General features: G+C 38.6%; 5 protein-coding genes across 8 annotated transcripts; 2 read left to right on the top strand and 3 right to left on the bottom strand.

Annotated features, from left to right (window-relative positions):
• The first annotated feature begins 12447 nt into the window (after window positions 1-12447).
• Window positions 12448-68651, top strand: stag1a (STAG1 cohesin complex component a). Of its 3 annotated transcripts, none has more exons than XM_059353301.1 (32): window positions 12448-12603; window positions 46899-47109; window positions 47815-47935; window positions 48193-48345; window positions 48909-49005; window positions 49150-49226; window positions 50282-50486; window positions 51832-51983; window positions 52664-52737; window positions 52934-53057; window positions 53246-53344; window positions 53475-53554; window positions 53992-54099; window positions 54298-54412; window positions 55209-55326; window positions 55568-55671; window positions 56391-56483; window positions 56964-57257; window positions 58292-58362; window positions 58767-58935; window positions 60335-60427; window positions 61224-61398; window positions 61562-61701; window positions 62178-62279; window positions 62404-62552; window positions 63716-63844; window positions 63948-64150; window positions 64299-64467; window positions 65389-65505; window positions 65631-65745; window positions 65880-65960; window positions 67038-68651. In XM_059353301.1, exons 2-32 carry the CDS (start codon window positions 47081-47083, stop codon window positions 67059-67061), a joined length of 3780 nt encoding a protein of 1259 aa, XP_059209284.1. In that variant the 5' UTR covers window positions 12448-12603; window positions 46899-47080; the 3' UTR covers window positions 67062-68651. The 3 variants fall into 3 exon arrangements, with proteins under 3 accessions (XP_059209284.1, XP_059209286.1, XP_059209283.1); XM_059353303.1 differs by having other exon boundaries at window positions 46896-47109; window positions 64302-64467; XM_059353300.1 differs by having other exon boundaries at window positions 46896-47109.
• An 886-nt stretch (window positions 68652-69537) lies between these two features.
• pccb (propionyl-CoA carboxylase subunit beta) lies at window positions 69538-78624 on the bottom strand. The gene is made up of 15 exons (XM_059353194.1): window positions 78366-78624; window positions 76776-76895; window positions 76573-76641; window positions 76426-76482; window positions 75794-75907; window positions 75449-75559; window positions 75085-75193; window positions 74847-74967; window positions 73724-73805; window positions 73512-73635; window positions 72954-73061; window positions 72460-72560; window positions 71426-71524; window positions 71239-71338; window positions 69538-70439 (listed from the first exon to the last, which is right to left on the bottom strand). Exons 1-15 carry the CDS (start codon window positions 78609-78611, stop codon window positions 70318-70320), a joined length of 1683 nt encoding a protein of 560 aa, XP_059209177.1. The 5' UTR covers window positions 78612-78624; the 3' UTR covers window positions 69538-70317.
• Window positions 78625-79255: 631 nt separating this feature from the next.
• Window positions 79256-86541, top strand: LOC131988668 (E3 ubiquitin-protein ligase MSL2-like). Of its 2 annotated transcripts, none has more exons than XM_059353850.1 (4): window positions 79256-79406; window positions 80700-80957; window positions 82445-83856; window positions 84582-86541. In XM_059353850.1, the coding sequence occupies exons 2-4, from the start codon at window positions 80816-80818 to the stop codon at window positions 84882-84884; spliced, it is 1857 nt and encodes a 618-aa protein (XP_059209833.1). In that variant the 5' UTR covers window positions 79256-79406; window positions 80700-80815; the 3' UTR covers window positions 84885-86541. The 2 variants fall into 2 exon arrangements, with proteins under 2 accessions (XP_059209833.1, XP_059209834.1); XM_059353851.1 differs by lacking the exon at window positions 79256-79406 and adding an exon at window positions 79854-79885.
• Window positions 86542-87161: 620 nt separating this feature from the next.
• Window positions 87162-93723, bottom strand: LOC131988138 (tumor necrosis factor ligand superfamily member 10-like). Its single transcript, XM_059353183.1, has 6 exons — window positions 93493-93723; window positions 91899-92039; window positions 91453-91498; window positions 91228-91341; window positions 89181-89413; window positions 87162-88211 (listed from the first exon to the last, which is right to left on the bottom strand). The coding sequence occupies exons 1-6, from the start codon at window positions 93604-93606 to the stop codon at window positions 88002-88004; spliced, it is 858 nt and encodes a 285-aa protein (XP_059209166.1). The 5' UTR covers window positions 93607-93723; the 3' UTR covers window positions 87162-88001.
• Window positions 93724-100972: 7249 nt separating this feature from the next.
• On the bottom strand, window positions 100973-109388 carry nceh1a (neutral cholesterol ester hydrolase 1a). The gene is made up of 5 exons (XM_059353182.1): window positions 109139-109388; window positions 105981-106236; window positions 105414-105483; window positions 104664-104835; window positions 100973-103893 (listed from the first exon to the last, which is right to left on the bottom strand). Exons 1-5 carry the CDS (start codon window positions 109277-109279, stop codon window positions 103273-103275), a joined length of 1260 nt encoding a protein of 419 aa, XP_059209165.1. The 5' UTR covers window positions 109280-109388; the 3' UTR covers window positions 100973-103272.
• Between the last annotated feature and the right edge of the window lie 12635 nt (window positions 109389-122023).

Here is a 122023-nt window from a genome sequence, read left to right as displayed (position 1 = left end):
ATGCTGTGGTCCAGCCCCTCCTCAAAAAACATAATCTAGATCCTTCAGTTTTATCTAATTTTAGGCCCATCTCTAAACTCCCATTTCTCTCTAAGGTTTTGGAGAAGGTGGTCAATGAACAGCTGCAGTCTTTTATTGATTTTAATGGCATCTCTGAGAAGTTCCAGTCTGGTTTTAAGTCACGCCATAGCACAGAAACGGCGCTTTTAAGGATTTTAAATGACCTTCTTTTAACAGTGGACTCTGGTAACCCTGCGGTCCTGGTCCTTCTGGATCTGACAGCTGCCTTCGACACAGTTGATCACAACATTCTCCTGTCTCGCCTAAGCACCTGTGTCGGCATTAAAGGCACCGCTCTTAAATGGTTTGAGTCATACCTGTCAGATAGGAGCTTCTCTGTGCAGCTGGGCCAGTTTTCCTCAGACTCTTCCCCCCTGAGCTGTGGGGTGCCTCAGGGTTCCATTCTGGGCCCCCTCCTCTTTTCTATTTACATGTTGCCATTGGGATCCATATTTCAAAAGTATAATGTCTCATTTCATTGTTATGCGGACGATGTACAAATATATTTACCGCTAAAAATGAACAACTCATCCTCTGTGCAGGTCTTATTAGACTGCCTAAAAGACACCCAGTCATGGATGGCAGCAAACTTTCTGTCAATAAATAAAAATAAGACTGAGATCATTTTATTTGGCCAACAAAATATTTTAGATGGCTATGATAGCGCCATTGGTAGCCTTGAATCTCTATGTCAACCCTCTGCAAGGAACTTTGGTGTTATTCTGGACTCTCACTTCAAATTTACCAAACAGATAAGCTCCACTGTCAAAACCAGCTTCTTCCACTTACGGCTACTGTCCAAAGTAAAGGCTTATCTCCCCACGAATCACTTTGAGCGAGTCATCCATACATTCATTACATCACGCCTAGACTACTGTAACTCTTTGTTTGTTGGTCTTGACCAGTCAGCAGTGCGCCGCTTACAGGTTGTCCAAAATGCAGCCGCCCGCCTGCTGACTGGAAAGAAACGGCGTGAGCACATAACCCCCATCCTTGCATCTTTGCACTGGCTGCCTGTGAATTTTAGGATCCAGTTTAAGGTTTTATTAATTGTTTTTAAGTGCTTAAATGGTCTGGCACCGTCTTATTTATCAGAGCTTTTAAAACCCCACAGTACTTCCAGAGCACTTAGGTCGTCTAACCAGCTGCTCCTGGTCGTACCGCGGTCCAGACTTTGTACTCGTGGGGACAGAGCCTTCTCTGTGGCGGCCCCAAAGCTGTGGAACAGTCTACCTCTCCAGGTCAGAGCTGCACAGTCTGTTGAGCACTTTAAAACATTATTAAAAACCTATTTATTCTCCTTGGCGTTCAGTCCCAGCTAGGCAAGAATCCTTGGCTTTCTTTTTTACTTTTTTACCCTTTTATTTGTCTTTTGTATCTCTAACTCTGTTTTGGATTGAGTTTTTATTACTATTTTATTTTATTTTATTTGATTGTTTTTACTGTTTTTAGTATTTTATTCTTTTATTGGTTTTATTTATACCCAGTTGTGTATGATTTATTCTATTTTAATAACTGTACAGCACTTTGGTCAACTGAGGTTGTTTTTAAATGTGCTCTATAAATAAACTTTGACTTGACTTGACTCAAAGCAGCCACAGCCTTATTATTATTATTATTATTAATATTATTATTATGCCTAACTTTAATTTAAACTGGTAAAGTTGTCAGGAAGGAGGAAATTAGCTATAGAGAAAGGCTGTAAAAAAGTTTATTTCCTGCATTTTTACATTGGGGTCTGTGGGGATTGACTCCTTTGTAGCCAGCCTCAAGTGGCCATTCAAGGAACTGCAGTTTTTGGCGCTTCCGTGTTGGCTTCATTTATCAGCCCCAGAGATTGATGCTTGGCAGAGCTCTGACTCCAACTCCATCCAACACTTTTGAGATGATCTTGAAAAACCTCATCTCCCTACACTATTGGCCGACCTCACTGATGCTCTTGTGGCTGAATGGGAGAAAAACTCTGCTTCCTGGCTCCAGAATCTTATTAAAATCCTTCACTGAACAGATGAAGCAGTAAAGGCAGCATTTGATAGGTAATGATAATGAAAATGTTGCTAAGAATGGTGAGTTTAACTAAAGAAGAAGCAGATGTTGAAGGAGCTCGGTGCAGTTTCTTGATGTGCAAACTCTGCACAATCTCACACACTTTCATCTTTTTGCAACCTGACAGTAATTGCTTTGACATTTTGCTGCTTTAGCATTTGTGTGCTCTGTTCCATTTCCAGCTGTATTGACCTTTGACAAATGCAGCCTGATTCACTGTTGTAAGGTTAGACTGTCATACGGTTTAATAAGAAGCAGCGGTCTCAGCAGAGACTGACTTCTCCTGTGAGCATATGCAGACGCCTCTTCATGTTCACTAATTGCCCTAGACATTTGGATTATGGAAATAATTCAGCTACTAAACACTTAATGGCACAACCAGTCTCTGTACTTGATTTTTTTTTCTTTTTCTATGTCTGCGGTGTCCAAATGAGAGAGTGGGCAGGTTTCCTTGCCAACCAATTACACTTGGTGATTTCACTAATTGCACCCTTATGAGGGTATGTCAATGTAGATAGCACTGTCAACAGTACTAATTCAAACTTGCAAACAATTATGGATAATATGTGCTGTGGACATTTAGCTAGCATTGACTATTGCTGTAATTAGATAACTGCAGCAGCAAGCAAACACTTGCCTGATTACACATAAAGCAGACATGGAGCATATTAAAATTAATTTGGATTCATGTCTCTGAACAAATGAATGTCCAATATTAACTCCCATTTTAGCTCTGGTTTGGTCTTTAATAATTGCTTAGGGGAATTTTCTGGGTCTTTAGCTGCTAAATTCTCCACGCAGCTAGTTGCTCATTTTGTCCGTCTGTCGGGAGCGGGAAGTCCACAGTGGGGCTTTTTTGTTAAATTTCTGCCCTAAAAACTATTGAAAACGACTTTGAGTGTTGAGACTGAACCGAAATAGTAAAGCTGCGAGCCACAAACCAAAACAACAAGCTGATGTTACAGATGTTGAAATGTTCAGTAGAGCTGAGGACTGCAGGACAGTTGATAGTTTTCTGTGTGTCTGACCAAATCCACTTCACACATAGTCATTTGAGCTATTATTTATATAAAAATATTGAATATTTGCTGAAGCAATACCATGTGATCATTCATTATATATGGTCATGGCCACCATGATGTCACTTTTCGTTTTGAAGCTTCAAGTTCAATAAGTCTATCTGCAGGTGCACATTATTACAGGACACACCTATTACATGACATGCACCCAAAGCGCCTGCAGTTTAGTTTAGTTTAGTTTAGTAGACACCAAAACTAGTTGGTTATGTTGAAAAAAAGATAATGGTTTGGTTTACAATATGTACGTTAAACCAGGAAGGTAATTCAGGGGGTGTACTGTGTAGTTTTTGCATTTTGGCAATCACCATCTTGGTTTTTTTGGACGCCTTATTATACCAGCAACCTGACTACACCTGGCTCCTGGCTACAGTGTGCAAATTTGCTGTTAAAAAATAGCTTCCATAATTTGAAATAAACCAGAAAATAATTTTGCAGTTATTTAAATGTACACTGGATATGCATTGTTAGGCCTCTACCCTGATTGACAGAGGGCTGTGGACGCAACTTGTCGATCACAAGGTAGCCATGCTCTAAAGTATACTTATTAAGAATATGATCTATTTTCACTTGAAACTAGTGATTGAGTCCGTAAATGCATTAGGAAAATGTTTACTTAGGATTATAAATCAAGTTAGAAGTTCTACACATTTGGACTTCTTTTTTAAACCAATGTAGTTGCCCCCTGCTGGTCACTGGAAAGAATGCAGGTTTGAGGCACTTCACATTGGCTTCACTTTGCATACCCAGAGGCTACTTCCACCTCTTTTATTCAGTCTATGCACGTGACTGGGAAGTGCAAGTCTGTTTGCATTGCAGCTTTAAAACTTGGGACCTGCAACTCTATAAAAATAGAACTAATTTTTATTGTTAATTAAATAAAGCCAACCGTTTAAAGCCCCTTTATGAAAAAGCAATATATTTCCATGCAACAATGCTTTCAAAATGTGACGAGCATGCTGAACACAGCGAGGATTATGGATGTTCATTTTTTTCTTGCATATTTTTAAAATGGAGCTGAAAAACTAACCCAGCTTCATCTCATTCAGAAGACAGAATTTACTCTCAGGAGACCTGCTCTCCTTAAAAACACAAGCAGCGCTGTGTTTATCAGGGATGTCAGGCTCTAAACTTTTACTGTTTATTTATTCAACACAACCAGGGTGATGTTATGTTCACATAATCGTTGTGAAAATGCCACCAAAATTGGCTGTATTTAATATGGCTAAATGGAGCACTGGTAGAAAAAGTTGATTACCTCATGGTATATTTTTTATAGAGGGCATGCTCCTTGGAGAGATGCATGCTGGTCGAAAATTTAACTGACAACATTTCTTTATTCTTTCTATCTCACGCATGCATTTGCTTTAGGCTTTTTCTCTGAGGATGAGGAGGAATATCTTGTGTTTCCATGGTTACCGTGTATAAGAGTACATCGGACCAGGCTATTTAGGGCACAGTTTAAATCCCATCGACTACTCTGCAGGCCAGCTTTTGGGTAATAGGTTCATCAAGTCCAGACCTAAGGTGAAGCCTCCGGGGAGGAGTCGGTGACTTGCTGTGATAAGAATATGCTCAAGGAAGCAGAGATGAGCTGACAGCAGGGAGGAAGTGGAATCGGAGGGAGGCAAATGGGTGGGGGGGAGAGCAGAGGGGCTGGAGAGTAGGGGAGAGGCAGAGAGCGGTTTGATGAATTCAAGCACATGTGAGAACCAGACTCTCCTCTCCTGCTCCGTCTCTGGTCAGGATGATATGAATTATAGAGTGAAGGACATAGCTGCAGCTAAACTTGGGTTTTTTATTTACTCTTTTCCACCAAATGCTGCATTTCCTGTGTGAATCTTTCATCCTCAGTCTGCCTCTCAAGCACACACTATCTATTTATGTTTCTCACACATTAGCACAAGTAGGATGAGAGTGTCTTCACACACATGGGAAGCATCATGATTCACAATCTGTCAGTCAGATATTGTCATTCATGGACATTGAAATTACATTTTAACAGTTCAATGAACCTTTTGGTGATTTCTATAATAAATTAATGGGACATATTGACTGATATTTCTTCTCTGCATCAATTAGTATTCCTCACACTGTCAGGCGGTTATTAAATAGGTCTGTTTTGGGCGTTCAGTGTTTATGAACTATAAACAGGATGTCATTATTCAAAGCCTGGGTCCTTGGATGTCTTAGCGCTTGTTCTCATTACAGCAGAAGCTGATGAGAGCAGAAATAAGTGAACCGCAACTGCAGACAGGACACATTCATCATCGGGCCTCCGCGGTGGAGGGGAAGAACGAGGGAGTCAAACAATAAAAGTGAAAAAACCCACCCTTGTCGAGATGAAGATGGGGATAAAATGAGGATCTGCAGAAATTAGGAGCCTGGTTGTGTATGACACACACACACACACTGCAGCAAAATAAAAACTTGGCTATGTCCACCACCATCTGTGTGTGTGTTCCAGCAAAGGAGGTGGATGTGACGGAAGATGACTGCCTGGTTTACAAGTGAGGTTGTGGTAGACTGTGATAGTTTTTTTTCTTACCAGCCAATATAGCACTCTACCTCTCATACATTTTGCATTACCACAGTGGTGGAAAGGAGGAGAGAGGGGTGGGGGGAGGGAGGGAGGGTCAGAGCAGGGAGAGATAAGGAGATTGGGGGGCCAGAGAGACATGTGGAGAGAGTCAGAAACGGGGTGTCAGAGAGGTTGAAAAAAAGCCTCGGGAGTGAAAACTCTGCAAGCAAGGTCAATGGGAATTAAAAATAGAACAGGCGTAGATCAGATACGTAAAGCCTCTGTGTTAGTCAACGGCCCTAGAGATGAGGCGAAGAATGAAACAGACCTTTATTGCGTAACTCTCAATACGTCAAATGAGCGCCTAAATAAAGAGACAAGGTTCGAAAATGAGTCCTCATAAACTCCCCCCCGGGCTGTGTTTTCCCACAGATGTAGATGTTTGTCAGTGCTCTTGACTATTTGAGTGATAACCTGTGATTACCTTGACAGTCTAAAAGGGTTTGCTCTGCTGATGCCGTGCCAGACAGCCTCTGTTGCCATGGTTACAGCCCCGGGAAAAGTTTTTATAATACAGGGGATGCTGTGATTGAATGCGTTGTGTGTGCAGGTGCGCATGTGCGCATGTGTGTATGTGTATTTGTGTGTGCAACCAAGCAAGGCCGTGTTTGCGTACGTATGTATGCCACAGTTTCTCAAAAACCTGCGTCAAAACTCTGAAAAACTGGGGCAATGGATCCTGACGTTTCTTGATGCAGACACCGGTGGAAGTCTGCTGGTTATGTAACTCAACACTGCACCATGCATACTTAAAAAGTAAGGTGTCGTCTCAATGAAAACGCCTTCATGGGCTTGAACACTGGGTACTTTTCAGACAGATTTACTTAGGCAAGTGTTTGCATAAGGACTCTGAGAGTCTGAGACTGTTGATGTTGAGGATTTGGGTCCAAAGGAAAGGTGAAAAGCCTTAAATCCACAGCAAAACACTGCAATATGATGCAACTCCCTGCACAGACAGCCTCCTTTTTGTCTGAGTTTTGCTGAACATAGTTGAAAAAAACATACAAGACAAGAGGATCAACAGCCAGACAGTCTCTCATGAGTGGTGGTATGGAGCATTTGACTGCTTGTTTCAAGGATTGATTGTGTAATCGCTTAGATATAAGTGATGAGAGAGTGCAGAGTTTCTCTTAGCAATGTGGGATGTTAAATATGCAGAGCTAAGAATCTATGCAACTATGTTATGTGATATGTGTTTGTGAAAGTGTCTTTATTAATACAACATCACTGCCGTGAGTCGATATGTCTAAGCAAGATCGAATGTCCTGATATGGTATATGAATTACAGTGGGGACCATAATGGCAATAGCTGGGCGCAAAAGTGTTATATCGTCGTAGAGTTTTTAGATACAGTACGGTCTTGCCTTTCTGGCAGACACAAAAGCATGTTCAGCAATTTGACCCAGCTAGAATTTCGTAAATAATACAGACAGAAGTGTGTGCAAAATATGTCTGAGAATAAGAGATATTGTAACAACCCATCCGTGATATCTGACAGGCACCAGATCCTCCTCCTGCCTTGCAAAATCGTCCGTTTCTAGCAATGATGCAATTGATTTTCTTGTTTTTCTGGATAAAGACATCTCAGTCGCTGCATGCTGCTGTCCTGACCCAGTTTCTCACATCTTTGTCTGATGCTGGTAATCTAAGAACTAAGTTTAGCTGTTGCACATGATGTAATTTGCTCCAAAGAAGGATCTTTTCTCAACAGGACCAACTGAGTATTAAAGATTCATCTTGTTTGACTTTTTTTCACAGCTTTAATGAATCATGTAACCTGATAAATAAACAAAACAGGCCTCTGATAATCAGATCACCCACCATGCTGGTGAGCATCTGACCTGCTGAATTCCTTCTTATTCCCATGTTGTGTTTCTGCAGATGACCTTTGACCTTGCAATAAAATAAGAGTAAAAAGAAAAGATATACATACATATTTATAGGCATCTTAAGAACCTTAAGGTAACATAAATGTGAATTATTACACTGTTTTGTACCTCCAGGGAAACTGAGGAGATAAAGACGGTGGCCGAGACTTTCACTAATCTTTTAATGCTTCGTTTTCAGGGGAAAAAAGAAAAAAAAACACATTATTTTTAAATTTGGTTAGTTGAAACATATACACACAATTCCAATTTTACAGAATATTTCACCGTACTTAATGTTTTTGTGTTTGCCCTGATATTGTTTAATATACATGGCACCTGTGGAATGCCTCATTACAGCAAACATCGGAGAATAATAATGTCTGAATATTTGTGTGTGTGTGTGTGTGTGTGTGTGTGTATGTGTGTGTGTGTGTGTGTTGAAAAATAACCCTGAGGGGAGGATCTAGCTGCAGTTTTTATTGAGAAGACGTGCTGTTGCTATGGCGAACAACAGTGCGTCCATCAGATGAAACACCACCTGGAACATTTGTGTGTGTGTGTGTGTGTTTGCGTCAGTGCCTTATCTAATACAGAGATTTTTTATGCACACAAAAGAAATTTATTTTTATTTTATGAACTCACTTTCTCTCTCTCTCTCTCTCTCTCTCTCTCTCTCTCTCTCTCTCTCACACACACACACACACACACACGTAATGCAGGTGTTTGATATCCACTTAATGACTCTCAAGCGGGACTGATGTAATTAACTAAAGCCATTGCTTTCCCTCTCTGTCTCTATCTCTCTCTTTAGGCAGAAGTGAGCAGGAGTGAGTAATGTGCGCACACCCAGGCTCTGTAATTGGGTTTATGCACGTCCAATTTCAGCCCAGGGACCTCATGGAGACAAATGGCACAAGAGTTTGGCCCCGTGCACATTATCACTCTTTTCTTTCTCTGCCTTTGTAAAAGGTAAAGAGGCAGAGATGACAAAGAGGGAGAAAAAGGTTGAAAATGCGTCAAAGGTCAAAGGTCATTAATGCATTGATATACATGAGTTATTATTCCAGGAAAAATCTTTAGTAACCCTAGACATGTGCTCCATAGTGAGTTTTTTTTTCTCGAGTTGATGATGATTAATTGATGAGTCAATTGAAAGAAAATAAGTTTGCAACAATTTTAATAATCTATTAATTGTCATTTTAAAGCAAAAATACCAAACATTTATCTGTTTCTGCTCCACCAATGTAAGGTTTTACTGGTTTTCTTTGTCAAATATAATAATAATCAAAATTGATTGGTTAACAAAATAATTAAAGACCTATAAGAATGTGTGTTTTTCACAACTTTTTTACATTTCTTAGGTGAGACTATAGTGATTGATCTGCAGATTAATTGTTAATTAAGAAAAAAATCTATAGACTAATTAGATCAATGTTGAATATGATCCTTTTTTGCAGCCCTATAGTTCATACATGAACTACATCTATATCAAACCTGAATCAGATTTTTATGTGTAGGGTTTTAAATTGCTCTAAGTGTACTTACACACAGTTGCAAGAGCAATGTATGGCTAGAGCCAAGAATATACAAGCTGAACAAAAATGTGTAAAACATAAACAAGGAAATAATATGTGCATACAGGTAGAAAAAATAGGTTTACACACAACAATAACCCGAAACATACAATGTCTTTATAAATGCGTTTCTGTAAATTCTGAATAAATACAAACAGTGCAAAGGAATAAATATAACATTATCCTTTATTAGTATTAATATTTGCAATGTTACAGCAGCAAAGGGACAGTTCAAAATAAACAAATAATAAACAGTAAAAAAAAGTCAAAGAAAAAACAAGAAAACAGCATTAGACAGTTAAAAAATCAGTAAACAGTAAAAAGCAAATAAGTACACTGGGCAAATGGTTGAAATCACAGTATTCACGGTATTACACATAATATTGAAATATTGATATTTTTTTTAGTGCACAATTTACTAGCCATCGATTTTGCACATGTATTGTCAGTTTTTGTGTATGCCGTCTACTTGGCATAGTGTCTATTGCAATGACGGGAAGATCATTAGGCTATACTGTAATATATCACACATATTGATATCTTTTTCAATCTCCTGTGGTGTTACTTATGTATGTTGTGACATATTTTGACTCAGTGCATGCATTATATTTGAATGGTCTGCTGTAGGGCTGGGTGACATGGCCATAATCTTTTATATTGATATACATAATAATGATATATATCACAATATGGCAAGTTTTTGGTAACTCAATAAATAAATAAATCAACTAAATGAAATGACTACATGGTTAAGCTTATTTTTGTATTTTCCTATTTGAATTTAATACTTGACAAAGGAAGAGCATGGTCTGTTTGTCTTGAATTCAAAATGTTTTTTAAAATAAATTTACAAAACCGTTATGTTGCACTAAATTAGATATAAATACATACATCACATTTTCTGATAATTTTGAATTACTAGTTGCTTGTTGTGAGCAATTTAGTCAAGTCAAGTCAAATGTATTTATATAGCACATTTCATACGGCAGGCGTAAAGTCAATGTGCTTAAAGTAAAAATCATACATGATGGAAATATACAATATACATTCACTAAACACTGCATTAACATTATATATAAAACATATAAAATAAACCATAAAATAATGTGACATACATAAAAACATAAAAACATATAAATAGTACTGCTTTTAAAAGAGCCTTTTACCCTTTACCTAACTAACTGAAGTGTTGTTGTTTTATCTCACTTCATGTAATTGTTGTGTGTTTTGCATGAAGTTTTATAGCCGTGTCAAAAGACAAATTTCTGCTCTGTTGAACAGACAATAAAGATATATTCTATTCTATTCTAAAAGATTGAGAAAAAGATGTGTTTTTAGTCTGCTTTTAAAGGAAGACACTGTTGTAACAGACCTGAGTTCATGTGGGAAAGAATTCCAGAAAGTAGGACCATAATGACTGAAGGCACCATGAACTGCTTAAGTGTTTATTCTGGGTATGCTGAGGAGACCTTTATTTGATGATCTCAAGGATCTGTCTGGCGTGTATTCAGAGAGCATGTCGACAACATAAGAGGGAGCTAGGCCATTCATAGCTTTAAAAACACGAAGAAGTATTTTAAAATTGATTATTTGCTTTGCTGGTAGCCAGTGAAGAAAAATTAAAACAGGACTGATATGTTCACACCTTCGGGTTTTGGTTAAAACTCTGACAGCAGCATTCTGAATAAGCTGAAGCTTATTAAGCGTTTGATTTTTAGAGCACATAATTGTACACAATGATATCTCAGTATATATTTTAATCACAATTTGATTCCATTTATTAAATTCTCATACTCAGTTATCGCCCAGCCCCAGCTGTAATGTGTGTATAATAGTCCAAAGGGGAAATATTTAAATAGCATTGTTTGTTTTTTTAGAATTTACAATACAATACAATACAATACAATACTATACAATACTATACAATACAATACAATACAATGCAATACAATAGATCTTTAATGTCCACCATGGTGGAAATTTGCCTTCGGCTCACCATAAAGATACAGATTTCATTAAAAACATATAGCAGTTTAGTGCATATTTAGTGCATCTTATTTTAATGCAGTTAAAATAAGAAAAGAAAAAGACAATTAAGAGCAATTCAAAGTTAGTGCATCACTTATGTTGAGTTGAGGAGGCAAGTAGCGTTGGGGATAAAATATTTTTTAAAGGTTCCCTTAGCTAGGGGGACCCTGTAACTTCTCCCGGACTCCAGGAGCTCGAATTGGTTCGTTAGGGGGTGGGAGCGATCTGCTGCAATTTTCCTGGCCTTCCTCACTGCCTCTCTGTGTAAATTTCAGTTAGTGACTTTTGGGGTCGTCCCACTATTTTGCTTGCCTTCGACACAATTTTGTTTAGTTTGGTTTTACATTTACAACTTAACCCTCTAGAGTCCATCTATTTATTGAAAATACACATATCTTATTTACAGTAATAACTGTATTTATATATGATATGTAGACAAGCTGAGAAAGCTAGTTGAAAGTACAATCATAGGAGCTTTCACAGTGTGCCATTTATGTTTCTAGACATTTTTAAAATGTGAATTTTCTTTCTACAATGAAAACTATTACTATTTTCAATTTACATGCAAATAGACTGTTTTGTAGTTTTATTATTTATTATTTTTTCTGCTGTTTTTGTGTGTATAAATGGTAAGAAGAAAAAAATGAAACATTTCCATAGACACTTGTGTCTTTTGTTTGTATTTTTGATTTCCTGGCAGCTTTATACTTTCTGATAAAAATCTGACTGATAGCCAAGTTTGTGTCAAGAAAAAGGAGCCATGCATGTGCTGTAAGGACAGACTGAAAGATGCTGAACACAGACAGAAATAAATGCATAGAAAGTTGACAAATTTGAACCAAAATCTCCTGGACTTCAGAGGTTTAAGTAATCAAACCAGACAGGAAGATCGAAGGTGAGCACACTCTCTACATGTGTGGTGGACACTAATTCTAATATACCCCCATCATGATGCTTTGGATGTAGTGTTTTTATTAGACAGTTTTGTAATAAATAATAACTGAATGGAGAGAGAGATAGAGAGAGGTGGGGGAGTCTCTCTGCTCCTGTGCGCGTCCCCGTGAGTGTTGTGCTGGCGGGGTCTTGCGGTCCCTCCCTTCCCATGCTCGCACCCCCCTGGAGGCGCGTGTCCGCCGCGGCCCGGTGTGTCCGCCAGGGGGCAGTTGTGTGTCGGTCTGAGGCTGCGCCGCTCCCGCTGCATCACAGAGAGGAAAATACCACCAGATGGCGGTTTAGGATTGCTGCTCTTCTCTCAAGGCGCGGTTCCGCTCGCACGGCCAATTTTCAATATTAAAATACGCACGATATTAAAACGATAATCGATTTATTGTTTCGGAAGGCGATAATCGATTCGGAGATGTTCGTTAAAGGTGAGTGCCTTGTGTTTTTGTCGTGTTTTGTGCGGTGGGAAGGGAGACGGAGCACAGATTAAAGATGGTGGACACAGACAGGGAAGACTGGTTGGTTGGGGGATGGGCGTTAGCGGCTAACGGAGGTGAATGTGCTTTCTCTCTCTTCCTCAGTTACATTATAGCCTAGCAGAGCCATTAGCTTGCGAGCTAGCTCCCAAAATTTCGGCAAGACAACTTGCTAGAGGGGGCAGGTGGTTGTCGCAGCGCCGGCCTGTTTATCAACCAATTTCCATCCGGCTCTTGAGTTTGGCTTGTCAACAAATAAAGAGCCATGCGGTGTGACGTGTTTTCTTGCTCTTTGCAAGGCAGGAATCAGAGCATCACCTTCTCTCATTTGCACAGCCGTATTATGATCGTACGTTACAGTATTGCCCCTAACGCCGTGCTTTCCTTTGGTTGCTCATGAACGCAAATGTGCCACATTGTTGTTGACTTTGTTATTATCAACCCCTGGCAGTTTTTGCACACTCAAGACATGCACAATGTGATATATTCCTAGTAGCTACTTTTTCTTGTGTCAACATCAGCATCCCAGCTCCTTCTTGCCTTCAAGTTTTCAGAGTAGTGGTGACTTTTTCACACGGCTAATGAACGTGTTGCTTTTTAATGAATGACAGCACTTGAATGCTTTTAATAAAATACGTTTGCAAGTGTGGATAGCCGTGCATGTTAAACAACATTATTATGGCGCTTCTTCTATCCCCCATTCCCGCCCCCTTCTGTGCGGGAAGCAGGCAACACTGAGCGGGGAAACATGAGTCACATTAGGGGGGATGGGCTCCACCAGCCAGCCCTTCATGTCTAAACAAGCTCCAGTTCTGGCCGTCCCTCCCCTCCTACACTGACCTATGTGCAGCTCACCCTGTGCAGAGCAGTTAGGGATAGTTGATAGTGGGTCAGGGTGCCTGCTGGCAGTGTGCATGATTCTCAGATTGTTGCATAACTGCTTTGTTTACAGTCAGCCATGTGATTTTCCATGCAGGCTGTCTTGGACTGCTATCTGCAGCCCGCTTGCCTGCCAACTTATCTTCCATTATCACTCAATGTTTCCACTCCATACTGCACAACCCACATTTCATTTATCCTGCAGAAGTTAAACACATTAGACATTGTGAAAGTTGCATTTGCATGTTTTTATAACATTCATTATGGTTATCTAGAAATGGTTTTGACCCTGGTCATGCTATTTACATTTTCTTGAAATAAATGGCTGCAAAATAGATATGTTTCATCTGTAAGTTAGAGTATTGGAAGTGGCAAACATTTTCATAGCCATATTCTGAAATCGGGGTGTCACAATTTTCTGAACACAATTTGATTAGACTTTTGGGTTTAAGTTCACGCATCAATCAACTTTCGATTTAAACTTTTTAATCAGCTAATAAGTCTTGATTCGTGTGATTTGATGGTCCTTTTTTTCTGGAAAGTATCACAAGAAGTCAGCAAATATTGTTTTCAATCATTGAAATTAAAAACTAATTAACTAACTGATTTAGTTGCAATTCATAATTTTAATTGTGGCAGCTCTATTCTAAAAGCACATGTCAAATTTAACCTCCTCAAAATTGTATGGGCTTTACCAAATATATAATCCTCTCTCATGATGCATATAATTCTTTATCACAATATCATATATCGTATGTTCACACATGCATATATCGTGACAAAGAAACCCTTTTATTTAATTTTATTTATACAATAAACTGATATGAATGTACATTTTTTGCATCAAGTGTATTCATGAAAAAAACCCAACAACAATCATATGAAAATTAAATGTTGCCATAAACAGTCATGTTCATTGATTTGCAGTATTGCCCAATATGGTCCAATACACAGGCATAGCAATTTTTTGATGGTGACAAATACACAATGACAAAACATTCAGTGCAGTGTAAGTAGTGTAAATATTGATAAAACAAATGCACATTCGTAGTAATTCCGCATTGTTGACTCTGTAGCCTAGGTTATATCTTTTTGATGCGCTATCATGCAATTTCTTCCCAACCCTCTTATCTACTCTGACCTCATACCAGACCCCTTTTACATTGCCTTAAACTGCATAAGTTGAAGACGGTTTAAAATATGTTTTTTCATTTGAGCAGTTATGTCCTCGGTGTTTGTCAACATGCCCTCCAGCAATAATTATGGGAAAAATCTGAATGAAGCTTTTATTTATTTAGTTATTTATTTCCTCCTCCTACAGTTCAGTACAGCAAGGCAACTACTGTTGGACTTGATTGCTAAAACAGGTCCTGTTTTATTGCCATTTTTGGTCAGTTGCGCAGCGCTGCTAACTGTGTGTTACTGTCAGTCTTTCCAAATGTAACATTTATTTGGCCTACCCAAAGAAATCTCCCCCTCCCTCCAAATAATATTTTTGGATTATTTATGTCTTAAATGTTTGCATAGACACAGAACTGAAAGTGGTGCTGGAATTGCATGAATGGTGAAGTCATGTACATTGGTATGAGCTGGAAGTAGACATCCACAGACAACTTGATCTTTTATTGCACCCTCAGGATCCTTTCATGTGATGTGTATAATGTCATTTGAGATCGCTCTTTCTTTCTCTGTCACACACATGAACTGTGACCTTTGCTCCCCTACCAGGAAAGCGTCACATCAGGCCTAATGTTGTGATGCCAGAGCACAGTTATGTGTATTATAGACAATAATAGACATCTATTATAAAGGAACACAGTTTTCGTTGGCTCCGAAATTGTTGCTTTAGCTATTTCCATGTTAACGGGAACTCATGTAGTTGGTGTGATACCAAACAGAAGTCCCCTGTGGGTTTGCTTGTATTGAAGAATTAACTCTTTGGACAATATACTCACACATGGCTTTATCCCAAGAAGAAAAAACACAAAGTGAGAATAAATATTCAGGTAAACACCAACCTGTCCTTGCCTTTGGGCTTTAGAGTGAAACAGTTTGAAGCTGACATGCAGTGGCACTTCTTCACAGATTTCTAAAGGTGTCTGATGTGAAGAACATGTCATTGCATAAACCTTTAGATAACATTGAGGGTTAACAGAAATGGTGACTACTCCCTCCTCCTTTCTCTATCCCTTCAATTGCTTGGCTCTGTGCCCTGGCTCTTCCCATAATAAGCCTATAAAGGAGTGAAAATCACATAATGGTTCTTATAAGTAGTACACATACTTTAGTTTGTTGTCATTTTAAACCTAATATTAGGTAATAAAATGTATTCATATTGAAAATTAATAATAATAATAATAACTTTATTTATATAGCACCTTTCAAAAACAAGTTACAAGGTGCTGTACAACAGAAATAAAACATATCAAATACAATTTACTGGCAACAACAAAATAAAACAGCAAGAAGAAATTACATAAAAAAACAAAAAAAATTTAAAATCACCAATCACAACAAGGTAATCATACAACAATAATAAAAGGAAATTAAGAGAAGGCCAATCGATAAAAGTGAGATTTATTGAAGCCACTGAGCTCACTGGTTTCAGGCAAGTTATGCTACCAAAAGCTAATGGTTTGTCCATGTGTTACATTGAAAATTTACTGTCTAAGCAAAGCAAGATACTGTATGTCTTTAATAAAAAAGGTATAAAAAGTATTGTTTAAGACAATGAATTAAATTGGACAGAATTGACCTGGATTCTGTACGATGAATCGTGTCATATAGTTGTTACTAAGCTGGAGGCTCTCACCTCCCAAGTTCAGTGTGCTTTTTTGTTTGAGCCATATGCTTATAATGATACAGCTCAGCAGATTATGTAATGGGTTTGACATTTGTCAGAGCCTATTACACGGCGACCTTGATTCAAGATGTCGGCAGTAGAATATTTCCTGCTCGTATTGTTGTCCAGCCTTTGGCGGTTTTCAGCACAGTCAGAGGAATGTCAAATATCACTGACATCTGCCCTTATTGGTCTGTTGAAATCTCAGTTTATTAAATGTATTAAGCTTAAAACTCATTGAAAGATATAATTTTAACCAGATTTAGGCAGACATATGTTGGTGCACTTGGTCCAATGTCTTGAAGACATTTGACCCTATGGTTTATTGGTGTGATAATGCTATAGAATAGCATTTACACTGTAAACTCTAGATATTTTCCCAGTAAAATATGGTGCTAAAGTAGTGTCATTACTTGTTTTTTTTATTTTTAAGGAAAATCTGCTCATTTCAATATGCAAGCCGGCCTGCATAATGCTTTGTAAGATAGTTTTGTCACCCATGGCTGATTTAAGGCGTTCCTTGTGATGTGGTTTCCTGTTGTGTAATTAGCTGCATTGCTGTTTTCAGATCTGTCACTTTTTTATGCAGGGCAATTCAGGTCAAGTCAGGAATAAGACTGCTGTTGAGCCGCGCTGAGTTTGTTTACTTAACTGAAGGCTGTTGGAGTGAGGTCCAGCAATAGTTCAGAGCATTTTCTCCTTTAAAAAAAGAATATAAGCATGTGTACCTCTGTTGTTAAGCAGTAGTGTACAAGCAAATATAAATAGATAAAGATTTCCTACAGGTGGTAGAACTCATTGAAAACACCAAAACATCAAGTGTTTGGATGTTGAATGAAGTGCTTGAAACTGTAAAAACAGGTGATACATTTTGAAACATGAAACATGAGTTGATAGCTAAAACCCAGCTGCCCTATTTACTATTCGTGTTAGGCAGAAATACTTGTTTTGCCTGTAACACAAGATCTGTAAGACCACAGTGCATATGTAATGCATGTATGCGCATGTTTCATGTTCATCATACGTGCTAATTATCACAATTGAAACTACATCTTTCCAATAAAAAAACAAAAGGTTTTGTCCCAGCGGGCAGGTGGGTTTTCAAGAGGTTAATTGCACACTCTTCTGTAGAATGCTACCACCAAACATTAAATTTACTCTAGTAAAGAAGTTAAATTAATCAGTATACCACACTGTTTTTACTGGATACAAATGTATAATATACTACAGTGCTTGAAAAGCCAGAAAATACATTTTGAAAAGTGCTTGAATTTGACTTTGGAAATGTTGTGTGAACCTTGAAAATGATTGAAAATACCAACTTAACTTTGAACACCACGCTTCAGTTCTTTCTTGCATTTCTGAAAGACAAATTTAATTGTTGACATAGCTTTCACAGTGTTACTTGCCGATTAATTGGCAACACGTACACAATATTATTTAATTGCAGCCTCATTAAACAACCATTAATGTGATGTCACCTATTGATTCTGACCTTTTTTTAAAGCCATTACACATACACAGAAAATCAGGCACCATTAAGTAAATTATTGATCGTTTGGAAGCAATGCCAAAGTGTGAAGAGCTGCTGGTCATAGGGTAACTTTCATCAACTATTACTATTGTGCATTTGGGGGTATGATACGCAACAATAATGAAACTGTTTCTTTAAATTCAAGTAATGCTATCTAATACCATGCATCGATGGTACATAAGTTATTAAGTACATGGTGGCAGCATAAAACAAGCTTGGCAATCATCTAGTACAACCCCCAAGCCCTCTGTAATTCAAAAAGGACAACAAGGTTACAGCAGCAGCTGGTGACCACAGCATGCATACTGGCTGGGAAGTAGATGTTTATTCACACTTATTAAAACAGATTACATGGATTTCCTGCTATACCACAAGAGCTTTCATTGTAAGTGCTAATGCGTGCTAGCTGTGCTTTACAGATGGTCCGGGGCTGAAAAACTACCAGTGATGTTGTAATGCAAAATATTACTGAGTATGGTGGAACTTGCCAGGCTGATTGGAAAGGAAAATTGCATGTTGTCAGATGAAATAGTAAGCCAGTGTTGACATATTGATGGGTCAGATAACTTGATGACAGCTGATTCATGAGGGGGACAAGATTTGCAGTTGAGGACGTTTGTTCAAAGCTATTCCGCTGTCAGGTTAAGCAGTAATGAGAAGAGGTGCGTCATGTCAAGAGTGTGTTTCTTAGAGGTTGGTGATCTCTCTCTGGTATTACTGCACGGCCCAATGGTTTCTCGGCTGAGCAAGCTGCTTTTACCTGCAGCTGACGCACAAGAGTTTGCTGATACAGGCAGCTAGGCTACCATCACTGTTAGTAGTTTTATAACGAGTCAAGAATGAGAAACAATACCAAGGCTTTACCTTCCAATGTCAAAGCACTTCTTTTTCAGCCCACTGTGTGCACTTATAATATAATGCTACTTTAATGCAATTGTGAGTCTCAACATTTTGAGCTGATCCTTGGTTGCTTGCACAGGTTTACATAAAATTACAAACTTAAATGCTGTCTGAGGTGGTTTGTAGTCTGTTTTTTCAACAGCCCCGTATTTAGGCTGATCAAACATATCTTACTCCTCTGGCCTTAGCAATATGTGGTTGACTAGCCCTGTGTTTTCCTTGGAGACAAAAAGTGGAGGAGAATTTTATATTCTATATTTCTTCGGTTTAATGGTGGCGCCCACTTAGTTTTGCATTAGTTTAAAGTGATGCTAATCAGTCTACTTACACAGAGACCTTATGTTAAACCACCTTTCAAATCTCATATAAAACAGTAATGTCAGCATTGTATCTCTGGTTTGACAGTAGCACCTGCTCGGGCTGGACAATATGGGCCAAAAGTCATATCCCCATATATTTAGGCTGAATATCTAATATAAGATAATAGCTAATACGGTATATATCCTGATATTATATTCGCAAAGTGAGAGCAAATGTTCAGTCAAAGTCAAAACCAAATATGACATGTCACAAGTAGTTTAATTGAAACCGATTCTTTTAGTGAACATAAATACTGTACTAAATAAATACTATAACAGAGGTACCTTTGTTTTTTTTAAATCATAGCTCCACAAAATGCACATTTAAATACAAAATATCTTTAAAAAATAGCCTATGAAATTAAATAGGCCAATCTTTTTCTGAAATAATTATATTTATTGTTTTGTAATGAACATTACAGAATAACTAAATATGACAAACCCTAGTAAGGGCAGCATTTATATATAAAGAAAAACAATTGAACCATATCGATATATGGGTTATGGTCTAATTCCATATCACATTAAAAAATATATAGATATATTTTTTATAACGATATATCGCCCAGTCCTAGCACCTGCCCACCAACAAATGTGTGTAGAAAGACACAGTCGACTTGTGGGTTGTATTTCATATGGACCTGTGGACCAGGGCGCAATGTTTCCAGTGCAATCCAACCATGTCGAGTCACCAGGGCAGGAATTGGTTTACATAAGAGGCATTGGCGGCAATGACATCAACCCATCCAACTTATCTTGAAACAAGGACCAACGAGTCTTACGCATACGTGAGTCAGATGGTGGAGCAAACCCCTGTGGTGCAATGAAAGTGAGGGCCGGTGCACTACTGGTCCATCTGGTCCACACCTTCAGGGAGGTGAAGCATAAGCATGTGCATACGGACCTGAAAAAATTTAAACTATGCTTGGGCATGATAAAGTCTGTGGATGCTCATATTGGCATGTTTTCATACTAAAGGAGCTTTACACACAACTGGCTTGTGAAAATGCTTGGTTTTTCTTGTATTTACTTTTTCTCACTTTTTCTCCACCTTTACCTGCGCTCATAGAAGCCTATAATAAATCGCACAATGGCTCAGTGGGTTGTAAATCCGTTGTAACACAGCACAAAAATAAACAAGGTAATTACTGTCATTCTGGATTAGGTTTGTGATAATGTGTTAATTTGGTGTCTCTGCCCCTTGTTCAAGCTGACTGCAACCACAAACTTTCCTCTCACTGGCAGCATAATGAATGAAAAATTGCTGTGTTATTTCCATCGCTTGAAAAACATCCAATTAAAGTGCTTTTTTAAATATATATATATATAAATAACGGAATGAAATCACTGCTTTTATTAGCCCACTTGCATCAGAAATTTGATGTTGTTTCTGGAAGTGCTTTTCGGCATGAAAACAGCTCGTATTTTATTTACAAAATAAGTCGTATTAGATTGTAAGATTATAAGTGGCATATTTTCTAACCCTTTATTACAGGATGTTTGGATGGATGTTTTGGTTCGTGTCATTAGCCTTCAGCTGTGAGGAGGACAGTGAGGAAGTGTTGCTCCCGCCTGTGTTGGGATTTCTGGCTCTGTTGAAACTGACAGCAGTTCATTTTTTTTACATCAGTGCTGTAAAATGGAGCTTTGTAGACTGGAACACCTTATTAAAGACTGAGCCTCAGACAGGCGGCTCAAAGGAAAGATTGCAACCAGGGCTTCACGCACATTGAACGCAGGGGAGAGTTTAAGTGGTAGGAACAGTGAGCCATTGTGTGAACGACATACTCTGTACATTCACATATTTGTAAAGAAGATATTTAACTGTCAACACATTTAAGAAATGTATGAGAAAAGACTCTTATGAGCTATTTTAGTTGTTATCATTATATTTCTCAAAACAAATGTACCTGTAGTTGTACCAGGCATTAAAATGAACAAGAAGTTGAAGAAAACAAGGGTGGTCAAATTTTTCTCATGACTATATATATATATATGTATATATATATATATATATATATATATATATATATATATATATATAAAATTGTTTCTACAGCTAATAAAGTAATGTAGAAATGTAAACAGTAAAATATTGCAGAGCGCCTTGGTAGCCAAGTGGTTACAGGTCATGTTGCAGGTTCGATTCCAGTCTTGGGACCTTTGTTGTTGTAGGTCATACCCCTCTCTCTTTACCCCATTTGTAGTCTGCCCAGACACTGTCAAAAATAATAAATGATGGAATTAGAAAATAAAAACTGATAAAAGAACAGTGAAATAGTTTAAACTGAGGATAACAGGAAATGAAAACATGAATACAGAGGGCTGCAAAAGTAGATATACAGTAATGGAAAAAAAAACTTTTTTTATTGATCATACAAACATATCAATAACAACATATTAATCCCTCAAATGTTCAAACTATTTGCCCCTGCCATTCACACATCCTACTGTATACCTACTTTTGCAGCCCCCTGAATTATAATATATAGAATCCAATGGAAGAAATGATAAAAGAGGTAGTTTTTAGGTAGTTTTTAAATTTTACAGCTAAAGATATCATCACTTTGAGCTGTCTTCACATCCCGTGGTTTCCTAATTTCTGGCTGGAAAGAATGTGTCTTGGAGCGTTGGTCAACACTGTGGTAGAGAAGTGAAAGTCTTGGATTTGCATAGACATCGATTGAGATATGTGAATTGTATCTGTGCAGTGCATAGTTGGTTTTTTTTATGAATGGAACAGAGCGGTTATGTTGCATTATTGATTTCTTTTGGGGTCATTAAAGAGTTGCCTCCAATTGCAAAGGTAGAGATTGATACCCTGCTTATAGAGTCTCCAAGGGTTGATGTCTGGGGGATATTACACATTCTCATCTCGGCTTCTGTGGGTTTTGACTAGTTATATGGTGATTTACGTACGCTCAGAGCTGCCAGATCTAAAATTGGCACCAGACCAGACCTGCAAATCCTTTAGGTGTCATTTTATAAAGGCAAGGTTAACAACCAGCTTCAAGCAAGAGCAAATACCTCCTCCTCTGCGTCGGCTGTGGCAGTGAGTGTGTCTCGACGGTCAGTGTTATTGTACACACTCTTACTTAATATTGATTCGCTGGCCTGTGCCAAGTCAATTCTGTGGCTGTACAGAGTGGAAATGAAGTGGTCGCAAAAAGACTGAAACATTTCAGCAAAGTGAGCTACTAGACAGGACTTTTTAACGATTTGGAAACTGCAATGTGCCAAATATTTATGAGTATTGGAAACTTTTTTTCATCCATGTCAACAAAACAAATTGATAGTTTCACAAAAGCATAAAATCGAGACTTGGAAAAGTATTTTAGAGCACAAATAGGACTCATGACTAGAAAGTTGATGCTGTGACAATGCTGTTATCTCTAGTGTACATGTTTCCCGTGGATTTCAGCCGAGTTCTCCTGGAAGTGGAGATGTGGCGGGCTGGAATTGTTCACCACACTGCCCTGAGACATCATTAGTTTGTATCATTCATACCCCATCTGCTCTTTCGGCCTGTGCGAAGGGGATTAAGGGGTTTCCCTGCCTGCACTGGCTGACTCCGACAGATTATTTACTCGTAAACCTCTTTCCTTATTCCCAACTGACTGAGTATTATGCTGCTCACACTATCCACATGTAAACCAAACAGTCGAGCACAGTTTCTGACAAAGCCACTGCCAACAGCCTCCTCAAACTGTTTTCAGTTGTAGTCAAGGTTAGACTTACCTTGTCTGAACACTGTGGCTGATTGATGTTTATAGTGTCCAGACAAAATTACTATTTCACTGATTAATCATCAAACTGCGTGTACGACTATTGCGATTTCATTGATTTGATCCAGTAAGAGTGAAATTCATTCAATACAAAAAAATGGAAAATTTGTTTATGGCAAATTTGCTTGTGAAAGATGGGACGTGTAGCCTGCATGTTGTGTTTATGTAAAAAAAGATGAGTCAAGAATGTGCTAATAGTTCGTGTTAGTTGTTTATACAGTTTTGTGAGACAGAAAAACCATTCTGAAACCAGAACGGCATGTAGCTGCCTGTTGCTAATCACAGGACATTGATTGGTCAGAACTTCAAGTTGTGCGACTCAAACAAATTACTTGGAGCCTGGCAAGATGGAATTCAGATCTTTTAATCCTGCGATTCTTGCATGAAATTGTGATATCGTGAGAATCCAGCTGCTGTGCATGCCTGCACGGTTGTGTACTGGTTAGATCTCTGCCCGTTCGACTCCGGCCTGTGACTTCTGTGTGGAGTTTGCATGTTTTTCCTGTGTCAGCATGGGTTCTCTCTGGGTCGTCCAGCTTCCTCCTACAGTCCAGAGACATGCAGCTTAGGTTTAGGTTTAGTTTTGTAAGTTCGGATAATTGGTTAAGGATAATGAATGAAAGGATATAACCCATCCTTTTTACACACCAGTGGGCAGCACATTTAGGTTAGGTGCCTTGATCAACAGCACTTCAGTGGTTGACCTCTTAGTCCTGGGATTCGAACCAGCGACCCTCTGGTTACAAGCCCAATTCTCTAACTTCTATGAGACTTTGCTGGGAGGAGAGCGGAATTACTGGGTTTATAAGATGGTGAAAATACGTGCATCTAAATCCCAAGGTGAGGTCTTAAAAATGGTTGTTTTGTCCTGCCAACCATCCAACAGCCAATGATCTCAAATTTATCAGGTAAAAGGTAAAATAAATAAAAAGCATGTAAGAAGCTGGGACCGAAGAAATTCTGACATTTTTGTTTACAACATGACCCAAGATACTAATCAGTGATATAACCACTGGTGATTGTTTCAAGGAACATCTAATATTATTAGATGTAATCATTTAATGTCAAATGTAATGATAGAATCTCGCACAATTTCTTAAAATGTCTTATTCTTTGTGAGAAACAGTGAAAAAACATGTATTCTATTAACAATGTTATGAATAGAGAGAAAACACTTTGAAGTTGTAACGCATGCAAGTTTTGTATTCACAGTACATTTTATGAATGCCAGAAGTGATAAATCAAACGTGACTCATGACATTTCTTGAAAACTGACTAATTGCTTCATGGAGTGTGTCCCTGCACCTCTCTGAAGTAATGATCTGTTTGCTGTGTGTGTTTTCTGAAATGCTCAAACAGCCCCCAGTAGACACAACACTGTTGTGCGTTTCTCAGCGGGAGAGTTTCGTCTCGACATGTTACTGAATGTACCTCTCACTGTGAATCCAGCATGCTGCAGTTTTCTTTTTAAAATGTTCCTCCTTCTCTTTGTCTTGCCATTTGTGTCTGACACCTGGCTGGGATTTACATACACTAGCTCCTTGAAGCGCAGTTTTAAAACAACCATCTGCTTCAGTCAGAGCTCAGTAGCCACTTCTTCTGATTTCCTCACCCTCACTCTGTATCTGGGCGGTCACTATTCCCCTCAGCTGTCTGTACATTATTGCTGCATAACAGTTGTTTTTTTTTTGCATTGACATCTGCCTGCTCAGATTAGAAAGCTTCTCCCGCTCTTGTGAAATCTTTGACGTGCCGCTAGATCATTAGGAAGTAATAATGGGTGTTAGGAGTAATGGCCTTCGCAAGGGGTGTGTGTGTGTCAGTCTGCGTGTGTGTTTATGAGTGGTTGTCCTCCCTCTTTCTCCCTCTCTATTAGAAGTGAATGTGAGGCAGACTGAAAATGTGGGCCAAGGTGAGAGAGGGAGCCCAGACAGATGAGAGAAGAACAAATGAGTCTCTTTTTCTTTTTCTGCCCCACTCCCTCTCCTGCTGCTCTCCCCCTCTGTGCTGCTGTCACACTTTCTCCCCCACTTCCCCTCCCTCCTCACCCTCCACTACCAACCCCACCACCACCACCACCACACCACCATACCACCATCACCACTTCTCACGGCTCCATTTTGCGTCAGCTGCAGCCGAGCAGGCAGCCATTGCACAGAAAGGGGGAGAAATAGAGCTTGTTCTCTGCCTCCGTCTCTTTTATGCTTTTCTATAGCCTTGCCCTTTTTCTCTTATGATCTATTTATCCTTTATTCACAGAGGTAGTTCTCAGGAGATTAAGGGGGGGAAAAAAATCCATTTTTCAACAGAGATCTTATCAGTTTGTGCAGTTCACACAGCATCCTTCCCCTCCCCTCCTCTTTGCTAAGATCAAGCTTTGTGCGCTGCAGAGATCGAGCGTACAGTAGTTTGTGGCAATAACAGATGGTTGTGCATGTGTGTTTGTGTGTGTGTGTGTGCGTGTGTGCAGGAACATGACTATGTGTCTGAGTCTGTGACTCTCCGTGTCGGATGGGTAATCTCCCGTGTGACATAATCATAATCTGGTTAAACCAGACGGCCACAGTCGGCCTCAAGGCTGCTCCACATTATAAGGCCAAGGCTCTTTGGTCTCAGTATGTATGGAGGTTGGCAGAAAGATAAAGTACGATTATTGTCTCGGTGGTTCAGCTTGTAGCAGTGGCCCAGTGCGGCCGATTGTGGTTCAAGCTGTGCTCTGGTTGGCCTTCATTGTGGAGAGGTTTGAGAGCTCACAGATTCTTTTGATTCTTTATATGTGGTTATTTTTATTTTTATGACATTTGTGATTTTTGTTTTGATTTCTATAAGGCAGGACATGGAATTCCACTCAATTGGAACAAAAAACATGAAATCATTCAGAGGTGGGAACATTTTGTCACACCTCAATTCATCGCATGAAATCAGATTAACTTTAGGGCTGCAGACGATTATTTTGATTATCGGTTAATTTGCTGTTTACTTCATCCATTAATTGTTGATCTTTTTAACAAAACAGTGCTAAAATCGACTCGGGTATATTGGACTTACATTCCCTAGATAGACACAAACAGAACTCAATGCTAATGTTGCTCCCTATCTGGTGAATATGTTCATAAGCGACTGTTGCAGGTTAACCACATTCATTTCACATAGTGATAGCATATTAAGAAATCGGTTATTGCTGCAGAACTCCAGCAGCACAGCTACAAACTGAAGGTCTGTCTCTGAAGCTGCCTTACACTGTCCTGACAGGGAAGTGTCCTGCTAGCAGGGAGTGAGGTGAAGGGACCACAGAGTGCACTAGCTCGCTTATTCTTGCCACATTTTGGTCTGATAAACAGAGAGAGAGAGAGCGAGAGTGGGGCAGGGAGGGGCTGAGTGACCAATGTGCTGCCTGCAGCGCTACAATTACCGTACATAATATTTTATTATTTTTCAAAAGTTTCAAAAAGTCATTTTTTTGTAGCTGTCATTTTTGTTAGCAAAATGTAGTATTTTATTTGAGTTTTTTTGTAAGGGAGACATTTGAAGCTTCATTCGGAAACCTCAATAGAAGCTTAAAATGTAACACTACTAACTGCTTCAGCTCTGGTGCAATCAAGTGTAAACAAATACTATTTTTATTATACTACTCAGTGTTGGAATGTAACTAAGTACATTTACTCAAGTACTATACTTAAGTACAAATTTGAGGTTCTTCTACTTTACTTGAGTATTTCCATTTTATGTAACTTTATACTTCTAATTCACAAAATTGAGGCAAATATTATTTATATATATATATATATATATATTTTACTCCACTACATGTAGCTGACAGCTTAAGTTACTTTTCAGGTTGAGATTTAACATTTAAAAAAAAAAAAGAAAATAAAGTTTAAAGTGATTAGACATTTATTTTTAATTAAACCACATAACAGTATATTAAGTCGTTAAAATTAGCCCTATCTTTTACATATATATTTTAACACTGCTTACATGTGAACAATGAACCAATAAACACAATGAACCAATACAAATAATCTAATAATATATTTATGACCTGCATAATGAGTACTTTTACTTTTTTTTCCTTTTCAGCACATTTTGATGCTGATACTTTTGTACTTTTACTTAAGTCAGTTTTGAATTCAGGACTTTTACTTGTCGTGGAGTAATTTCACAGTGTTATATTAGTACTTTTACTCAAGTAACATATCTGAATACTTTTACCACCATTGATACTACTTTGTCTCTGCACTTTCAGTTTGTGGTGCTTGTGAAGAGGTCGAGCATGTACATGCTTATTTTTCCCTCCTGGAAGTCACCTCAGGATCAGTGATAACACATTCTGCACCTTTGGCGTCTCACATCCTGCCATAAACAAATTAGTGTTACATACAGTATTTGCCAGGAATGAGCAGAGAGCAGAATGCATTTGTGGCAGCAGGATGATTTCAGTCGCAGAAAATACAGTTTTTATTGTTGAGACTGTCGAGTTTAACGAGGCACCCTTATGCTATACACTGTTGTAAAGTGGTTGATGTGGTGCTTGTGGGGATCAGTAAAGTGCACACAATATAATTTAACAGCAGTATGGATGATCACCCATGGCTTACATAATCACTCATCCCCATGTCTGCATAGTGTCAGTTTTAACTACATGTCTTTGAATTGTGCAGGTGAAGGGCATGTTTTTCACTTTCTAATTTTTGTCTGGGGTTGAAATCACTTCATTGCCATTTTAATTTAGGTTGGATGCTTCATCAGGCCAAATTGTAGCTCTCTCTGCTCTGCAAGGCGTCATGCAGTTTTAAAGCTATTGTTAATACATGATGTAAAGCCTTTGGTCTGCTGAGTCACAAGAACGCCTGAACTTCCTGTTTGTTGTCTGTTATTGCTGCAGCATGTACAGATCGTGCAGGTTACTGCCTGCCGTTGTCATCCTCTGTTTCAGGTTTTGTTTTTTCATAGGCGGATCAGTTGTGTCTGATCCTCCAGCGTAGCTCTACTTGTTTGGTTTGCATCTGTCTTGATATTTCTTCCCTGACTGCCTTTGTCTCAAATGTTTTGCACTGACTGGCAGACACTTTTCTCTGAAGCAATTTCCCATTTGTAGCGCTCACGCTGACATCGGTACAGTGGCAAAGGTCTGAAGCAATTGTCATCAGATTAACTTTAAGGCTGCAGCAGCTCAAGGTGAAACATGGAGAAAGAGAGACTAAATGCAAGCCTTAAACCACCTACTAAGACCACTAATACTTGCATTATCTATTTTCTTGTCTCTTATACATAAAATAAGTTAAATGAAGGAAATGCTCTGCTCCTTTCAGACCAGTCTATAAAAATGTTCCCTTGATGTTCAACCAGAGCCAGAGAAGTTGCAAAACCTCTTACAATAATGATTAGATTAACAGTCTCTTCATGTATAGCTGGTGTTCATGCCAACTGTTGAGATGATGAAAACAATATTCATTAAAATGCTTTAGATATAGCATGCAAACCAATAGGGATTAACTTAACTTTAATGTCCTGTCATTCAATGCTTCTGCACTGTTTTGCTGTTGTATAGCAGGTGGCAGAATTTGCTTTCTGTACCACAAATGCCAGGTAACAATAACAACAGGTAGCCTAAATGAAGCCAGGAAAAAAGGTGTGTTACTCGTAAACACCAGCGGCTAAACTCCTTAGGCCGTATTCACATGAGATCCACCAGTACAGCGGCTAATCCCATTCATTTGTGAGCCTTAAGACTCTACCAGACAGTATGACTTGATTGGTCTTACAGACAGGACCTTACCAGTCATGTCAGTAAATGCACTGTGAAATCTATACTATTTAAGTTGAGGCACTTTGCTGGTTATATTGGTGTAAGCAATACCCTGGTCATTTGACTTAAGTGGTCTTGTTTCATTCTGTGGTTTGAAATCACACACATTCACAAGAAAAGGTCCCTTTGTCTTCTCCTAACACTCCACAAAAAAGGCCCCATGCTAGTAGTACTGTGTATTCATCACCATAAAAAATACTCCCTTTCTCTTACTTTGTAGTGTGAATAAGACATTTCCTGCAGACTGTCACACATTTCAGGCATTTCCCAATTAAAAAGGATTCATGTAATATCAGGCTGGTTGAAAAATTGGGCTGCTGTACCATAACGGCTTTTCTCACAAATGTATCTGCCTTTTCCTTTTTAAAATTAGTGAATCGTCAGTATCTGATCCTCTCTATGATTTCCCCCCTTTCTCCTCCAACGTATTTTGTAGATCTGTTGCAATCAGATGCAAGCATGTAGAATTAGCAGTACCCTTTCTGATGCAGCAGGGCATAGCTGGTGCTCAGCATGACGGGCGGAAAGGTCTCGGATGAAGTATGAAATATTTAAAGTTGGCATGTTTTACTAATCGTACAGTTCCATGGACTCCAACGGCCCTGCAGCCCCAGAATGTTAAAACTGAGCAGCTTATTCAGAGTTGAACTGCTGACTGGATGTTGGCCACTCGCCACTCTTCTAGAGTGTTGTAGAAGAGAAAAGTCCTCAGATTTACCAGTTTACCTCTAGTGGTTTGTGATTACAGGCAATATATGTAAGCACATAAGTACATCACATGTCAGTTAGAACCACTGGTTGCCAATCACTGTGCTGCTAAGCCATTTCTGAGAGTGCTTTTCCCTTAATTATATTTGCGTAGCAGCTTACAGCTCCTTGCAGAGTCTTACAGGCAAAATAAATGTGACCTTGGCCAGTTTATTGAATTAGATCCATAATAGACAAGCTGAGTTTGGCTGATGGAAGAAAATATTTTTTTTTTGAGGTTGTCAGTTTTGATTGCCTTCTCAATTTTGCACAGCTGAACCTGATTTAAATTCACGTCTTTACGTTACATTGGCAGCTTGATGTAATTAATGATCAGTTGACAATCAGCCATTCTATTAGCTCACACAGTTGTTCAATCACCCATAACTAGAGCTGAATATTGGACATTATCAGTCGTTATTTTTGTCTTTGTTGACGAATACATTTTTGATTAGATTAAGTTGATGCTTGTCGTGCAATTGGTGGAAAAGATTCATACACATATTGTATGATTGTTAAGTAGTAGATAAAACCTGCTCACCTTGCAGAAATATCCCCCTGATGACACCGTCAAGCTAGATGATGAAAAACTTAAAAACAATTTTTTAAAAATGCATTGGTTCAAAATATTGATGTTGACGCATTTTTGTCATTGACGTCAGCAATTATGCCGACTAATCACAGCAGCCCTACCAGACACAGTAGATTCAGGTTGACTATAAGGAAAGATTTACTTGTTGTTTGTTTGCTTTGTTGAATTTTGTGTACAACAGATAAAGAAAATGTGGTAATGTTATACTTATACAACCCTGATTCCAAAAAAGTTGGAAAGTTGTTTAAAACGTAAATAAAAGAATGAGATCATTTTAAAATCCTTATGATACCCGCATATTCAATTGAAAACTGTTTATTTTATGTTTGTGATAAACTTTTGTTTTTGTAAATATACACTCTGAATTTGATGCATTCATTTTTTATTTACATTTCACGCAGTGTCACCACGTTTTTACTCGGGGCTGTGAATAGTTTCAGCAAAAATGTGTTAAATACAAGTATGAAATTTAACTAGAAGTTAAAACTTTGTCTGTATTTGACAAATGTGGCTTCACAGAATAGTTAGTTGGCCTGGGGTGTTTTAATGGTCCTATACAGTGCATTAATACTGGAAATATTGCATGAACCCAACATTTAGAGACAAATGTATATTATTTTCAACATTAAACATTACATTAATTGGCAAGAAATGTGAAGAAACAACTGGAGAATAAAGTTTTGTGAAGCATCATTGTGCTGCATGTAAAAATCTCAGTTCACACAGTGTTGTAAAGGAGCTGAGGTAATTATCAGTGTAAGCTGTGAGGAAACTGGCTCTTCCTGAATTGTTCTGCAGCTCAGAACTACACACGCAGCTGTCTGACTTGATTGCAGGCTATCCGTCTTACTTTCAGCCACTGTGATTTACTTTACGACACATGCTGAAGATGTCTGGAGGGCGGGTGGTTTTTAACACTACTTACATTCTTTCTCTCTTGTAGAAAACAGCTAATTCACCTCTGCCAGACATCATCAATCACTTTAAGGATTTTTTTATCAACTTTTTTTTCACACAGTTTATTCACACTCTGCTAGAGCTTTTCCTTCCCACACCTACACAAATACACAGTCAAAGGGCTGAAAGCAGGCTATAAGGCATTTGCTGAGTTCTCTCTGCTTTCAGGTCACTGTGTCACTTTGACCTCCCGTCCAGAGGATTTAACGTTCTCATTTTCCAGTCATGGGATGATCCCTCAGGTCAGCAGGTCCAGCAAGTTTCAAGTTAATTGAATCCATTTAAATCCATCCGGGTTAGACTACTCTGCTACCCTAGAGCGCCCAGCTATGCCCCTGACACCGCTGAAGGCATAAACCACAGATGAATAAAGAGCAGAGACTCTGCCTCTTCTTCCTTGCAACATCCTAACGCTGTCATAAAGTGTGGTGGTAAAAGTACATCGAGCAGAGACCACAGTCTGCCGGGGAGAAACGGCGATAACGCAGCACGGTTTACAGTTACAGATAACAGCTGAGGCGGATGTGGGTCAAATTCTCCACAAGCCAAAAGCGTCAAGATAAATCGCTTTTCGAGAAAATAATGAAAGTGGTAAATGGCTGTTGAGCAGATAATGACTTCATTTTAGGTCTGTACTGGGCATGTTGCTACGGAAACCAACCTTGTAAGGACGAGTGCTTTGCAGGGGTTAATAATTTCTAATGTTTGAGCCTGCCAAATGATCGCACAGGCCACTTCTGAATGAAGCCTCACAGAACGAGAAAAAGAGGTGTAAAAGTTAATCCACTTCAGCCTGAGCTCGATGCAACATCAGCTGTGCAAGTCAGCAGCTACAGGGCGAAGAGACTGAGAGACAAAGTTAAGCAGCTTCAGCTTGTGCCAGTCAGTTAGATCTCTGCAGGGCAGTAAATGTGCTGATCCTATGACTGTAATATAAAGAAATAATTAAATCTCCCCAGTGTCATCTAGTTAAATTTTTCTTCTGTCTACTACACTCTACTAAGCACTGAATTGATTTAATTATGGACTTATCAACAGTTCATTTAGTATCATAGTGGCTTTAACTCTTACTCATCTTTTTTTCCCTTTGAGGACATACATTTGCTTTAATTCTGAATTCCTGTTCACAGTCATCCCCCTAAATAGCTTCTTTATGTCACATTAAGTGTCCCTGTTGCCTGTCTGTTTGAAGAGCTGAAGTGAGGGAACACACTCCCTGTGGCATGTAGTTGCATTGGTACTTGTGTGTGGCTGAGCTCTTCACTAAAAAAGGCTCTTAAGAATAAAAAAATGGGCAGATACATTGAGCATTGGGGGTAATGATGCATGGAATTGTGGTAGACATGAAGGGGAAATATTTCTTAGCTGAATGGTTGATGGCTGAAAGTTACCGTTTTATTTTATCCATTGCCAAAGTGTTAGGGTAGTATCTGATAAACTATTACCTAAATAATTAAATCTGGGGATTTCTGTCCCAGTAGAACAGGAGTTAGAGCACATTTTGCTCCTATAGTATTTCCCAATGAAACTGAATATTTGGGATCTACAGTTGCAATAACAATGTGTATGTGAACCCTTTGTATTTACCTAGTTTTCTGCATTAATTTGTCATAAAATGTGACCTGCTCTGCATCTAAGTCCGAGGAATAGACTTGTAAATAGCAAACTCAAAAAGTTTGAGTGTTTTTTACAGGTCATATTATCTCTACACCTCACTCAAATCTCATTTCATTGTTCAGACTCCAAGTTTGTTAATTCCAATTAGCTCTTAATGGAGTCATTAGCCAAAGGGTTCAGTTACTTTTTCCACCATCGCTATGCATGTTTAATGGATATACTAATTAAAGATATTAAATATCATAATTGTTTGTGTGGTATAAGGTTAAACACATTGTGTTTGTCTATATCTGGGACTAAGATGCAGATCAGATCACATTTTATGACAAATTAATGCACAAAACTAGGTAATTTTATAGGGTTCAAATACTTTGTCTTTCAACTGTAAATCAAAGCCTGCATTTGTAAGCTTTGCCAATTTTCAACCGGCTCTGCGTCACTGCAGCACGGACAGATGAAAGGTGCCTGGCCTCCCTCCACATGGCAACCAGAAAGACAGACTGACTCTAGCTGGCAGGTAAGTGGCACAGAGGTAGGCCAGGTATTGTTCATCTGCATGGACTGCCCACGCTGTAGTGGGGCAGAGCCGGTTGAAAATTGGCAACATTTTCTGAGATCAACTCGACCTCAGCCACATTGTTTTGGAACTAAAAAAAACACATTTTATATCTCTCTACATTAGAGGTTGGAATCACCAGAGGCTCCATGATACGATTTTATCCGGATACTTGAGTCACAATACGATATTATTGCGATTTTAAGCATGTTGCGATATGGTGAGTATTGCGATACAATATATTGCGATTTAACTGTTTAACTGCATTTTGTGTCCACAAAATGATTAAATTTGATCAATAATTGTTTTTTCAAAAATTCTCAGTCTATTCATCTCACTTCAGTCTTTTTATTTGTCCATAATGAGTCAAACCCACAGACTGACCAACAAAGTATATATATAACTATTAATCCCACAATGGGGAAATTCAACTTCTGCATTTAACCCATCCTTTTTAACAAAAAAGGTATTCAGTCAAACTGAACTAACTGATATCAAACATGTATGGACGACAACAACTGCAGCGTTTTATCAAACATTCATCAACTTAAAGCTTCACTGCTGTGATTTAAAAAAAATAAAACACCCAAAGTCTCATTTGAATTGATTAACTTTTGTAAACGCTCCTGTGTACAGGATGAGTCATCAAATATTTTTAAAACTGTCTTGAAGGAAAAAACAGTGATTTTGATGTTAAAACACTGTTACAGATTTTTGACATATTTGGCTTGTCATAAAAATCAATAAAGAATATACAGGGAAAAGGACAAGGACTGGGTGAATGTATTTTTCATTTCATTAGTCTTTAGGATAGTCAGCATTTTGTGTACAGGACCCAGGTTGAGTAAATGTTTTCTCCCAGCTTCCCTCTAAGACTCTTAGAGATGCTGCCAAGGAAAGTGCTAAATTGTTCTGAAATGGGTCATACGGGAACCACAGATGATCATTTCCATATAATTATTATTAACTATCTTCTGGCTCTTGAAGCTTTTGAGTCCATTCCTGGAGAAATTCTGACACTGAGAATGCTTGCATCTTACCCTGCTACCCCACAGCTTGAATACATTTCATTTGCTTTTTGGGAAACTAATTAGGACTTCCTTTCATGCCCTTATTTACAAATGATGCTTCTTCAGTATGGCATACTCTGATGAAATGCCCTGTTTTATCTCTGCTGCACTTGTTTTGTTAGTCATGTGCTTTTTTCCTGCATTCGTAATGATCCTGTTGGGATTCCTGTTGGGATTACTGTGTCTTCTTGCAGAGCAGAGCAGGTGTCACCTTATTTTTATCCTCAAACCATTTATCACCTTATATGTGTCGTAAAATCCTCTTGTTGTTTTAAAGGCTTTAAATAATTAAAAGGGAAATGCACAATATCAAGTGGAACACACTGTCAGATAGGGCTGCTAATAATTTATCGATTAGTTCACAGATTATTTTCTCAATTATTTAGTCTATAAAATCTAAGAAAACAGTAAAAAAATTACTCAAAGTCCAAGGCATGTCTTCTAAAGTCTTGATTTGTCAGTCCAAAACCCAAATATATTCAGTTTAATATGATATAAAAACAGTTGGAACGTTGAAACCAAATTTTCTGCCGTTTCTACATGAAACATTACATGATCAAAATATTCAGTGTCAACGATTATTTTTCTGTTGATCTGTTAATCGATCAGTTTACAGATTGTTTCAGCCATTGTGCCATAGTGTCAGAGATCTTTCTACCAATGTTATTTTTTTAATATACCAATTCCCATATTGATTTCTGACCAGTCTTCTGTGTGATAAATAAAGTAGACCTGTCAGGAAGTCGCGCCTTGGACAGAGCTTGAATCACTTTGTCTTTTGCACCGGCACTACACTGATGTTTTGTTTTGTGCCGACTCCCTACCTGAGGCAAACAAACACTGTAAAAACAGTCTTAATTATGCATTGTAGCTTAATTAACATGACAATAAAAGCATTGACTTGCAAACAGCTGGTGACTGTTTGACAAAACACACTGCAAGCCTTCTTCTGTGTTTGGCCTTTAAACACTAGTACAGTGAATACAATGTATAACTTACTTAGTGGATTTACAGCGTGCGGATACATGCATCTCTGTTGGTTTCTCTCAAGATATTTATATAGCCAATCTACAAGTAATTTTCATATAAATAACCATTATACAAGGCTTTTTCTTCTCTGAATTAATTCACCTTTCTCATTTTGTGTTGATTTTTTGTGTCTGTTTTTACTGCTTTGTTCTGTCCTAATCCCATTTCATACATTTACATATTCCTCTCATAGGTAGCCCCAGTGGGAAGCGTTAATACCCAGCTTTACTCACCAGTGAGTGTACAGTAGCACCACTGTCTCATATCCTGAAATATTGACTGTCGAGACAGAAATAGCACTCAGGTCTCGATTGGCTGTATTGATGGCAACACATAGGTACAGTCGAGAGTCTTGTGTAGAGTCTTTGCCTTTTCCCTCCTGGTGTTATTAGTGGTGAATCCAGTCTTGTGTTTCTTCATGTCAAACACAGCCCAGAGTGTGGGAAACAGGGGCTTACCTACACTCCGTCTCCAGAGATAATGGCCAATTATAGCAGATGCAGTTCAGGTTATAGTTGTCAAAAGAAATGACTAGCAAGGACCATAACAGCAGTAAGGTGTATGTGTATAATGTGTGGTAGCTGAGTTTTCAGAAAAAAATATTTGCATGGTCAGACATCTCCAGTGTAATGCAAGTAAAAGCGATACTCACTGTATTGTTATCAACTCTAAGATCCTCTTGGAGGTGTTTTGAAAGCTTTATGTAATTAAAGGGGAAGATTGCACAATACCAAGTCAACTCATCTGCAGATAGGGCTGCAGACATTTATTTTCAGTATCAATTACTCTGCTGATTATTTTCTCAATTAATCATTTGGTATATAAAATGTCGGACAATAGTGAAAAATGTCCAAAGTCTAAGGTGATGTCTTTAAAATAAAAATAGCTGGAAATCTCCATTATTTTTTTAGGTTAAAACACTGTTTTATGCCATTTCTGCATGAAAAATGACTGATTATCAAAATACTTGATAACTACTAATAATTTCTCGCTGATCTGCTGTGATAACATTTTATTGATACAATGCAATTATGGATTCTGCTTATTGGTCCAATTTTTTAAAATTAATTCCCTTATTGATTCCTGATTCATTGCCTGTGTGGGGAAAAAAGTATTGCTTCGAGGGTAGAAACAGAGTAGACAAACAGTCTGAAGTCGCACCTCTTCACCATGACTCCTTCTTATTGCAAGTTTCCTACAGCGGAGATGCAAGAGTTTCACGTCATATGGATTCTTCAGAAATGCATGCCACCATTGATTAGAGCAGTTGATAAGCTCAGAGGTTAATGATTCAGTTGGATCAGACAATTTGAATGCTGCTTCTTAACTGTAACAGTTTCTTGATTCCCAGCCCGAGTCTGGGCTCTATATGCATGTGTTCTGTATGCACATTACCATGTCATATTTGCGATATTAAAGCATTTATCTTTGGGTTGTAAAAGTGTCTGGCAGCTACTGGCATCCACCTTGCTGAAGTGTCACTATTACAAGTGATGCTGAACCGCAGCCAGCTGCAGTGGCACTGTAGTGTGGTTGACCCTGCACTCTTTGATCTCCCTGTAGAAGGAGGGAGAGAGGTTTCCTTTTAGGCATCACTGAAATGACACATAATCAATAACCGTACACTATATGATGACCTTCTTCATTGTTGTCATGATCGTTTAGCTGTTTTTTGAGTCGAAAGAGTTACAATGTGTTAATAGTTTTGTAAAAGACCTCCTCTAATGTGTGTAATTTTGCTAATTAGTATATTTTCTTCACAAGATTGGTGTTGTTTTTATTTTCTCCAGGCAGGAGGAGTATTTTAAACGACAAAACCAGATTATTCTACTGTATTTACAGCACAAATATCCGTTTCAGAAAGGCATGAGGTGACCATGAAAGACGTTCACGTTGGTGCGAGGCACTTCTTTGTAAAACCAGAGTTATTCTTTTTTCTGTCAAGGTGTTTTGGCTTTCTCACCACAGAAGCCTCTGGCACTTGAATTGATTCATGACTTTGAATAGATTATATTTCACCCATGGACTGTGATAGCATCACAAGCCGTGTCATATAATATCAGGTCGTTTTATTCATGCACCATAGCACTATGGTTACACTCTATAATTAGCTTAGTGATATAGCCTAGTGACAGAGGTTTGGCTCTGGAAATAGTTTTGTCTGCACGCAAATGTGTCTCGCTGCTACAAAATCAGACAGTTTCCATGCAGTCTTCCTATAGCCAGAGTCATCATGTTTCTTCACTTCACTTCTTAATAGTGACAATGAGACATTTTGAAATGGCTTTGAAAGTTAATTACTGAGCCAATTTTAAACTTGCTTCATGTTGTCTGCACTTTTTTTTCAATACAATTTTCTTCTTCTGGTGGCACCTGTTGGCACCTTGATGCAGAAGGCGTTCAGGAAACTGTAGTGAATTGAAACAACACAAAGAGCTGCATTCCTGAGGACAGGTACTGATGGGACGATGATATACATTCCAGGAAGTTCAGTAACAGATACCATAGTTAATGCCAAGATTATTCATTTTCTTGTCATGACAATCACAAGGTAAACAGTAGGGCTGCACGATTCTGGAAAAAATGTGAATCCCAATTTTTTTGCTTAGAATTGAGATCATGATTCTCTGGCATGATTTTTTTTTCACAAAATGTTTATTGCACTGATGAACTTTGACAAAAAAAAACAGTGCTTTGGCAAGGGCAAAGTAGTAGTTTTATCATTGGAAGATAAATTATTTTAACAAAAATCAAAATTGAGACAAGCGGCTGATAACAACTTCATCATATGCACATCAAACAGTCTGATTTCCTTAGAACATAGAGTGTATGGCACTGAATGTTGCACTTCAGAATTGGCTTTAAGATTCTTGGCCAGGAACACAAGTCTGTCAACATGTTGAGGCTTCAGTGACGAATGGTGACATGTCACAATGTTCCCACCTGTACTGAACAGACGTTCAGAAGGTGAGCTTGTCGCAGGAATACACGGGTGGGTAGGTGACTCTCGCCACTACCACTTGGGTTTTCGTTGCCATCCATTCAACCCTCCTTACCGCAGACTTTCCTCCGCTTTAATTCAAATCTGCTTAGAGCGGCCCATCCTCACAAACTTAGCGACCGGACAAGAAGAACTGCAAATTCTTGTCAAAAAAAGCCAAATTATATTGACCATTATTTCATGTGTAAAAACAACAAAGGGTGAAACATCCAAGCGGGGTGAATACTTCTTAAAGGCATTGTATGTACTTAGAGCTGTCCATTTGTGATTGACAACACATAGCCTTAGTATATGCTCTTTTACTCACTTTGCATTCAGGTAAACTTTTTGCAGGATGGCACTGCTTTCTTTTTCTCCTAAAGCCAACTGTCTTGGAACCCTTTCATTTGACCAAAGCCTTAAAACTGCAGTGCAATCAGTCAACCTATACTTATGATGTGTGCCTGCAGGTGAGCTGCTGCATCTACCAGAGGTTGCGTTAGACTTTTTTGAAAATATCAGTCATTTTCATTTATTTTATTTTTCCCATGATGAATATAAAGAAAAATCTTACATTCCTACATCATGCAGTCTTAAGGCCACGGAGAGTAAAAATGAACAGAAATCGACGGTGCGATCACTTTTTTAACGTGGTAGTTAGCTGCAGTTTCAGCTGTTCATCAGCGATGCTGCTCCAGCTCCTCAGACAGAGAACCCACAGTAACGTTACGCTCTGCAGCTCCAACAGTGTGGAGCTCTGAATATCAGAACTGTGTATTCCAGCAGCACTCCAGCACTTGGAGGGACTTTTCACAACCACACGGTGCAGACCAATTCGTTAGCTGGACATCAAGTTTATGCATGTGACATCAAGACCATACATTTAATATGCACACGCCACCAGCCGGACAGGGGTGTGATTGACTTTAATTATGGTAAATCATTTTCTAAGCTTGTCAAAACTAAGGACTGCATTCAGAATTTTCCATCATTATTTAGAAAAAAAAAAAACATCTTTTTTTTTTTTAATGCACAAGTGAACACACCATGCAACAAGCAGTGGACAGCACATTAATGCGACCGGGGGACTGTGTGCCTTGCTCAAGGGCACTTCAGTCCTTGACCTGTCAGTCCTGTGAATCGAACCAGCGACCGTCCGGTTACATGCCTGATTCCTAACCTCTAGGCCACGGAAATATTCTGTTAATGCAACTCTTGCCCCCAGAAGTGATCTCTTCAAGTTTTCCCGTGCAAATAGTTAAAAACAGGCCAATTTGAACAGCCATTGTGCTAGTATTTTACAAATACCAACCTTTTCCAAGAGCGATAATTAACTTCTGCTGCACAAGTATGGGAAAGACAATGGAAATCACAACTCTGGTATACTACGAAATACGGAGAGTTTCCCCTGGTGGCGATGCATGCAAGTTATTAGTGCACTTTTACTTTCACTCTGGTCCTAAGAATACAATATGGTTCGTATGACAGTTAATAAACTTGAAACTTTTATTATGTTCCAACACCGTGTAGAGGTTTGTTGTAAAGTTTAAGTGGAATAATGAATGGGATTTAATGGTGTCCATAAGGAAGGAAACAGGCTCATTTAGTTTGCTATGTGAAGAATGTATGTGGTCGTCCCAGGGAGAGAGAAACTCATCTGAAAATAACTTTCACCAGGAGTCCTGTAAGAGTCTGTAAGTTAGATTTCACGGAGCTCTGATTGGATCTGTAACTGGTCCCGTTCCGTTCTCCCCCCCCCCACCTTCCTGACTGTAGTCCCTCCTGTCTCCACTCAACCAATCAAATATGCCGTCACCGCCGGGCTTATGACCCACACCAGTTGCTATAGCAACGCCGGCCTGCCTCCTAGAGAACATGTCATGCATGTTAAGTGGTTCTCAGATGCTCGCTCGTTGTCTCTCTGTCTTGCGCTCTCTCTTAAGTCCACACACACACACACACACACACACACACACACACACACACACACAGGATGAAGTGTCTTGGCAAACCAGAGATAGTTAACATGTTTGTTTTAGTGCTTAGGAAACAGCACTTATAACTGCACCGCCTAACCCCTGGATGTGTTTGTTTAAGCGTGAGCAGCTAGTTACATGCTGAATATCTTGTTCCTAAACTAATGTCTTACAACTTGTAAAATGACTAACTACAAATTACTGTTACATTAAGGTTTTTATGTATAAAAAAAACAACCTATGTCAAAGCCAAACAACCTGTACACAGCAGTATTTGTTCCAAACAGAGAAGTCCTCATTGCAGTTTTCATGGCTATTAGCTGCTAATGTTCCCCATAAACCGGACATAATTTCTGTTGGGCCGCCCTTGTTGTTTAAAGTGGCTACATTAAGTTTTATTACTCCAACTGAGCTGTAATTCATTTTATTTATTCATGGATAATTGGGTTCAACCGAGGTAAAATTTCTGAACAGTTTTATCGTTATCGTTTTATCAGTTTTAGCTCCCCCTGATCCTGTTTGAGATGTACATACAGAAACATAGTTTGAAACACCAGCTGGACTGTCGGGGCAGACGTCAGAGAAGCTGCCCTCCAACCAGCTACCAGCTGTCTGAACTGTTTTCCAGTACAAGAGATGATATCGGCCATGTGTCAATATAAATAGGTATTTTATTTTCAGTCTTATTTTGGATTTCGCTGTATTGATATCCATGTGGTCTTTATCTAACAAGCTGATTGAGGTGGATGTTTTTTTTTGTTCTTTTTACCTTTTCTGCCATGCAATTTATTTATATCTATCTATATATATATATATATATATATATAAATATGTACACACACACACACATAAAGCGGACCAGCATTAAGTCATAATGCCAATTTGTCTGCCAGGCTTCCATCCAAATGAATGTAGGAATGGCTTGACTTCATTTGGAAAACCAAATTCCCCATTTGGAAAACCATCAAACCATTCGCAGAAGACGAAGATTGGGCATCAAGGTGATTAAAATTGGGCGTCCCGGTGACACACCTGGTAGAGCCCAGACCCACAGCTTGACTTGGTCCTAGCAAGCAGACAGCCTGGGTTCGAATCCTGCTCGGAGCCCGATCCTGCATGTCTTCCCCTTTCACTCTGTATCTCTCCTCTAACAGTAAAAGCATAAAATGGCCCAAAAAAAGTGAAAAAGGAAAAAAAAGCGCATATTAATGCGAGAATGGTGCCTATGCAGTCCAATTAGAATTTGACAGTCATGCAAAAAAAGTTTTCTAGTTTTGGGGTTTACCTCTAAATTTTGCAGCCCATTTAATTTGTGCAATATTGCCAGTGGTCTTTACTTTTTAAAAAGCTTTTCTCAGCTTGAATTATATTTTTTTACAAAACAAAACCTTCATGGATCAAAAATGTTTAATAGAAAGTGTCATAATTGACCTTGTTTACAGTTTGAGGTGTCCTGTCAACTGTTATTTAGCCCTCCTTTTTTAAAAGGTTGGCATGCAGAGTGGCCACTGTTTTCATTTCTATAATGCATCATTGGCTCTGTGTGGATCGGTGAGGAGATTTTTTTTCAATCTGCCGCTATTTGTCGTCTATTCAACAAAGCAGCGAAGTTTCAGTGGATGCTAAAGTCACATGCTTCCTGTATTTCACCTTTTATTCTCTAAATCTCTTTCCATAGCACTTTGTCACACTTTTATTGATACACCAACTTTATATACATCTCAGACAAGTCAAAAAATGTTTTTCTATATTTCAAGATTATTTTTCTTTGTATTTTCTTAATTTTTGTTTGTGCAAATTGGAAATGTGCATAAAAACAGCTTGGTGAAAAAGCGCCCAATTTATCACTCCCAACTTTTCAAAGCAAAATGCCAAAAAAAACAAACTGTTTCTGGCCACTCATATGTGAATATTTGCTTGTTTCCTTAGTTGTCTGTGGCAGTAAATGAATTACCTTTGTGTTTTCTCCCTAACCTGTCATACCTGGTTAGGGGCAGTTAACAGGGGCAGTTCAGCTTAGTTTCGGGCAGAGACAGTCACAGTTTGTGCACCTTTACAGAGCCATAATATCATTGGTCAGCTCAGTGCTGTTACTCCATGTTTCAAGGCAGCTAGAATGTCCTAAACTGAGTGAACAGGAAATGGGCTTTACATATATAATTCATGACTCTGCTCAGACAGTAACTGTTTTTATTTTAAGATTTGGATTTATTTGTTGGGAGAGTTTGTTTTCATTCATGGCGTTAAAGTGAGAAAGGCCGATAGAGGGGCAAAGTGAATACAGCTGGCAGCTCCTATCCTGTCCTCCAAAATTGAGGAACAGTTCAGGAGACTCACTGCAAATTATTCATCGCCTCCTGTTGAGGCTGCTACAATCTGTGTTTGTGTGTGTGTGCGGGTGTGAAGAAGTCGGAGAGTGTGCAGAGAAAATGAGGAAAGCCAATGTGGGTTGAGGATTATTTAGTAGTTGGTCGATAACGGGTCAGGAAGGCTCCCGGTCCTCACACACAAACACACACCCTTTTCCTCTTCCTCTCAGAAACAAATGTGACACAGGAGTTGATTCAAAGTTCAGTAATTTCAAGTTCTGTGCCTTCGGAGAAAGATAATCAGATGATGAAAGGGCAGAAGATGTGAGGTGGAGTGTTAGCAGGTGGGACAGTGGTGTAATTGCATAATAAGAGCAGCACTGCCTCTGTTGTTTTGTGCTCCGTCAGTCATGAAAAGCTGCACGGCTGTGGCTTTAATCCAGTTACTTTCTCTACATTACGTAATTGCTTATTATTAATTAGTTATAATGCAGTGCTGATTACCTGTCTCAAGTGTCTTAAGTAATTGTTGGAGCAACATCATTTCACTGTAATTCTGGTGTCTTGAATTTACATCTTGATTATTTTCAGCTGAAGTGTTTTAGTGATTAATCTGCAAATTAAAACCACTCACGATGATTAGACAAGACTAAATGAGGTGACAATTCATTAAAAAAAAAAACGGCATCTTTGGTCATTGCTCTGTCAATTATAGGCAGATTTACAGTCTTTCGCCTCCCACTTCTCCACAACAGGGTTGTTTTTTTTCACCATAGTTTTTTGACAGGAATCTGTGCAGACCCTCAGGCTCTTCGTAGGTGTCCCTGTCTCCACACTGTTTACCTTAACTTTCTTCAGATCACATCCCGATGTCCCACTTTAAATTCTTCACTTTGTTTGTTCTGTATCTGTGCCCCTGGCCTTAGTGGGTGGACTTTGTAGAGTACAGAACAGCCAGGATGAGGGATATGAGTCTCTCCTACCTACTGTCGGTACTGTACAACCGGCCTCTCCGGTGTAATTGTTACATGATGGGATGTGATTTGTGTGTTCTTGTGTAGGTGGAATAACTTATGTAAATGGATTTATAGACAGTTGAATGTAGCATTTAACTGGATGTTCTTAAATTCAGTGTTTAAAATATTGTTTGTTGAGAAATTAAGGCAGTCATAGTTATTTAATTTGTTAAGTTTCAATGATAAATAAGGTTTTGTTCTAAATTCTTAGTTATGTTTGAAAGTATGACAATAGTTTTCTAACAAAAATCAAAGAAGCTGCTAGCTCTTGAAATCTGCAGTAAATATTTATCAGCAGAGCATTACACACTGTGTAGTGAAATAACTGTTACACTAGGGCTGGGCGATATGGACCAAAAGTCAAATCCCGATAGATTTAGGATGAGTATCGATAAAAGATATATATCTTGATATTTTTATCCCAAAGTGAGAACAAAATGTTCAGTCGAAGTCAAAGCCAAATAAGACATGTCACAAGTAGTTTTATTTTATTATAGTTATTAGTTATTAGTTATGGTTATTTAAGTGAACATAAATGCTGTATAACAGGAGTACCTTTTTTTTTCTCAAATCAAAGCTCCATAAACTTCACATTTAAATTAAAAAAATATCTTAAATAAAAATAGCCTATGAAATAAAATAGGCCAGTCTTTCCAGTCTTTTTCTGAATTAAATATATTTATATAAGGAAAGAATAATGAACATTACAAAATAACTAATTATGACAAACCCCAGTAAGGGCAGCATAAACATTAGAAATAAACATTTTTTGAATCCTATCGATATATGCAATATGGTCTAATTCCATATCACATTTAAAAATATATAGATATATTTTGTAAATCGATATATTGCCCAGCCCTATGTTACGCCACTGAAAGGCGTGCGGGACACAGCTCGCTCTCGGCCACCAGCTTGTTTGGAGCCCCAGCTTTGTCCTAGCAGGCGTATTGCTCAGGACCCAAGAAAGTGCAGGGTGCACTGAGAGGCTGTTTGGATGAGCTGTAATGGGGAAAGCAGGAAAAAGCAATATCAGTGGCCAAGCAATCGACCTGCTCTAAACAGGCATTGCAGATGTCTATTTAAATCTAGAAAGAAAAAAGAGAGAAAAAGGCTGAACTTCAGGGCTAGAGGTGCAAGACGCTGAGTGCAAAGCTTTTTTCTTTATTTACACCTGTGTTGAATCTTGCAGGCAGCCTATTCGTGACAGAGTTCATATTTTTTCCTGTGGATTATTATCAGTAATAAATACATCATACTTATTAGTTATTAGTAGTGACTGTATTTTATGTTTTACTGTTTCTCCCCCATAATTCCATGTACTGCCATTTCCCCCTGATCACATGGAAGCATCTAAATTTAGTTTTGCACATAAGAAGTTTACATCACTTAAGCTTGCTCTGACTTACAGCCCATTTTTTTTATTATGTCAGCCATGGCGTTTGCATTTTATTATGAGTTTATTTACCTAGATGTCAGCCTTTGCACATTACCACCCCACTCCCCGTTTTCTTCTATTGCTGATGTAGAGCTTATGTGTGCAGAAAAACATGTTCAGGTTGCATATAAACATTTTTTAAAGCATGTGGACTGGCCGTTTCTTATTGTGACATTATGCAAGTTAACATTTCATCCTTGTCCGTCCGAGTTTTTGAAAGCTGCTCCACAGACGTCCCGGATTATCTCTGTCACCATTTACATGTCTTGTCAGCAGTATCAGGCCTCCATATCCTTCTGTAGGTTTAATGTCTGTGCAGCAGGAATATCAAGTGTCAAAATCGATGAGGAGATCATGTGCATGTAAGTGGGTCAAATCCCAGCCATTAACACCCTTCTCCCTCTGTGGGTTCTGCCTATTGAAGTTTTTTATCATGGGCGTAGGAAGAGTAACTTCTGATTTAATTAAATATTATTACAACTAGCTAAACACCAAACAGGATTACTGATGTTAAAAATAGACTCTGTAGTTGTATCAATTAAAATCCTGTGCTTACAGTCTTGTTCAGTCTGGCTGTGAGAGAACTCTGAGCCAGGAAGAGATGCCTATATATGTGTGTGTGTGGTCTGTGTGTTTGTGTGTGTAGTTCAATGTGGTGAAACAGGGGGCTCTACTGCCCATGCTATTCCTCAGTACAAACACTGTGTGGAAGATCGTATTTAAATACACACTCTCTTAGCCTGCCCCCTACTGTTGCCCAGACCTACTTTCAAACACACACGCATACACTCACACACACTCTGGGGAAAATACAGCCTTAAAAACACATTGTAGGTGAACAGAAGTGGACTGGAGCTAAGGTGGGAGTTAAATGAGTGTTGTGTGATTTTTCTAAACCCACTTTCCCCAGTTAAAACTCAATTAAGCAGTTTGGAGATAGACTTTGGCCAGAGGACTTTGTGGATCGTACTGCCTCTTGTGGTGGAGAGCGGTAATGCTCCTCCTCTGCTCTTTGCTCTCATTAGCATATGAACAGTTCAATAACTGATGTTATAATTAACTTAGCTGCCAGTCTCCTGGCTGAGAATTTAACCTCTCTCTCAGCTCTGGCTGCAAGGCATTTTGGGATGGTTTGCATCATTTGTGGCACATGGGAATTTTCACAACTCAGGAAAGGATTTCTTAAAATCTTTTTTTTTCCTCCAGCCTTTGTTTAGCCAAGACTAACTTTAACTTTTTTTTCTTTTACCAGAGGACATTAAATCATAGCACCTCTCTGCCTTCTGCATCATACTTTCACAAAGTTTAAAATGTTGTAATGTCACACTTTAAGCCGATTTTACGCTTCATATGATAAAGGAAGTATGCTCAGTTTGCATACTATGGTAGATTTCTGACAATTTTCATGGGTATTTATGAAATTGTTGTGACAGAACACTCCTGTGTACAAATCCTCTCCACATGCCCCACAATATTTTGCTGTTGTAGTTCTCAGAGTGGCCAGTTGGTGTCCTCCTCTCCCCATTTCCACATCCTCAGCCTGAGTGAAAGATTGAACTGTCTCTCTCTGCTTTCAGTGACATTTTACTATTGTGACAATTTGGACACTGAGTCTCCACACATCATATCAACTATCCAGTGTCAACTAATGTTAAAAACCACCTACAACAGTAATCTGTCACATATTTATTGAATAAATTATCATCTTTAACAACATCCCTTTAATATCTAAATGTTTGTGCACATATTTAAGTAGAGCTGCCACTGATCACCTGCCCCATTTTTAGTTTTTTACTGGTTTGAAATGTATGTTTTAATAATCATTCTTCCTCTCTGTGTTTTTTTCCAGCAGCTGAAGAGAGCTAAGTTGAGTGCAGTCCGTCCTGGAGCCTCTCCTCCCTGCCCTTCCAGAACTTTTCCCCCAACCGAGCTGCCGTCTGACTTGCGCCTCCATCTTTGGACCTAAAACACACTCAGTCCTGAAGACACACACAAACAGAGTTACACACCTCACCGCCAGCCCCGCTAACCAGGATGATCACCTCGGAGCTCCCTGTCCTACAGTAAGTGAAACACACATTTGAAAGAAAAAGGAAATTGCATGCCTTTACAGTATTGTAGAAAAAGTTTAAATACTGCCAAAAACGAATGTGCTTTTTGTACTGTAGTTCAAAGTTAAAGTATAAAATGCATGTTTTCTTTTTTTTTTAAATCGCCCAAATTACAAAAATACAAAATGGCCAAATACAAAAGTGTAAAAACAGAATAAGTGTAATATTTCTGACTGTCCGTGAACAAATCATGTGTGGCAAACGCTTCCGTCAGAAAAAAATAACCAAATCCAAGTTCAAAATAGTAATACTAGAATTACCAAAGAAATTAAACTTGTGTTTTTCTTTTTTGGTGATGATGTATGGCATTATATCTGTTATACTGCACAAAATACATTTTTTACTTCTCCTTACTTCTAGCTTATATTATACCTTTTCCATAGAGGAGCAGGTTATATATATATATATATATATATATATATATATATATATATATATATATATATATATGGTCTTTGCACAATATGTGAAAACACACATACTCTTTTTACCTGTCTGAAACAAGGAGTTTTCGTTCAGTTTTCATTCCGATAGCATCATCTTTATGAAGAGCAATATCTGTCAGTTTGGAGCTGAACATTTCATTTGTTCTCTGGATGACTAAAAGCTGTTGAATGTGTAAGAGTAATATTTGTTTTGTGTGTTTTGCTCTCTCAGGGACTCATCTAATGAGTCTGGGGCGACAGACGCAGTGGGCTTAAGTATGAGCATGAGCGAGATGGAAGATCCAGAGGTGAAAGGAAAGAAGAAGAGAGGGAGGCCTGGAAAACAAGCCCCGGTATGAGTCTCTGTCAGTGGAGTGTGTGTTTGTCAAGAAAGAGGAAAAGAGAGTGAAATGACTGCTTAACAATCAGAATGCATGTGTGACTGTCTTTGTTTTTGATTGTACTAACTGTATGCAAATGTGTGGAAGATTTGAAGAAAAAAGCTCTTATAACCCCAGTGTGTATCTTTATATTTCTGTTTCTGATGTGAATTTGAGTGTTTGAGTTTGTTTGTTCCCTCCCTGTTTTATTGACATCTCTGTCCCCGCAGACAACCAATAAGAAGCCTCGGAAGTCACCGACAGACAAAGCTACGGTAGCAAGAGGGCGAGGGAAAGCCAACGGTGTGGCTCAACATAATGGAGACGGTGGAGACCCCGTCACTCTGTTTGAAGTGGTCAAACTGGGAAAGAGTGCCATGCAGGTGGGTGAATGTAGTTGTGTTTTGTTAGAAGTGTCCATATTTAAAATATATGCCTTTATTTAATCAAATATATTCACCCATTTCTGCTTGTATCTCAAACTCTTTTTAAAAAGAAACAAACGTGTTACACTCAGATTTAACAGCATATCCATTATTCAAACTTTTGGCTGAGCTTATGTCAGTCCCTTATACAGGTGCATTTCAATAAATTAGTCATGATATAATATCATAGAAACGTTTATTTATGTCAGTGATTTAATTCAAAAATTGGAAATAACACATTATATAGATCCATTACACACACAATGACATTTCATGTCTTAATTTATTTAGTTTCTTCTAACTATGATGATTATGGCGGACATTTAATAAAGACCTAAAATTCAGTGTCTTAAAATTTTTTGAATATTACAAAAGACCAATTTTAAAAAGTATGTTTAATATGGAAATGTTGGCCCCTAAAAAGTATGTCCATCTACAGCCACTGGAGAAGGAGGCATTTAAAAGTCTCACTCTTGTAATTGTGTGTTTCTTTGTGTGTGTGTGTGTGTGTGTGTGTGTAGTCTGTGGTGGATGAGTGGATCGAGTCATATAAACAGGACAGAGACTTGGCGCTCCTGGACCTCATCAATTTTTTCATCCAGTGCTCCGGGTGCAAAGGTAAGATGACTGAAACCACTGAAACTTAGTGGAATCACAACAGTCATTTCCTGGAATCAGTCTGGGTTTTTTGTGCACATGTGTCAAACATCTGGATTAAAACATATGAGTCTAATTTAAATAATGTTATCGTTTTGTAACCAGGCACTGTGAGGATTGAGATGTTCAGGAACATGCAGAACGCAGAGATCATCCGCAAGATGACTGAGGAGTTTGATGAGGTAACTGTCAGCTTCGGTTGGATAATAAATAATGTTCAAGTGAAATATGTTTCCTGTCTTTAGGAGCTGTGTGCACAGTGTGTGCTCTTCTTAGGTTCTGATTATAGCAGGAATAATCCTCCACAAGAAAATTAAAGCTTAAGATAAATTACTCTATTGGCAGTTTAAAACTGTTTCCTATTATACTTTATGGAAGTTTTAATGCTGGAACAGAACATACAGAAACCGAAAGATATGAGCTTTACTTTCTGCCTGGTGATCCTATTTATCCTGTTTATTTAAGGGTTTATGCTCTTAGTTGAATGCTTTTGCTCATGATGTTGTTGATTGATATCATGTTGAACACATTTTAGTAGTCTATGTAGGCTCTTCATGATAACAATTGTTTTAGGACCAAATTTTAATGAAATTTGACTGAAACTGAAGCTAATTTTAGGTGGGAGCAAATTGATTTGACAATAAAACAATTACAATTTGACACAATAAAAGGTGGAAATAACTGACCTTTCACATCAGTTTTTCTTTCTTTCTTTTTTTCTTTTAGCAGCTTCTCACTGCATGTTGTATTTCTTGGCAGAACTGAGAGTAACAAGCAAATAGCAGCAGTTGAACAGATAAAAACAGATTCTACTCTTCTTCACTGGTAACAAATGTTGTTTTTAACTTCAATCAGAAAATCAAAGGAGGCAGACAGAATGAGCAAATGTGTCCATGTCACTAAAAACACGTTCCTCAGCACACACACATCATCCCCGCTATGACAGCTGTTGACTTTAATTACAGCAAATAATAAAACTGCCTGATGATACACACTCTGATAAGGTCACTTGTAAATTATGCCCCTGTTATGAAGAGTCCGCCATAAAGGTCACAGAGTTTCCGCGCTGTGTGAGCAGAGGAGGGACGATATTTATTTTCTTTCTGCAACTCTGGAACTGAACGGAAAGATATTGTTGTTTTTCTTGCACAAAAACACTTGAGCAGGAGGAATGTTTTGGCTTGAACCAGATCATTTTGATATGACATCTCTCTGATCATTGTGTTTCTGTCAACAGGACAGCGGTGATTATCCTCTCACCATGCCAGGGCCCTTGTGGAAGAAGTTCCGCTACAACTTCTGCGAGTTTATCAGCGTGTTGATCCGCCAGTGTCAGTACAGCATCATCTACGACGAGTACATGATGGACACGGTGATCTCCCTCCTCACCGGCCTGTCCGACTCTCAAGTGCGAGCGTTCAGACACACCTCCACATTAGCAGGTAACAAGGCTTTACGAGGACTGCAAAGCTTCTTACCATTACAACAAGACATTTATTTGTTCAGCACGTTTCTCAGCGGTAATAGCATTTGTCACACACACCTCCGAAGCAGTGAGTGACACTACTAATGTGTTTTTTGGTCACGCTACATCTTACAAGGTAATGACAGTAAATAAAGCTGTGAACAAGTGAAAGTGTCTGTAAAGATGATAAAGCATTTAAAAACGAATAATATCTATGATAGAAATGCCTCCCCAGCTCTTGAAAAGTTGATTTTATGTGTGAGAAAACAGCTTCACTTTTTCAAGCGCTTGACATAATATATTTGCATCTGAATATTTTCTATTGCCAGAAAAATATTGTACAATCTAATCTATACTTGGGTACTGTGGTGGATCAAGTTTTCAGATCCCTTACTTTAGTAAAAGTACTAATGCTACAATGTGAGATTACTCCACTACAAGTAAAAGTCCTACATTCAAAACTTACTGAAGTAAAAGTACAAAAGGATCCGCATCAAAATGTACTTAAAATATTAAAAGTAAAAGTACTTTGGTTGTCAAATATATTATTAGATTATTCTTATTGATGCAAACAGCCACACTGCAAATTATTTGCTTCTTACCAAGATAATAAAAAACTTAAATTTAGAAGTGTTAGATAATTTATCTTGTTTTAAGAGTTAATTTCTTATTTTAAGTGTTCAACATGCTTATTGTTAGATTTAAGAATCTTAATTCAAGAAATCTTGTCAAGTGAAATTATCTGTCCATGCAGCAAGATAGTTTCCCTCAGATTTAGTGTTTTTATCTTGTTTTAGACACCCCTTTTTTTGCAGTGCAAGCAGTGGTTTATTTTCTTAAGCCAGGGCTCATTTTAACCACTAAATATACTGTTATTTGGTTTAATATAATAAAATGTCAAATCACTTTAAATTGATCTTTTTTTTATGTTAAATCTCGACCTGAAAAGTAACAAAAGCTGGCAGCTAAATGTAGTGGAGTAGAAGTATAAAGTCACATAAAATGCAAATACTCAAGTAAAGTACAAGTATCTCAAAATTGTACTTAAGTACAATACTTGAGTAAATGAACTTAATTACATTCCACCACTGCTTGGGTACCGGTATATTCTAACGCACACATCAAAATGTTTCTGCAAGGAAAAGTCTGACGTTTTTAGTGTATTTATTGGAGTGTCCCGGTGGCTCACTGGTAGAGTGCCTACCACTGAGGCTGAGTCCTTGCTGCAGCAGATGTGGGGTCGAATCCGCCCCGAGGTCCATTTGCTACGTGTCTTCTCCTTTATTGCGGGGGCTTACAAGTGCATTTTTGTCTCTGCCCAGCGATGAAGCTGATGACGGCGTTGGTGAACGTGGCGCTGAATCTGAGCATTCACCAGGACAACACCCAGAGACAGTACGAGGCTGAGAGGAACAAGATAGCCGGCAAGCGAGCCAACGAGAAGCTGGAGCTGCTGCTACAGAAGAGGAAGGAGGTTAGCTTGTCTTGATGTGACTTTTAAAACTTGATATTAAATATGAAAATCTAAAGCGTTGCATACTCTTTCATGCAGAGACCTGAAATTATTACTCAGCTGAGTGTAATATGGTTTCCTCTATTAATTCTCAACTCATTCAGATATACCGCTATACAGTCATGGTAAAAAATTATTAGACCACCCATTGTTTTCTTCAGTTTCTTGTTAATTTTAATGCCTGGTTAGCCTGGCTAATGCCAGACTAATCACAAATGAGAAATCAAGCGCGCAAGGCTGTATGGGTATACCCAGGCTAATGCCTGGTACAACTAAAGGTACATTTGTTTGGACAAATATAACGATAACAACAAAAATAGATCATAAGAGTTTAATCTAAGAGCTGATATCTAGACATTTTCTATGGTTTTCTTGATAATAACCAAAATCATTATCAGGAAAACCATGGAAAATGTCTAGATATCAGCTCTTAAATTAAACTCTTATGAGCTGCTTTTGTTGTTATCATTATATTTGTCCAAACAAATATACCTTTAGTTGTACCAGGCATTAAAATGAACAAGAAATTGAAGAAAACAATGGTCGAATAATTTATTTCAATGACTGTATATCAAAATGTTTGTAAAAATGTCCTGTCAAAAGCTGGTCTAGTCTGAAACTTGGTGTTTTTTTCTTTGCAGCTTCAAGAAAACCAAGATGAAATAGAGAATATGATGAACTCAATCTTCAAAGGAATCTTTGTGCATCGCTACAGGTACAACATGTGCATCTTTGATTATTGCTATTTGTAATATTTTGGCAGATAATGTTACCTTAGTTGTTTATAGTGATGCTGAACAGCCCACTGTGATGATAATTAACAGTGAACAGATCAGAGTTCAGAGCCTTGTTAGCCACAATTATAATGATAATAATAATGATTGTCATGATCGTTTTCTTTATTTTTTCAGGGATGCAATTGCTGAAATCCGAGCCATCTGTATTGAGGAGATTGGAGTGTGGATGAAGATGTACAGTGATGCTTTTCTTAATGACAGTTACCTGAAATATGTTGGTTGGACACTACACGATAGGGTAAGCACACAGTCACACCACCTACTCACTGTTCTATTCTTTTTTTCTTCACATTTCTTAAAGACTTGGTTATAAATTTGGTGATCTACTCTTGAATTCAATGGGTCTGATAATGTTTAATCAAAGACACAATGATAGACCTATCTGCTTTTAACTGTCTCTCTGTGGCTCTCTTTCTCTTTTTCCAGCAAGGAGAAGTTCGTCTCAAGTGTCTGAAGGCTCTGCAGAACCTGTACACAAACCGAGAACTGTTCCCCAAGTTAGAGCTGTTCACCAACCGCTTCAAGGTAACAAACACCTGCACGAAAATAACAATCCTGACTGCTTTTTCAGATATTTTACAGCAGGAAGACATAATGCTTAGGTTTTATGATTTCTGTTTATTTATTCCAGCTCTTAAAATAACTGTTTTAACAGGACCGTATCGTATCAATGACGCTGGATAAGGAGTACGACGTGGCTGTGGAGGCCATCAGACTAGTCACACTCATCCTGCAGTGAGTACATTCATGCCTACACAAACACACTGTTTTCAATTAGGTCAATTCATAATTTACAGTCATGGAAAAAATTATTAGACCACCACATGTTTTTTTTAGTTATGATTTTGGTTATTATCAAGAAAACCATGGAAAATGTCTAGATATCAGCTCTTAAATAAAACTCTTATCAGCTATTTTTGTTGTTATCATTATATTTGTCCAAACAAATGTACATTTAGTTGTACCAGGCTTTAAAATGAACAAGAAATTGAAGAAAACAATGGTTTACTATTTTTTTCCACGACTGTATTTTTGTGTAACTGTTATTCTGTGGACTTTATTTCATCAGAACATCAAAAAAAATAGTCCTTCATTGTTATTTTTGCTTCATTTTTCCTGAGGAGACACATCTTTGTGATACTAATGTAACTCATTTTGATCACCTGTTGCAGGGGCAGTGAAGACGCCTTATCCAACGAGGACTGTGAGAACGTGTACCACCTGGTTTACTCTGCCCATCGACCAGTGGCGGTCGCTGCTGGAGAGTTCCTGCACAGGAAGTGAGTCCATCCTGATGTCTCTCCCAATTCATCCTAGAAATATTTCAACTTCTTCTATAGTTATTTTAGAGTGGCATCAAATGTCTGTCTTATTTGCCTCTCTCTCGCTCTCTTCCCTCTTTTTCACTCTGCTTCTTTCTCTTCACCTTTTCTCCATTTCCCTCTCCTCTTTTCCTCCCTCCCTTCCCCGTCTGTCAGATTGTTCAGCCGTCATGACCCCCAGGCAGAAGAGGCGCTGGCTAAGCGCAGAGGGAGGAGCAGTCCCAACGGAAATCTCATCCGCATGCTCGTGCTCTTCTTTCTGGAGAGCGAGGTAATATGATTCACACATGAGAAATTATGCATACTATGTAAGCACAAAGGTATTTTAAGATAAGATTTGCGCTGTCAAAGTTAAGGGGATAGTAACGCGTTAATGCAAATTCCTTTTAATGCCGATTTTTTTTTTTTACGTGCGCACGTTCTGTGAGTACCCTCGGCCTGCCCCTTAGTTTGGGAAATCAAAGCGATGCAGCAGTGGCAGCAGGAACACGCTTTTTGTGAGCAGATATCAAAAAAGAGTTCAACAAACCAAAGTTATCTGTAGTTAATATTTTTTGAGCATGCAGTACCTTTGAGGTTATCCTGGACAGTATTTGTCATTCGTTTAGAAATGCTTGCAATAATAATAAATGTACATTTGCATTAAGCATATGTGTCCACTTCCATGTTGACAAGAGTTATAAAAACTAGTAAAATATCCAGTAAAGGTACGTTTAGAAAAGATTTTAAAAAAAAGTGTGATTAATAGTGAGTTATCTATGGACAATCATGCAATTAATCACCATTACATATTTTAATTGATTGACAGCCCTAGATAAGATATTTGCTTTTAATAAATAACATATTGAAACTTTATCCTTTTGTTGTGGTAGAATATGGTAAAAAAAACTGGCACATTTGCATAATAGACACTCTGTGTGTCCTGAAATAACCCAGGACTAATGATACCTACATTCAATACTTTTTTTACCCAGATCAAGAACAACATGACTGCAATTTTGAGCTGTTAATTATAACACAATACCCTGCAAAACCTGACCCTGTACATCATATTTTTCCACTTGTAGCTCCACGAGCATGCAGCCTACCTGGTGGACTCGTTGTGGGAAAGCTCTCAGGAGCTGCTGAAGGACTGGGAGTGTATGGCTGAACTCCTGCTGGAGGAGCCTGTGCAGGGAGAGGAGGGTAAGACAGGGACTCTGTTCTCGCTCTCTCTTTAAGCTTATGAAATGACTTCAGGTTAACACAGTCCAAACCCAGCTAGAAGAGATGATGTAATGAAATCTTATTCAGTGAAACTCTCCGTCTGTCTGTCTTTTTTTAATCCCTCTCTTTGTTTCTGACCTTCACTGACAATACAACTCCCTTTTTGTCTCCCCATTTGTTTCTCTCTCTCTCTCTTCTTTGTGTCTTTCTGTCCCTGCAGTGTTGTCAGACAGACAGGAGAGCGCTCTGATAGAGCTGATGGTGTGCACCATCCGACAGGCAGCAGAGGCACACCCACCTGTCGGCAGAGGCACCGGCAAGCGGGTACGTCAGGCATACACACTATACTTTATACAGTGGAGTTCTTTATTTAGTTTTAATAAAGCCTTTTGGGTGTTGTTTATTTATTCTCTGACTCCTTGCAGTAGCGTTTTCAACTTTTTGTACACAGATGATGTGAAATTGCATATCTATTATTGGAAAAAAAATGTTTTTTGAGGGAGGACCCACGAAAACCCTTCCAAACATGTGCACCTAAGTCCTGCAGAAACCCACTAGGAAAATACTGCATTTGCTTTATAAAACAGAATCCACTGAAAATGAATAAGGCTGGCTTGTTTGTTTGGTAAACTCGCTTAATGGAACAGAGCCCCTGGTGTCTTACATCAGACAAGCGAAAAAAGTGTCAATATACATTGATTGTTGGGGAAGTGTAATCTGTAAACTTTATTTTCACAATTGTATTCATATTAACACGTTAGATGTAAAGATAAAGTTTAAGTACCTTGGGAAAGTGTTTTTAAAGATGTATAAACCCTGAATTATGTATTTACTCAACATTTTTTTATTTATTGTCAACAAGTCACAGTATCCTTGGCAGACTTATGAATAGGAGACAGTAGCAAAAGCTGAAGTTTCCTGCTCTTGACAAGAGGATAGAATATTCCTTCTAACACAAAATCACTTTTTAATCGCCCCTTTTTTCTACATATACTTAAACTCACGGCTACATTTGACCTTAAGTTTTTTGTCTGCTCGTCCAGGTGCTGACAGCAAAGGAGAGGAAGACCCAGATAGATGATAAGAACAAACTGACAGAGCACTTCATCATGGCTCTGCCCATGCTGCTGTCCAAGGTAAGACCGTCCTGCAGTCTGCACAGGGCCAGACACGCTGATTAATGAGTGGGCTGGGTGACTGATCTGTTTGTCGAAATAATTGATCGGGCTGTTACTTATATTGTCACGAGAAGTGTTATTGAATGTGTGCCACTCTGGACAAGTGTGCCAGCCAAATACTTAAAATGTAATTGGTCATTTATTAACTGGAAAAGAAACTAATGCTGGGCTTACACCAAAAGAAAAAAAAATGCATGGTAGGAAAAAATGCTAAAAGAATCTAGTTGTATTCTTGTAAATACTTACCCTGCAAAATTCACGGTCTGACTGTCAGTGTGAGACTAGGCTGGGACTAGAAACTCTAAATGCTTGTCTTTAGATGTGAGCAGGTGTGAGCTGAAAGTTTTCCGGGAGTCTTTTCCAAATCTTTTCAAAGTCTTCTCATGTATAGGTAGCATTAGTTGACTGTCATGTCCGTCTGCCTCATTCATCCTTCAGTACCAGGCAGACTCGGAGAAGGTAGCCAACCTGCTGCAGATCCCTCAGTTCTTCGACCTGGACGTGTACAGCGCCGGGCGCATGGAGAAGCACCTGGACGCCCTGCTGAAGCAGATCCGGCTGGTGGTGGAGAAGCACATCGAGATGGACGTGCTGGAGGCCTGCAGTAAGACCTACAGCATCCTCTGCTCCGAGGAGTACACCATCATGAACCGCGTGGACATCGCCCGCTCGCAGCTCATCGATGAGATGACCGATCGATTCACACACTCTGTCGAAGAGCTGCTGCAGGAGGTATGAAGTGTTGGTTCATGTAAATATGTCTTTCGTGATGTCTATAAGGGGAGAATGTTTTTAAAATTAGGTCCCATGCACAGGAAGTTTTTAAACCCCAAGCTGTTTTTTTTTTTTTTGCTTTTGGCAAATTTTACTCACTGTGGACTTGTTTTTCAATTAAATATGTAGGCATGTTTCCACTGAGTACTTTTTGGAAAGCTGCTGAGTGTTTTGGCTACACACACTAGTTAATTCCCCTTGGCCTCTGTTCCTAAACAGGTACTTTTGTAGCAGCTAACCAACGGAGTTTGAATGTGACATAAATAGTTCTGCGACACTGTGTGATTATTCAGAGACAATTTTGACCGTGACGTCAGTGACGCCACGCTGACAACAGTCAGTCATCATGTTGTTACGCCTGGTCTTGGAGACCACACAAGGTTTTCTTTTAAAAATGGCACTGTTATGTTGTGGTTGTGTCGAGTTCTACTCGCGTCATATCCTGCCTATACCATAAAAAAGTGGGCTCCATACACTATACATATTGAGCTTTGTTTATGACATCTATTTTGACATTTTACAGCCACTACTTGTCTACTTGACCTATCTTGTTCTCGTTTCTGCTCTATTTAAACAGCCTGCAAATGAATCAAAGTTTCTCTGAATTTTTCTCAAATGACTGTTGTTCTCAGCTCAGTCATTCATGGCTTCACAGTTGGCCAGTGAAGCTCAGAATGTAATGGGTTTTTTTTTAAACAGGATCTGGTTTGGGCAAAAAGTTTACTTTTGGCCAAATTTTAAATTAGACATGTAGACTAAAGTGATTTTTGATTTGGTTATTTTTCCTGACAAAAGCATTCGTCACACATGATTTGTGCAGGGACCAATACAAAATTTATTTATTTATACAAAAAAGTATGTGACATCAGTTTCTTTCTTTTTTTTACTGTATTTGCATATGATACATGGTGTATTGGTGGTTAAGATGCACACATGCAACACTAACATCCCAAGTTATTTTTGTGTACTAACAGGTGTTTGTTTTTGTGCAGGCTGAAGAGGCTGATGATGATGATATCTACAATGTTTTATCTACGCTCAAGAGACTCACAGCTTTCCACAAGTAAGACTTTCTATCAGTCGCTCTATCTGTGAGAGAACAAAAATATGCATTTGACTTAGACTTAGAGACTTGGACAGACTTTATTGTCATTCAGTTATACATAAAAAAATATGCAAATTGAACAAAATTCCGTTGTACTGGCTCACAGTGATTGTACTCTGGCATGTCATAAATAAAGTATAAAGTAAATATAGAATATAAAACTGTAAAAAATAGAATATTTACTATTTGTGTTGTTCTATTTGAGTTTAGACACCTTACTTAACCAAAGCATGGCCTTTGAAGTTACAGTAAAACAACAACACAGTGATTGACAACACTGGATAAAATAAATCCACTAAATAAGCTTGATAACTGGACACGCTATGAAATCTAACTTGTTTTCCTCTTGTTTTTTGACTCAGTGCACATGACTTGACACGGTGGGACTTATTTGGGAACTGCTACCGGCTGCTGAAGGCGGGCATCGAGCAGGGCTCCATGCCGGAGCAGATCGCCGTCCAGGCCCTGCAGTGCTCCCACTACTCCGTTCTCTGGCAGCTGGTCAAGATCACGGAGGGGGCTCCCAGCAAGGTGCCAGACTCCTCACTGACAGAGCGATAACTCCACACACTCGCTCAGATCTCCAGTTTATCTTCACTCAGAGTAAAGACTGCTGTGGCTGAGCATCAGTGGCCCAGAGGGACACGAGCTTATCTGTTTCTCTGCAAAGAGGGGCGGCTTAGGTGTGAAAATTCATCTCACTATCGGACAGGATACCTACCTCCGATTCAGGGACTTACCGTCAATCTATCTCATTTAACACTTAAACACCGCAGAGACGCGTCAGATCCCAAGCCTGTTAGTGCGTGGTGGACTGAAGCCCAAACCTCCGAAACAGTTTAACACCTAATCCACTGCTAGGGGACATTTTGCTCCTTTCCTTCAGGGCAGTATTTTGAGTTGAAGTATGGTCTCTTTAGCTTAAGTTTAATAGTTCTGCAGTCTGATCACAGCTTAGACATTGCCCATGAGAATATATGTCACTTAATTTTCCCAATCACTACAGCTGCAACCTGAGCCCTGTGTAATGGAGCCCTAACTAAGCTGCCATGCAAATAGTGTCTTACTGCTTGTGTGTTATTTGCACATGTTTAAATGAGGTAACATGCACACAGATACACTCGTTTTCTATGCAAATGAGCCTCATTGTAATAACTGCCTAACTTAAGCACATATATAATGGGTGTCATAACCAGACTTGATGTGATCTTTCTATTACAGTGTGATGGTGTGTGACAGCAACAGCACCGACAGCCTGGAATTAAAATCACAAATATAGTTTCTCTCTAGCATTTAAATTCACTGCCTGAAATTTTAAGGAATGCCTCTGCATCTCGTCGGTCAGGACTTGCAGTTTCATTATTTTCATTCTTTAAATCTAATGTTAGGCTGTAAACATCTACAACATGGTCACATGACTTCAAAGTCACCACCACTAGGTTGATGATGACATTTTAAAGACACGTTATAGCTTAAAAATTCACAAGTGGGGTGTCAATTTAAACAAACTGGAAAGCGAGGGAACTGGAAGCGCTTTCACATTTTCTGACTCATTCCTGCAGCACTCTATTGCAATCAAAGGCAAAAAAGGGAAATGTGTACTCAGCTGTCAACCTTTATGTTTGCACTGTAATATTATCTTCAGAGAACCTGACCTTTTGCTTTTGCAACTGATACTCAATCCATGGAGCTATCAGCAGCCACGATCCATTCTCTGTGAATTCGCCCGCGAGCGTATTGATTCTTCTGCATCAATGAAGTTAGCCAATGATTTAATGAAATCATTAAAGTTTGATTACTGGTGCAGTTAGCCAGGGCAAGACATTTAGCCTGAGTGATACTGCTGTTTAATATCGATTTCCCTTAAAGTGCTCATTGTTGGTGACACTAATGGTGTTTGTGTGTGTTGTGTGTGTGTGTATGTATGCAGGACGACCTGGTGGCTCTCAGGAGAGTGGTGAAGTCTTTTCTGGCTGTGTGCCAGCAGTGCTTGTCCAATGTCAATACGCCAGTTAAAGAACAGGTAACAACACACACCTGGTGGGACAATCTTAACAACAAACTGACTGTCACAGTGTGTGATCTGTTGTGACAGCTTGATCGATAAAACCATTTCTAGGGTTTCCATGTTTCCTGGAGAGTATAGAAAATGGTATTATAGTGCCTAAAAATCTAATAGAACATCTTCAGGACTTTAACTGTTTTTCTGTATTTTCTTTTGTAATTTGACATGTTCTGGTTTTTGTTGTTTTAAACAATTAGTGCAGTGCCCGTACCACGATAGTGGGAGATTAAGTAGATTTTTCAATTAGCTGATATACTATATTGCATGTAAGTATCTCATATCAAATGATTATGGGCATTGTGCTAAGCAACATGAATGTCATCCCTGAATTACAAAGTAATGCAACATAAGAAGTGAATAAAGCTAAATCTCTGGTTAGCATGCTAATCCCGAAATACAGAATTTGCACATTACATGCAGACCACTACAACGTCTGCAACTCCATAAAACACTTACTTTTCATAAGGTACGCACACCATCCAGCACATTTAGAAAGTCTTTAGTTAGATATTAATTATTGTCTACTCACACTGTAGAAGGACTAGAGGATTTTTTAAATGGTTTTGAGATTTAATAGTTTTTTAAAGGAGGAAGCAGGAATAGATACAAATGTTTTTGGTGACCCATAATAAAAAATATATATTTATTTTGACAAAACAAGCATGTTTTCTGTTATAACAAGAAGTCAGTTGTGAAATTAACAGGTAACACTTAAACATGAAATTCTAAGTAATCATTTGTGCCTCCTGTTCAGGCGTTCATGCTTCTCTGCGACCTGCTGATGATCTTCAGTCACCAGCTGGTTTCTGGCGGCCGGGAGGGACTCCAGCCGCTCGTCTTCAACCCAGACAGCACTCTGCAGAACGAGCTGCTCAACTTCGTCCTGGACCACGTCTTCATCGACCAGGATGATGAGAGTCAGAGCATGGGTGAGGGCTTATTACAGGGCACTCGCAGTTTTGGGTCCAAGGCACATTGTTTTATGAATCAAACAAGAATGAGATAAGCTTGAAGATAGTTTGAAAATCAATAAGATGCTCCCATTTGTTCAATATTTTCTTTCTGTTCTCTCCTTCTCCTGTCCACCTGTAGAAGGAGACGAGGAGGACGAGGCCAACAAGATCGAGGCTCTTCACAAAAGGAGAAATCTGCTCGCAGCCTTCTGTAAACTCATCATCTACGACATCGTGGACATGCCCGCCGCCGCCGACATCTTCAAGCACTACATGAAGGTGACACTTCATCTGTGCTTGATGCAAATATTGACATAATCAGCTTAAAATAAAGTTGCAACATGCAACTTATACACATAGGAAGTTTTAAACACCATTAAAACAGTATCTAAAGAGGTGTTTTAAAAGATTGTGAATTAGCTCAGCAGTCTGGTAGCTAAAATGCAGCTTTCTAATTATTGAGTCTAGATTAGCAACACTTTTGTTATACGCTATATTATAACTTAAGTGTACAGTACTGTAAAGTTTGGTTATTACATGAAAGTATGTGACTGCACCAGGATATAGCAGACTTATCTTGGTAATTATTTTCAGTTTGTAGTGACAGAAAACCATGGAAGTGAATACATGAATAGAGGATGAAATACCCAAAGCTTGAATGTCATATTTTCTTCACATCAGTTCTGGTTTTGATTTTTTTTTTAAAAAGCTGTTTAATCCTTTATGTTTTTAACTGTTTTGTTTCTCCGCCTCAGTATTATAACGATTACGGCGACATCATCAAGGAGACTCTGAGTAAAACAAGACAGACGGACAAGATTCTATGTGCAAAGACTCTCATCCTCAGTCTGCAGCAGGTGAGATGTTGATGAAGACAGTATCACTGGCTACATGCAGAGTTCCCGGGGTTAAAATAGTGCATTCTTTCAAAATTACGAGAGCTCTCGTGTGTAAAACACTTCATCCACATGTGTGTTGCAGCTGTTCAACGAGCTGCTGCAGGACCAGGGGCCCAACCTGGACCGAACATCGTCTCACGTCAGCGGCATCAAGGAGCTGGCTCGCCGCTTCGCCCTCACCTTCGGCCTGGACCAGATAAAGACCAGAGAGGCTGTCGCCACGCTGCACAAGTAAGACCAAAGAAACAGTGTTCTCTAGGGGATGATATGAAGTTTTGTCTTCTAATGCATGCAGATATTTCCCTCTAGCACAGGGGTAGGCAACCTGAGACTCTGGAGCCACATGTGGCTTTTCAGGCCATCTCCAGTGGCTCCCTGTGGCTGCGACAAAAAAAATATACCAAATTAAATTTATTTTCTATTTCTCTACATTGTAATTTTCTTTCGCAATTTGTATTCTTGAATTATAAAAATGTGTTGCATATTACGGAAGCGTATTGCATTCACTTAAAAAAAACAACAACAAAAAACATTTTTTTCTGAGTAATTTATTTTTTGGTTTGTTTTTCAGGGCGATTTTTTTCAGTTTTTTGGAGAGCAACTAATAGACACATTAATTCCTTTATTGAGAGCTCAATTTAATGGAAGCAAACATGATGCTTGTTTAGTTTAATCAAGTTTTACTTTGATCTGGGTTTAAGACACTGGATACCTGACCTTTACTGACCCGGTACGGTAGAAAGTTGAAGATAGGGCATATATATGTGCTAGGCAGGAGTCACCATTGATCCACGAGAGTCACTTGCAGGTTGGATGTTCTTACAGGATTTCGAAGCATCTAGATAATTCAGGGGGAAAAAATAAGCCCGAAAAACAGAAAAAAATTGGTCAGAAAAACGGGAAAAAATTACTCATTAAAACTGAAATAATATTTTTTTTCAATACGGCATTACATTTCATGTGCATGCACCATGGCTTAAGAAGGCCTATGGCTCGGCATCTTAACCTCTAAATTTTTACCAATATCATTTACCAATGTCCAGCCTCTCATTTGCACATGGGTCCTGGCTGCATTCTGACAAAATCATAAAAATAAATGCTCATTAGGACCTTTTAGTATTGTTGGTAGGGTAATTTAGTGTTTTTAGTCTGTCATCTTCATCTTCATCCTCATTGCAAGACTCAAAATAAGGTTTGCGGCTCCATTTTCCCCTTTATTTTGGCCAACAAAGGCTCTTTAGTTAGTAAAGGTTGCCGACCCCTGCTCTAGGGAGTCAAAAAAAGTGATTAGTTTTCTCTCCATTTGTTTTCCCTTGTTTTTCGCACTCTTACTATCTCCCTTTTGACTGTTTTCTACCCCTCTCTCCTTCTCTCTCCCTCTCTCTTTTTATCAGGGATGGAATAGAGTTTGCATTTAAGTACCAGAATCCTCGAGGACCAGAGTGTCCTCCCATCAACCTGGCCTTCCTGGAGGTTCTGAGTGAATTTTCCTCCAAACTAATCCGCCAAGACAAGAAGACAGTGTAAGTTTTCCTCATTTTTATTCCCATGTAAGGAAAAACTCTCACTTGAAAGTTTCAGAATTTAATTTAGAAATCAATGACACATGGCTGCGTGTCTCCTCAGTCACTCGTACCTGGAGAAGTTCATGTCGGAGTCGATGTCAGAGCGTCGGGAGGACGTGTGGCTGCCGCTGATCTCCTACAGGAACAGCCTGCTGACGGGAGGAGATGAGGACCACATGTCTGTCACGTCGGGCTCCAGCAGCAAGGCCGGCTCGGTCCGCAGCAAGAAGGGACGGCCGCCGATACACAAGAAACGCATCGAGGGTGAGGAGACGAGCAGATTGGGTTTTTTTCGTTTTTCTGGTTGGCTTTGCTGCACTGAATGTGTTCCTGAAAACACGTCTTGTTCATGGTTGCCTGCTGTTGTGATACTGATGCTGTGAACTCTGTATATGTGTGTGTTCTTTCTCAGAAGAGAGTAGTGTTGAGGGCTCGTGGATGTTGCGTAATGACACTCTTCAGACACCGGGAGCGCTGCAGACTCCTCAGCTCACATCAACAGTACTCAGAGAGAACAGACCAGCAGAACACATGCCCGACCCGGACTCCGAACCCGGATCAGAGAACGACTTCGTACACAAGTGAGTGTACACACACGATGAAATAAACACACTGCAGGACAGCAGCTGAGATCATATTGTGTTTTCAAAGTTAGGAATATGCTTGAATTAGTAAATTAGTAAGAATAAGTTTGTCGTGCTATTTCCTCTTTATTTGTGTCAGTACGTTATAACCACTGAACTTATTCTACTTATTATATTATAAATATTATATAACATACTGCACTGTATTAATTGGAATGAGCTATAGTACCTTGCTACAATCAAATACACAGTGAGCTAGTAACATAAATGTTAACAGTTGGGTTTTAAAAACATTTATTTAAGACAAGATATGACTTTATTAATCCCACAGTGGGGAAATTTAGTTCAAGATACAGACAGATAGATCTAGAAGACAAAATCAATAAATATATAACATAAGACCTATTCATACATTCTATACAATAGATATTCATACATTTCTGCTATTTGGCATTTATTATTAATATATATTTTTTATATATATATTTTTTTTTTGTTTTCCTGAAAGTACTTTCATTCTGCAGATATTGCACATTAGAGACAATATATTTTATCCTGTTGAATAGGTTAAATAGGTTGTTGCATGTAGTAGTATGAAAATCAATGAATAAATATATTTAAATATATGCAGAGATATACACAGTATAGTATAGGTGGTATATGACAGACAGTCATGGAAAAAATCCATTGAAAATCCAAAGACCATTGTTTTCTTCAATTTCTTGTTCATTTAAGGTTTTAAATTACTGTAAATAATATAGAAAAAATACAGAAGACCTAAAATAGGCCTAATGTGGTCAGATGTAAACACATGAAAACTGGAAATTGAATCGGAAAAAAGTATAGAGTTTTGGAAAAGAAAATATGAAGGAACCCTGATATCAAAGTGTAGTATGTTGACCCTGTGTTCGTCTTCAGTCCTCAGATGCAGATGTCGTGGCTCGGCCAGCAGAAGATGGAGGAGGTGAACCGGAAGGACCGGACGGGCATGAACTACATCAAGGCACGCAGCAATCAGGGCGTCCGGCAGACTGTGTAAGTGGAACTTATACAGGGCTTCATACCGCCACCATGTTTCAGTCGTCTTGTTAAATTACAGAAAAAAAATAAATAAACAGATGGTTATGATGATTTTGTTGTAAAAAACATTTTTCCATCAGGCGTGGGTTGATGGAGGATGACGCAGAGCCCATTTTCGAGGACGTGATGATGTCCTCGCGGGGCCAGTTGGAGGACATGAACGAGGAGTTTGAAGACACCATGGTGATCGACCTGGTCAGTGACGTTACGCTCTCTCACCACATTTGATGACCATAAAATAAAGATAAACCATGAAGATGCTTGTTTTGATTAATTGCTTTTATTTTAAATTATTTGTCTTAATTTGGACTTTTTTTTATTCTCCACAGCCGCCATCGAGGAACAGACGTGAAAGAGCAGAATTAAGACCAGACTTCTTTGACTCCGCAGCGATGATTGAGGACGAGTCGGTGAGTAAAACCTTGCATGTCGACAGTTAAAAATAAGTAAATAAGTAGAGCTTAAACCCTTTGTCAATTATTGGATCAGCCAATTGACACAAAAAAAACGCCAGACTTTCTTAAAGCTTGAGTTCTTGAAATCACAGTCTGTTACATTCAAGCCTTTGCCAAAAAACTTCACATAGTGTAATTACTTTCACTGCCAGAGGGGGGAGACAAAACATACACACTCCAGCTTTAATAATCATGAAGTTATTTTTTCATGCAAAAATGTCAAAATGTATTGCTTCTAGCCTCTTAAATGTGAGCATTTGTGAATATTGTTTTGTATGTTTTGATGGTCTATGCTAATTACCTGAATATCTTAATAAAATATTCATTTTATCATTTATTTTTTCATTTTATTTTATATTTTATTTCTTTCAAATAGTCATTTTGGGGCTCAGGGAAATTGTAGATTTTTTTAAACTTAATTATACATAGTAAAATGAATTAAAGTTGCAGGCCTATGCTTAAATTGGTTATTGACAAATACATACATACATTAGACTTTTTAACATCCCATTTTAAAGCCTCTATGTGTAGAAAGGGAACTTTTCAACTCTGGCGCCCCCTAGTGGGTTCATACAAAGAATCTTAAAGTTTGGGAGATGCTTAATGTTAACCATTATGTTTTAAAGGTTAGAAATATGCTGGAATTATAATATTCTTCTGGGAAAGTGCTTGGTTTTCAACATACAATCACCCATGTAAACCAAAAGATATTTTAATATTTAAAAATTAAACAAAACTTTAATCATATTTGTTTTTTCCTGGTGTCTCACAGAAGAGCTAAGCTCCTGCTGATCCCTAATCTGGAAATTTGCAAAAATTGAAAAAAAAGAAAAAGTTTGAACGACTTAAAATAAACAAAATTACAATTGACAAATCAAGGAATTCGGTAAACTTTCTTTTTTGCAATAACATTTCTATTTCTTGCATTTCAAGGCTTTAGAGAGTGGAAAGTTTTGCTTAAGGTAACTTGAAAGTGCTTGAATTTGAAGCCGTGTGATGGTCTGACTGTCACTCTCCTCTCCGTCCTTTCAGGGTTTCAGCATGCCCATGTTCTGATCTGGGAAGAGGCAAAGATCCTGAGATCAGGATCCACATCAGGAGTAAACAGAAGGGGGGGTTTGGGACGTCTAACGCAGATAACCTGCCAATCAAACTCTTAAGAAGAAGAAAAAAAACATTGTCAAAGTACTTTTCTCTTTCTATAAGACATGATGGATGGTTTGTCAAGTGGGTCCACCAATGGATCCCGCACCGGCTGGATCCAACCTGGAAGTGTGACGCGGGGATCGGCTCTTTTCTTTCAGGAGGGCCGGAGGATCCAGAATATCCTCCAGAATCTAGCCCGGATTATTCAAGAGCTTTGTCTTGCTTCAAATCTTCCTCCTCCTCCTGTCCAGCCTGTTGGTTTAGCTCTTGTTAGCGGTAGCTCTGACGGCCGAGTACATTGCGCTGCCGGCCGACGAGTACTTGCAGTTTTTACGGTTCCCTGTTACACAGATGTACAGTTGTTTGGTCCGGCTCCCGATCAGCAGCACAGAGCAGCGTAACACTCTGTACAGCCCCCCCTTGTTTTGGTGTCGCACTTTGATCCGTCTGGCTTAATCCAACATAGAGAGGATCTCAATACTAAGTGTTCTATATCTTTGCTCTTATTACCACCCACCGACCCTTCCCCTCTCTCTCCCTGTTCGCCATCCGAGTCCTTGTATGTGGTGGTGCTGGTGTGTGATGTGTGTGTGTGTGTAACAGTGGTGGTGATGATGGTTGAGTAGCCGCACATGCGCACTAAAAGTCAACAGCTGTAGACAGAGCGGGCGGAAGTGATGTAACTGTCTTGTGTGTGATGTCAAAGCAAAAATGAGCGTTCGGAGTCAGAGCGACCCTCGGACGGAAACCTCCACCCTCTCAGATCCCCGAAAAACGTTCTGCACACACACAGACACACATACACACACACCCTTGAATAACGGCTTTTTGAAGTTAAAAAGTTTTAAAAAAAAGACGATAAACATATTTTGAATTCTGTAGCTTTAGTACTAAAGTTTTAAATCAAGTGTGTTTTTGTTTTTGTCTGATGTTTGTACAGCTTTTTCTTGAATATGTATCTTGTTTGTTGCCAAATTGTGGCCTACATACTTACAGTATATTCCAGCCCCTTTCCCATACACCTGTAACTCATATCTAACGGTTACCGAGCTCAGATTGTTGCTGTGGGAAACCAGTTTTTAAGCGCTGTATGGTCTGATTGTAATCGTTTCACGGTTCAGTATTACAGCAGATTCTCTGTTCGGTTTGTTCATTTTACAGGTCACATCAAGTCAAGTTTTCACACCCACTTTCAGTGTTAACTGATCCAAGATTTGTTGTTCTCATCGTTCAGATCCAGTGCAGTGACGGATTTTTATGTCTGACAGATTTGTTTGAATGTGTTTTTGAATGTTTCCAGCCATATCGTCGTTCACCCACCGTCGGTTAATCAATCATTGACCTTTCCCTCGGCTGGCTTGGCAGTCCTCCTGTAAATATCAGAGACAATTGGATCTTTTCTGCAGTGCAGTTGACATCAGTTGCCCTAAAATGCTCTAAAAAGCCTGTTTTTTTTCTGTGAACCTAAATTCTTTTTAATAAAATAAAATCTGTAATCGATTTATGGACCAGTGTTTGTGTGTGCCTTTGTTTCACAATCTCAGTTTCGAAACAGCTGGTGTCAATTTCAACTTTTAGCTTCAGCCAATATTTCATATCGGACATTTACTGAAGTGTTTGACACTTTTTATGACTTTGGAAACAGTTCTTACTGTTGACAAAACAATCTCAAGTCACGCTTGACCTCTTGCATTTGTTCTGCAGCTGTACCAATTTACCAATCTTGCTTTCTATTTCATAAATTGAAAGCTCATTGCAATCTAGAATTTAATTCGTGACACAAATAAAAACAAATGACTAATTAAATAAAGCTTGTCTTACAATAATTTCTGTAGATAAACGTAAATAAAGTTGACTATATCTTTAAATCTTAAACAAAAACCTTTATTTTTCAATTCTGCACCTCATTAGTTTCACCACCAAATTTGGGTTAAACCTTCAATTCATACACCGAACAGAGCAGCCACCCACTTTAAACCTGGTTCTACCCATAAAACCAGAACTATGGGAATAACAGTCATGGAAAAAAATATTAAACCACCCTTGTTTGTTTACATTTTAATGCCTTGTACAACTAAAGGTACATTTTGTTTGGACAAATAATGATAACAAAAATAGCTCAAGAGTTTAGTTTATGACCTTGACATTTTCCATGGTTTTCTTGATAAAAACCAAAATCATTATCAAGAAAACCAAGGACAGTGTCAAGATATCAGCTCTTCAATTAAACTCTCATGAGCTATTTTTGTTATATTTGTCCACATAAATGAACAAGAAATTGAAGAAAAGGGTAGTCTAATAATTTTTTCCAGGACTGTATTTACTCTTTACTTTTTGATAGAACTAGAACTACTGCCTTAGTAAAAATGAAGAAAAACAGACAGGGTAATGAGTCCATGATTTATTTTACAAATGGCAGAGCAGAGCCTGCCACAGAGGAAAGGCACAGTTCCAGGTTTTGAGGATGAATTTTTGTTGACCTAAACGAAAGACAAACACAAGGAGTGCGACTGAAAGCGCAAACTACTGTACACAGCACAACCTAAACATCTAAATACAGTACATTTACAAGTTTGCAAACTCGGCACATGGCAAAAAACTGCAGCATGTTCGCATTTCCATGAATACTGTCATGTTAGACGGTTTATTGCCTGTGTTCCTTCAGTTGCAGTAAACTGTAATTGACCCTTTCAGATACAACCTTGCTCTCAAAATGTCAAATTAGACCAACAATGGTGACCAATATGGCCACTACCGACATGGCAATTACCCCTAATGTGTGTGACCACTATTACTCCGGTCAGGTGCTGTGAAATGCTTCCTATTCTTGCATATCAGTAGTAAAAGAGGAAAGATACACACACTGATTATGTTTACAGAGCGCCAATATTTTCCCCAAAGGTTGATGTTTAAGAAAGTTTATAGTTTAACACATAATCAGTGAGCTGGAAGGGAACAATTGGGACGTTTTTACGCTCTTACAAAATCAGGGAGTGTATCTTTTTGTCAGTGGAGTGGTAAATGACAACAAACATCTGCTTGGCAGGCTGCTCGAGTCGTTGTCAAGGGGAACCACTGCAGTTCATTTGAATGTAAAGTCAATGTCAAGAAAATCCCACAGCGAGTGCCTTTAGATAGTGCTAATGTGGAACAGTTTGGGTGTGCTTCACAGAGGAATGTTGGCGTGTTTCTTCCACGGGTTGACCTGCTTCTTGCTGGCCAGCACCTCCAGATCACTGCAGATCTTCTTGCGTGTGGACGACGGCTCGATTATATCATCCACGAAACCTAAAAAACAAAAAAAAGAAACATAATGCATATTTTTGTATAGAGTTTAAGCACATGCATGAGGATGAGAGAATTAAAATTATTTTTTTATTTTTTAAACTTAAATTTTTCAACTCCACATGTAAACATCAACAAGTATACATATAGATCCATGTATTACAACTACAACTGAAAAGAGAATAACAACAAAAAGAAAGTGCAACAGCCGTGGCTACATGCATCCATTATTAAATTACACTGTATACAGATCCAAGAGAAAATAATATGAATAAGATACATTTCAGGTATTCCCAACTGTGTCCCATCGCATCCACTTCACCCATTTAGTCAAAAATACATTTTCCTTCATTCTAACTCTATATGTCATTCTCTCCATGTTATGGACTTCTCTAATGATTTCTAACCATTCATTCACAGCTGGTGGCTCGACCTTATACCATCTTCTTGTTATTGTTTGTTTTTTTACATGTGACCAGTAGTATTTTTATTAAATATCTGTCCTTCACCAGGACATAATGATTCAAGTTCCCACGGTACATAACATTACATTCCTTAGGTATTGCATAACCCAGGATGTCTTTAATTATGTTGTGTACATTTCCCCAAAATGGGTTAAGTTTCTGACATCCCTAGAAAATGTGTGTATGATTCGCTTCCCTTTCTCCACATGGACGCCAGCAAGCATGCTGGGAGCCTGTTTGTTTACTTCTTAATTTGGGAGTGATGAAGAAACGGGTCAAATTTTTCCGCCCAAATTCCCGCCATATTCTCGAGTTTGTGGTAGAATTAAAATTTTTACCTCTGACAGCAGCTGGGAAGGGGTTGGCGAACTTCTCCACGTATTCAGCCTCTGCCTCTGCCTGGTTGTCCTTTCCTCTGAAAATAATCTGAACAGCACCCTAAGAAAGCAAACAGATGATGCATATTGTCAAATCAAACACAGGAAAAGAGAGAAAGAGGGACAATCAGGATTATTCTGTTTGTACCTTGGCACCCATGACAGCAACCTCTGCTGTGGGCCAGGCGTAGTTCACGTCTCCTCTCAAGTGTTTGGAGCTCATCACGTCATAGGCGCCTCCGTAAGCCTGAGATATGCAAACACAGAGTGATGAGTCTCATGTCTACAAAATGTATTCTAACTTACACACATTTCATTTAAAGTTGGTTATTGTTGAACAGTGTAAAGCAGGCATGTCCAAACTATTCCATAAAAGGCCATGTGGCTGCAGGTTTTCCTTCCAAACAAGCAGAAGTCATGCACGAGTCATTTCATCAACTGATCTGTTCGTTTGAATCAGGTGTGCTCTTCGGACATAGTTCGAACATAGTTCGGACATACCTGGTGTAAAGACAATCAAGATGGTTTTGGTGAGTTTCATTGTGTTTCTGCTGAGTTTTTCAGTTCAGTGCAAGAGAAACTTGAATTCAGAAGGTGTACGGTTGTATTTTATGTGTAATAAGGGAAAAAAATGTGTAGGAATATTTTCCTTTTTTGGCATTTTGTGAGCTTTTGTTTATTTATTTGACAAAAATACCAATACGAGATAAAAGCTTATTAAAGCTTAGAGAGTGATTACAAGCTTCTTTTAATGCAGACTAGATGGCTCTTCTCTCTCCGTGCAGGATGGAGAGATACAAAAGATCCTTCGCTCCTACAGCCATCAGGCTGTCTGAATTTCCCCTCGGGGATAAATAAAGTCATTTTGATTTGATTGATTTGACTCCAGAGTCTTACATTGTAGAGACTTATAATGGCTTTTACTGTGAATCCCCTGCAGCATGTGTCAAGGTATAGTCACTGGGACCAGTCACTTAATTAAAACCTGATGTTTGAATAATTGAAGCTAAGTTTTGAAGTTGATCTAAATTTACTGAAACAATTTTGTCCCTTTTTGGTCAACAGGTTAGTTTCAATTAGCTGCACTGCTCCGGTGAAGAGCAGCTACAGGTGGTTATTACTGTTTGGGGAAAAATTTCCAGCATGTCCACATTTATCTCCATTCATTTTGTTCACACACACCTTTCTGGTGATGATGGTTATTTTGGGGACTGTGGCCTCTGCAAAAGCATACAGCAGTTTGGCTCCGTGTCTGATGATGCCTCCATACTCCTGAGCGGTACCTGTTGGTGATGGTCAGAGTGGTTATGAGTGTGAACCAGTTTTTTGCTTTCGTGTTTAGTACATAATATAGCCGATATTGACTAGTTACTATATCCCTTGCTGTCTCGCATAGCCATGAGGTGAGTATTTACTACTGTATCACTGAATCTACAAGCTTCTCCTTTCTTTTTTTCCTGAGCTGGCAGGTAAATCTTTTCCTGCCTTTTTAGCTGCCAGATTTATGAGCAAAGACTCAATACAGTAGAAAACAAACATTCCCGCTTATTGTTTTATTCATGGCAGCAGAGAGACTCACAAGAGGCTCAAGGGTGAATATTCTAACCTGATTAAGATGTAAACTAGACTATGGCTTATAGCAAAGCATTTAGTGTCTGTGCACTGTTGATATATACCTGGCAGGAAGCCCGGCACATCCACAAAGGTGATGATGGGGATGTTGAAAGCATCACAGAAGCGTACAAAGCGAGCTCCCTTCACTGAAGAGTTGATGTCCAAACAACCTGATGAACAAGACAGAAATAAACCACAGCAGATTAGAATAATAACCAACAAGCATTGCCTTTGTTCCAAACATGCCAGACAAGCTTTTTTTGGGAGGATTTGTTTTGTTTGCATATACAGTCATGGAAAAAATTATTAGACCATTGTCTTGATAATAACCAAAATCATTATCAAGAAAACCATGGAACAATGGCTTAAATTAAACTCTCATGAGCTATTTTTGTTGTTATCATTATATTTGTGCAAACAAATGTACCTTTACTCGTACCAGGCATTAAAATAAACAAGAAATTGAAGAAAACTATGGGCAGTCTAATATTTTTTTCCATGACTGCATGATTTAAAAAAAAGGAAAAATACATATAAAATTGACTTTATTTACATTACATTGATAGTTTATCCCTTCTAATTGCCCCTCTTACTTTCAGCCATTCTAATATTTTACTCACCAGAAGCCACTTTGGGCTGGTTACCCACAATGCCCACAGTGCGTCCATTCATGCGAGCAAATCCAACCACAATGTTTTTGGCGTAGTTAGGCATGATCTCAAAGAAGTCGCTCTCATCCACTATCTGAACAATGCAGAAATAGAAGGAGACTTTTACTACTTGAAGAAATTAAATGAGAGGTGGTTGCACATGTTAGAGTGTGCACACTTACTGCTCGAATGATGTCCAACATGTCGTAGGCTTTGGTTGTCTCAAATGGGACAATGGTGTCCAATGAAGGTACCAGACGATCACTGAAAAATGGGAGATATCAGACCAAGGTTATAATCGTTTTGAATTTCATTAGTTTTAGTTTTATTTTCATTGTGAATTTTTGTTTTCAAATTCAGTTAGTTTTAATTTGTTTTTAGAGTGAGTTTGCTAGTTTTTGTCTAGTTTTTATTAGTTTTAGTGTTAGTGTTTAGTTTTTTTGTAATGTGCTATGTGTTGGGTGCGAGATTCAAAGAGGTCATAATAAATTTTGCCTTTATTTCCTTTGGTTTATCCATCTTAGCCCCAATAAGGTTATTAACTCTTACAGTTCCGGGTGTTTTTGAAATTTGGAGCGTAGACATCCCAGTCTCAGTAAACATATTTACCATGTGTTCCTGCATGTTCACTAACCAGCAGCTGTTTAGTTGAAGGTAAATTAATACATTTTATATCAACCACAAAGGATTATGCAGTGTTTCCCTACATGTATTCTGCAGCCATGTGCTGCCACTGCTGGATTTTCAGCGCCGCCACAAAAAAAAAGTGATTCATAATTTCATGGTTGAATTGAAGACTTTTCACTTGCACACAGTGAAAACACAGCATCTAAAGGTTACAGAGTGTTGCGCCGGTGTCACTTTTACCGTAATAACTAAACGGTTTGTGCTATTGGGAAAATTACAATGTTTTCTGAAAGCTGAGAAGTTGCTCTTTGCAGCCAATATGGTGTCATTACAGTAATTTCACTTGCACTTCTCCCAGAAGCCCACAAAGCAGGAATACACACACTCAGCGGTGGAGAAATAGAAACACTGGATTATGTATGAAATTGACAAAGACGAAAACGAAGGACATTTTCACTATAATTTTAGTTTGTTTTAGTTAGTTATCTTTTTTTTTTAAACTCTCGTTTTTATTTTTATTTCAGTTAACATAAATGTTTTTTCTAGTTTGTTATTTTGTTACTTTTCGTTAACTATAATAACCTAGAATCAGACAGAAGTTGAATAAAAACAGATATGCTCCCCTTAATAATAGGAGATTGGTTGTTGTGTAAAGTGGAGGTGATTGTGATTGGTTACCTGCTGTCGTGGCACTCCCTGATGGGGGAGGGATCCTGGTTGCTTAGCGGCAGGAAGTTGAAGAACTCTCGCATGTTGAGCAAGGCTTCAATGTCATTCTCAAAAGCATGGTGAGCTACTCCTAAAAACACAAACAAAACCATCTCTGATGAGTTATTGCACAGTTTATATGTTGATTTGACCACTAATCCTGGATGAGCTCTTATCCAATCGACCGTTTTAGAAATATACAACTAACCAGACACGGTGGTGTGTGTTTTGGCTCCACCGAGCTCCTCTTGGGTCACATCTTCATTGGTGACAGACTTCACAACATCAGGTCCTGTGATGAACAGGTAAGATGTGTCCTATACACACACATCAGGCAAATGTGTCAATGCAAGCTGGGAAACATGACTTCATATCTAATTGTTATCACCTCAAAATGCAACTTTTATGTAAGAAATTAGCTGAAATTAGCAGAATGCTGAAACCTTGAAACACATTTTGGATGTCTACTGTGGCGAAAATCAAACAAAGTGTTCTTTATTTTCTTATTAATGCTTGTATAATTATACAAGCATTTTGCTAGTGTTTTTACACAAATTCATGCTGCTTCCTACCTTAACCATGAAGGTGAAATCTGTCAGGGCGGGGGAGTAGACAGCTCCTCCTGCACAGGGACCCATGATGAGGGAGATCTGAGGTACGACTCCTGAAGCCATCACATTCCTCTGGGAAAGGAGAGTGTCTGGTTTGTACTTTACTTTATTCCTTTATACTGTTCAAAAACCCTTTACCTCCAGCCATGTGAATTTAAAAATGTTAACATTAGGAATAAGGCTCATCAGTAACATAAAATATGCTGTTTCTGTACGGTTTTCTATTGAATGTCACAAAGGGTCAGCAAATTCTCACATTGTGTTATTTTCAAAACAACATAATACAAATAGACAAAATAATCATACCAGGAATATATCTGCATAACCAGCCAGAGACTCCACTCCTTCCTGGATCCGAGCTCCTCCAGAGTCGTTCAACCCGATGACCGGTGCTCCAACTGTCATGGCCTGGTCCATAATCTGAGCACAGAACATTTAAACATTAACGTACATCCAAAGGAATATTTGAGCTGGTTGACAGCTAAGAAGAAGAAACATTGACAAGCACCGACTCATTGTTGAGTAGGAGTGTTAGCAGATAATTTTATTTTTTTAATGAGTGCACACATATACACATACAGTCATGGAAAAATGATTAGACCACTTTTTTTTTTTTTTAATTTCTTGTTCATTTTAATGCCTGGGGCAACTAAAGGTACATTTGTTAATTTAAGAGCTGATATCTAGCCATTTTCCATGGTTTTCTTGATAATAACCAAAATCATTATCGAGAAAAATGTCTAGATATCAGCTCTTAAACTCTTATGAGCTATTTTGTTGTTATCATTATATTTATCCAAACAAATGCACCTTTAAATTGTACCAGGCATTAAAAATGAACAAAAAAAGTGAAGAAAACAAGGGTGGTCTAATAATTTTTTCCATGACTGTATGTTAACACATTATGGAATAATGCACACCTCAGTATCTGAATTTACCTTACAAATCTTCTGTGCATGAGCTCCAGACAGACTGCCACCAAACACTGTGAAGTCCTGAGGGGGGATACAAAAGTTCAGATAGAGTTAATGTTATACCGGTTAAACCATGCTGCTGTGTTCTTACAGTCTAATAACTCATTTTACCTGACTGAATACATAAACCAGCCTGCCATTGATCCTGCCTCGGCCTGTGACGACGCTGTCACCTGGGAACTATAACAGAGAGAGAGAGCGGAAAAGATATAATGCAGATAAATATTTAAAACTCCAAAATTAAGAGACAGTATCTCGTTTCCAGTAAATAAAGGAACATGCTGCTGAGTTGTGGCCTGTGTGTGACCGGTTACCTTGTTTCTATCCTGCTCCATGCCAAAGTCAGAGCAGCGGTGCTCCACGAACATGTCCGACTCCACAAAGGAATCTGGGTCCAGCAGAAGCTCCACTCGCTCCCTGGCTGTCAGCTTACCCTGCAACACGTAACATAACATTTACCTGAAAGAACACTCCACTAAGGTTGAAAAATTACAATGATATATTCCATGACAATATTCAAATTTGTGGCCAGTGTAATGTTTTAAATTTTACTGCGCAAAGAACAATAACATCCTTGAAGCAAAACAACAGAATGATGTATTAGTGTACTGCGAGCTAAGGCACTTAATACTACACAGCTGTCTGAATTATCCACATTCTACTACAACACAAGTTACATAGTGTCAAAATGCTTAACTTCACTTTCAGGAATGTAGTTAGCCTAAAACTGACTTTGGACATATAAATCAGTTACAAAATGCATTGCATATGTAAGTTAAAGTTAAATATACTGAGTATCCCCTGAGTATTCCCTATTGTAACTGCTGATGTCTCAAGTACAGACTGTACAAATAAGGTCTCAAGTAAAAATTAAAAAAGATGGGTTATTTAGCTTGTTGCTAGAGCTACTGCACATTTAAAGATTTATTAAAGTCATTATGTGCAATTAAAGTTATTTATAAAACTTTTTTTTTTTTAATATATTTTGTAATTTTTTCATTACATTGTAAAAATAGAAAGCGTTGATTATAGAGGTAATACAAGAGGTTAGAATACAGTCATGGAAAGACTTATTAGACCATTGTCTTCTTCCATTTCTTTTTCATTTTAATGCCTGGTACAATTAAAGGTACATTTGTTTGGACAAATATAATGATAAAAACAAACATGGCTCATAAGAGTTTAATTTAAGAGCTGATATCTATTTTCCATGTTTTTCTTGATAATGATTTTGGTTATTTTCAAGAAAACCATGGAAAATAGATGATTTTGGTTTTTATCAAGAAAACCATAGTAAATAGATATCAGCTCTTAAGTTAAACTCTAATGAGCCATGTTTGTTGTTATCGTTATATTTGTCCAAACAAATGTAGCTTAGGTTGTACCAGGCATTAAATGGACAAGAAAGCAAGGAGAAAACAAGGGTGGTCTGACATTTTTTCCATGACTGTATAATGTTAAATATGTCAAAATATATGTAAAATCTTAACTCAAGTTGTCCATTTTCGTCCATTACTCTTGACAATGAAATAAACAACTGTGGGAATATGTTTAGCATGTGTTATCAGCATTAAACTGCAAACTACTGCAGACATTTTTATCTAAAGTTGGCAAAAGATTACTGCTTTGTTCAAGGATGTTTACTAGACATTGCAAAGTAGGAGAGTATGAGTATGAGCAGTTAACCCTAGCAAGTAGTAGTAAAGTTGTTTTTTTAAAGGTCATTTAAATATGTGCGAGGGGAAAAAGTAAATACACCAGCACCAACTATTGACTTTGAGCTTTTGGCCAGGCATTTCACCTCTACCACTCCAGCTGTCAGTGCATTTGAAGCGTTAAATCATGTAACAGCTGCACACATTGAATGTAGGCTAACACTAATAAAAACAAAACTCTGACTTTACCCTTTTGTGTTGTGCATCTATTCTCTTCTGACCTCCCCCGACTAGCGCCGCCTCACGTTTCATGTCAATCCTCTCCTGAACGGACAGGTGGCTGACTGAGTACCAGCGGCTGTCCCGTTGCAAGTTCGTCTGAGACACTGCGGCAGCGACTGCGCCATGTTTCACAGGCGTCAAACTCCTGAATGAAGTCCTCAACCCGTTTATCAGCCTGCAGCTTCTTCTAGCCACACTGAACGCCGCCATCATTGCCTTGTGTGTTCTCGGATGACAGCGGGCAGGATTTGAAGGACAGAGATTTGAGCCAATAGTGACTGGGGGGCGAGCTGTGTCAGCCAATAAGAAAGAAGGAATGTTGCGCTGAGAGCGGATGGGCGGGGCCTGGAGAGGACGGGGTTTCCTGTAGTTCATCATGTCCCTGAAAGTTAAGTGATGGGCTTGTTGCCCTGATTTTAGCACGTCAGGTAGAACTCCCCCGTCAGTTTTCGGATTCTGTAGCTGGGTGTAAATCCGTAAGCCCAAACATTGCCCTCATTCTTTATAAAAGATTACAGGGATATAAAAATTTGATCGGTAGCGCTCGGTAGGGAACTGGCTATAACGGTTGCCTGTCAAGCGTAACACGGGGCAAAGTTCCCACCAATACAGCATTCACTAATGGGATAGGCCTATGTGTATGTTTCCCTGTTGAACAATATGTAAGACGTGTTAATTATTTTTAAAAAGTTCTTATTCCCCGAAGCCAGTTGATTAATGGAATAACTGCATTCATTTATTTATTTTCTTTACTTAGAAACAATTTATTTTATCCAGGACCACTGGGGTCCACTGCCAATTTAGTGGAAAATTTAATTTCAAGTCATCATATGAGCTTGGAAAAAAATATTTGTACCAGGAAAGTGAAATGCGATTGAAAGCTGTGGATAGATACAGTGACTTTTTCTGCTAATGTAATGTCTATTGGTAAACGTAGCCTATGCAGTTTGGCTATATATTATCATAATACATGAATCCTGAACAAACTATTACTTTTCTTATTATAAGGTAATACATTGATGTAACTGACAGAGACAATTTAATTAAAAACAAAAACGTTGGTGCAAAGCATAGGAATTTTTTTCACCACGAAAAAAGACTGTAAGCCCTTTTCTTAATTTTGGTTTTCTTTATAATAGTAGTAACAACACAGTCCATAACTTGCAATTGGATAATAATGGCACACCGTTTGTTGCAACATAGTTTCTTTCAACCAAAGATATTGGATAAACTGAGACCTGAGGGGTCTAGAGGGTTAATAGGCTAAAAGCAATAAATAAATAGGACATAAACCATTATGAGCTTGATAAAAACGACCTCAAAATAAATTCTGAAGCAAACAGGCAGCCAGGGTAGATATGAGATATCTTTATTATTTTAACAGAACCACTGGACCAGACTCGCTTGCTTCATGTTGTTGTGTGACAGTGAGGAGAGTGAATGAGGCGGAGTAGAATGCGAACCCTTCGAACACTACGGTAACCACGGTAACTAGGAGAAGTCTCGCGCGATGATCATGCCTGTCGAGAGCGGTTGATGCGAGGAAAAGTGGAAAATCGAGTGATTGATGCATTTGTAAAACGGATAGTTAGCTATGTTTCGGTCGCTGGTCGCCAAGTATTATAATAAAACCTATCAGAGTCGCAGGGTTTCAATTTATAGCTTGCACCTCTCTCCTACGCGGGAGGCATAAGGCGGCCCTAGGGGGGCGGTTAGTGATACGGTTCAATTTTCGCTAGCTAATTTGGCTAGCTATGCTAACGCAGACTGGTTAGCTTTGTTTACATCAAGTGCGCGCCTGGGATGTGTTAGCTCACTGCTAACCAAACAAATGTGTAGTCTTGGGAGCAGCTTCTTCGTTCAATTAGGCATCGACGAAGGAGCAGCGTTGGAGAGCAAGTGAGCTCTATGGCTAACGTCGAATATCTCGTGGAAAACGTTTGGCTGATGTCGTAAGCTAACGTTAGCTACATGATGCTAACCTTTTGATCATGGATCGTTTGATGGCTTGATCCACTGGTAGCTGTTATGCAGCTTTAGGGATAATGTGAGTAATTATAGCATAGGGTCCAATTGGTCCTTATAAACAGAAACTTAAATAGTGATCTGAAAGAGGTCGTTGTTGAATAGTAACTAGCTACTACGAACCGGTTATGCTAACTTAGCTAGCCGCCTGCCGAGCTAACGTTGTGCGCGTTTAGTGATAACCGCTTCAGCATGTTCGTTGTCTGTTATTGTGTCTGTCGTTAATTCATGTGCCTGCATTGACACGCTGGAGTGACTGATTTGTTGCTCCACCAGGCCAGTTTATAGTTCATCCATCCACCCTGAGACTCAGATATCTTAGCTCCGTCGCAGCGAGTGGCTGGATTTTTTTCCCCGGGCCGTGTTTCCCTGAGGCTGCGGACTACACCGCTATGAACCCTGTGAATGCAACCGCTATGTACGTGTCCGCCAGCCGGGCCGTGCTGCAGTGTGACCCGCGGCAGCCTCACACCTTCGCAGAGATGTACACACTACTGCCCTTCTTCCGACAGTCCCTTGCATGCCTTGTCTGTGGTAAGCATCCTGAAAATATCAGTGTATAATCTCACTATCATAACGTCACACTGTTAAAATAATCGCCTAAGTCATTTTTTGTCAAAATTGTTGTTGTTTTTTGCCTAAATCAACTCCTCATGACGCCGGCCACCTATGGTAAAATCGCTTACATCCTCAGTTGATCAGATCATGTGATTTTACCCCTTTAAGATCATCACTTCTTTGACAATTTGCCACATTCATAGGAATCAGATAAGAACCCAGCATAGAAGAGCTAGAGGGAGATTGTTTAGTTATCGGTTTAGTTTATCAGTGTTTTATTATTGACACTAATATTGGTAACACTTTACACTAAGGTGTCTACATAAGAGTGACATGAGCGTGTCATAAACATGACATGGGATGTGTCATGAACATTAATGACACTTTGAAGTAACATTAATGCTGATGATACTTGTCATGTCATGTTTCTGACAGGCTTGTGTGACTCTTATGTAGACACCTTCAAAATAAAGTGTTACCATATCTTGCTTAAGTCACAAAGGCATGTTAAAAAAATTACCTAAGTCATTTATTTATCTTAAGTTACATAATTTACACACAACGTTATTACTATTCCAATAGCCATCCTTTGTTACATCATTTTTGAGTGAAATGATCAATAAATGTCATATGTTTCACTTTTGGTGAAGTTTTTTGTGTTTCCTGCAAAACATGAAAAAATGAGTTAGGCGATTACTTTAACAGGGTGACGATAAATATAACACATCAATCAATCTAATATTGCCCATCACTGCAAGATCATCAACATTTTTGTGTTGCAAATGAGTTAAATTTACTCGAATGAATTAGTCTTTCATAACCTTCCTATTCATATTGACTGAAGTGTCCGTGGGCGTGCGTGTGCTCGCAGCAGTTGACACGATTTGTCGTGCTCACAACCGTGGTCTCCTTAGCAACCGAGGCTGAGCCCCAGTCATCTGTCCTCTTGTCAAGACAGATGACTCCTCTGTTGTGGCTGCTGCAGAGCCATGTGTTTCCTATTCATGCTTTATTTACTCACTGTGCTTAGCTAGTGGAATATCAACACTGGCACAGCTTGCATTTGGAGATGGGCAATATTGACAGAATGATGTGTGACAATATTTCTGACCTCTGTCGATTATGTAATGGTGTTTTTGGCATGATTGATTGTTTGTTTTTATGCAAACCAGAACTACAGGTTGGGTGATGTATAAAAGCAAAGAAAATCAGTAATGGGCAAATCATGATTACACAGACTGGAGCTGCCTTTGTTTATTAAAATAAACTGGGACAGATAACTTAAAAAACAAGTGCATGGTCAATTGATTATTCATTTGAAAGAAAATTATACAGCATTTACTTTGGACTTTGGGTCAGACAAAACAAGCTCTTGCAGAAATTCACCTGTTTTAGAGCTCACATGGTTAATTGAGAAAATAATAATCACATGGATTAACAGTTCCCTATTGTTTTTGTCTCAGGTAAACTGCTCCAGGATCCCATTTCCCCAACACATGCAGAGTGTCAGCATTATGTCTGCTTGGGCTGTAAAGGCCAGAAGATGCAGATAAGGCCCTCATGCAGCCGCTGTAAGGACTACTCCTGCTTCCAGGAAAACAAACAGCTCTCTTTGCTGGTGCAATGCTACAGGAAGCTCTGCCTCTATGTAACTCATTCGCCGTTGCTGCAGTTGATCAGCAGCCACGTGGGAGGGTCTCCAGAGGTTATGGCCTTGCTAGAGGAGGTGCTAATGTCACATGAAGAGGATATAGAAACAGAGGACACAAGCCTTGCACAGGAAGATGTGAATCCATCTGCCCCTGAATCCCTTACCCCCACAGAGGCACCACCTGCTCCTGCAGAGCTCTCAGCTGTACCGCAGAGCTCCTCCTCTGATCCCCCCTGTTCCAATGGACCACAGGAATGCAATGGAGAAGTGCTGGAGGACCTGGATCCATCTTCTCCTGAGCTGGAAGTATGCGATCTGGTAGAGGAGCGGCCGCCCACAGGCCTGGCTGTGTCCAGTACTGCCTGTGGTGCTCTGGAACTGAGTCTAACTACTGGATCTTTAGCCCCAACTCCAGGCACTGTGTGCTCACTCAGGGAAGGGGAATCTAGCAGCAGGGAGCTGGAGGAGGGGGAGGTGTTGCTCCTCAGTGTGGAGGAGGTGTTACAGACTTTGGATCCCCTTCAGCCCGGTCGAGATTCTCCTCATATGCAGGCAGAAAGAATGCATGCTCACACACACATAAGCACGGACAGAGCACACACTCAAATGTACATACAGCTGGACGCTGCTCACAATTACACACAGATTCAAACAGACAGGACTAACACAATGGTAAGTCATGGTGCTCACATACACACATCCTCCTATGATCCTCCTCCAACCTCCAAGCCCCCGCCAGTCCGCCTTAAACGTAAACGTTCTCGTTCAGAGAGTGACAGGGAAAAGGTGAAACCTCTCCCTATCGCCTCCATCCTACAGGGCCCCTCCTCACATTTACACACTCCAAACCCCTCTCAGACACTGTACATACAGCCACCTACACCCTCCTTAACTGTACCAGCACACACATACTCGTCTCTTTCCAACGGGGCGGCCTCCAAGCCTAGTCGCCCAACGCAGAACCACAATAAAGGTGCCAGGAAGCATGTCGATCCGGGCCCTAAGAAGCCCCATGCAAAGGCCCGCAGTGGTGGAGGCTCAAAGACCAAGGACGGAAGCAAGGACCAGCGGTTGATGTCAGGCTGCCTTGTGCCCCCAGCACCTGTAAGGCCTCCTTATAAGAAGCCAGTGGAGAAGAAGGGCTGCAAGTGTGGCAGGGCAACCCAGAACCCATCTGTACTGACCTGCAGGGGGCAACGATGTCCCTGCTACTCAAACCGCAAGGTGAGATTGAAATTTTTTAAGTCATGTTTACATTGATTTTATTACCTGCAAAAGCATAATGTGTCTATTTAAATGGCACTTCAAAAGTGTAAAGGCATCATTATGGGGTTGTGTGTAGATTAGTGTTTTATGTCACATTTTTAATAAAACTATAATATTATTACATGCTATTACAATTATACTACTATTTTTTTGTTTAAATGGACCCATGGAAGAGTAGTTATTGCCAAGATAATGTTGATTCAAATAAACAACTGTAAGATTATATATTTTTTGACTGGCCTTTTTTTAAAAGCTTTCGTTTTAGGTAAATGTTTCTTGGCACTTTTTTGTTTTGATTTTTGCATTGCTGATTGGCTACTTACCAGGTTGTTTTAGCAAGCAATGGTAGTTGTAAATCTTAAAGAGGGGCTTAATCCTTATATATAAACAAAAAACTTCTACCTGTGATTTATGTGATCCCAAAAACAGTCTTAATAATGTCACTGTATTTACAAATCAAGGTTTGAATATGTACTGAACACTTAATGTTTAAACTACATTTTCAAAGAACATACAGTGTGTCTCAATTGCTTACTTAGCATTTAATGTACTACCATGCTGTTCTTATATAGTCATGACTACAAAGTTACTTGTTGCTTGGATCGGTAATTTTGACATCTTAATTTGACATCGGTGTGATGCAAATAGACGAATGTTCCCTGACTATTTTTATACTTTCCCAGGCATGCTTGGATTGTATCTGTCGAGGCTGCCAGAACTCCTACATGGCGAATGGGGAGAAGAAGCTAGAGGCCTTCGCCGTGCCAGAGAAAGCCTTGGAGCAGACTCGGCTCACACTCGGCATCAACCTCACCAGCATCACTGCGGCCGCGGCACTCCGCAACCCGGCAACCACCAGCATCCGCGCTAACACCCTCCTCAATGTCGCCACAGCAACGGGGACCCCTGTTACCACAGCCTTCCTGTCCCCCAGCCCCCCGCAAGAGCCCAACTATGAGGACAGCCTGGAGCTGCTGATTGGATGAGACGCTGGGACTCCAAAAAAACAAACAAACAGACAGCTCGATGCTGATTGAATGTGACGGCTGATCATTGTGTCTGTCAGACAACCTGTACCTCCCCCCTCTCCAGAGGGGAGGCAATCTAAGGCAGCTATGGGTCTGTCCTGTTCTGTATCCTGCTCTTCTTCTGTGTTGGAAAATGCTGAGTAGTAAGACTAGCATGGGTGTGCCAAAGCCTCCTGTATTGTGCCTGTGTGCCGGTGTGTATCGTTGCCTGTCTGTAGTTAAACACTTATACTCGGTTCCAAGGCTGTTCTGTACTCCAGAGGTGCTTTTTGTTCATAGAACACAGACATACTGTAAGAGGCAATAGGAACCCATACCAGGTTTTGTGTTTGTTCGTGTGTGCGCACCATTATAGATTTCAGTGTGCGCATGTGTGATTTTTGGTGCATAATGATAACAAAAAAAACTGCATCATCACATCTCAGTCACCTGTCACAGCATTTTCCATGTTTGAGTATTACTCCATGTATGTCAAAGAAATGCATAATTGGTATCAGGACGGCCCTTACTAATCCTTAACCCTGTATGTGTTCACACCTTCATTGTGAATGAATCTTGTGACTAATCTATGGAGAAGTTATGTCCCACACAAGACTCTATGCCTTTTCTATCTCATTAACTCACTCAATCCAAGTACTGTCGGCTGATAATGAATTTGTCTTAATGAACTTGACTGATGCAGGCATTGTACAGGCAGCAAGATAATGTCCAAGCACTTGGCTGGCTCCACGGTTTCTGTACGTGTGTATGTGTGAGTGAGTGAGTGTGTATGCGCCTGCTGAGATTTACTGTAATGTCAGCGGGGAGGCGGATGGTGGGTTGTAAGCACTTAGTGTGATTGATTGGCCAAATTACAACGAAAACCATTCTTGGTTACCATAGCAATAGGAGCACCAACAAGGAGCCTCCCAGCTCTCGTGCACACACACAGTTGTTTACAGTGTTGCCATTTATATAGGCTATAACTGACTGTCTTCTAAAATATTACACCATTATGGTCTAATTATGGGATTGTACACGTGAGTGTGTTTAGATAAACTGAAGCCATAGATTGTCATTAACAAGACAAAATATCCTCTGTGTGCATTTTTCCCCAGTTCTAGAGTCCTGACTGATTAGAGACCAACTCAGAAACTATTTTTGATACCAAGTGTTTGCATTTTGGTACCACTGTCCTTTTTTTTGTGTGCGTTTTGGTTAAAGCACCTTGAAGCCCTCCTATAACTCGAGAGGCCGTGTATCGTCTGTGTTTGTGTTTACTGTCTCAGCTGTAACTACAACATGTTTTGTCAGTCCAGTCATGGTGACCAAAAAGAGACTGAAGGAGAGAGTGGGAGGACTCAGGCTGACCAAACAAACACCTTGGTTCTCAACTCATTGACCAGGAAGTAGCAGGTGGATTACAGTATGATCAGAAAATATGATCTATCTTCCTGCGTGTGCGTATGTTTCAAAATGTATTTCTTTTGGGCATTACTTGAACCCTGATTAGTTTTTGGTATTTGTTTTTTTATGTAAAACTCTTGTTTGAGGAGTGACTCTTATTATTGCTGAAACATTCACTGCCATAATATGGAAACATGTAATACAACATGAATTAAATGATAGTTTTTTACTTTTTCAGTTTGGGGTCTTTTTGTGTGGAGGGGTTATGTGACTCAAGTTTGCATGTGAACTCGGGTCGAGGGGCTGGAGCCAATCCCAGCTGACATTGGGTGATAGGCGGGGTGTACACTGCTTGTAATGTATATGAATATGTGATTTATCATAGCTGTATGGTTCTGGAAAGGCTTGAAAGGCGCTTGATTTTCACATTGGAAGAGGTGCAGAAACCCTGTTTATTGTAAATTCACTTATTCCCCATTCAATGAAAAGTAGAATAACAAAATCCTAAAAGTAGTGGACCAGTACAGTTTGGTTATTTTACTTCCACCTCCAACCAAAATCTTCAAATTAATATTTTTAAAAAAAGGTAAGACCTGGGAAAAGTACAGCCTTTTACAACAATTTCATACTGATTAAAAATCAGCATTAGTATCCATTGGATATAAAAGTTTAAATGTGTCAGAAAACACTTAATACTCCAATAGTCCATTCATACTGGATCAGTGCGTCTCTTTAAGGCTGCAGGACATCATGATCAGTGTCACACCACACATTCATTCAACGACATTGCACATAGAGCAAATTCAACCAAAAGAACTGTAAACAAAGGGAAAGCTTCACTCATAACACTGAACATCAAAAATATTCTTGTCATACTTATTTTTCACAAAAGGCGAGTTTCATAAGTCCAACAGCACTGTCATTTTCTGGGGATAATAACTCGACTGACCCGCAGGCAAAACAGCTCTCAATAGAAGTCATTCACACATGAGAGCACAACATTTAATCTGCATCTATTGTACTCCTCCAAAAGGTCCCAAATGGCTTCTTCCTTGTCATTTCAGGCCACTGTTGCTCCTTTTCCACCAACATGGGACACATTTTGAAATGGTTAAGATCAATTAGACCAAAACGAAATTGGTTCAGAACGTGAAATTTTGTTTCTCAGTTCCAACAAAAAAGCAGTTTTTGTTTTGACCTGAGCTGTGATTCATGTGACATCAGAAGGTGTGTCGTCTTACCATTAATAGTTACCATGCTTGTTTTTTTTAATATCTGTAAAAACTGATCAAAAGCTTGCAGATAATGAGTACAAGCAGCCTTTTTGCTACGGTTTACTTCTGTTGTGGAGTGTCCACCGCCCTCTGTTCATGATGCATTATTTATTACAACAGTTCTGCTGAAAACCAAAGGAAACGCTGACTGGTTTGCTGGGCAGCACCAAGAATCCTAGATGGAACCGATGCAAGAACCAGACCTTATTTGGTGCTAAAGGGGCATGAGAGTCTGCCACCGCAGCTCTATTTGATCGTATCCTTACAGCTCCATAGTCCAGAAGAAGTCCTTTCTACTCCTCAGAGTCTTCTTCTCCAATCCTGTACCCTCAGACAAGTAAACGTTTGAGTTCACTTCTGTTGATGTCTATATCAAGTCATCCCAGTCCTGGAAACTGCTATCCACTCTCTCTCTTTAGCCCACTAGGAAGGCCCCAAAGTAGCTCGCCCTCCCGTCCATCTCCATGACGCTGGCATTGCTGACGGTGATGAAGATGCGGTCCGCAGGCTGTAGGAAGGCGGTCCCGGCCTGGTGCAGGGAGAAGAGACCCGGCTCTGGACCCCGAGGCCAGCAGGCGCTCCGAGACGATTTCATCAGCAGGATGGGCACCGTGTAGGAACTCATCTGTGGGTCGACAAGGTCAGAACTTTCACAAACAAAGCAGTGCGTTATACATTATACATACATATAGAAGTGATTGGTCAGCATTGTGATACCATCTGGAATTAACAGATTGATTTCCTGCTGTGGTGCATTCAAGGACACGAGGTTTGAGAGTTGGCTTATTAAATAAAATAAAAAAAATCATAACAAACAATAAATAAACCTGTTTTACTTTGTCCAGCCAGACATCATGTTCATACAGTCATGGAAAACATTATTAGATCACCCTTGTTTTGCTTTCTTCCTTTCTTTCTCGGCAATTTTAATGCCTGGTACAACTAAAGGTACATTTGATGATGATTTTGATTATTATCAAGAAAACCATGGAAAAAGTCTAGATATGAGCTGTTAAATTAAACTCTTATGAGCTATTTTTGTTGTTATCATTATATTTGTCTAAACAAATATACCTCTAGTCGTACCAGGCATTAAAATGAACACAAAATTGAAGTAAACAATGGTCTAATCATGTTTTTCCATGGCTGTATATAGTCAGATTGTATTTGCAGGGTTCCTATGGGTGTTAGAAGTCATTGAAATCACTTGAATGTCAATGTGTTTCAAGGTGCTTGAAACTGCTTGAAATTAAGGTTATATAGGATGCCAAGTTCTTTCACAAAAAAGCAATTTTGAAACTTAATTGTGTTTCAATTAGATTTTTGTAGATTGTCACACAACACAAGTTTTTCACAAACTGCCGTTTATAGCACAATTACATCTAATTGAATCTCCGTATACTGTATGTAGTGTATATAAATATGTAATTAACCACAGCTGTAAGGTGATGGAAAAGCTTGATAATTAATCTTGAAAATGCTTGAACTTGACTTTGGAATAAGATGTTATTTGGGAATGAGATTTTGTTTTTTGCTGCCCTAACCAATGAGCAGCTTGTGACGTATTTTCATCCTGCTGATGTCATTCTCTAACCTTCTTGTATATATACTGGACAAGCTGAGCCCCCTCCTCCTCCTTCGCCTCCCCATCCGTCTCCCCCGTGGACGGCAGTCTGAAGTAGGTCTGGCCGTAGATGTAGTAGAGGCCGGCTCTAGGCACCAGCAGCTCTCCCCCTCTCAGCTCCATGTTCTGCAGGAAGGACAGACCTCTCTGGCCCTCCCACGCTCTGATTCGCTCCCCCAGGTAACCCCTGCTGCTCCGCGGGCCTGCAACAGCACATAACCACACACACCAATTAAAGCATTCACTTTGATCACTTAAGATTCCTGGAACAGAATATTACTAAGAAGAACCAGTCTGCTATTTTAAATAAGAAACAAATGTCAAAAGAATCTCTCAGTGTGTAGATAATGATTACAGATGTGCTCACAGAGCAGCGCCTTCAAACATCGACATCAACAGCCACATGTTTAAAAGAAAGCAGGAACAGATGACATCAAGAGGTATGTATTTGTGTGTGAGGGAAGAGAACTGACCAACCTTTGAGGTTTATTACATTCAGAAATATATTTAAGATAAAGCTGATTATATTCTATATTCTTCTTATTGCCAACATTATTTGAAAGAAATTTACTTTGGCGCCCCCCAGTGGTCGTATCCAAACAGACACTGTGACAGACCCCCTGATCCTCAAAGACCTCCAATGGCCTGAGGGTCAAAAAAATTAAACTAATTTTACAAATTATTTATAACATACTCATATGAATGGCGATATTATTATTATCACGAGTCAGTTTTAATCAATATTTTTCATAAAGAGAAAGCTCAATGCTTTAAATGGTGTGAGACCCAATCTATTGGCAAAGGGCTCAGCTAAATTAAATTAAAAAACAAGATTTATTTAATTGTGCTGCTGTAATTGTCCGGTAACAACTGTTGTCTGGTAAGTACCTTGTCATTAAAATATATGAAAATTGTATGAGATACTGACTACCTATTTCTGAAGATACTGCATAAGTTTGTTTAATATCTGGATAAAGAGTAATGGGGACAATGGGCAAAACAAAACAACATATGAACTTATTTTAGTTTGTAGCCATGATTTGTTCTGGTTTTGATAGTTTGATAGTTTTACCTAGGTAAGTAAAAACTTGTTTTCACAGTCAATAAACTGTAAACCCTCTATGCCAGTAAGGAAAAAAATGTTTGGCGTGTTTTTTGTCTTAAAATAGCTAACATAATTTATTTAATAAACATATGTAAAAGATCCAGTAGCTTCAACAGGGTACAATACATAACATTTTAAATTTTACAACATTATAAAAGGAACTTTTTTAACCGCTTTCTTGTCTGAATATTGCCTGTAGGCAACACTGTACCATTGAACCAACGACCCATTGAAATGATTGTCTTGAACAATCTAAGTCTAAACTATCAAAAATGAAGGTTTACTCACCTATCAGTCGGAATATTTTTTTCTTTTCCAGATGGAAAAGGGCCACGAAATGACATTTTGAGTGATTTTTTTGTGGTGCAAAATGGCAAAGCTGATTCCTTTGGAAAAGTCTGCAAATTAGGGTTTCAATATAACCTCCTGGAGATCATGTGACAAATTAAAGCATTGCACGTGGTTCCCTATACTCTTCCCTCTTTTTTAAAGTATCGCATCACAAAAAAACATGCATTGTAGAAATTTGACAGGCCAAAAAAGAATTCTTGTGCGTGTGCCACAGTATTTTGAATTTGAGTATTTCAAACATCTGGCTTTTTATAGTGTTTCACGGAAAAGTCAGAGCAAATAAAAGTGACATTTAAGAGGAAGTGACTGTCAGACACTTTGACGAGGTTAAAGCAGCTGCACGTCTGCAGGTCCTGACAGAAATGAAGGTATGAACCTGAGAGCAGCCTGGGAAGCCTCCAAGCACATTCCTCACCTCTGGCCCTGGAAAGGTGTGGGTGAAGCTTTACTCACAGGTGTGTGAGCTCTGTTAATATGTGTCACAACAATCACAAGATACCACTTCCAGAACTCTACTTTGTGCCTATACTGACTATTTCCCCTCATTAAAAGGATCCTCACCGTCTGCTGTTAGAGGCTCCGAGGAGACGACACCCGTCACGTGGGCAGCAACTTTGGGAAGAGGGACCCCTCGGACCCCAGGGCTCAAGAGAGGCAGCACTCCTGTTAGCTTATCTGTGAAAACCACAGGCAGATAAGAAACACACACAAGACATTTTAAGTGGAAAAAGACATACTTTACTCCTATTAGTAGGAACTGATAGTCAATGGAGGCATTGTTCTCACTTCTCATAGCCGTGGATATCTCACTCTGGAATCTGTCCGCCATCGTCTGAAAGAAAAACATCGAGAGGGACGGAAAGAAAAAGAGATGGAGGGGAAAGACAGAGTGAATGGGTGGCATATCTTGACCTCTGCAGTTACTGTGCCTTTTAAGGTATCTTTAGATCTAAATTTACAACATTCAGTAATTCACCAGGGACCTCTTCATCCCCATGAATCATTCAGTTGTCACTCTGGGTCAACAAATCTGTTGACCTGGAATAACAGTGGGTGAGTCAGTGTGTTTTAGAAGAGATGTGCAGTCACATCATTTTTCCAACAGCATGTAAAAAAATAATATGTCTGATTTCTGCAAATGCTGCACTATTGGGAACAGAACATGCACTGTGTGGACAGACACAAAATCAGTGAGCACAAGCTGAAGTTAGACGAAAAAATAAATCAAAAACCTTCTCTATGTGGTAGTGGAGCTGTTGCGTGACTTGCCAGCAGGGGTCGCTCTTCTTGTCCTCCGCTGAATCTTTGACCTCCGAGCGCAGATTTGCGTTTATTAGACAGGAAACGCTACTGCGGGAGAAACTCTCCTGCATCTGTGAAACAATGCAGCCAACAATAATTTTCATTAGCGAATAACCCTTGGATTTTATTTCCCTCAACTGTGCAACTTTGTTCTCTGTTCATCAGACAAAACGTACAAATTAATTATTCTAAGGTAAGATTATTCTAGAGGTAAGGTAAGATGTGTTGATGGATTGTCACAGACTGATATTTGACAAAATTTAGTTATAATGAAAAAACATTGAATACATTTAAAAAAAAAAATGTTTACCAATTACAAATATTATAATGAAAAACATATTTTAATCTTTACCAATTAAAAAAGGTCCATCATAATTAAAGCAAACATTTAAAATACACATTCAGACTAATTGAATGCATGTTATTAATTTTGACTATCAAAATATTTTTCTATAATGGAAACACATATTTGAAATTGATGTTTTCAACCTTAATTAATTAAAAACATTATAATGAAAAAACACATTCTATACAAAAAATATTTATCATTATTAAAGCACACATTTAAATGCACAAAGACAAATTAAAAAAATGTTTCTTCTTATTATAACTAAATTTTGAATACAAATGATGAATTCATTTAACTATAATTATTTATTATTATTATTATTATTATTATTATTATTATTATTATTATAATGGAAACACGCATTTGAAACTGATATTTTTCATCTTGACTGATTAAACATATTATAATGAAAACACACATTTTAATTACATCTTTTTTATTCCTGCCTAGTTTTTTCTTCTTAATCAGGGGAAAAAAGTATAAAGAATAATATAGTAAGTAGATAAAACACAGAGTGATACAGGTGGATGCCAATTAGTTCATCAACATGCAATTAACTCTAAGTGGTCACAGATGTGCGTGAGGTGGCACTGGGCGTTTTTACTGTGACTCAACCAATCAGAGCTCAGCATCGGATCTATCACCTTTTTCTTTTTTTTATAATGACGTTTGCTCAAATGTCAAATATGTTGCTTTTGGGTGTCACAAGCCCAAAGTCCTAACGAGCCTCGTTTCCTGCCATTGTTTTCTGTTATCTGCTCCCCCAACTTTCTCCTGTTTCATTGTCCAGCGTTTAAGAATGGCAGAAATTATTGCATAATCACCAAATACACTTCTCTTAAATATTAATAGCATATAGAAAGGAACAGGAAGTGGTAGATAATTTAACGACCACGTCATGGCATCATTTAAGACTTGTTTATACTGCTCTACTACTTACATATTAACGTGTGGGGTGCTAAATAGTGAGTTCATAGTTATATATTTAATGTCCTATTCTTGTATTAGTATGGAAAGCTGTCACTGTAAATTTAATGGTAGATGAAGCTCTGTGTTGCAAGTAAAGTTGACTTATCATTCAAATGCGTCAAAACTCCCCTTTCCCCCGTAAGATGGCAGTCGGTCTGGTGCTATCATTATCTGTCTGATTAAGGAAGAGGACGAGCATATCTTACCGTGCTCAGGACTTTGTTGAAGTACACAAAGCTGATGGCAACCGCGATGGTCTGCAGGAGGATCGCTGCGAGCATGATGAGCCCCAGAGACTGGAGAGAAACAGAAACGGCCATATCACAGCGTGAGCGAGGCACCCAAATAAGTTCCAAAGAGCGAGAAAAAACTTCCAGCAGGGACGACAAATCAGATCAAGCTCTGCTGCATGTCTGCTCTGCAGGCAGAGAGAGAGAGAGAGAGAGAGAGAGAGAGAGAGAGAGAGAGAGAGAGAGAGAGAGAGAGAGAGAGAGAGAGAGAGAGAGAGAGAATGGAGGATTACAACAGCCTCAAGATGTCACTGTTATTAGACAGAAATGAGCTGGGAGTTTAATGCTGCACATGCAACTTCATGACGCCTTCACGTGTTGTCGGAAAAACAAAACTTTGAGTTGAAAGCACTTTACCTTATTAATAATAATAATAATAATAATAATAATAATAATAATAATAATAATAATAATAATACATTTTATTTGGAAGGTGCCTTTCTTGCCACTCAAGGACACCGTACAAAAAAAAGAAAGAAAAAAAAACAGCAATAAAATACACAGAATTAAGAACAATACAATACAATAGATTGGACAGGGTAATTTTCAGCAGAGGGAATAGGCGATTTTAAACAGATGTGTTTTGAGTTGTGATTTGAAATGGAACCTTCCAACTTACTCTTAAAATTGTTAAACGTTTTTATTCAGATTCTATTTTGATACACATGGCAGTGTAAGACTGTCAACTACTATGTATAAAAGATTACTTTTTATTATTATTATTTACCAAACATATTTACTTCAAGGTCCATTTAGTAGGCCTTTTGTTCTGAAGCATTTAAATGTCATTATTATTGTCCAGATGCAGGTTTTTTTCAGTTTCCAAGTGTTAAAACTTCACTTTAGTAATTTAAAGTGGGCATATAATGCACACTTTCGGGTTAACACTTGCATTTTGGGTTTCTACTAGAACATGTTTTCATGCTTTAATTTATACACATTTTCGCATACTGTCTAAAGATTAAAGATTCCTTTATTGTCAGTGCATGAGGCATACAATGAAATTCAGGTGCACAAACAGTGCACATAAGAGAACATAATAATAATAATAATAATAATAATAATATGTATGTATACATGTGTATCTATACACACACACACAGAAAAAAAATCCATGCAACTAAAATAATATACATTAAAATCACTCATACACTATTTACTGCTGTCAACATATGCATATTAAAAAATCTATGTTTAATATGTATTGCACTGGTAATAAAGCAATGAATAGATAGGAAAAGTAATATTGTACAAGTTAGATAATAGGTAATAAATAATAATAAGCCATAGTGTCTATATATTAATTATTTCGGTGATGAGTTCAGTGCGGTGATTGCTTTTGGATAAAAGCTGCTCAGTAGTCTTGTGTTCTGTGCTCTGATGGCTCTTTATCCAGTTCAAAGCTCATGCGCTGGGTGGTATGACTCATTTGTGATATTAAGTGCTTTGTGCACACATCAGGTGGTGTAAATGTCTTCCAGAGTGGGTAGCCGTGTGTTGGTGATTTTTGCCGCTGGTTTTATCACTCTCTGTAGAGCCTTTTTGTTCGCTGCAGAGCTGTTGTCGTACCACACTGGCACCCCGTAGTTCAGGAGGAGCGTGGTAGAAAGACACCAGATGCTGCTGTGACAGACAGTCCGTGTTTAGTCTGTGAGATCTTGTGAGATGTGGTTGCCCCAGGAACCTAAAACTGGAGACTCTCTCCACTCTGTCACCATTAATGTACAGCAGCTGATGATCATTCTGCTTCTTCTTAAAGTCGATGATCAGTTCCTTAGTCTGTCTGAACACCCTGTGTCTGAAACGCTCCGTATGACAATTACGTAAAAACGTGACACATGGGAGTAAATTGACGTTACTTAAAATAACTTTTATTTTCAAGTAGGACATGAATGGTGATCTCCTGGGTGAAAGTTTAGGCTTTGTTTAAACTGGCTCGCCCTAAGAGCAACTTTTCCGGTTTTATACTCCCTTTCTTTGCTTCTCCCTTTGCTTTCACACTGCGTCACTTCTGCCTTCGTGTTGTTCATAATTACTATAGACACTAGAGGGCGCCACCAATAATACATGTTAATATAGCAGCCCATTGAACAGGCTGACAACTACCTGCTTAAACCTACTAAAAGGTGGAACAGGCCCCTACTTTTCCATACTTACTTCATGGAAAAATGATTAGACCACTTTTTTTCTTCAATTTCTTGTTCATTTTAATGCCTGGTACAACTAAAGATACATTTGTTTGGACAAATATAACGATAACAACAATAATAGCTCCTATGAGTTTAATTTAAGAGCTGATATCTAGACATTTTCCATGGTTTTGTTGATCATAACCAAAATCATTATCAAGAAAACCATGGAAAATGGCTAGATATCAGCACTTAAATTAAACTCTTATGAGCTTTTTTTTTATTGTTATCATTATATTTGTCTTAACAAATGTGCCTTTAGTTGTACCAGGCATTAAAATGAACAATGAATTGAAGAAAGCAAGGGTGGTCTATTCATTTTTTCCATTACTGTATGTCAATAATGATAATGCTTGATATCGCCCATTTATATCTTGAAGCTGCCCAATTTATCCACAGTAGTAAATCTCACTTTTATGATACAGGACATTTAATGACTTTTACTGTTTGTTGGAAAGTTAAAGTTTAAAGTTCATGCTATCAAATTATATAAGTATGTTCCTACTTTACAGTCTGATAAAGATGTGACTGATATCCAAACCACTAGTTATCAAATTGTGCGTGTTGTGCAGATTTGAGTTTAACACAGATGGAAAAAGTAGATCAGTTTTCTGTCCTGTGTAGAACAGATTTCTTTCTTCCAGAGTTTTATGTGTGTTATGTGTAAAATCCTCTAGTTATGTATAGCAGATGTGAGCAGAAGGCTGCAGTTTTTCAGTATTTGACATTGTTTACTCCTTTCTGTGGTTCAAGGAATACTTGTTTGACTTCAATGCCAATCCCAGCATCTGCCACAATTTGTATCTGGGCTCATTTATTATTTCCTTTCCGCCAGAACAACTTCAATGCGCCACAAATCGTTGTTTTAACGATATCCAGTCTCCAAATTTTGGAGCCACTGAAGGTTGCCATGTTGTTTGAGGGAGGCATTTCAGGTGAGCGTGTAGCCACTGGGGAAAAAAACCTCTCGTGTCAGATACTTAGCCTTTCATCTGTTCTTCAATATTTCATTTTCACTGTTTTGTCTGTATGAATGGCTGTTGCTAAAAAAGATTAAACAAGGTCATGCTGTCACACGACCAAAAGCACTTGGGTGCAGTGCAGCGAGCAGATAATCAGCATCAGAAACTAAGATGAAAAAGGGCCTTTTTCTTCTCTTTCCTGCTATTGTGAAGTGATCTGAGAGCATGCTATTCGATTAGTGCCAAATGACCTGCCATTGTTTGTGCTTATGTGGAGCCTTAAGTAGTATTTGTCCCAGAGGAGTCATTCAATCTGCACAGTTTAACCTTGAGTAATTCCTGGAGGTTCCTTTACTTTCATTCCTTCACCTCTAACCCCAGCTCCATTGTCAGTGTGAGGAAGTGAGAGTGGAGCTGAAGGAGTTCACAGCTCCTGGATGTGCACGACCCAACAGTCAGGACCCGCTTTAAAGCATGTGCAACACATTCACACTGGCACACATGCAGACGTAATGTTCTCAAATGTAGGTTGTTCTGTAGCAGATCAAGCTGAAAATGTTGGGAGTGTTGCAGGAAAATAAGTATTTTGTTTGTTTCCTTCACTGATTAAAATCTCAGAATGCGGAACAGACGGTGATAAGAGCTTCCTGCGTCCCCTTAGGTGAAGTCAATTCCCAGGCTTGTCAGAGAGAAGTGGAGGAGACGGTGAGTGATATCTGAAGACTGTTTGGCCTCTGGCAGGGAAGATGACACCCTGAGAGACATGCCTGTGTACAGTCCCATGGCACACACACACAGATAACAGTGTGTGTGGAATTATTGCAGAAATGATTCATTTAAGAACTATGTTTAGACATTTTTCCTTTCATCTTCTTTTATTTCTTCCTCTTAGGTCCAACCAGCCGGTGACCTTTGACCTCTGTCAGACGTGTCCACATGCAGCAGGCACCGACTGGTTTTAATCCTCTGGGGTTTTCAAGCTTAAAGGTAAAAGAACCACATTTTGGAAATATGCTTATTTGAGTTAAATGAGAAGATTAATGCCACTTTAAAGCCAAAGCCAGCAGCCTGTTAGCTTAGCTTAGCATAAAGACTGGAAACAGAGGGAAACAGCTAGCTTGGCTCTGTTTGTTTGTTTTTATTGACTTAATTTTTTAAATTATAGTTTAAATTATAATAAGTTTAAATTATAAGTTTAAATTATAATAAAGCATTTGTTCAACAACAAAAAAAACCTTCCTATTTCCATTCCTTAAAGGTCATTGTGACTGATAATAATAACAATAATAATTGTGTCATTTAATATACCATCATACATTTCTAAGACCATCATTATCATGCCATTGCAACTACCAGTAGAGGCACAACCAGTACCTATATATATATATATATATATATATATATATATATATGTACATATCTTTATTCGGCTGTGGGGATAGTTAACAATGAGGCAAATATAGAGATAAAATCACAAACAGTAATTGCATTGTGCATTGTTCTCTGTGAATCCCTGCAAAGGCAATTGAAACAAGCACTTAATGGCGGACCACGCCACTAACCATGAAAACTAATAGAAGGATAATTATATATTAATATATTGAATCGCTATTGCGGGCTACATGGTGGTGCAGTGGTTAGCACTCTTGCCTCACAGCAAGAGGGTTGCCAGTTCAACTCTGGCCTGCAGCTCTCGTGTGGAGTTTGCATGTTGAAAGTTCAAAGTTCAAGCTTTCATTTGCCATTTGTGAACAGACCACAGTCAGGGAATTTTTGTGCAGGGCTCTCTCGTGGTCAACAAAAAACATAAGGAGAATAAATATAAAATATTAAAATATACAGGGGTATCAGCTTTAAATATGGACATTATATACAACATTATGAAATAAGGCAGTCTAATAAGAACAATATAAATATATAAATTATAGATGCACTGTACATATGTGATATATGTGATATGTGCAGACGCAGAGTAATGGTTCTGACTGTGGCAGGGAAGAAGCTGTTCTCCCTGTGTCAGTGTGGGTTCTCACCAGGTACTCTGGCTTCCTCCACAGCTCAAAAACATGCACTTAGGTTTAATTGGTGACTGGAAAATTGCCTGTAGGAGTGAATGAGAGCGTGATTGTCTGTCTCTATGTGTCAGCCATGTCTGGAGACCTGTCCAGGGTGAACCCCGCCTCTCGCCCACTGTCAGCTGGGATCGGCTCCAGCCCCCCATGACCCGAGTGTGGATAAGCGGTTAAGGAGAATGAATGAATGAATGATTGAATAGCTATTGCTGAAAAACAACATGCAGACAACAAACAGGATCAAAACTCGGTTTTATTTTGTGATCATTTGATGGGTTACTTTTAATCAATGGAAAAAACTGGAACAAATTTTGGTCCCCACCATAATCATCAAAAACATGTTTTGTCTTTCTGTGAGGCGCAGTGAAACTTTTAGACTCAGAGACTCTGAAACTATTTTCCAAACCCTGAAGTCTGAAATCAGTTACAAGAACAATTGGAAACAGGAAAGCATACGGAGAACTGCAGCTCCTCTGGAAATGAAAGCCGTTTCCCCTCTGAAGCACAGAGCTAAAATAACACCCAGAAGACATATAATGGATTTAAAGGACGGATCACGCTCCATCCACCCTCCTCTGTCCTCCACTCCCCTTTGCCCTCCCCTGAGGACTTCTCCTCCCAACGTTCCTCTCTGTACAGTCATGGAATCTCCCTAAATTCCCGCCTGAGCACTACAGCTGCTCATTGTCTCATTTATAAAACAAAGACTGGTGCTGAAAATGCTACAGCAGCACAATGCAGACACGCAGTCAGTTTGCCTGTTAGTGTGTCAGTGGAAGGGTGTTCCCCCGACAGGAAACTACTGTATGTGAACATGGGAGCATAGAAATAAAGCCATTATATTTTAATATTTAACTCACAATCCATCATTTTTATAATTGTTTAAACAGGTAATTTGGCCAGAAAGTAAGAAAATAAAATCTCAATGTAACATTTGAATATGAAAATTTTGGGATTGGAATAACATTTAGGTGTTATAAGGATTATCAACTTAAATATTAAATCCAGGTGTCAAAAATTGATATGTTCAGTGTCCTCTAAATTTAATATCACACAGTGGTGGAAGTAGGGTTTGGATCCTTTACATTTTTTTTCCTTAACTAAATGGAAGTAGAAATACACTAATGTAAACATACTTAATTACAAGTGAAAGTCCTGCATTCCAAGTGAAAAATTACAGTCAGTCAGAAAAAAATATTTGTTAAATATCAAAAGTACTAAAAGTGTTCGACATGCAGTCAAATATCCATGTGAGTGTTATAATACTATGTTTTTATTATTGGATTAGTGTTAAATACATTCATGTATAAATAGTATTTTACTGTCGTAGGTAGTACTGGAGTAACTTATTTTATTTTATGTACTGTTCGGTAAATAAATGGATTATAACAATGTGACATATTTTATGTAGTAGTTTTGGTAGTAGAATAAAAAGTAGAATGTTTATCTCAGGAAATACCTCAAAGTTGTATCTAAGTGTATTTCTTGACCAAACTAATTAATTTGCGAAAACAGATAAAAACAGTTAAACCCCTTGAAAAAATGAATAAAGCAAATATAATTGATTTTCCTTTAAATAAAACAATAAACATACATGATGTGGAAGAACAAAAAATTGAGATATATTATCAGAACAACACAAAAGCTGTTTATATTTGATATATATTTGATTGATATTCACTTAACTGCATAATAAATAAAATAGAATAAAAATAATAATAAAATAAAATAAAATAAAATAAAATAAAATAAAATAAAATAAAATAAAATAAAATAAAATAAAATAAAATAAAATAAAATAAAAATGAATATACGGTTTGGGAAATATCTGTTTTTGTAAATAAACTCTTCAAATGTACCTGGATACATTCCACCACTTGTTACTTCATGTGTGATAGAATCAGACGATTCATAATGTTAATAATGTTGTCAGTCCACTAGAGGGCGGTGTTGCATTGATTATTGTTGCTGCTGGATTCAGGGACCCAGAATTGAACTCTTTCATGCAAGGTGAGAAACAAAAACATGTCTGATCCTGAAAGTGATTTGCTGCAGGTGAGGGTGTGATATAACTTCCATCTTGATCATCACAAACTGATGCATAATACCAGATCTGGAAATGGCTTTTGTTTTCTTTTAAGTAACAAATGAACAGAACTGTGTGCTTCATGAGTATGACTTCACAGTTTTTATTGACTTCATAAATCACAACAGCGGACAGAGCAGAGACACGGAGGAAGTTTGTGTCCCACAAAATATGTTTATAAGACAGGAAAATTAAATCAAGAGGAAAGATTACATAATTTAGAAGCCCTTCAGTTTAACTATGCGTAATTGAAAAAAGTGTGGCACCAGATGTCCTGCAACATTTAGGAGTTGTTCAATATTTGTAGACTTCTGACATATCTTTAGCCAGTGCATACCCAACAGAGCAGATCATAGGTAACATGATATATTACTCTTTTTTGGACTATTATTGTTAAATGAAAGCAACTTAAGTGATCCATTCATGTTGCATAATTATTACTTTTGAGACATTTAAATCACAAAACATTCGATTCATGGTAAACATATGCCCTGTTCAGAAACACAGAACATCTGAATAAATGGGAAGAAACTTAAGTAAAAAGTGCATTTTGCTAATGATTGTCAAGCATCGTCTGACAGGGAAGACATCCCCTTCTCGTTGTATTTACCACCGCTGCATGAACACACAAGAAGCCCACAGGAGAGGGTATAAACTCTCTATTAAAAAATATAAATTACAAATGTTATCCAGCCCATGTTTGATGTTTACATTGTTCTTTTTTACTACAAGTCAAAACCTGATGATGCTAAATAGGTAATGTTATTCATGTTCACCATCTCAGTGTAGCATGTTACTATGTTTCATAATTAGCATTTAACATAAAAAGTGAACGCTGAGGCTGGTGGGAATGTCATTAGTTTGGAAGCAAATTACAGTTTTGACCTGATTATGGCGCTGGATTGTTATTACAATGATTCTGAGGGGAACAGGAAGGTGCATGTCATATTTTCATGCCAATTGCATCATGCCATTTTTATTTTTTACCAGAGCTGATGATGGAAAAAGGAGTGAGCCCTCTTGCTTCATTGTTATCTCTATTGAGCGTTGCACATGCGCAGTACTGATCAGGTGCCCATGACAAAAAAAGCGAAAAGTTAATTAGCTGAAATGAACATTTCAATTATCCTGGGAACAGAAGTTTAGTTGGGTATCATTAGAGGACGTGGCCAAAACCCCTACGGTGTAGCCTGCTGTGCATGTAGTAATTATTATTATTATTATTATTATTATTATTACTAATAGTAATAATAATAATAATAATAATAATAATAATAGCTTAGATTTATATAGTGCCTTTCAAAAAACCCAAGGATGCTTAAAAACCCAAGGACGCTTAGTTGTTGTTATTTGATAATTTCTAAATAAAACAGTTTTAACTGGGGCAAGAAAAACCAAATCCAAGTGAATAAAAAATAATCTTGAATCTTGCAGCTGTCAACACATTTCAGTGAAAACTGCATATATGAACCTTGTAGTGACGCTAGAGGAAAGGTCGGGGTCACCTGGGTCATTAGGATTAATCCTTTGGGCGACATGACCGCCTGTACAAAACTGCAATCAATCCAATAGTGGTTGAGATATTTCACCTTGTCCCAAAGTGGTTGGACAAAATGTAACTTGCTGTGTCAGATAAATGGTTTGTTTTTCATGAGGAAAGTGTGAAACAGTTGAAACCACTTTTATTAGTTTTATTCTGAAAGTTCAGTATAAAATCAATTATAACTCTTGTGAAATGTGTTTGCGGCGTGGATGGGAATCAGTGTAATGATGTGGTTCCTACTGATTAATGTGTCCATTAGTGGAAAGCTTGTGGCTGTGCATCTATTGAGTTATTTCTGTTAGTTGGTCACAGTGTTGCCATGTAACATTAACATATTTGCCCTTCTCAGGTTACACTTCTAACAGACTTGAAAGAATTTCCAAATGTCACGTGAACTTCATATGTACCGAGGTGGTGTGAGGGCCCTGAGCTTTCAGGTGCATCTCAATAAATTAGAATATGATGGAAAAGTCAATTTCCAATAGTTCAAGTCATAGTATCATATTTTTTTTGAAACACTGAATTTAAGGTCTTCATTAAATGTAAGCCATAATCATTATAATTAGAAGATACTAAATAAATTAAGACATGAAATGTTTCATTCTGTGTGTAATGGATCTATATAATGTGTTATTTCTACTTTTTTAATTGAATTACTGACATAAATAAACTTTCTATGATATTATAATTTATTGAGATGCACATATTTATTTTGAAACAAAGAGTGGATGTATTAGCCCTTAGCACGCAATGATTCACAAAGCAAGGACTAGTGCACATTCAGAGAAACACACACACGCTTGCATGCACCCATACAGACACTCTCACACACGGATACACACTCTTACAAGTTGTTCTGCAGCCAGTTGAGGTAACCCCTGAGTGCCTGCTTCCCTACTTCAAAGTCCATTGGCCAGGTTATGAAGCTGAAACATCCGTGGAAGCCGTGCTCATAGTGGTCGATGGTCACTGTGATGCCCGCGTCCTGCAGGCGGCGTGCGTACATCAGGCCATCATCCCTCAACACGTCATACTCGCACGTTAGCATGTATGTTCGAGGGGATTTCGCCAAGACCTCGGGTCCTGCTAACAGCGGCGACGCCCTGACGTCCAGCAGCCCCGGCACCTCCTTCGCCACCCCCTGTAAGCCTTTGTCCACAATCACAGGCTTGTAGTTCTTCTTGTGTTTGGGGGGCAGGAGGACGGTCCAGTCTACCCGCGCCCTCAGCTCTGGGGTGATGTTTGTCTGGTCTAAGGAGCTGTGGTTGTTCGCCATAAACTGGGGCTGCAGCACGGGGTCAATACTGAGGTACTGCAGCCAGAAGTGGACCATGAGGGACCGGTACAGGATGGGGATGTATTGGTTCTGCAAGTAGGAGGGTGTGTTGAAGTCCAGAGCCTGGACGACTGGGTAGATCAACGCCTGGACGCTGAATTTCACTTCAATGGTGTCATCTGTGGAAATCTGGGGAAACATGAAAACATAAGGCCTCAATCTCTTGATTTACATTTACTTTTTACAAGGGATGGGAATAATTAATCGATAATCGATTAATGGTCGTTAAGAATTTGGTCGATCAAATGGAATTTTAAATCGATCTGTGTATTTTTTTATTTTATTTTTATTTATGTACTCACTGAACTGAAACACTGCACAAAGTTCGGTTCTGTCGCCTTGCGTGAATAAGCCAATAAGCTGAGGATTAAGTTGGATAAAGCTGCAGTTTGCAAACTGAAAGTTGCAATAAAAAACACACAGAAATAAGAAAGAATATTCATTTGAGCAAAACTAGCTTACTGTATCAAACCTTGCTAGCATAAATTACTAGGTTTAATTTGATCCGAAACTTATTTTTGAATCGAAACACATTTAATTATGCAAGATTACTGTAAAAACTAACCTCATGCCTCTTCGGGGTCTAAAACATAAAATATTGAATTCCTTGACGTTATCTATACAGTTTAATCTCAGTTGAGTTTGTTTTACTATTGAAAGGATCAAGTCTTTTTTCGTCCTTTTAAAATAAAAGCGCCCATTATAAAACAGGCTTTTGCATAGTACTGTATGTATGTATATATATATATATCTTTTATTTTGCCCAAGTATGCATGCAGCGATTAATCGATTAATTGATCGTTAACGTTATAGATAGTCCAGTTGGCAGGTTTCTTTTAAACGCCCATCCCTACTACATTGTTGCACACATTCTTACAGGAGATTGCATCAGCCTGTACCTCCTGAGAGACCGCAGCAGCCAGGTTTCCTCCAGCACTGTCACCCGCCACAGCCACACGCTCAGGGTCGATGGCATACCGGGCCAGAACCTCTGGGGACAGGAAGTGTTTGGCAGCATTGAGGCAGTCTAAATACGGCACAGGAAAGTGCACCTCTGGATACAGTCGGTACCTACACAACACAGACAGTGGATACAAATGATCATTTACTGGAGGCTTAGAAAACTTCTTTTCTCTTGTTCTGTAGTTAAAGGGTCATAAAGGGGAGATTTTTTAAGTCTGAATCAACAAAAAAAAGGGCGATTAATTAATTTTTTATTTCAATTATGATTTAGGCCTAAATAATTATGAAAACAAGATTCTCGAGATAAAAGTATTATTGTTCCACAATCTATTTTGCAATGATGCTCTCATTTTATCTTGTGTTAACCCTAACCCTAATCCATTGCACCCCTTTTACTTATTTAATTTGTTGCTTAACTCTTTTTTTTGGTTTTCAGTTGAAATACACTTAAAGTTCAAGAAAATACACTGCTAAAAGGACTTATTTTTCTTAAAAGTTTAATAAATACCCAATGTTTGCAAAGTCAAGTCATTTTGGAAAATACTTTTGAACTTGTGTATAAAAAATAACCATAATTATGCTTTTTTTTTTACCATAATCAAGCAGTCTTACATGCAACTTAAAGTGTGTTTCTGTCTCTATCAGCAGATAAATGTTGAAACAGTCCATCAGTGTTGCAAACTTACTCAACAGAGACCACAACAGTGTTGAGCTCGTCGGACAACATCCGGTTGATTGTATCATAAGCCCCCTTCTCTGGGGACATGAGAGAAAAAAGAGGAGTGTGGAAATGTTGAAAAGAACAATTTGGCTGCTGAATTATCCATTTGACTGAAGTTTCACTGAAAGACAAAAACATCATTAGACAAACTTCTTTTGTAGAATCTGCACAAACCATTCCCTTGCAACATGTCACATTTACTAAAACAGACAAAAATACTATAAATCTGCAGGTATCACAAGGCTAAATGTAAGAGTTTAATATTGCCTTTATAGATGCATGACGCATTTAAAAATATGAAGCTTAAATTCAAATACAAAGCAAATAAAGCCCACAAAACTACCTTTATTCCTACTAAATACAGGGAAAATACTATAAAGATAAATAATATAACACTGGGTGCACTATTTGCACCTGTAGAGCAAAAAAATACTTTTGTGGTTTCACATCTTGATCATTGACTTTACTTTTTTTTTCCTGAATTTTAGTTCCTCTTTCTGTACATAATGACAGCGGAAACATCTGTACTCACTGGTGCTGCCGAGGGCCCAGCCGCCTCCATGTAAATACATCAGCCCTCTCCTCAGATGACCCTCGCCTCCAGCCGGGGGCTCGTACACACGGACAGGGACGCCAGCAAAAGTGATGTCACTGACTTTAACGCCGGGCAGGACCTCTCCACCAGACTCCGAACTGCCCAGCCCCTCCAGCATGCCATCTAAACCTTCTGTGGACTGCCTGACTGAGTTGATGTAATGGTCGTAGCCCAGCCAAGCCTTCAAAGAGGCCTGAAGACACAGAAGAACACGTACTGAGGCCAAGATTAAAAACAGAAAGTAGGAGAAAGGAATTTTGTAAGACAAAATGTATTCATTTCTTGGCAGGGACTTCAGACAATGTCTCACCCAGTCACCTCTGTCCTTCTGCACCGTGTCTCAGTGGACTTCAGAGGTTTAACAACGTCTCAGTGTCTGCCCTCCTCCCCACTAACTGTCTCAATAATCCGGTTCAGCCGAGGCCAGCAGACGGAGCCTGAACCAGCCAGCTACACCCAGACATGTTGGCTGTGGCAACGTTTCATAATAATATTTGTTTTATCAATTCCTGAAGCTGAATATTCTACCAATGTGGTACGATATTTGACTTTAGAATTTCTAGCCAGCTGCACCCTGATCATAATCCTGACCCTGTACCTGAACCTGTATCTGTTCCTGAACCCTTATCTGTACCTGTCTGCCTGTAAGTAGGTCTGTCCCTGTAACTGCTTTTGTTAGTTAGTATTAATGTCATTCTCCAAATCAACAATTTAACTTTTTTTTCTCCCAGCACTGAAGGCTCTGCCATCATTAGACTATGGAGTATATATATATATATATATATATAAATGAGGAGCTTCTAAAAGGAGGATTATTCAACTAAATTTGACCATATGGCCTTAGCATAACATAAAAAATAAATAAATGATATATATATATATATATTTTTTTTTATGTACCATGCTAAGGCCCTATGGTCAAATTTAGTTGATTAATCTTCCCTTTGGAAGCTCATTTTGATTGAATTTCCATTTAGAATTGAAATCATGATCATGAAATCTTTTTTTAAACCAAAAAAATAAAATAAATCGAAGCAAAATAAATCAAATAAAAAATAAGAGTCACAAATCTCGCTGTAAGCCATTTTATTATTTGTTTTACGTACTCCAAATCCATTTGCTAAACTATAGTACTGTGTTTTCTAATACTTGTTTCAATGTTTCCTGTTACCACACATTCGAAGATTTCCATTCTCTTGTGTTCCTTTTATGTTGTGAGCTGCCATTTCCAATTCCGGTGTGCAATTGTGCAAATGTTGTATTTTACTCTCTTATTAAAAACATACTTTTTAGAACTACTTTGGTGTTATAATAATAGGTGAATGAATCCTTGCTCAAAATGTCAAATGCTGCAGAAAACAGAAAATTTCTCAGTGAAGTGCAGTTTAGAGAACATTTTAGCTTCTTCTACAGATAGTCATATTAAATATTATAAAATATCACATTTAAGCCCAAATATTGAATTAACAATTACTGCATTTGATATTATCTTAATAGATTTTTTTACACTTAATATTTGGAAAATAAGTGACATATTAAACTGTAAATGACTTGAATAAAGAGTATTATTTGCTTTGGAGCAAAGAAGTCTCTATAAAGTCGTCTTTCAGAGATGTTTTGCACCAAAGCAGTAAATGGTCTTTATACAGGTCATTTCATATTTCATATCTAGTAGAACATTAATCTGCAAACTCCCTCAGCCACTGTGGCAATAACTAACTTTCACTCTTCACCTACAGTGTAATTTTCAATATGCAGACCAAAGTTGTGGGTTGAGAGTTTGTCAACCTCACACAGGCCCAAGATAAACTCCCTGATGGCTGCTTTCCAACAGATTAGCACCGTGACAAACAGCGTGAAAGTTTCAAAATCAGACGGGTGATGAACTGAACAAGCTCTTTCACAAAGTTTGTACATTTCACCTCGATGTTACTAATGAGCCCTAATGGATACAAGCATGAAAAGACAGTCTGGTAAAGAGGAGCACTGTTATCTAAATCCATGACTGTGCACAATGGTGAGGTGTTTAAGGATATTATGTACCTCAGATGTTGTAATTTTACGGAACTGTGTGTCAATTTATGTACATGGCATCTGCTCTAAAAATACAATATCTACCTGAATAAATACACGATAATGCAATAAAAGCTTTACTGAGATAAAGCTAGGCATTTCATGCTTGATATTCAACACATGGCTGAACGGTTGGGTCAAAGTCTCTGTTTGCACAATGTGTTCCTGGCTAAAAGGTGTGTGTGCTTTATCAAAGCCATAATTACTGTACACCTGTTAGTTTTTCAAATATGCAGCTAAGCTTTTTATTTATCTCTTTTTTAATCATTTTTCCTATTCATGTACTCAGTGTTATACCTAATGTATTTATATTAATAATAATACATTTTATTTATAGAACGCTTTACAAGGTACTCAAAGACGATTTACAGTCAAAACACAGTGAAAATGCAGTTACAAATAAAAACAAACAATTAAAATCAACAAATCTTGTCTTCAGCACGGATAAGAGGAGAAACACACATTTGTTACAGTTGATAAACCATCTAGCTGTAGCTCATGACACCATAATTGAATGTATTTAAATTTCTTTTCAACTGTTTACTTGTGCAATAATAGTATTTTAAGTCTTTATATATGTTTTAAAATGGTATGTTTTTCTATTTACTACTACTATCAATCACATTAGGAAAATCGTTTTCCTCGTCATCATTAGTAAATAAAAAAACGCATGACCATGTCAGAAAGCAGTGAAAAAAACAAACCTGATTCCTTCAAATTTCATATACTACTATTTCTTTTTATTCTTGGTTGGAGCAGTGAAGCCAAATGTCCCTCTATAGAACAATAAAGTCTTTCTGATGCTGGATTCATCGTGTTATATTCTTTATTTGGGCATTTCATTGTCACATGCAGTGTCAATAAATCCATCTTAAGTGGGAAACAACTGCTATCATAATATTTACTTGTGCATATTTGATCATAATCATAGCTAGAGTTGCTCTCCAGCTGCATGTGTTGTTAACCTATCAGCCCATGTATCACAATGCGCCCCCATGTAATGAAAACATGTCCTCTCTCACCAGGTGCATCGCTGTTCGGAATCCTGCATCCAGCATCATCAGCTTCCACGGCTCCTGGATGCCATCAGGCATCGGGATGTAAACGTAATAAGCGAGCCCCACCGTTAGTAACACCGTAATAACAACCGGCAGCCTCCTCATCTTGACTGACAGCTTCAGTATCTTCAGTGACTCATGCACGAGCTGACAGAGGACCCAGACTCACTACGCTCTGCAGCTGATACTCGCTGATTTGTCGCTGGAGGGCCAACCAGGCTCCGGAGTCCAAAGCACTGCAAATTACTTTATTGGCTCGATAAGCATAAAGACTTCCGTTAAAGAAATCTTCAAAATAAAACCGTTGTCTGGAAGCTAAATTGATAACTTGATTCAAACGTTGTTAAACCTCTGAAGTCCAGGAGATTTTGGTTCAAATTTGTCAACTTCCTATGCATTCATTTCTATTTCTGTTTAGCATCTTTCAGTCTGTCCTTACAGCGCATGCATTGCTCCTTTTTCTCGACACAAACTTGGCCATCAGTCAGATTTTTCATTTTATTTTAATTAACAAAGTATAAAGCTGCAAGGAACCGAAAAGTACAAACAAAAGACACAGGTGTCTATGGGAATGTACCATTTTTAAAAACATTTTTTTTTTACCATTTATACACACAAAAACAGCAGAAAAAAATAATAAATAATAAAACTGCAAACCAGTCTATTTGCATGTAAATTAAAAATAGTAATAGTTTTCATTGTAGAATGATGTCTAGAAACATAAATGTCACACTGTGAAAGCTCCTATGATTGAACTTTCAACTGGCTTTCTCAGCTTGTTTACATATCATATATAAATAAAGTTATTACTGTAAATAAAACATGTGTATTTTCAATACTCCAGAGGGTTAAATCGATTCACATTTGACCTGTATCTTATTATCAATAAAGGTTTTAGTCAGTGATGGTAAATAAAATAATAATAACAATAATAATAAAGGCCAAGAAATATATGCTAATAAATAATAATAATAATAATAATAATAATAATAATAATTAGATTTAAATTTTTACTCACTTTTCAAGCTTGGGTCAAACTGTTCTTCCCAAAAACAACGAACTGAATGCAGAACTTCTTCTTGTAAGAAAGAGAGTAGAGTATACACTGTGGTATTAGTAGCCTACTTTTACTCAAAATGATCCGAGTACTTCTTCCAGCACTCTCCTTCATTATATGGTTTCTATTTTATTCCATAATAAGTAATATATTATGAAATTTATATAGCTACCTATTTGTAAAGTTCTGTTTCATAAATATTAGGTATGGCCCTGGTATCATACCAGCAATATTTTACTGCTAGATTTTAACCTGATGAAAATTAAATCCATAGTATTTTTGGTAGTTGAACGACCTTTCTGTTTCAGAAACTTGACAAGACCATAGACTGTATATAAATAAGGACAAGACTCACGCTTTTATTTTGAAGGCTGCGTTGCAGCACGAATTGATCCCTGGGAAATGAGTGCATTTGTAACATTTGTAGATGGATTCAAAGTTGTATTACACAAATGTGACCACGAAGGGGCACAATAGAGCTGCAGAGTGCAGCCAGGACGCCACACATACACATTTCTTTCTTTCTTTCTTTCTTTCTTTCTTTCTTTCTTTCTTTCTTTCTTTCTTTCTGTCAGTGATTTATAACTTTAATAACTAAAATCTTTAACTTAACTCATTTGAAAATGCATATATCAATTAAATCAATTGAAATAGCTTTAAGCTTAAGCTTTAAGAAAACAATAAAACCTGCAGAGATACATATTTATCTTCTATTTATCATCTCAGATGATGCCAACTTTAATTACAGTTGAAGACCCAATGTGGGCTGTCATGAACTAGCTCAAAGTCCAGACAATATAGTGAGACCAATCATATAATTGAGGAATGAAGTAAAACACATTTAATATTAAACCCACATAAATTATAGATAACATGAGGTGAAACATATGCATCGGTATTGTCAGTAGTGTAGGTAGTGTAATTTAAGGTGGAAAGCAAAGACCACTGCCATATTCAGCCCTAGAGTAATCAGAGTAATGAGTAATCAAGAGAGCTGGATTCAGGTGTGGCTCATCCTCCTGACGCTCCTCTGTCACATGACTTCACCGGAAACAGGAAAGCACAGGAAAAGCTCCAAATAGCCACAAACAAAGTAGAGGGGCTGCAAAAACAGGTGAATGCAGAACTTCTTGAACTGCACAATGAAGAGTCGACTTAATATTGCAGCTCAGTCTGGTGCAAACATGTCAGTTATACTCGGAGGTGAGGAAACTGGCAAGTAGGCAAAATAAAGCCCCACCTCTACTGCAACAGCTACTTCCTGTTAATTAAAATCATGAATTCCATAACAATGTGCTCCTGATGATGTAATACTAATGCTACCAATGCATCTCCCATTTAGGGTAAGAAAACTGCTAATGAAATCTTAGTGTTAGAAGTTAATAAATGGATCTAAATTGATTGTGTTTGTGTATAAACTTTAGACATTTAGTTACTTATTCATTCAGCTGTTACATTTAGAACAGCAAACATGTTAATGCTGCAAAGTTCAGTTAGAGAGGTAATGATCTAAAGGTGCTGTATGTCTGGTAAAGTCAGGAGGGCTTCTCTCACTGAGTATTAATGTCTTTCATGTGAACACATCAATACTGGACTGGACTCTTACTGGAATGGATCAGTGGTGCAGGTTGTTGGACAGAGATCAGACTCATCATGATCGATCACAGGCTATTGAGCTGTCTACCGTCTCTCCGTCTTTTTTCAAGATAAAAGGTCATTCTTTTCTTAAGTGGTTTGGTGTTCAATATTTTCACTGGGACACGGCAAAATTGACACCTTGAATTGACTTAAAAAGCTTTAATTTAATTACAGCAATGATTTAGCATTATATCAACTGAGTTTCTTGTTCTCAAGACTGTTTTTTAGGGGCATTTTTGCCTTTTTTTTTAACAGAGAGAGGCCTTTATTAGAAGGATCCCTTAAAATGCATCATCTCATGAAGGGGGTTCTTAATCCAAATGTACACAAATTATACATAAAGCAAACAACACAAATATACTCACACATACACAGAGATAAGCTCTAGCAACTCCCATACCCACTGACTCTGCTTAAAAAAATGCCAAAATACATAAGTAATTATACCCATGCAGAGCTATATACATAAGTTAATTCATCTATACATTAAAGATGAGTTATTTCCATGCCCCAAGTGTAATTAGAAGTTTTTGTTGTTGAAGATAATAGGCTTTAATTTGAGTACAGAAGAGAATCAGGAAACATGAGCTCAGGGACAAAGGGCTTGAGCCAAACTCAATTTGAGGATGTTGCAATTACGTGCTATGTATCTTCGACCACGGGGCAAAGGGTCTCAGTGTCACTCTCTCTCTGCTATTTATCACCCTGTTTCTTCCCACGGTTTAGCTTTTTAAATGGGCACTGTCTGTCCCTGGTGGCCCAGTGTGAGAATGTAAACAAACATCTGAGCTGATGAGGATCTGACCCCTGCTCTGGACTGGTTTTCCAAAACATAGCAGGCAGGCCACCAGACCATGTCAGATTAGCCTCTTGGAACAGCAGAGAGGGCTTCAGGAGGGGATAGGAGAAGTGGTGGCTGAAGGTCATAGTGATGGCTTTGAAAAAAAAGTTAGTAGTACTATATCTAAAAAATATATTAATGTAATTATTAGACTGATAAGACTAAAGATTATTAAGGATTCCCCAGTTTCATGCTGACCCTACAGATGTGAGAACTGTGTTGATCTTCACATCGACTTATTGGCAAGAGAGCAAATGAGCATATTTCCTAAAATGTTTAACAAGATTTCCTCAATGCCTTATGCTACTTTAGCAAGGACAGATCATGAGACACTGGCCCCTGAACACAGATACAGAAACATGACGCCTAAACTCAAAAAGTCTAGAAGAGTCTACTTATAATGACTCATTTTGTATCATTTTGTAGTCGTTTTGCATGTGTGTTTTTCCCCTCGTTTCTTTATAAGTTTTGCATTTATTTATGGTTATTTTGCATCCCCTGTAGTCATTTTGCATAATTTTTTAGTAATGTTGAGTGTCTTTATGATTGTTTTGCTCTTTGCTGTCATTTTGTAGTTGTTTGGTTGCATCTTTTTTTTACTGTTTTGCATCTGTATTTGGTGATTTTTCACCTCTTTGTAGTTATTTAATGATTGTTTTCTATCTATTTTAGTAATTTTGCATGCTTTTGTGGTGGAATTTGGTCTGTTTTATTCATTTTGTATCTCTTGTAGGTGATTGTAGATTAGGTGGTAATTTGTCAAATCCTTGCAGATGTTTTGCATCTTTTTGAGTTGTTTAATTTACTATGCTGTCTTTTTATGTCTCTTTGTAGTCGGTTTGGGTCGTTTGTAGTTCTTATGTGTCTCATTTTGGTTATCGATGTCTATTTTTAAAATAATTTTGCACATCTTTGTGGTAATTTTGTGTCTTTTTCTATTTTTTTTTCATCTCTGATTGTTTAGCACTGATGGGTTGTGGTTGAGGGCCTCTGACCTTTGAGCCCCTGGGCTTGTACCCTGTTGGCCATTCAGTAAATTCAGGAAAGCAAACCATACATTTCAACCTGTTATAGATACAAGATGAAATTTCTATTTCTTTTATGCCCATTCTGGTGAACTATTTGCACAGAGATGGACAGCAGAAAGGGGAGTGTGTGCAGAAGTGGTTCAAAAATGGATGTCTTAAAACTTTATTATGCCATTAAGACTTGTCACTATTACATGCACTAAACTTTAATCCGACCACAGCTGCTGTAGTACCTCATGACGCACAAAACTACAAACCCTTTGCAGTCATGTTGAAATCCTACATCCTGCTGGGGGTCAGTGTTACACACTCAAAAGATCACTTTAAGTCAGACACAGATGCCATACTTGCTCTCTTTCCAAAAGCTGCCTGGATGAGGGCGTCAGCAGAAAGCTTAAATTGTAAACGTTAATGTGATATATGTGCTTTTCTGTGTGGGTGTGTGTGTATGTGTGTGCGCGCGTGTGTGTGGCGTAAAGAGTGTGCATTAAAATTCCCCTCTTCCTGCCGCCCCCCTCCCTCCTGTGTGTTGGTCTGGCGTCTCCCTGCAGTCTGTGGTATGGAGGGCAGAGAGAGGGCCTCTCTTGTGTCGCCGACTGGAATTACACTTATGGTCATTTAACATGACTGAACGCATGAGGCAGAAATGAAGGTTTTCCATTTCAGGCAGTCCTGTCTCGTCGTTCAGCCTCTTTCTTGACACTGCGTTTAAATAAGTTGAAGCATTAATTACCGGGCGGGGTACATTCAGAGATTTTTACCAAAGAACTGCACCTTGAACTGACTGCTCTGCATCTAGTATTCTAAATTTCAAGGACTCGGAGAGGAGAATTTGGCTGAAAAGATGCAAAAAATGTTAAGCGATGACATCCTGCAAGTAGAAATGAGAAAATACAAACTAATTGGCACTGCTGAAAAGAAAGCAGTGTTTTTTTTCCAAAGCCACAGTCACAGTTAGATGCATTAACTCCAACAAGTTATTTTTGTCTTCACTCCTTTTTAATCTTCAAAAATACATTTTATGAGGGACAAAAATAATTTTGCACGGATCGTTTAAACATTATCTTGATTGGTTAATGTGCATGTAATATCAGGAATGATCTGAATGCACATGTCTGAGAGAGAGAGAGAGACATGAGTCACATGTAGGATTCAGGCTTGTGGGGTGGAGCTATGCTTTGATAAAATGGCCTTAACATTGACAGTTTTCAACCAGGAGACACTTTTTTGAGTAAATGAACATTTACTGACATGACAAAAGTGAATTTTAAACTAATTTAGAGATTAGAACTGTTGTGACGAATATATTTTAATGCGTTGGTGAGGCTGTGAGCAGTGGTGGAAGAAGTAATCACATCCTTTATTGCAGTAAAAGTACTAATACCATACTGCAGAATTACTCCACTAGTAGTAAAAGTCCTGTATTCCTAGTCCTACTTCAGTAAAAGTGCAAAAGAATCAGCATCTAAGTACTTGTTATGCAGAATGGCCCTTCTCAGATTGTTTTATATACACTGTTGCCCATCTGCGTTTAAAACTAACTGAAGTAAAAGTACAAAAGTACCAACATTACGTTTTGTAGGGCAGTACAGAGCTTGAGTAATGTACTTAGTTACATTCCACCGCTGATCATGAGTGCAATAGGAATAGAATAAATGCTGATTATCTGAATGTGATGAAGACCTGGGCGTTGACATGATGGCTGACAGCAGCAGAGAGGAGAACAGATTGAATGTCTGACAGCAGTGACATCATCAGCTGACGGACAGTGCGGCATAATTTGATTGGTTTAAGCCCACGATCAACTTTGAAGAAGCATGAGAAGCGAGTGAGGGATAATTGTGAATTAAAAAAGATCTTCCTGAATGAACTTACGCTGAGCTTCCTTTCACAGACGACTTGTCGCAGAGGGAAAAGCCCTGCTGTAAATAACACCATTAATGACGGCTGAGTTCCATTTACCGGCTGAATCACTGTCACTGAGTCTCGGCTTACTGGGAAATGTGAAATATAACGATGTCATTGTTGATGCCATTAGTAACATTCTTACCGTAAAGAGTCAAATATGTCTGCCCTATTTGGAGAATCATTAGGAATTTCCTCACAGTATCCCTTATGCTTTGATGATTCTTCAGGTGAAGCTCTGAATATAGATACAGGACTCTGACACTAGTGCTGGATGTGAAGCCACTTCTCTGGTTGAGGGAACAGGAGAATAAAATGGTTTCAATTAAAATCCAAACGGCATGAATTCAAGTTGACCACCACAGCTGCTGTTCTTTGTGAAGGAGGAAACTAGCAGCCCGACTGACAGGAAGTGAGTTTTTGATACTAATTGCTGCAGCTCATTTATAGAAAATAGACCCTGAGTCAGTGGTGGGAAGTGTTTTTACTCACACACTGTGCTACTTCTAGTCAGAGGAAAATATTTTACTGCTTTTTTGTGTGACATTTTTTGCTATTTTAAATGAAGGACTTTTACTTGAGTGAATGGGAATCATACATACAGTCATGGAAACATTTTTTAGACCACCCTTTTTCTACAATGTCTTGTTCATTTTAATGGAGAATTTCAGGTGTGATAAATCAAAGAAGAAATGTTAAAAGTGGAGTCAGTGATTCTAGTCCAAACCAATCCTTTTTGTTAAATTTAGTGAATGTCTCTTCACAGTCCACTAGCTGCCCATTATTTGAGCGGGCTGAAGAATAAAACAACCCTGGTGTTCATACACAGCCCTGACTGTGTGAATGAAAAACAATCAAAGTTGGGAAAAGCTATGGATGTATAAAGAGAAAGGCAGTGATAGTGAGAGTATAACCCTCCTGTTATGTTGCGGGTCAAATTGACCAATTTCAAAGAAAAAAAAAGTTATTATTATTATTTTTTTTCATAAAAAGACAATTTAAAAAAAGTTATCAAAAAAGTTATGTAAAACTATTACATTTTATATGTAGGTCTTTCCAATGTGCATAAAAAAAGTTTTAATGTGCATTTTTTTAATGAAAAAAAGTAATATTATCCTCATTGAATTGATCTGTAAGAAGTACAGATGCACTAAATATTGATTGAAATGGTTAGTAGTGGAGTTATTCATGAAATATAAACAATGTTTATTGGGATTTTTCTGTTTTTTGGATGATTAAACATGCCCCGGGTACAACTGACCCACGAACAGTATTGCTGTTCCTGAGAAACGAACCAAACAGAAAGGTTAAATATCAACAACTTTCTCCAGACTAGCAGACCTTTCAGACACCATTCCAACATTTTTTAATTGGTCCATTTTATGTTCAACGTCTCATTCTAAACATACCTCTTATATGGGATATGGATACAACGCATTGCCTGTGTGCTTGTTTATGTTGACACCCACGAGACTCACACATTCACACGGTGACAATAATGTATTGTGGTATTTGGGAATGTTCATGAACAGCAGGCCAGTTGGTGTGCTTCATCGGCAGCACAGACTCTATTTCTGAAAATGACAAACAACAACCTGTTGTTTTCTGCCCTCTGCAGAGCGAGGTGTCACGTCTGAAGGATCGGGAACAGAAGCGGGCTCAGTTTTGTGCCTGGTGGCATGCTGTTGTTGGTGTGAGGCGTTTAAGCACACAATGTCCTTGAATGGTTGATGGCTATGTGCTCTGCTGCTGAACAAGTCGTTATCTCCTCCTTTTGAATACTTCATGCAGTCGGATTTTTGCAGAACACTCGTAAATTGTATGCATCTTAATTGGTCCGATTGCTTGTTGTGTATGGGTGAACTTGGCAGCATGCTACATAAAAGAAAAGAGAAGACATTTTATGCATCGATTGTTCTGCTACATGTGCTTTATGTTAATTAACAATTCAGTTAAACAGGCTCCAAATTGTTGCAATCACTCTTGCAACACAAGATGAGGCAACAGGAGAACAGATAGTGATGAAATCAAACTTTTCTCAGACATTGTGCTGGTCTATTAACACATGTTCAGTGTGGTTTTCTTTAGCAGCATGACAGTGATACTGTATTCACCTGTGAGTCTGTACAGGTACATCTAAAAAAAATAGAATATCGTGAAAAAGTTCAATATTTTTTGTCAATTATTTCGGAAAGTGAAACTCGTATATTATATAGATTCATTACACATAGAGTGAAATATTTCAAGCCTGTATTTCTTGTAATTTTGATGATTCTGGCTTACAGATAATGAAAACACAAAACTCAGTGTCTCAGAAAATTGGAATATTACATAAGATCAATAAAGAAAAAAGGATATTTTAAACACAAATGTCAGGCTTCTGAAAAGTGTTTATTTCTATACATCAATACTTGGTTGGGCTCCTTTTGTATGAATTACTGCATTAATACGGCATGGCATGGAGGAGATCAGCCTACGGCACCATGTTGCTTTTATAGCATTCAGGTCATCTGTGTCTGGTGTCTCTCACCTTCCTCTTGACAACAGCCCATAGACTCCTATGGGGTTCAGGCAGGGCCGGTTATTCCTACAGGCCACCAAGGCGGCTGCCTAGGGCGCCAAATTGGCAGGGGGCGCCAAATTGGCGCATTTGTACATTTTATTTATTTTCAGTCTTTACAATCAACAGATCTGTGTTTTCTCATTTATTTATTATTATTTTCAATTCAGTTGTTGTTGGTAAAGTTCCAAAGTTTCTAAAAATTAAAATGTTGAGACCATTATATTGCCTGTATGTAGTTCATGTATCAAATATAAATGTACATTTAAATTTCATTTTTATGTTTATTTTTATTGCATTTGTATGTCTACATTTTATTTATTTTCAGTCTTTGCCATTCTTAATTTGATGAAGATCTGTGTTTTCTTATTTATTTATTCGTATTTTCAATTCAGTTGTTGTTGGTAAAGTTCCAAAGTTTCTAAAAATAAAAATGTTCTGAGGCCATTACCTTGCTTGTAGTTCATGTATCAAATATTAGTGTACAGCATAATACATATAACATAGTGTACCTATATCAGAATGAATACATGGAATGGATGTGGTTCGGGGGGGGGGGGGCGCGCAAAATCTCAATATCGCCTAGGGCAGCCAATGGGCTAGAACCGGCCCTGGGTTCAGGTCAGTTTGCTGGCAAGTCCAGCCCAGTAACACCATGGTCACTGAACCAGCTTTTGGTACCTTTGCCAGTGTGGGCAGGTGCCAAGTCCTGCTGGAAAATGAAATCAGCATCTCCATAAAGCTTGTGGAAGCATGAAGAGCTCTAAAATGTCCTGGTAGAAAACACAGTGGACCAACACCAGCAGAGGACATGGCCCCAATTCACCACTGACTGCGGACTCCAATATTGAACTTCTTCACAATATTCTAATTTTCTGAGACACTGAGTTTTGTGTTTTCATTATCTCTAAGCCACAATCATCAAAATCACAAGAAATACAGGCTTGAAATATTTCACTCTGTGTGTAATGAAGCTACATATATAATGTATGAGTTTCACTTTCTGAAATGATTGACAAAAATTTTTGAACTTTTTCATGATATTCAACATTTTTGAGAAGTATCCGGTTTGTGTGTGTTATCATGGCAAAATGTGTCCTGGTGACACCCACCCAGTGGGATCTACCACAGAAGCAGTTTTAAGTAGTTAAGTGCCAGGTGTTAACAATTTATCTGTCTATGGACAGATTTTGTCACAAATGTGCAGGAAGCTGTAATGAAAGTTGAAGATGGATTTGGTCCGAGCAAGGTTACAGGAGGAAGGGGAGAGTTAGACTCCCTATTTTCCACCCCTGGCCTTATTTGGCGTTGCGGCTGGTGTGATGCCATTGCGAGATGATGTCTACTTTTACATTTGACTTCTGTTTCTACTTTTGTCATAATGTATTGAGAAACAGAGAAATAAAGATGAAAGAGTCTTTTCTTAGTCATAGTGCACAGGGCAGCAAACAACAAGTTAGTAAGACTTTCCGAATCTCTCTTAATGTATTAAATTACCACACAAATAGCCAAAAGCAAAGATAGGCTCTGACTAACAGTTTCTTCAGAGATGAATTAAACCCTTTGCTTTACTGTCAATGAGAGGGGGAGATACTGAAAATAAAAACAACATCTAGTCAGGTCCTGTCTAGTTGTAGAGGTGGGAAGGGTTTCAGTTCCAGTTTCACTATTTCTCTCCCCATTTTCTGGAAAACTCCTCCCCTCCATTCCCAACTAAGTCTTTCCACCACCAACTCATATCTAGCTACTGTCAGACTCAAGTTTTCCACTGGTCCCCCGGGGATCCTGGACTTCAGAAGACGGATGGTATAGTCCATTTACTGCAGCCAGCAGCAGATAACAACACATCAGTTTCCTCAGTTTGTGCATCCACTGTTTGGAAAAAGCATCAGGCAGGACGCCGGCCTGTGCAGAGAGAGGGGTCAGAGGTCAAGTGTCAAAAAGGGACTGATGTGGACAGCCACATGCCTCAGCTGTGACCTTTAACCTGGTGCATGAGGACAGTGCTGTACTGTTCTGCTGCTGCTTTTCACAACACAAACCCACGCACACATCATGATGACTCTTCAATGGAAACAGTGGCAAATACAAACAACCACATTAAAGACGATGCAGCAGAGCTCATAAGGCTGCAGGGATTAACAGAGCAGCTATGATTAAACACACATTAAAACAACATGCAGCTGAACATGCGCACGCACATGACCTCGCACTTCCTCCTTGGCATACTCGGCCGACGCCCCGTCCCACTCCCATGAGCCTCTCTCTGGCTCTAAATGGGATCCTGATGTTTTGTTAACCAAACCCCCCTACCCCCCGTCCCCCGCGTTCCCTTCAGCCAGAACCGAGGCTGTTAAACGCGGTTTCGCACTCCTCCCCTCGCCCTCAGCTGCTGCAGAGCAACGCTGACAAGAGGCAGCTGTTGCGGCGGTGAGAGGGTGTGATTGATGCAGTAGGCAGCAACCAGACGAGATACAGAGATAAATAGGCAGATACTCAGACATATGGTGGGGGTCACTTTCAGAATGCACATAATAAATATGTGAATGATTGCCATTTTATCAGCACATAAGCCTGTGGTTGTGGCTTGTGGGATTGCTTTAAGCTAATTTGTAGCTTGAGTGCCTCAGACATGCATGGATGAGAGCATTCGGACACAGGAGCTGCAGACCTTGAGATGTTGAGAAGCTGCAGCACACTAGCCGATCAGTCTGGAGACAGGAAAAAAGCTTGTTGGTCTGGAGAAGGGAGCCAGTTTAGACAGCTGGTATCATGTAACACTCTAATAAAACTCTTCCCCTTTTACTAAAATTTCCCTGTGGAGACGAAAACCCAAACTCACAAAGGCCCAAAGATGTAAACGCACTGTTCGACAAGCCTGCTGATGAGCGCGCACACTTATGCAGGCGAGAGGGCTCACCTTGTAAAAATGCATGTGCAGTCGAGGGTTTTATTGACTGTGGCTTCGTAATAAGCTTGCCTCTTTCTGCCAGATTCGGGCCTGGGTAAGTTAGACTATGATGTGTTTGTGTGACCTGTTTGTCCTCGGCTCTACATGCGATGCTGTATTTCTGGCATCTGTTGCTTTCAGCAGAAGCTTAGATCCAGGTGCCTCGTCCTGCAGGCAAGCTCCCATACAGCATATATATACGTGTGTGTGTGTGTTTGTACTGTAGTTTGTGTGTCTGTGTGAGGTGCTGAGTGACACTCCCTGTTCCATTTTGTCAGGATGTGTCAGCACCTTCGTCGCCTTTTCCTTTTACCCCTCCAGCCCTCTCTCCTCCGTCTCTTTTTTCAGCTCTGTGTTGCAGCTCCCACCAATTCAGGATGGCTCTGTGTATTTTAGTCAAGGTGTTTTTTTCTTTCCTCTGGAATAAAACTGATACTCCGCTCCTCAGATTTCCCCCACAAAAGGCTTGTTAACACTCATTATGAAACAAAGCTCGCCTCCAGCTGCTTATTGTTTTCATTTAGCAGTGCTAGAAATTCATTTCATAGAAGCCGACATTCTCTTTCTAAAAGGTATAATATGTAACTTCTCTGCATTAAACTGTTGACATTTTCATTGTCAATGCTGTGAGCACCACATACAGTATGCAAATGTATTGTTCTAGAGGCATAAATCCCAAAGACTGTGTATCTAAAATCTGTGCAATTAAATCTGAATTGATCTCAAGGGCAGAATACCGCCTCTGTGTAAATTTGTTGTGTTTTCTTGAGACTGTAATACCCCCAATGACACCACTGATGGTTTGTAGAAGCAGCTTATTAAGACCCATATGTACATTTATTGTGTATTTATTGTGCATTTATTTACTGT

The sequence above is a fragment of the Centropristis striata genome, chromosome 16 (genome assembly GCF_030273125.1).
Source record: "Centropristis striata isolate RG_2023a ecotype Rhode Island chromosome 16, C.striata_1.0, whole genome shotgun sequence".
Taxonomy (NCBI): Eukaryota; Metazoa; Chordata; class Actinopteri; order Perciformes; family Serranidae; genus Centropristis; species Centropristis striata.
This window is presented reverse-complemented; position numbering and strand designations above follow the sequence as displayed.

Coding starts and splice junctions, on each gene's coding strand:
- pccb (XM_059353194.1), bottom strand. CDS start 78,611: ATGATGGCGGCGTTCAGTGTGGCTAGAAGAAGCTGCAGGCTGATAAAC. Junction 75,908..76,425: donor ATGCACAGAAGATTTGTAAG/GTAAATTCAGAT, acceptor TTCTGTGCTCAG/ATTATGGACCAGGCCATGAC. Junction 73,806..74,846: donor AGGGAGTGCCACGACAGCAG/GTAACCAATCAC, acceptor CCCATTTTTCAG/TGATCGTCTGGTACCTTCAT.
- nceh1a (XM_059353182.1), bottom strand. CDS start 109,279: ATGAGGAGGCTGCCGGTTGTTATTACGGTGTTACTAACGGTGGGGCTC. Junction 106,237..109,138: donor TCCGAACAGCGATGCACCTG/GTGAGAGAGGAC, acceptor CTGTGTCTTCAG/GCCTCTTTGAAGGCTTGGCT. Junction 104,836..105,413: donor ACTGTTGTGGTCTCTGTTGA/GTAAGTTTGCAA, acceptor TGTGTTGTGTAG/GTACCGACTGTATCCAGAGG.
- LOC131988668 (XM_059353850.1), top strand. CDS start 80,816: ATGAACCCTGTGAATGCAACCGCTATGTACGTGTCCGCCAGCCGGGCC. Junction 80,958..82,444: donor CCTTGCATGCCTTGTCTGTG/GTAAGCATCCTG, acceptor TTTTTGTCTCAG/GTAAACTGCTCCAGGATCCC. Junction 83,857..84,581: donor CCTGCTACTCAAACCGCAAG/GTGAGATTGAAA, acceptor ATACTTTCCCAG/GCATGCTTGGATTGTATCTG.
- LOC131988138 (XM_059353183.1), bottom strand. CDS start 93,606: ATGGCCGTTTCTGTTTCTCTCCAGTCTCTGGGGCTCATCATGCTCGCA. Junction 92,040..93,492: donor TCAACAAAGTCCTGAGCACG/GTAAGATATGCT, acceptor ATTGTTTCACAG/ATGCAGGAGAGTTTCTCCCG. Junction 89,414..91,227: donor GGAGCCTCTAACAGCAGACG/GTGAGGATCCTT, acceptor GTGCTGTTGCAG/GCCCGCGGAGCAGCAGGGGT.
- stag1a (XM_059353301.1), top strand. CDS start 47,081: ATGATCACCTCGGAGCTCCCTGTCCTACA. Junction 47,936..48,192: donor GGCCTGGAAAACAAGCCCCG/GTATGAGTCTCT, acceptor CTGTCCCCGCAG/ACAACCAATAAGAAGCCTCG. Junction 53,345..53,474: donor TGTTCACCAACCGCTTCAAG/GTAACAAACACC, acceptor CTGTTTTAACAG/GACCGTATCGTATCAATGAC.